The sequence below is a fragment of the Peromyscus maniculatus genome, chromosome 17, assembly GCF_049852395.1.
Source record: "Peromyscus maniculatus bairdii isolate BWxNUB_F1_BW_parent chromosome 17, HU_Pman_BW_mat_3.1, whole genome shotgun sequence".
NCBI classification, from domain to species: Eukaryota; Metazoa; Chordata; class Mammalia; order Rodentia; family Cricetidae; genus Peromyscus; species Peromyscus maniculatus.
In genome coordinates, this window is record NC_134868.1 from 59,150,462 (window position 1) to 59,285,707 (window position 135,246).

Genomic DNA, 135,246 nt, shown 5'->3' on the forward strand with positions numbered 1-135,246 from the left:
ACAATTAGATTACCACCACACCACTCCCTATACCGTCCTTATTACGACGACCTCGTCTCTGCTGCGGCCGCTCTGCCCACCTCTGCCGCCGCTCTGCCCTCCCTGTATGGAGCTTTGTGTTTTCTTCCTCCCATGCTCCAAGTGGGCTCAGACACAAGGGCCAAGACGGAACTGCCCCATGACCAAACCGTTTGCCACGGTTGCCAACGTGACCAGCTCTAGCTGGAGTCACTTAGGAGGCAAATCTCTGGACTTGTCTATGACAGTTTCCAGATTGGGTGGATGTGGGAAGACCCACCCCTAAATGTGGATGGTACCACACCATTGGTTTGAGCAGCCTTGGTTGACTCAAACCCAGAAAATGGGCTGAGCACCCCCATTCTTTGCTCTCTGCTTCCTGATTTGGATACAATGTAACTAGCGGCCATGAAGGACTAGATCCTGGGGAGCTGAGAGGCAGAATAAAGCATCCCTTCCCGAAACTGATTCTTCAAAGGATTTTGCCACAGTGACAAGGAACACAACACACTGTTCCTGGTGTCACCAGGCTTCGGTAAGTCAGCCTTCTCCAACGGTGGCTTGGCGGCATCTTCACCCTCCATGTCTTCTTTGGCCCGTAAGCTTTTGGGAGCAGAGGCATGGGGGTCCTGCCTTTGCCTCTGAGACACGCCTTGGGGAAAACTGAAGCATGTGTGCAGGAAGGAAGAGAAGCCGAGGAAAACTCTGCTCTCCCTCTTCCCTCAAGGCACAGCTCTTTGGAGAGACCTTCTTTTTGTTTGTTTGGTTGGTTGGTTGGTTTTGGTTTTTCGAGACAGGGTTTCTCTGTGTAGCTTTGGTGCCTGTCCTGGATCTCACTCTGTAGATCACAGAGATCCACCCGACTCTGTCTCCTGAGTGCTGGGATTAAAGGTGTGCGCCACCACCACCCGGCTGGAGAGACCTTCTTTAGAACAGGACAGAGGGCAGCCTGGCCTTTGGCCTCTATGCAGCCAATGAGAGACCTCATTCCAGGGCAGCGCCTAATGCCCCGAAGTGTTGAGATTTCTCAAAGCGGGAAGGAGCCCAGAGGGAGAAAGCCAGACATTTCTAAAAGTGAGAGCCGTCCCCGCCTCGGGGCCACAGTTCCCTTAACAGTAGTTTTAGAAATGGGGATGCTAGGCTGGGGGTGATAGGGAACTGAGTTTACACAGGGCTCCCCCAGTTCTAATGTCCGTTGATATGGAAATCCTCTTTCTCACTAACAGTTACCTCCCTCCAAACACCAGTTTTCTCAGGTGGGTGAATTTCCTATCCCTGCGACTGGGGGGTGTAGGATGCAAGGTCGGCCAGCAGAGGGTGCCCGCGGCACAGCGGCCGTCTCCGTCTCCTGGTCTGTCCTCCCATGGGTTCCTCTGAGACAGCAGGTGTCCTGATGAAAAGCACCCCAGCCCACCCTCTCTGTCCACCTCTGGACATTCCCGCCTCCAAGAGTCCCTGTATCCTCTCCACACCCCAGCAGCCACACAGGCACACACGAGGCACACGCGTGCACATAGCACGTAATTCTGTCCTTCTGCCTCCATCCTGGGGTGTGTGGAGCAGGGCAGCCCAGCTTCTCTCCAGCAGGCGGTCTGTCCCTTCTGCCTCGATCTCTGCATCCTGATGCCGCGAGGAGGAGCCGGGGCCCCTGGCTGCAGCCTCGGCAGAGCAGACGCTGCTGTGTTGGCAGTAAGGCGGCTGCAGGAGAGCCCGACTAGGTTTGCGTCCACGCGTCCTGCAGAGTTCAAGCCGCCAGGGGAATCAGGGCTGTGGCTGCTGACAGCCCTGCCGGCTCAGGCTCCTGTGTGGTTCCGGCCCCAACTCACGGCCATCTTCTGCCCACACTGTGACAGACTCAAAGGCCTCTCAGCACAACGGACGCCATGTCAGAGGCATCTGACCTCATAAACCCCGCGGACTCTCCACCCCTGCTAAAACAGCAACAAAGACCTAATCCATCAAAGACCTGGTCCATAGTTCCAGGAAAGGCCCAAATAGAGGAACCTTGCTTTATGGCTTCGTGTAGTTCTGTTTTCGTACTAACGGAAGTGTGGCAACAAGGACGTGACTTTTGTGCATAAAAGACAAAGGGATATACATACAGCTCAAGGCTGCATCGTCTGGGCAAGCCCCCCATGCAGTCACCAGCCGGCATTTAAGAGTGTTCGTGTGGTGGTCCCTTGTGGACATACCTCACGACAGCATGCCCAGAATCCAGATGTTCCTGCTTGAACCCTTGTACCCTGAAAGGCCTGGCAGGTTTCTCAGAGTTACACAAACATCTGTGCTGTGGGCACAGCAGGGACCCTGGCCAGATCCCTCCCCCACCGCACTTGTTCCCAGACTTCTACCTTAACCGGAAGTCAGCCTTCCACCCTGGGGGGAGCTGGTTCTGCTGGGCTGGAATCAAGTTACAGGTATAGAAGAAAGTCAAGCCTTTGGTGGGCTCTGAAGGGAACTCCGGCACTCCCTGGAAGGTAGTGGCCTCAAGGAAGGTCAGGCTGTGTCGGTGGGCAAAGGCAGCTGGGCGGGATCTCCAGTTCCACATTCACAGTGCCGCCGTCAAGATCTGGATCCTGCTTTCTCTCGTTTCCAGGATTCCCTCCGTGGATTGCTTTGGTGCAGTGTGGAAGGGGCCACCGCCATCCCTGGAGCAACCGTAACTTCCCTGCTCAGTTCTTGCTGTGGATAAAGGGCTGCTAAGAGATGGCCTCAAGGATGTGGGAAATTTGCTGGGGACAGGAGCAGAGGCAGTGTGTGTGTGTGTGTGTGTGTGTGTGTGTGTGTGTGTGTGTGTGTATGTGTGTGTCTATTTGTGCTTATGGGTGTGGTGTATGTACATGTGTGGTGCATGTATATGGATGTGAATGTCTGAAGGTGTTTGTGTGGCAGTATATGCACATGTGGAATGTATAAACGCGTGTATATGCATGTACATGCTTATGTACTGGGACAAACACGTGTAGTCTAAATTCTGAGGCAGGAAACCATAAGCAGCAGCCTTGGCTCACTACTGAGCACACTGTGAGCTGCTGCACCCATGTGACACGTGCCTATCACTCACAGAACTCTGAGGCATTATTACTGCGTGGTTATTGTCACTGTATTCGTTAGACAGATGAGAAAAGAGAGACAGGAGAGAGGTCACCTGCCTGTCCCTTCCAGCTCTGCTCAAGTGCTTCCACAGCAGGAGTGTCACAAGACACGCTGGACCAGGAGGAGACACCACGTCACTGGCCCTGAGGGACTATGCTGGACCCAGACCTCGTGCTGAGATGGTCCCAGATAGAAGCTTCCAGCCAGGGCTGAGAGCCAGCGTGGAGAAGAGGCCTTGCCTGCTGGGAAAGCCCGTGCTTCGGGGACTCGGGAGCCAGCTAAAGGAGAGGGAGATGGATGAGTCCTCTTCGTGGCTCAGTGGTTTAGCAAATGATTGACACAACCACCATCACAGAGAGCGGGAGTGGGTACGGAAGATTTAACTCGTCTGGTTGGATTTAGTGTCTGTTCCCAGCCACCGAGGTTATTTTTCACTTCGTTAATGATGCTAATGAGAAGCAGCACATCCACTTCTATTCACTTTATTCATGTTTGTGAGCACATACATGTGCATGAATACCTATGTATACATATATACGTATTTATGGGGGTGAGTCTTGTTGACATGTCACTCACGCCCCTGAGCCTACGGTCAGTGCACAATCGAGCTCCGTGGGCGTGCACAGCCAGCTAACCTCAGCTGTGACCACTCACAGATTTACACTACCCTGTGTCCTTGGACGCCCATTCATTCATCCCAGCTTTTCTGCTAGAAGCTCTGGAACGCAGACATAACCGGACTGTTTTCCGGAGGTGTTGCTGGGTCGCACCACTCAGCCATCTTTTGCACGGGCATTCACAGGTTCTCTTCTCACGGAAGCGGCTCTCAGTCGGGACAGAGGGATCACTGATGGGGTACCCCATCCACAGGGGCCAAGATGTGACCGTGCGGAAGAGGAGCTAGCACACCCCGCTTTAATGTCGGTGGGTAGGCAGGTGAGGTTAGATGCGATGGAGTGTGCACCTGACAGATCACACTCAAAGATGAGACAGAAAACAGCCTAGCTCACTCTCTGAGCCGAGCTCACTCACCTGTGGCTTTGGCTGAAACCAAGCACAGCGCAGTGGGAAGAAGGGGAATCGACAGGAAGTGAAGCCCAGTTCCTGTTCTTGAACTCTTTATGAGGAAAAGAGTGAAATAAGAATTCTATGCTCCAAAATGATACTGACCTTTACTCTCAAGCCACAGTGTGGAGAACCCAAGGGAGGGGGCTGTGGGTCTGCGCTCCATGCCTGCTCTCCTCTGAGATATCTGCTCTGGGCTCTTTCAACCCAGCTCTGTGTCTGGGCACTGAGTTGACCTGATACTGAAGAAAAAGGTTTGTTTCATTTTGTTTTCCTCTTACTTTGTCTGTCTTTAGAAGCAAGCTACAAAAAAATCCTGACTGAGAAGAATTTTTAAAAATATTTTAGTTGGGCTGTGGTGGCGCATGTCTTTAATCCCAGCACTCGGGAGGCAGAGGCAGGCGATCTCTGTGAGTTCAAGGACAGCCTGGGCTACAGAGCGAGTTCCAGGATAGCCAGAGATACATAGTGAGACCCTATTTCAAACATGCATACAACACACACGCTTTCCGAAGACACCCAGGAGCCTCTTTCTCCTCTGGAGGAATGGAGGCAGGGAGCGCAGCTGTCCGCTCCCATTGGTCCCATTGCCGCCCACCCCCCACCCCCCCCCCACCCCCGCCATGAGATGGAACCGGCCAACATCTCTGTGTTTCACTCCCACGCACTGCCTCTGGTGTCCACCGGGTCCTGAGTTGTTGTCTTACATTCTAGACCTGTTCCTGACACCGCACTGTCCCAGTACTAACCGGCTCTGGTGTCCTCCCTCAGACACCTGCTGCGGCCAGAGCGCTTGCCCTTCACTGTGGCCAGCATCTCACTTCTTCCTGGGTCTGGGAAGGGGTTGGGATGGGACAGGCACTAGAGAAGCTTCCAGAAAGTAAGTTGTTCCAAGTCTTTCTCTTTTCTTTTCCTCTCTGGTGTCCCTCATGTGTCAGAGCTGGAGTCTTATGTTAGAAGAAAGATAGACTCACCCCAGGGGTGCATTCACAGACTTTCAAACACTCTGAAGTCAACCACAACTTTAACATTTTGGCTTCAACAATTGTGATTGCAGTTCCGTGACTTACTTCATGAGGGACAGACTATTTGAAGCCCTTCAGAGAATGGTGAGGACCCCTGCCTGACGTGTGGAGGGGTCAGCATGTGGGCAGCCCCAGCTCTCAGCCCATCTCTGTGCCCTCCCTCAAGCCCATGCACCAGGCCTGTAGGTGCCCCTCATTGGAATTCCTAGGGAAGCCTGAGCACAGTCACAACCCCAAGGGGCTTTGGAGAGGTGCAAAGTCTGCACCAGACCTGTGGGAGCCCGTTTTCAGGTTCCTCGTGGTTTTACCCAGCAGGTCCGAATAGAGAATGATCAGGACCACGGGCCTGAGCGCAGGTGTCTGAGATGGTCTGCACTTGGCTGTGCTGGGGGAGGAGGTCTTTTGCTCCACCCCTTGGCATCTCTTTAAAAACCCTGGGACAGAGACAGTCCGTTGGAAAAGGTTCCAGCCACTCTTGAGGCTGTCCTTTATGTTCTATCTCCGCAATATAAATCTTTCTGTCTAATAATTCCTGCTGCTCACACTCAAGAAAACTCTGGGGAGCTGGGGGGTTGGTGGGTAAACGCCCCACACAGACCCAACCTCCCACAGATGTTATGTGCCGTGCGAGCGTTGGTGCGTGCGTGGGTGGGTGGGTGGGTGCGTGTGCGTGTGTGTGTGTGTGTGTGTGTGTGTGTGTTTGAACATGAGCTATGGCAGTTCAGTCAGACAAACAAGGCCAGGTCTTTAACAGGGGGAGCAACTCCAACTAAAACTAACTTCCTCCCTCCCTCTTCTTGCTATCTTTCACACACACTAAGGATGGAACTCAGAGCAAGCACTCTAGTGACTTGTGTTTGTTTTGAGACAAGGTCTCATTATGTAGCTGTGGCTTGTATGGGACAGATGGTGGCTGCTTGCTTGTGCAAACCAGGTACAGAGTCATGCCTCAGCATTTGCGCTCCAAGTGGAACAAACTACCACTTTATAAAGTGGAGTCCCGGAGCTGGAGAGACGGCTCAACGGTTAAGCACTGGCTGTTCTTCCAGGGGTCCCGAGTTCAATTCCCAGCAACCACATGGTGGCTCACAACCATCTGTAATAAGATCTGGTGCCCTCTTCTGGCCTGCAGGCATACATGCAGACAGAACACTGTACACATAATAAATAAAATAAATTCAAAAATAAATCTTTAAAAAAAAAAGAAATAAAGAAAAATGTTTAAAAAATAAAATAAAGTGGAGTCCCAGCCTGGGAGCCACTGTCCTATGCACAGTGTGGCACAGGCTGGAGCAGGTCCCAGCCTGAGCTCAGCAACCACCTCTCCCTCCAGGACTGTTTTCCCATGACTGGGGGTTTGCATGGGGGGGGGGGGCTGGAGGACTCAGGTTGAACGTGTTATAAATGAATCGGATTTTCATAGGTGCCTTGAGCCTTAGGTCCAGGTACAGAGGGACAAAGGACACCAGACTCGGCAAATGCCTGCTGGTCTGGCTATCCCTCTCTCCCCTGCAACCAAGATCTGCTTAGCCACCCACCCCCCAAATGGAAATTTACAGAAATTTATAGAAAGCTGCTCATAGCTAAGCTTGCCTGCAAGGCCCGGCACCTGATAAGCCCTGAATAAACGGGACGTTGCAGAGGCCCAAATTACTCAAGGTTGGAGAATATGAGCTTGCTTTACCCAGCAGCGTTGCATAAGGGGCTGATTTGACCATGGGCGTGGTTACCAGGTGTTTAAGAGTCTACACTGGGCTGTATCTAGCAAGGGGGAGGTCTTTTGCCTTGCCCCTTGACATTGTTATAAAAAGCCCTTTTGAATAAAGTCCTGGGCTGTTGGATATTGACCCAGGCCCTCCCGAAGTTATCCTGTGTTTCTGTCTTTCCTCTCATCAACTAGGTCTCTCTTTCTACCTGATATTTTCTTATCCCTCTCTCCTCAAGAGTGCCCAGGGTAAAGTGGGGGAGGCCCCCCACAGGATGTAAAGTGTAGGGATGAACCCACACATCCCTGTGTGGGAAGTAAGACTGGATGGCAAGGAATGTTGTTCCCTCCAGACACCTCAGGAGAAGGAGGCAGAGCCATGTTAGGGTCATAAACCGTTCTCTGCTTAGTCAGCACACCAGCCAGGCTAGGCAGAGAGAGGCCCGGCCTACAAAGTGCTCTCATGAAGTGGGAATTGTTTCTCACAAGTTCTGTTCTCCAGCTGGGCTCACTAGGGACGATTCCTCCCTACATTTATCAGACTCCTGGAAGGAGGCAGTGGAGACGCCCAGGAACCCCCAATACCCGTTCGTTACCTAGGTCGTGGGATGGACTAATGAATAGGATATGAGGTAAGCCGGCAAGGGGAAGCTGGCAAAGGTCCCCAGCCCAAGACGACAGGGTCTGGGCTACTCCCAACACCCACTCTGAGGGAAGGCCTAGGGATCCGATGGGGGTCAAAGCCAGGGCTGCAGAGCAGGGGTGTGTGTGTCTGTGGGCGAGGGGAAGGAAGGGTGTGCACTGGGAGATGACGGACCCTCAGACATCACTAGAAGGGAAGCAGAGAGAGACCAACCCAGAGACCCCAGTGCTTCCCTGGCTCTGCCTGGACTGTTCTCCATCTCAGCAAAGCAGGCCACAGATGAAGTGGGGTAGCTGGGAAGAATTTGGGGTGCCCCTGATTCTCTGCAGCACCAATGTCTAGGAGTTGCCCCAGCCTCAGTGAGGCCTGTAAGGCCTGGGGTCATTGGTTTACCCAAGGGGAAGAGCTGCCGTGAGGGAGGGGAAATAAGAACAGGGCTGCATATATGGAAATGTCATAGACAGTGGAGCCCAGTGCCATGTAGCTTAAAAATAACATTTAAAAAATGCAAGACAGCCGGGCAGTGGTAGTGTACGCCTTTATCCCAGCACTCAGGAGGCAGAGCCAGGCGGATCTCTGTGAGTTCGAAGCCAGCCTGGACTACCAAGTGAGTTCCAGGAAAGGCGCAAAGCTACACAGAGAAACCCTGTCTCGAAAAACAAACAAACAACCCCCACCAAAAATGCAAGAAAACAAACGGGCCAGGCCTCTGGGCAGCCCAGTGTTCTCCGACCGATTGCAGTGCCGGGCACTGTCTCATCTCCGGGCACAGCCAGAGCTTTAAAGTGAAACAACAGGTGTCAGGATGTCTCCGCGGGTTCAGATCAGGACTGGGGACAGCTGGGCCCTCTGCCTGCCAGAGGACCTGCGTTCACATCCGAGAGTCAGATCAGGGGGTGTCTGCCAGTCTCCTGTGGGCAGGTGTCTCCGTCACCATAGTCCCTACGGAAAGGCCAGAACGGGGGCTGCACATGGAAGTGCCACCGGTGATCCCAAGATTTGGGAAGGAGAAGCAGAAGAATTGGAAATTCAAAACCAGCCTTGGCTATATAGCAAGTTTGGGACCAGTCTGGGTTACATGAGTCCCTGACTTTAGAAAAACAACAGAAAAAAAAGAAAGGGAGGGAGGGAGGGAAGGAATGTCAGAACTAGACACGGCCTGGGGCAGAGGAGAGCTTCGTCACCCTATCACGAGGCCAGCCAAGGCTTCGCTCTGCACAAAGCTACATGGATGCAGGGTTAGTCATTCAGCGAGGCGACACTCGGATGGGACAGCTGCAGGTGTGGTACAGAGAGTCTGAGTGAGTAGGACTGAGTCAGAGATGACAAATCCAACTGGAGCAATAGGAGATCTCTCTGTTAACAGAGCCCGAGTCTGAAATATTCGTTCAGCCTCGCCTAGAGAGGCCTGAGGCTTGCTCACGGCATAGCCTTCTGAGAGAGAGCTGAGGCTTGCTCATCACGGCATAGCCTTCTGAGAGGCATGCTAGGTGGAGACTAAAAGGGAAAAATCAGTAGCCATCTTGAAAGACACTTCCCCCTCCCCTCCTCCAAAGGTATTTGCTGACCAGCAGTTTTAGAAGTGACCAAAAGTTGAACGTATTAGGCTAGGACAACAAATCTATGCATCTGGGACTTGGCAAAACAAGATATGAGGAGTGATGGACTCAACTGACCGAAGTTGACCTCAGAGGAGAGTAGGACTAGAAGAATAAATCTAAATGTGTCAACAAAAGCAGGGCATAGGGAACAAGAATTTATGTCTCTGTAGAAACCCTGAGTCCTGTTAGCCATCAGTGACCTCTTGCTTATAGTCCAGCCAGTAACTTCAAAGAACTGCCTCACCCCAGCCCCCTCGTCCAATCCCAAGCTGCATGTAAACCTTTCCTATATAAACCTCCACCCGCTGTGTCAGATGTTGGACGTGGACCAAGCTTGCTTGTTTTGTTATTAAAAACCTCCATGTGCTTGCATGGGACATTGGCTCTGTGGTGGTCTTGCTTGGGGGTCTTGCGACCTGAGCACAACAGAGACAATGGACACACTTAGCTCTCAGCAACAGTGTCTAGGAGTCTGCTGACTTCCATGTGTGCAGATTGAAGGGTTCACAACACGCCCCCCCCACGGTCGCATTTACCAGGCGGACACTTCCGCCTAGCCAATTCCGGTCAGGCCGGACACCTCCGCCTAGCAAGTTCCGGCCAAGGCATCTCGCGTGACCAGAATCCGTGATGTTACATGGCTACGTAAGCGTGCAACGTGACCATGTGATCTACGCACACGTGTGGAGTAGTGACGTGACCTGGCCACGCCCCCAGCTGGTGTTTAAAGCGGAGCGCCATATTCCCAGTTCTCTCTCCTCTCCCTCTTCTCCACGCACGTGTCTCTCCCACAGGCCTGCACTCTCTGTCCCTTTATCTCTAATAAACTCTATAAGCGGATTCTGTCATGTTTCGTGACACTTCCTTGCAGGGTAAGAACACAACGCAGCTAAATAACTAACACAGATATTTTCACAGTAGGCCACAAACGAAGGTTTACCTGCACCATCAAAGCTTGCGTTGGCCATGTCTGGGGGACTCCAGGAGCAGTGTGTGTTCATCATCTGATTAAAAATTTCATACACAGAACTAAAATTTGAATAGTCAAGAAGCTAGTTGAGATAAACTTCTTAAAAGTCAATTTTCCATCTGGGCTGGAGAGATGGCTCAGCAGTCAAGAACACTGGCTGCTCTTCCTGAGGACTGGGTTGGATTCCCCGCACCCACACTGTGGCTCACAACCATCTGTCCCTCCAGTCCCAGAGGATCCAATGCCCTCTTCTGGCCTCCAAGGTCACTGCACGCACGCACGCATGTGCGCGGTGCACTGGTACACGTGCAGACAAAACACCCGTAGACACAAAGGGGGCAGTGTGTGTGTGTGTGTGTGTGTGTGTGTGTGTGTAAGATGATCGATTTAAACTCCCTTGTGTAGGGATAGCTGTTCTATGACTTTAAAGCACTGCCCCTAGAGACGTAGCAGGTAACTGTCCTACCTACCTATGACCTTGAGATACCTGCCCCTGGGGTGTGGCTCCAGGCTACCCTTAAGACCTGAGCGCACTACGCCTCTCCCTTCTCTCCCTCGGGGGCTTGGATGCTGAGACGGACCTGGCGGAAGAACAGCGTGAGACTGCTCTTCCAGGACCCTATGCTAAATCTCCCATGCTGTAGTGACTTTTCTCCCTAATAAATTCCTTTACCCTTTAAGCAGACTCTGTGGATTTCTTGTAATACACTTGGTTTAGTTAATGATTTGTTCTAGAGCCTCTGTCATCAGTACCTCTCAGATGTCAGAATCAATTATTTTACTCAGGGGAGCTGTGCTTCCTAGTGAAGCCGGAGAGGTCAAGTGTAGATGTAACCAACCGTCTTATTAAATAAGAAACACAGAACCAATGCAAAGAAGAAAACCAAGAGATCAGAGCTAAGAGCCTTACCGCCTGCTGCAGCTAGCCTCTTCAGCCAAGAGACCTCTCCGAAAAAGACCTACTTCCTGTGTGTTTGTCTTTATATAGTCTTTCTGTTCTGCCTTCTCATTGGTTGTAAACCCAAATACATGACTGCCTCGTCACTGCCTGTTTGTACAGTCCTCCAGGTCTTCTATGGTATTGAGATTAAAGGCGTGTGTCTCCATGCTGCCTGTATCCTTGAACACACAGAGATCTACCTAGCTCTTCTACCAAGTGCTGGGATTAAAGGCGTGCACCACCACCGCCCAGCTTCTGCGATGGCTTGCTATTAGCTCTGACCCCCAAGCAACTTTATTTATTAACATACAAATAAAATCACATTTCAGTGCAAATAAAATCATGTGTGTACATGGGGAGAAAGCGGGGAGCAGGACTCTATGGCAAGGAGCAAAACCTACCCAACATCTGCAGAAGCCAGGTCAAGGATGCTTTAGAACTCTTCAGAGGCTGGGGTTAAGATCTAATGAGTCCAATCGGGGAGTGAATCGGCTCGCTTTTCCTGTGGCAAAGACGAAGGAGAAGTGGTTAAAACCTCTTTGATAACTATCCAGAAACATCTATCCCAACACCCCAGGCTCAGCTGAGGACCCCACCAAACACTGTCAGCACAAGACTGTCTCTCAGCAACGAGAGGTGGAAACGGGGGCTTTTCAGTGCAGGCAGGTGAGGTCTAGAGCCCAGGCTCAGACGACAAGGACATGATTCAGGAGGAGTGTGAAGGAGAAGACCTAGGAGCCCAGGGGACTGCTCATAGGCTTTCCTACACAGAAGTATTTTCAAGGTTTATTTATTTAATTTTTTTAAAAAAATTTTGTGTGTATGTGTGCGCACATGCATGAACCAGGACAGGGCGTCAGATCCCCTGGAGCTGGAGTTACAGGTCTAGAGCTAGGTGTCAAGGAAAATTACCATGTCTTAGCCACAGAAGTTTTCAAAGAACAGTTTATGAGGAGAATGCCTTTAATCCCAGCTTTAGGGAGGCAGAGGCAGGCAGGTATCTGTGGATTCAAGGCCAGCCTGGTCTACAGAGTGAGTTCTAGAACAGCCAGGGCGGTTGCACAGAGAAACTCTGTCTGGGGGGGTCGAGGAGTGATGAGAAAAAAATGCCTTCCCAATTCTGTGACTGTGAATATAAAAATGGACAGTGAGCAACGAGTTCCCGGAGTGCTAATCCTGGCCAGCCTTCCCTCCCCCACCTGCTCAGGGCCACCAGTCGGGTGGGGACAGCAGCACTGTGCGGCCAGCCCCGCCTCCCACCTTCCGGGCAGCTGCCTGAGGGGAAATCTCTAAATGGGGACAGCTGCTGCTTTCTCAAGGCCATTTCTGGGCATGTCTGCTTAGTTCAGGTAAAACACTGTGAAATATCAAACAGCTTAGCCACATGGACGTGAGCCTAAAATCACGTGGAGAAACCACATACAGGCAACGATGGCCAGACCGTACATTCAAACGAACTTTTACATAAATCTGTGGCCATGTGTGTAGACGACCAGTGTCCTGGCCACAGCGACCCACCCGGAAGCCATGCTCTCAAGAACAACTTCTACAACAATGCACCCGGAGCTGCCCGGACGTCACAGCCCACAGCTTCCACCCCCAGGCCAGCCAGGGCCAATGGGCTCCCTGCCAACTGCATGAGAGCCGCGTTGGCACTGACCCACCCCCAACACCCCTCGCCAACAGCTCTACCCCTGGTTCCTCTCCCTACCCCGACTTCCCCCACCCCTCTGCCTGCCTTGAATCTCTGCCAGTCTCAAGCCATGATATCCGACAGTACAGTCATGGCAAGCTCTAAAGAAACCTCTTGTTTTCATTTGGAGGGACATCTTCACTTCTGCAATACTGCTAGCAGATCCTCACACAACCCTGGGTCAAGGCAGGAAGCCATCTACGTTCCCAAAGGCCCAGACCTCCAACAGCTTGCCTGAGGCTGCTGTTGGGACAGTAAGTTGTTCAGGGATTCTAGTTCAATATGGTGAGCCAGGGAGGGGACTTTCAACCCAGGTCACCACCATCACAGGGTCCTCAGGAGAGAGAAACTGAACTCAACTGTGAACACAGATGGGCAAGCGAGCATTCCGAACCTAAAAGAAGGTGGGGTTCAGAGGACAGGAAGAGGAGGCCTCCGGGGGAAAGAGGACTGCAGTAAAATGAAGGAGGCCGAGATCTTGCCGAAGGCAGGGCGGAGCAGACACCACCCGGGAGAGGAAGCTAGGACTGAGGTAAGATCGTAAAGCTCAGCAAGGTTCTTGAGGGATGAACACAGGGCCGACAAGCACTGAAATCCAACCTTGTGTCTTCTCTGAACTACTATTAAGTCTAGGTGTCCAATAATCTAGAGATTATTTTTGGGTTTAGGGATTTAGCTCAGTGGTAGAGTGCCTGCCTAACAAGCGCAAGGCCCTGGGTTCGGTCTTCGGCTGGGCGGGGGGGGGGGGGGGGGGGGGGGGGGGGGGGGGGGGGGGGAGAAAAAGAGATTATTTTTGTGACATTGTGATCTACAGACTTCACGTTTGAGAACACTGAAGTTACAGAAATAGTCATAAAGGAACTTCCTAATGCTTTAAGCACATACGTGCCTTTGCGATGGACTGTATTCAGACCTGTCCTGGCCCCACCGGACTCGAAGGCTGGGACTGGACCCTCTGGGTTCCATCCTGGGTTATAGATTCCTGTGCTCTTGACCCTGGAGTGACTGTGAAAACTAAGATCCTAAACACAATGGTGGTGAAACAATTCACGGAGGAGACAGCACTTCAAAGTGTGTAGAGAGCCAAGCCGAGATCCTCACACAGTTCCCAGCACACCCCATGATTCAGATACTATAAAACCAGGCAAGTAAGGGTCACTCTACAGAATTGGTCCTTCATCGTCCTTAATACTCCAGCCTCAGAAGATCATGAGGTCAAAATGAATTTCACAATAACCCAAGGTCTGCTAATGGGCAATGCTTGTCATTGCTATCTTCCATGAAATAAAGGTCCATTCTCAAGATGTTTCAATTTCAGTCTCAATATAAAAAACATGAATATTTATAATCCAAAGTTTATGCATTTAACAAAGGTTTAAATTTTAACAAAGTAGTAAGAATTGTGGGTTTTAGCCAGGCACATCTTTAATCCCAGCACTTGGGAGGCAGAGGCAGGCAGATCTCTGTGAGTTCAAGGCCAGCCTGGTCTACAGAGTGAGTTTCAGGACAGCCAGGACTACACAGAAAAACCTGTCTCAAAAAAAACAAAACAACAACAACAAAAAACCCAGGGCCTACCACTGAGCTAAATCCCCAACCCTTTTTTTTTTTTTTTTTTTTTTTTGTTTTTAAAGACAGGGTTTCTCTGTGGTGTTTTGGTGCCTGTCCTTGAACGCTCTCTGTAGACCAGGCTGGCCTTGAACTCACAGAGATCGGCCTGCCTCTGCTTCCTGGTGAAAATAATCTTATGGTTGGGGGGTCATAACAACACGAGGAACTATATTCAAGGGTCACAGCATTGGGAAGGTTGAGAACCAGCTCTTAAGAGTCTAAAACTCCAATGCTGTGGATTAGGGCCCCCTCAGCCTTAACTGCCTCCTGAAAGTCCTACTTCCCAAGAACTGCTGCCTGGGAGTGTTTGGGGGATGAGGACACAACGCACGAGTCTGATGACTGGACACACATTCGACCCACAGAAGCAGGAATGCCCACCATTTTACAGGCAGGAACCTGAAGGCTGGTCACACAGCTGAGCTACAGGTCTCAGAGAAGAGCCACATCCAGCTGGCTAAGCTGTGAAGCTGCCTCCCCTCTCCAGCCCTGACCACCTTTCTCGTGTTGGCCTCTGAATCCCTGCTGGGTCCCACTCCGGAAAGGACAAACACGTCAGGAGCAGGACCCGGTGACGCACAAACAGTACACCGGACAGCAGCTCCTCTGTGAACTCAGCATCCGTCTCAGTTAGGGTTACCATTGCTATGACCAAAGCAAAAGAGTTCATTTCAGCTTATACTTCCAGGTAACAGTTCATCACTGAGGGAAGTCAGGGCGGGATCCTGGAGGCAGGAGCTGAGGCAGGAATGCTGCTTACTGGCTTGCTCCTCATAAGGCTTGTTCAGTCTGCTTTCTTATGGAACCCAGGACCACCAGCCCAGGGATGGCTCCACCCACCATGGGCTGGGCCCTCCCCCATCAGTCACTAATTAAGAAAATGCCTTACAGCTGGATCTTATGGAGGCGTTTTCTCAGCTGAGGTTCCTTATGCTCAGATGACTCCAGCGTATGTCAGGTGGACATAAAACTAGACAGAACGACTAGACCCTTGTCAGCTCGACACACAAGCACTGTGAAGCCTCAATCTTCCCCTTGTCCCTTTCTCGTTCATCCCCAAGATGAGCCGCTAACATCAACATCCCAACATAAAACATTTTTACAAACTTAAAAAAAATCACAGTCTTTACAAATTGAAACATGTTAAAAAATTCAGTCATTTTTAAAATCCATCACCTCTTTTAAAAGCTAAAAAAATCTCTTTAAAAATTCAGCCTCCCAATTGTGGGCTCCTGTAAAATAAAAAATAAATTACGTTCTCGTTTCAAGAAGGAAGAACCAGGGCACAGTCACAATCTTATCAAAGAAAAACCCAACTCCAAAAGCGTAAAAAACTCAATGTTCAATGTCAGGGATTCATTCAAGATCTTCTGGGCTCCTCCAAAGGGCTTGGGTCACTTCTCCAGCTCCGCCCTCTGCAGCACACACAGATTGTCTCAAAGGCTCCAGCTGACTCCACCAATGCTGTTCTCGGTGGTCACCCCATGGTCATGGCATCTCCAAAATGCTGGTGTCCTCTGCTGCAACTGGGCTGTACTTTGACCAATAGCCTCTCCTCAGTTCTCTTCAGGGACACCAACCCTGCCACACAGTGCCAAGCCTCAGCTGCTCTCCATGACCCTTCACACCTTCAAAACCAGGACCACCTGGGTGACTCTTACACTACCAAGTTCAGCTGCAGCGCAAGGTACAACCTTGGCCAACACAGTTAAGCTATAGATCTCAGAGAAGAGCCACATCCAGCTGGCTAAGCTGTAGAGAACGCAGCTTCTGTGTGTGGACTCTCAGGAAATATTCCAGAAGATTTCACCTGAGTGATGCTGGCCTCTTCTTAGTCACTGCTGATTCTTCAGCCCCAGCTGACCAAACACTATAGATTATTCACACAAATGGTCTGGTAGTCTTTGCTTCCCTCTGAAACTTCACGAGCCAGGTCTCCATAGTCTGCACCGCTCTCAACCTTCTTCTTATTTTTCCAAGCTCCTACAAATCAGCCCATTGAACTCTCAACAGTCAATGCCTTTCTTGCCCCAAGTCCTTCCACAGTCCTCCCCAAGACAACTGGTCATGTCTGTCACAGCAACACCCCAGTGGCCTGGTACAAACCTGTCATAGCTAGGGCTCCCTCTTTGCCAATGACTCCAGCTTGTGTCAAGTGGACATAAGACCAGCCAGGACCAAGGAGGGTCAAGATCATGATGGGGAAATCTACAGAGACAACTGAACCAAGCTCATAGGAACTCACGAACTTTAGACCGACAGCTGTGGAACCTGCATGGGACCACACTAGGCCCTCTGCATGTGGGAGACAGTTGTGTGGCTGGGTCTGTTTGAGGGGCCCCAGGCAGTGGGATCAGGATCTATCCCTGGTGCATGAGCTGACTTTTTGGAACCCATTACCTATGGTGGGACACCTTGCTCACCCTTGATGCAAGGGGGAGGGGCTTGGACCTGCCTCAACTAAATGTACCAGGCTTTGCTGACTCCCCATGGGAAGAGGGGATAGGGGGTGAGTGGAGGGGGGGGGGAATGGGAGGAACGAGGAGAGGAATGAGAGAGGGATCTGTGGTTGGTATGTAAAATGAATAAAAAAATTTCTTAAGAAAAAAAGACAGGCAGGACAGCACCCACGGTTGAGAGGGCAGAGGGCAGCAGAAGCAGACATGTGGAACGGAAGTTCTCAGGGGCTGAGACACTTGCTGACTAGTTACTGACAACGTCACCAGAGCATTCCCTTCCCTAGGGTTTGAAGTCAGGTGGAGGGCAGACAGTTCATGAGCAAACAGATTTCGTTGTTGACTGACGCCAGAGCAGCAACGTCTTGTGGAAAACCAAGTGGAACCAGGTGGAACTGAAGCCTGACGGGGGGGGAGTACCCAGCAATAAAATCCAAACAGCGGAGCAGGACTACAGTCACTTCAGTAGTTCATCATCCTCAGTGGACTGTGTGGGTACTCTGACCTGAGTGGCAAGACGAGAAACCGAGGAACACACACACACACACACACACACACACACACACACACACACACACTTGAATGGATGATTTCAAAACAGAAAAGAAAAACGTTTTTTTATTAAATCTTACTGAATTTCTTCTTTAACAACAAATTAAAAACCAGAACCTGCAGCCAGGTGGTGGTGGCCCACACCTTTAGTCCCAGCACTTGGGAGGTAGAGGCAGGCAGATCTCTGTGAGTTTAAGGCCAGCCTGGTCTACAGAACTAGAAAAACAAAAACAAACAAACAACCCCCCCCAAAAAAAAAAAAAACCCCGAAGGTGGCAAAGTCAAACTGAGTTCCTAAAACACCAGCACATTTTGTTCGGGGTAAGCCTGCGCTGTCCTAAGGAGTTGCAGCTCATAGTCAAGTTCCTAACTGAGCCGGCACACTTACTAGCTGTTAAAGGGAGATGTCGGTGCCTTGGACTTCATTACGTGGACATTTACAGCCAACAGGGAGCTCCGAGCCTCTCAGGAAACTCCATCTAAAGGAAACAAAGACCCATGAATGAGCGCACGTCCGCATGCAGAAAGGTGTCGGGGGTGTCCTCCCACAGCAGACAGACCTTTGGCTGTCCCTTCCCCTGAAACGTGAGCATCGTTGATATTCCTGCCGCCAACCCTTGGCCCCTCCCACTGGCTCAAACATCCCATTTTTCCTTTGCAGGCTTTCTGAGCGCCAAGGTCTGTCCTCGGGATTGAGAGGTCTAGGAAGTGTGAGCCCGCTGTGGCTCCCCCTGTTCTACTTTCTTTCTCAATTCCATCTTCTTACAGGAAAAGATGGGGGTTCCACAAGCTAGTCTTTGGGTATTGCTCCAAACTGCACGGGACATGGAGAGGAATCAGGTAAAATTTAAAGGACACCAGAGGTGCACTGTGTGGTCGCTTATGCTCTGGGAAGTCTCCCAAAGAGCGAAGGAGATGGGACGGAACACGTCGCAGAAACATCCTGACATGGTGTGCTGGTTGGCTTGACTTGTTTCGGTGAGGAGCTGTCTGCACTGGGTTGGCCTGTGGACATGCCTGCGCAGTTGTCTAAAGTTAACTGATGTGGGAAGACTCTGCCCACTGTGGGCAGCACCGTCCCCTAGGCTATATCAGAGTGGGGAACCTGAGCAGCACAAAGCAGACAGACGTACGCATTCATTTCTCTCTGCTCCAGACCGTGTATGTCTGTTTTTAGGTCCTGCTGCCTTGACTTCCCCACATGAGAACCTGGAAATATGAGCCAAAGTTAACCCCTTCCTCCCCCATGTAGCTTTTGGCATGGTATTTTGCTGTGGGATGGTCTGTATGTCAAATTGCTCTGATTGGTCAATAAATAAAACACTGATTGGCCAGTGACCAAGCAGGAAGTAGGTAGGACAAGGAGAGAGGAGAATTTTGGGAAGTAGAAGGCAGAGGGAGACACTGCCAGCCGCCGCCAGGACAAGCAGCATGTGAAGACGCCGGTAAGCCACCAGCCATGTGGCAAGGTATAGATTTATGGAAATGGATTAATTTAAGCTATAAGAACAGTTAGCAAGAAGCCTGCCATGGCCGTACAGTTTGTAAGCAATATAAGTCTCTGTGTTTACTTGGTTCGGTCTGAGCGGCTGTGGGACTGGTGGGTGACAAAGATTTGTCCTGACTGTGGGCAAGGCAGGAAAACTCTAGCTACAATATTTTACCACATCAACAGAAATCAAACTAGGAAACATGATGACAGAGAAAAAGAATATTAGGAAAAGGCAAATGCCAGGCAAAGAAAAAAGAATGCCAGACAACCTACATGGAGTTCATAGGCCAGTCAGGGCCACCTAGGGTAAACCCTGTGTCCATACATGCATGCATGCATACATACATACATACATACATACATACATACATACATACAGTATAGAACTGTACACAGGGTAACTGCTAGTGGCTGTGCTTGAAGCTGGTTTGCATGATGGTGTGCTGATACACTGGGAAACCTTCAGAGGAGGGGCCTGGGGGTACCCCTTGGATCATGGGGCAGGTGTTTCCTGGGAAACTCTGGCTAGCCATCCTCTGAGGATGGTTAGAAAAACCTGTGCCACCTTTACTTCCTGTTCTGAGATATGGCCTTGCACTCCTGCATCTGCCATGGGTCCCCCACCAAAGCCTGCACATTGCTTATTGGGCTTACAGCTTCTAAAACTCTTTGTAAAGGTGTCCTGCCTCAAGTATTTCATTACAGTAACGAAAAGTGGACTAATACAATGATTAAGACAAAACAAGGGCCTTATGATATTACAAAGCGAGAGAAAACAATAGACACACTAGCTGTTCCTGGAAACTGAGTGGCTTTGCCGCAATGATTATTCATCAGAGAAAGGTTGGTAAACAATGAAGACCAAGACCCTCCAGCCCAAGGAGCACTGGTGTCCCTGGGTCAAGAACCAAGCAGACACCACTGACAGTCCCTACGAGGACACGGGTAAGAAAAGCTTCTGGAGCTACAGTGTGCTCTGACTTCTTGGGTCATACACATGTCATCCATAGGAAAACTTATGAGGAAAAATGCCAAGTTAAAACCCAATGAAACCACTGAACTTCAAAATAAAGAACACTTCAGGTGGAGAGCAATCCCACCACATGGCATCAACCTTCTTCAGCAACATTCCAGTTTTCCTAAAGATCATGAAGAGGTAACAGAAGCTGCCAATTTAAGTAACCTAAAGCTCCTCTACAAACAAAACATTTTTAATCTAAAGGAAAGCCTGGTCCAAGGGTATCATTTCCAAACAACTGTCTGTTAGATTATGGAGCAACCAACCTACACACTCACATGTGAAGAATTCCTGGATGACAACGTCCATGAGGCCAAACTACAGCAAACTGACACCGAATTAAAAGACATTTGGGAGAGGAAGAATATTAAAACAGGCAAGTGCTCTCCGGACCCCATATAAGCAATAAAGAGCAAAGTGCCCAAGAACCTTGGGGGCACACCACAATGGGTCCTCTGGGTCACGGAGGTATGGTTGGCCCTGCATCCAGGATTACTTCACGTCTCACTAGGTCTGAAGCTATCATTAAGGTCCATCAACTGATGCCGGGGACCTGATGCATTCTGTATGCCCTTGCCGGGTGCTGGATTTGTCCAGGGAAAGAATGGAGCACAGACGAGCCAAACAGAAGGACCACTTGGGGATTTTGCACAGTCCTGATGGACAAGAGGAAGAACTTGGGGAAGATGACAGAGAATGTGGCCAGACGCTCTGTCTTGTGACGACCTTTCAGGGAGTGAGACAGGAGCCAAAGCAAAGAAATACTAGAGGGGGGAGGGGCCCGAGCTCCTGGAACCTTTAGTCCCTGAGCTCCAAGCTTCAGGACCCGGGAACTGCAGAGCCATAGGCCATGCTCTTCAAGGACCATCTGGATCTGCTTGTCCTGGCATACACCCTGTAATTCACCCAGTCCTCCAGCATCCTTCCAGCCCATCCGTTCATGGAAGAAGATATGCTGGGATTTGAGTCTTGATGGATGCCTTGCCTCTCTGGTCCTCGAAGATCTTGGGACTGAGGTAGACACAATACAGGCAGTGGAAAGGAGAGAAGCTCAGTTGCTTGCAGTTGACTCCCATCATCCTCTTCTCCTGAAGAGCAGCCAACAAGCACACAATCCTACTCACGAGGAAAAGGAACCCAGATACTTCCGGGTGGTGATGTCACAGGTCCCGGACATTCCAGGTATCCAGGAGACCAAGGCTGGGGAAGCTGAAGACCTTCCAGGGACGGGCCTCCTCCTTCTGCTGGAGGGACCATGGCAACGAACGGAGGAGCGGGGACCTTCTTATCTGTCTTCCTGCTGTGCTGCTGGCCAGATGTGCAGCCCTGGCCGATTAGAGAGTTTTCAGGTAGAGTCCCCAGGAGACTGGCAGATAGAAAACCATAGGCATGAACCAGGCAGGTAATGTGTGTTTCTCTGCTATTGTTTGATGGGGTCCCCTTCTAAATTCCAGGTGTTGAAATGATGACAGTAGGTGCTAGCTGGGATCTTCATGGTAACTGGGCCATGAGGGCCCTCCCTAGGGACCTGATTAAGGCCTCTGTCAAAAAGGTCTTTGTAGCACTTTACTGGTTTGCCTGGCCACTTCCTGCCAGGATCATGCAGCAGTGAGCATTGTTCTGGAGCCAGGAGCAACCCTCCATAGACATCACACCTGCCTGAGTGTGGGGAATACATTTATGTTCTTTGTAACGACAGGGCCTCAGGTCTTTTGTTATACCAGCAGGAATGGACTAAGGTATTCTCCTTCCTGCCTATGCAAATTTACCATTGAACCAATTCCAGTTTCTGTCTTGAAGTCCTTTGGAATCCTGCAAGTCTATGGAAGAGTTGTTCTATCCCATGTTTTAATTTTAATTAACCTGCAGAAATATTCTAACTTACCTAAAAGGAAAGGGAGGATGACAGGAACCTCAGGATGGGTTGATGTTCTTGAATTTAAATGACTGTGAACATTTGGCTAGTTTATTCTAGCTTGTTCTTTGATACTTTAAAAAAAAATGGCACCCACATCCATGCATCCATGTGTGCATACATGTGCACAAGAGACTAGAGGGTGACACTGAGTGTCTTCTATTGATCTCCACTATATTTTCAAGACAGGGTGTCTCACTGAACTCAGAGCTCAGTGATTGGTTAAACTATCTGGGCAGCTACCTCTGGGCATCCACCTGTCGCTGTCTTCCCCGGCCATCCCCGGTTAGCTCTGTGTGCCTCCTACTTGAGTGTAAGGATATTTACTCTCAGTTACTACTCCAGCGCCATGACTGCTGCTGTGCCCCCAACATAATGATCACGGACTCTTAACCATTTGGAACTGTGAGCCCCAAATTAAACGCTTCCTTTTATAAGTTGCCTTGGTCATGGTGTTTTGTCACGGCTTTAGAAAGGTAACTAAGACAGCAGGGTAGAAAGACATGGGAAGGGACGTGCTTGTCACATAGTACATACTTCTATGAAAATGTGGATACATGGCCTGGGCTTTTTAAACCACAGAGCCCACCCCCAGTGACACACCTCCAACAAGGCCACACCTCCCAATCCTTCCCAAACAGTTCCACCCACTGGGGACCAAGTGTTCAAACACATGAGCCTGTGGGGCCATTCTTGTTCAAACCACACCTGCCTTCCTTTCAGCCCCCTTCATTCCTCCAGAGAGTTTTGCCTTACCTTCATATTATATACACATACAGGACATTCACCTATCAGAAGCTGGATTAATTTCCTTAACGTGGCCATCTCCACTTGCATCTCTCTCCTGCAAATGGCATAACTTCGCTGTTCACTGTGGCTGAAGAAGATTCAATCACGTTCAGACAGCACATTTTTATTATCCATCCCTCTGTTGTTAGGAGCCTGACTTGGTTCCATAACTTGGCTACCGTAAACTGGGTTGCAATAAACGTCAGTGTTGAAACAGCTCCATGATGTGTTGAAGTCCTCCGCATAAACATCCAGGAGCTGGCTCATGGTGCCACTTCCTTTAGTTTTTCTGAGGAACCTCCATACTGGATTCCATAGTAGGTAGACTAGTTTCCACTCCCCCCAGCAGTGAGCACGTCCCCTGCTGTCCCACTAGACTTCCTGTTTTCTTAACGGATGCCATTGACTGGAGTCTCAGTGCAGTTTTAATTTGCATCAGTCTCTGTAGTAGAATATTATTTTATTTGCTTATGTTGCATTTGTTTAACTCTGTGAAGCTGGGTTACTGTGCCTGTGTAAAACACCCAATGGTCTAATCAAGATCTGGATGGCCAATAGCAAGGCAAGAGAAAGGATAGGCAGGGCCAGCAGGCAGAGAGAATAAATAGAAGGGGAAACTTGAGAGGAGAGATCCAGGAGCCAGAGAAGGAGGAGGACATCAGGGGCCAGCCACCCAGCTACACAGCCAGCCATGGAGTAAGAGTAAGAGAACGGGAAAAGCCCAGAGGCAAAAGATAGATGGGGTAATGTAAGTTAAGAAAAGCTGGCTAGGCGGTGGTGGCGCATGCCTTTAATCCCAGCACTCGGGAGGCAGAGCCAGGTGGATCTTTGTGAGTTCAAAGCCAGCCTGGGCTACAGAGTGAGATCCAGGACAGGCTCCAAAGCTACAGAGAGAAACCCTGTCTCAGGGGGAAAAAAAAAAAAAGAAAGAAAGAAAGAAAGAAAGAAAGAAAGAAAGAAAGAAAGAAAGAAAGAAAGAAAGAAAGAAAGAAAGAAAGAAAGAAAGAAAGAAAAAGAAAGAAAGAAAGAAAAGAAAAGAAAAAAAGAACCTTTCCTCAGCTGCCACCAAGGTGCTCGGTTCTTCTGAGGAAGCTAAGGTGGTGTTGGGGTGAGGCCCTCACTTTATCCGGCGACTAGCACCGTGCCGGCAGTCCGCAGCAACATGGCCTCCGTGTCCAAGCTCGCCTGCATCTACTCCACCCTCATCCTGCACGACGACGAGGTGACGGTCACGGAGGACAAGATCAATGCCCTCACTAAAGCTGCTGGTGTCAATGTTGAACCTTCCTGGCCTGGCCTGTTTGCAAAGGCCCTGGCCAATGTCAACATTGGGAGCCTCATCTGCAATGTAGGGGCTGGTGGGCCTGCTCCAGCAGCTGGAGCCACGCCAGCGGGCGGTCCTGCCCCCTCGACTGCCGCTGCCCCAGCTGAGAAGAAAGTGGAAGCAAAGAAGGAAGAATCTGAAGAGTCTGATGACAACATGGGCTTTGGTCTTTTTGACTAAAACTCTTTTGTTAACATACCCAATAAAAGGATGAACCCGTAAAAAAGAAAAAAAGAATCAGAGCTTCTTTTTAACACCCACTTCGGTCACAATTTTGAGCTTGCTACACTCCTTTTCTTGCCAAATTCCACCGTTTTTTATCTTTTAAAAGACTGGTGTTTTGCCTGCATGTATGTCTGTGAAAGTGTTGGATCCCCTAGAACAGGAGTCACAGACAGTTGTGAGCTGCCATGTGGGTGCTGGGAACAGAACCTGGGTCCTCTGGAAGAACAGTCAGTGCTCTTAACTGCTGAGCCATCTCTCCCCCCCCCCTTTTTTTTTAATCTTTCTGCTCAGCTTTTTGAATACTTTCACAGGACAAACATACATACATACACACCTATAAATATATGTGTGTGTATGTATGCATACTCTATATATCTATATCTATATGTAGATATAGATACACACACACACACTAAATAAATACATTTAAGGTTTGGTAGAATTCAGCAGCAAATCAACCCTGGCTGGGGGTTTTCCTAATTGGGAATTTTTACTGTTATTATCACTTCTTTGATCTCATTGCTTTTTTCCACTCTTTCTCTGACTTTCTGAATTTCATTGTTATCTGTTACAATGCCTGCTTTTTAATCCCTACTTTTATGTACTTTAGTAAATTTGGCTAAGAGTTTACTAATCTTACTTTTCAAAGAGCTAACTCTTTGGTTTATATTATTTCTTCATTTCTATTTCTTTAATTTCTTCTACTTTGATCTTGATTTTTTTTTTTTTTTTTTTTTTTTTTTTTTTTTGCCTGCTGATTTTGGATCTGGCTTGTTCCTGTTTTTCCAATGCCTGCAGCTCATCACTGAATTATTTATTTGAGCTCTAATTTTTTTAACGTAGGCAACTACATAAAGTCCCTTCTTTTTAAAATAAAATAACATGCGTTATTATTAGTGTGTATGTGCATGCACATGCCACAGTTTGTGTACAGAGGTTAGAGGATAGCTTGCCAGGATCCAGTTCTCTCCTCTCATCCTATGAATCCCAGGGGTCGAACTCAGGTCATCAGGTTTAGCAGCAAGTGTCTTTACCTACACAGCCATCTAACTGGCCGCAATGTTTCCTCTTGGAACTGCTTCTGTTATAGCCCACAGGTTCTGTAGATTCTTACTCACACTTGACTCTAGGGTTTATTATCCCTTCTGGATTTTGATGATCCAGTCATCATCCAGTCGGGTGCTGCTCACTCTTTAAGGATGTATACATGACCTGTAATTTCTCTTACTGTTGTTGGTTTCTAGATTTATTTCATTGTCAGAGAGAATACAACAAATATGACTTCCTTTGTAGTCTATTGTATGATCTATTTTAGAGAAAGATCCATGAGCTGCTGAGAAGTACGTGTACTCTGCTGTGTTTGGGTGGAATGTTCTGAAGAGATCAGCTGAATCCATTCGATCTGTTTACTTCAGCTACCTATTTTTTATTACCAAATGACCTAAGTAGCATCCAGTGAAAGCAGGGTACTGATGTCACTCACCCATGAATGACATCACTGTATTGTGCTGGGGTTAATCTGTGTGTGTCTTTACATCTACCAGCACTGTTCTATGAAACTGGATGGCCCTGTGGTCAGTGTTCATGTGTTTAAATTGTAATGTTCTCTTGATACACTGATTCCTTTATCAGCATGAGGTAACTGATGGCTCTTCTAATATTGAACTCTTCTAATATTTTTGTCAGATATTAGATTCTAATGTTAATAATTAGATCTTCTAATAATTGTATCTTCTAATAATTAAATATTCTAATAATTAGGAGGCACAAACCTGCTTGTTTCCTAGCTCCAGTTGCTTGGAATACCTTTTTTTATCCTTTCATATTAAGGTTGTTTCTGTCTTTGATAGACGTGCTTCTTGGAGGCAATACCTAAGATGAATCCTGCTTTTAATCCAAACTGCTAATCTGTGTCTTTCAATTGGAGAATGGAGACCATTCCTATCCAGTCATTACTGGAGGTGTTGTGATGGTTACTACCATTGATGGTCAAACTGATAGGCTCTGGAGTCACCTAGGAGACAAGGGCCTGGGCTGTTACTGAGAGCACAGCGCTGATTTCTGAGACTCTGTCTTACACCGTGGCTCAGGTCACTTGCACTGGGAAGGGAGAGATCCCAGAGTTCATCAGTCCCTCCGGCCAACAAACTTTGCTCCCTATATTATTTTCTTTGCTCTTTACTTATGGCAGTCTACCTGTGATGGGGGGTAGACAGTTCTATTTTGATCAAATTATTTAGGGTTCTAAATGCCTGGATGTCCATATTTTCCCCAGGACTTTGTGTGGAGGGGAGAGTATCTGTTATGTTATTACTGAATAAGTTTTCAGTCAGTCACTTTGTACCTCTTTCTGCCATCATTTCATTTTTTAATAGTTGATTTTGCTTTGGGGTTTGTTTTTTGTTTTTGTGGTTTGAATAAGAACGGCCCCTATAGGCTCATATATTTGAATGCTTAGTCATCAGGGAGTGGCACTGCTTGAGAAGGATGACTGTGGCCCTGGAGTAGGTGTGGCCTTGTTAGAGGAAGTGTGTCACAAGGAGTGGTGTTTGAGGTTTCGAAAGCCCAAGCCAGGCCCAGTGCTGTCCTTTCTCTCTGCCTGCAGACCAGGATGTAGCTCTCAACTCCTTCTCCGGCACCCTGCCTGCCTGCAATGCCTCCGTGTTCCCTGCCATGACGATAATGGACTAAGCCTCTGGAGCTGGAAACAAGCACCCAATTCAACGTTCTCTTTTGTAAGGGTCATCTTAGTCATGGGGTCTCTTCACGGCAACACAACAGTGACTAAGACATTTTTGTTTGTTTGTTTTGTTGAGTGAGACAAGGTCTTACCATGTAGCCCTGGCTGGCCTGAAGCTTGTTATGTAAACCAGGCAGGCCACTAACATACAGATATCAGCCTACCTGTGCCTCCCAAATGCTGGGAAGAATGGCAAATGCCACTGTACCTGGCTTAATTGTTGATTTTGTATGTTGTTTATTCTGCCTTCTTTCTGTTACTACTTTCCGAGCGTGGTTACACACCAGCCTTGGCTTCCAGCCCTGACAGCCTCTCTTCCACTTGACCTGGTGAGGTTTTCTACCGTGTTCTTGAGTGATTTACTGGGCATCCAGGTGTGTTTTTCAGAATCTCCATCTCCTTACTGAAAATTCTTTTTTTTTTTTAGATTTATTTATTTATTATGTATACAGCATATATGACTGCAGGCCAGAAGAGGGCATGAGATCTCATTACAGATGGTTGTGAGCCACCATGTGGTTGTTGGGAATTGAACTCAGGACCTCTGGAAGAGCAGTCAGTGCTCTTAACCTCTGAGCCATCTCTCCAGCCCCTGAAAATTCTTTTATGTCCAATGTTAACTTCTGTAATTTGTTCAGCCATTTATTTTGGCCTCTTTGGATTTACAGATAACTTGAGAAATCCCTCCTTGTCATTTCATCACTTAGATGTCTTTAGAGTTGGTCACTGGAGACTCACAGACTTTGGAAGAGTCACGTTATCCTGTGTTCTCGAGTAACTGCTTCTGTGTTGACATTTGTATAGCTGTTGGCATGGATATTTGTTCCACTGTTACGCACGGGCCTGCTTAGTGAGCAGCCTGGTTTGTTTGTTTGTTTGTTTGTTTGTTTAAATCTTTGGAAGTTCCATACGTACTTTCCGGTGTAAACTGACCATATACACCGACCACTGCTTCCTTCCAGAGCCTCCATGCAGAGCCCCAAGTCCAGCTGCTGCTGCTTACACACACGTGATGTGTCCTTGTCCACTAGCCTGAGTAACCTACTCATGGCCACATCCTCAGGAGTGGCTCTCCCTCCTCAGCAGCCCGCTCCTCTGGGACTCAGGACTCCTATCCGCGCTGGAATTTTGACTAGCTTACTCTTGTGCAGGTCACCACGGTGAGCCTGCTTGATGTATGTGGAATCTTGGTTTGTTGTGTGCCTTTCACTTGAACCCCGAATGAACTTCCCGGTCTCGTTTCCACGTGGCTGGTCTGGCTACGCTGAGTGGGTTCTGACACAGTGCGTCCTTCCCTCTTGGTTAGTCTCACAGGAGCACTGTCCCTGGAGTAGTTCAGGAAGGTGCAATGCCAGCCGCTGGGAATATGGTATGGACCGCCTGTGGTGGTTACTCCTCTGGACTTGCCTACAGTATATGAGCTAACAGGATCTGAGATCTAGTTACAGTGAGTTCTTTCAGAGGTTCAGGTTCAAAGTCTTTGTGCTGTTAATCCCTGCTACTGCTATGATGTGAGTGTACGGGAGTGGACTTTCAACCCTCCTATAGTTACACACATGGGTTATGTTTAGTGGGGATTTTATCTCCCCTATTCTTTTTTAAATAATAATTTATTTTTATTTCATGTACATTGGTGTTTTGCCTACATGTCTGTATGAGGGTGTCAGGTCCCCTGGAACTGGAATTACAGACAGTTGTGAGCTGTCATGTAGGTGCTCGGGAATCGAACCCAGGTCCCCTGGAAAAGCAATCAGTGCTCTTAACTGCTGAGCCATCTCTCCAGCCCCTTATCTCCCCTATTCTTTAAGTTAAAGAATCCACCAATGTATTAGTATGGCTGGCCTCCCTTTTTCTTAAAGAAACATAGTCTGGGTCATTTACAAAGCAAATTGTATATGGCAGTGGGTGTCGGGAGGATCCAGAATAGGTACAGGGTGCTGGTCCTCACGAGTCTCTGCCGGCCTCACTTGTCTACTGCCCTGCACGACCCTTGCCTGTGCATGAGAATTCCTCAACTGGTGTTTGTTAAGGGATTTGATCTCAACGCTATCCAGTCATTTCCTCCTAAATCTGGTCCAAACTGGGATAGCATTCACGGTCTTCACCAGCTTGAAACTTCACTAAACTCCTGGGTGACCCTCACGATCTCCATCAGTTTCAGAATGGTAGAATGGTTACCACAAGGTCGAGGCTGGGCATGGTGACACACACCTTTAATTCCAACACTCCAGAGACCAAGGCAGGCAGAGCTCTGAATTTAAGACCAACCTGGTCTACAAAGCAAGTTTCAGGGCAGCCAGAGTTTTGTAGAGAGACCCTGTATAAAAAGGAATAAACAAACAAACAAACAACTAAATAAATAAACAAATGAAAAACAAACCTCATAAAAGATCTAGCCATAACCATGTATCACCCCCAAGGACTCCCTAGCCTGAGACCTGGACATAGTTCTATGTGATCCCCAAGGTCTTTCTTGGCTTGAGATCTGACCATAGCCCTGTGTGAGACACACACACACACACACACACACACACACACACACACACACACACACACACACACACACACTGGGTCTTCCTCAGCTTGAGGGGCCAGTGAAAGGAAAATTTCTCCAATGACCTGAGGGTAACACAAGTATCCTCACCCCATCCTGGGGTGCTCCCACTGCTTGCCAGGAGACGAGTTGTGACTGCAAGTGTGTGTGGTATCCTCACGGGAAGGTGCTATCCACTTAGAAGAAGGAGAGCAGTGAGTGTGAGCCTTATGATGCAGAAGGGCTCGGACTTGCGTTCACTAAACTAACTGGAGTGAACTCAGAACTCAACAGTGAACTTCATGAAGCCAGAATGTGCTGACGTGGGCAGTGAGAAGACATCAGTGTCCTGACCTTGTGGGTGTGTGCTGTCTGGAAGCTGTGACTCTCTGGAGGAGGGGACAACAGGAAAACCACGGCAGAGCAGCTACATTTGACAATGCACGCTAACAGGCACGGACACCAGGAGCACACACACCACGCATGTGCACACGGCTGACTTGCACAATGCTTCCATTGTGATTACGGGACAGACACGAGATGAAAAGAATATTTTTAACAAAGTGCTGGCGCTGCGCAGCTGTACCCATTCGTAACGACCCATTAATGTCTCCTGCAAAGAGATCTGTACTGTTTGTTTGGTTTACCGAGGTCAGCACACTGGGAAGCAATTGTCATCACCGTCACAGACCTCCTTCCATACTTCCCTTTGTTCCGAGCCGTGCAGATGAGCACATTGGGATGCAGATTGCCCATCATTAAAGCCTTGGAGAACAGCTTTGTCATTGGTTTAGCGGCAACTTTACTTCTCCCAGACAGAGCTCTGTGTCTCAGAAAGCGAAGACAAGGTGGCCCTGCTTGCCATCTTCGGGGGTCCCAGGACCCGAGAGTTGGAGGAAGAGGCCAACCCTGAGCTCAAGCTAAGGGGTGCACCAGATCAAGAGACACCACAGCCCCGAGATAAACAAAGGTCATGTCAGAAGGAGGACGTGTGTGCTGGATGCTGCAGAGGAGAAACTGGTCCTCAGAACTGCCGTAGTGTCTAGAGACAGCTAGACCCCATCTGCCCAGCACCGCTCCTCCTGTCCACCAGGAAGCAGACATCACAGATGAGACAGCCCTGGACTCTGGGGACAACTGCCATCCAGAACTCCACAGCTCACTAACCAGAGACTCCCCTTCTCAACGGCAGACAGACCACCCTGGGGGGCTCTGCTCACGTGGGAAGAATGAGGTGACCAGCCTCTGGCCTCGCCGTCCCCCTAAGAACCTCAGATGGTATAAGTGAGTGTGCAGGGTCACCCGGGGCTCAGAGAAGCACACTTAGGAGGTGTTTCTCATCACAGGACAAAGTGAGTATTTGGCCGGCGACATGGAAAGCCTCAGTCAGAGGCTGGGCAAATGCTTCTTCCCTGTGTGCCAAGTTGGGCTCTGGGCTGCTCAGATGGGATCCCAGGCTGGAGTTTCCCAGTCTGGTGGCCACCCAGATGGCGTCACCAACCATGCAGGAGGCAAAGCGCGGCTTCCTACAAAACAGCACATGTGACCCTCCTCCTTCTTTGCCCCTGGGATAGAGCAGAGTTGTCCCTGAGTGTGGACGCTGTCTTACCATCCACGCAGGTGACTCCAGTGACCAGGAGGGCAGGCTCTACTCAGGGCACCTGGGGAGATCATGGGTTCTACCCACACAGCCGTCCGATGGGCCAATGTCTTTCCCATCTTCCATATGAGAAACTCAAGTCCAGAGGGCTTCCCTCAGACCCATGGGAAAGAGCAGCACTCTACACAGAATCCTTCCTCTAGACCAGGCTGGGGCCATGCCTCACAACTATCTGTTCACAGAGAGTTGCATGAAAAAAATCAATAAATGCTGTAAAACTACTGTGTTGGGGGATGTTATTTTTAAGTGTATTACTTTTGTTTAACTCTGTGTGTTACTGTGCCTGTCTAAAACACTTAATGGTCTAATAAAGAACTGAACGGCCAATAGCAAGGCAGGAGAAAGGATAGGCGGGGCTGGCAGGCAGAGAGAAGATATAGAAAGAGAAATCTGGAAGAAGGAAGAAGTAGCCTGAAGGAGGAGGACTTCAGAGGCCAGCTACCCAGGTACACAGCAAGCCACAGAGTAAGAGTAAAATACGGATGTAAGAAAAGAAAAGGCCCAGAGGCAAAAGGTAGACGGGTTAAGTTAAGGAAAGCTGGCAAGAAACAAGCCAAGCTAAGGCCAGGTATTGATAATTAAGAGTAAGCCTCTGTGTGTGATTTATTTGGGAGCTGGGTGGAGGGTCCCCAAAAGAGCCAAACAACAACAACAACATTTTAGTGTCCAATGTGGGGCGTCTGTGCCACGAGCGCCGCCACTTAACCAACAGCATTGAAATGTTTTTTCACTCTTTTATATCTTCTCTCTGCCTGCCAGCCCCACCTACCATTTTTCCTACCTTGCTATTGGCCATTCAGCTCTTCAATAGACTATCAGGTGTTTTAGACGGGCAGAGTAACACAGCTTCACAGAGTTCAACAAATGCAACATAAACAATAGTAACACACCTTAAAATAATAGTCTACAACTACTACAGGGTTGTTTTTGTTGTTGTTGTTGTTTTGAATTTCCCTATCAGGTTCACGTTCTAAACAACTGCCAAGATTTAACACTCTGGATGAAGACATAGCCACAGTGTTTGGTAAGGACTCCCCGGGTGGGACGCCTGGTCCATGGTGAGGGAGGGGGTGGCACTCAGCAAGGCCTTTCCCAGACAACCTGGTGTCAGTCCCAGGCACTGTGGGAACTGATCTGGTTTGAGGTCAGAAGCACATTCTTCTGGCCCAGAGCGCTAGTGACTAAATTACTGAAGTCAGGACTGCCTGTCAGAACAAAAACCCGTGTGGAGCTGTCCAGAGAGCAGTAGTCTGTCACCGCGGACTTTTCCAACACCCTGCACCACACCCTACTCAAACCTTCCGCATAAGAATCCATATTTAGCTGGACACACTGATGCAATGTGCGTGCAACTGTTGAGATCTGAGGCCAAGGAACAGCCCCTCGGCCTCCTCCATCCAGAGCAGGCAGGGCAGTCCCCAGGGAGATAGTGAGGACCTGCCCTCTACCCAGGGTTTTACCCTCGGTGGCTTTGACTTAACATGGTACCTCAGGGTTTCCTATAACTCTCCAGTAAGGGTTCAGAGCACAGCAGGGTGAGGACCATTGGTCCGACCCACACTGTCCCTCAGAGGCAGAGTACAAACTGCAGGTGTGGCATGATCCATCTGGTGTAGCCCGTCAGCATGCAAACAACGCCAAGTGACTGATGTGGTAGTCAGTCTTCAGTACTGTCTACAAAGTCCAGCATGTACGTCACACCCAGAGGCCGATTCTGTCTGGACCGGCTACATTCCCTTCTGTGCCCACAGGCCCGGGTCTATCCTGTGCTCATCACCCAGTACCACCTCTCTCATTTTACACTTGGTAAAGTGAGGAGGCCTGGAGAAGCCATCTGAGCGGACTTGTGACTTGCAGCTTAACACCCTGGGGCGCTGTGGGAAAGGGGTCACCTCCTGGGCATCTGTCTGCCCATGGTCACCTGTCAGATGGGGTCAGGAGTAGACCACAGGAGCACAGGATGTGGCTATGAAGCTGTTCTCAGCTGAGCCGCATCAGGAAGGTTCAGATGTAGATGCCACCAGGTGATAGGGGCCCTTCCCAGGAGGGACCTCTTTCAGGAAGGTCGGCTCTGAGTCTGGGCTGGGGAACCATCGTGGACTCCCCGACTCATGGATTTGATCATATGAACGACTGGATGCATGTTCACAGCTCACTCATGCTACCCTGTCTACCCTCCTAAGCTACCCCTAGGTCACAAACAGGAGACCTTGTTCCCACCCAGCAGGAGGCCTCATCTTCTGACTCCAAGGTCAGGAGACAGAGGCAGGCAGATCTCTGAGATCAAGGCCAGACTGGTGTACAGAGTGAGCTCCAGGTCATCCAGAGTTACACACACACAAAATGGCTGGACATGTGCAGAAACACAGCTGTTCCCCCGTCAGCACTTGAGAGCAGAGTTAGGACAAAATGATCACGGGACAGAAAGTAAGCCATGAGCAGGGCCAGGCTGGGTTTTGTGTCTTTGAAGAATGTATTAGATTTCTCTCACTATGACAAAATGTCAGGAAAAAAAAAAAACACTTATAAATATAAAATATTTATTTGGAGTCAGTTTGGAGTTTCTAGTCCTTGTTTGGTTGGCTCTGTTGCTTTGAGCAACCGGTCACACATCATGGTACAAGTGAGTGGTGATAAAAACATTTACTTCATGGCCAAGGAGCAAAAGAGAGAAAGGGGACCAGGGCCCCCCCACCTCCCCTGTAGATACCCCCAGTGACCTAAAGACCTCCCTCTAGGCTCCACCTTTACAGAGATTCCATCACTCCCAGTAGTGCCTCTGAGGAATCAAGTCTTTGAAACCACGGGCATTGAGAAACCTTCAACATCTGGATTATAGGGGTGCTCAGGAGATACTTGGAGAATCTAGATCTTTCTGAATTTAGGGAGGTGGCTGTATGGATAGCCTCCCTAGATGAATTCTGCAGAGTAAAGGCCACTGTCCAAAAGTTCCTTGGGTTTTCTATTCACAGTGTTGACAGGCTGCCTGGAGTTCAATTCTTCACAGAATCACTGCCTCTATAACACATTCTTGTGTGCTTTTCCCAAGATGAAATTCTAGTCCGGGAGATTTTGGAGCCAAAGAAACTATCGTATTTGGAAAATCCAAGCCCATCAACAATCTCACGATCAAAAACAACGAAGGATAAAAGCAAGTATATCCTTTCTACCCCACAACTGCAAGTATTTTTAGATATGCGGTGTTGAACATAGGACCCTATTTCATGAACACCCTATAGATTCAGCCACATCTGGGCAAGAGCAAGTGGACAAGTGAAAGAAGCCCTGGTCCAAGGTCACTGTTAAGGTGCTTGTGAGATGGAGGGAGTCACCACCAAGGCAGAGGCAGCTTGCTTCACTCTGGGGTGATCTCTGGGTCACATTCACGCATGTTCTAAGATCCTGGATGTGAATAGGGTTCAGACACTGCAGGAACACAGGCTTACAGATGAGCCAGATCAGTAGTTTAACACACACTGTCTCCTTGTGTTCACCTATGGCTTCTAAGGGAAGCCCTTCTGTTACACCATATGACCAAAGTAAAACCAAGGTCCAGCAGGTGACAAGCCCAAGGCCACTGTGAGACTGAGAGCCGATGGGGCATTCCAGGGCACGAAGGAAGAAGCGACCAGGCAGTGGCAAGGACAGGCTTTGGGGAAACGCACTCAGAGGCGGGAGCACTCAACACTTCCTGGGAGGTTTTAGTTCAGAGTTAACTAGATTCTAAGGGTTTGTTCACCCTAGTCCCAAACCACCAGGCTCGAGGTGGTTGGATGACTCCTGACTATTTGAAGATTAACTTTCCAACACACAATTTAACTAGAACTTGGACCCTGTGCCGTCCTTCGGCTCAGTGTTGTAGAATAGGGCTCTGGCCGAAAATGTTCACAAGCATGTAACAGAAAAACACTTCCTGTTTGTTTTTTTCCTATGTTCTTCATCAAAGTCCACAAGAAAGAATCCAGCACTCCTAAGAAACATCAAGAGAAGCAATTATCTTCTGGGATCATAGATACCCTTTCCTTTGATGGTAAATATAAACCCACAACCCTTTACTGGGCTCGGAACCTAACTGGGGAGCCCCAGCCAGGTACAGATGGATGCTTCTGCTTGGGTGAGAGCAGAGAGTCTTCTGTTGGGGTTGGTGGTTGCCGAACCTGGTTAGGTGGGATTCCAACTGTGTCCCAAGCCTTAGGATGCCCCAGGTGTCTAGTCCTGCACTGGGACTCAGGATCTCACAACTCCCTAGCCCTGCCCTAGGCTTGCCCGTCCAGAACCCAGACCAGGCTAGCCCAGAGGAAACATCTTCTTGTGAGTGGGCAGTTACCAGGAAGGAACACAAGCTGAGTCCTCTCGCAGGCTTCCAACTTAAGTCACTTCTCCCTGAATAGAAAGGATAGAAAAGCAGAGAGAGTGCCCCCATGCCAGGGCAGGAATTGTGGGTGGGGAGGGAGCCTCCCTCTCTCCATCAGATGAGTCTGCCACCGCTGACACCCACAGGAGACACAGCTCTTTGATGTAAAGAATAGACACAATGAAGGATATGTGTAGCATGGGATGTACATGTACATTGCTTGCAGAGTAACCCTATGTGGTTTCAGGTATAGAAGAGGGAACATACTAATACATTAATAATGGTGATGCAATATGGGTATGGGAACCTGCATTTCAATCCTTGTCCAGCAGCTGAAGCTTGGGGTGTATCAGAACGATGTCTCCATGGCATTAGGAAGAACACAGATCTATTTAAAGGGATGATTCTAGTACCCTTGAGTTTGTCCCACTCATGAGTCTGGTGACATTAGCTGATGGTTCTAGATCAATAGGTAAGGATTCTTCTGGTAGCTGCCTACAGTCAGAGAGGGTACAGGTGAATCCATAGGACACAGGACTGCCCTATGCATAGTGGCAGGCAAAAGTAGACTGAGAGACAGAGAACAGCCTCGGAGGTAAGGAGATCTGAGGCTCTAACAAAGGAGGGAGAGGGGACCCTGAGGTATGGCCAGGGCCCTGGAGCTGGCCACACCCTTGGGAACAGTGCGCTTGCTCACTGGAGGTCAGCAAACATCCTGAACCAGTCCAGTCCGAAGTTTGCACTGATGACTCGGCCTGAGGACTGGCCTATGGCCGCCATATGGAGTCCCTCCCTCCCCACGTAGTCCCTGAGCTGCTGGGTCCTGCAGGAGAATCATTCTGGACCCTGGGCACACATCAGCCATTAGTACAAATGAATCCCTCACTGCAATGGTTTGATTCCCAGCAACCAAGCCAAGCCAAGCCTCTTCGGGGACTGAGTGAAAATGCACATGAGTTATGCCTTCATGATGGAGAGGGTGAGGACGGGGTTGGAGGGGACTGAGAGATCCCCAGAGGCTGGTGTGAGACCCGGGGAATATGAACAGCATCCAGAAAGAGAAGGTGGCAAGTGTAGGAAGGAGGGCCCTTGGGCTGCCTGGGATTCCGCATGCAGAACTGAGCTAACTAGCCAGCATTCAAGAAGGAAGTCCTGGGTCTCAGCAGCAGCACCGTGGACAGAGCCCTCAGTTCCCTGGACACCCCTGCCAGACTCCCTGCCAGGTATCTGTTGCCGAATGATGCTGCCAGTGAAGAAGGTTAGGCAGATCTCGGAGTCAGAAAGAAGGCAGAGATACCCAGCCATTGTTTCCACGTTCTTGTCTCAGACAGAGGAAGAATTCAAAGAGACAAAACATGAACTGGAAGGAGATTTTATTAGCAAACATATCACCCATGGGGCTGGAGAAATGGCTCAGCCATTGAGGTATTTGCTGCTCTTGCAGAGACCCCAAGTTCGGTTCCCAATGCCCATGTCAAGCGACTCACAACTGGAGATCTAATGACTTCTCTAGGACTTCACAGACACCTGTATGATTCATATATTCATACATACATTCACACACAAACATGTAATTTTTTTTTAAAGATTTATTTATTATGTGTACAGTATTCTGCCTGCATGTGTCCCTGCAGGCCAGAAGAGGGCACCAGATCTCATTACAGATGGTTGTGAGCCACCATGTGGCTGCTGGGAATTGAACTCAGGACCTGGGGAAGAGCAGTCAGTGCTCTTAACCTCTGAGGCATCTCTCCAGGCTTCCCACACATAAATAATTTTTAAACAGATCTTCAAAACAAAAGCACACATTCAGGAGTGATGGCTGGCTTCATAAGAGTTGTACTTCCCAGGCTTTGTAGTAAATCTGGGGCATGAGACACAGGGTGGCACAGATCGTTCTGACTGGAGATTGACAAGAACTGCTTTGGGGCTGTATCTTGTCAGGGTGCAGGTCTTTCAGCACAAGGCTCATTCTGACAGTTAGGAATCCCACATCCTGATTTTTGCTCCTCTTCCTGCTCTCTGGTCACTCACTACTTCAGGTCTCTAGGGCACAGAGGGATGGGCTGTAGCCAGGCAACTTCCTTCCATGGTCACATCATGGACTGCCCACCAAGCCCAAGTCTAGGCCCCAGTGAACAGGAGCAGAAGTGGGAGTCAGTGTGCCAAGGCAAAGTGTAGCGGGCCATCTTCATCCTCGGCACACAGGTCCTCTGCTGGAGCCCCTCCTGGGGAAAGGAGAGTTCCAGGAAAAGACATTCGACCAGGTGAGAGAGCAAGGCTGTGAGCACTGCTGGACCTGGAGGCTGCCCTGAGCTCTCAGTCTCTGGAACAGACAGTAAGTCAGGCCCACCTGCCGTCTGGGTACCTTTGCTTGGATGGAGAGCTCATGGCCTCTTTATGTCTGGGAGATACCAAAGCTGCAGCCCCTGCCCAGAGCTGCCTTGGGCACAGCAGGTGTGCAGTGCTGAGTGAAAGCCTCCACCCCCTTTCCGCATACGGTCACGCGGGTCAGAAAACGGCTGTACTTGTAGGTCTCTGGCACACGGCAGAGCGCCCCTCCTCCAGGGTGTCCTCATCTTTGCAGTGATGCCAAAGTTGAGGACATGGAGAACAGAGGACAGGAGGTGAGATGCAGGCCCGGGGACCCTGATGCCAAACTGAGCTCTAGCATACCCTTCTGTGCCACCTTCACATTCACATGGACCTTTCTGCGCGTGCATCATCCGCCAAGGGCATTGGGTGGCCACAACACCGGTGCTGAGTGTGTGCCAGCCCGCTAGAGAATGCATGTTTCCCAGCCCGACTCCAGCACTGTCCAGTGGAAATGCTGACTGCAGCGTGCAGCTGCATGCTTGGGGCTCCGGGGAGAGCAGGCAGCGGGAGGTGGGGAACCAGCCCCGGGTCTGGCTGCTGCAGGGGGACATGGGTGGCAGAGGGCGAGAGAGGAAGCACATCTGGAGCATTTCAACTTTGTAACCGAGGGCCCAAGGGAAAAGTGGAGGCGTGTGGCCTGTGGGCTAACCTGCCCCTCAGTGTCTCCCAGGTTCAGGACAAGGTGTTGTGCCTCTGTCCAGGAAGGGGCTAAGAAGCTCCTGGAGCTCTTAGAGCTGAGGCCTTACAGCTGTGGAGACGGCAGGAAGGAAGCTGGAGAAAGCACACTGTGGCCTCCACTACAAACTAGCGTGGTCAATGTAAACAAAGATGCTTGTTTGCCAAGTGCTGTGGAGGGAGACTAGAGTCTGCGTCTGCCTGACTGCAAGCAGAAATGGGCTACTGTATGGTCATGTGCAAGCGGGTGTCGCCTAGGGAACAAGGATCAGGAAAATACCCAGGACAGGTTAAAAAAGGAGAGCAAGGAACTTAAAATAGCCTCCATTGTGACAGTATTTTAAGCTTACAAAAAAAAAAAAAAACCTTCAGAAGTGTCACAAAGAGCGTGTAAACTCATTTCCCGGCACTTCAAGGTCGATGGCTGGTAATCAGGGTGGGGACACTCACCCCTGCAAACTCTTAAATAACCCACCAACACCAGCTACAACAGGAACAAGGGAACAGTGACAAACTCCCAGGTCTCGCTCACTTCACAGGGCATAGGAGAGTTTATTCTGGAACCAAATATGAGTGACCGCAGCCCAGGAACACAGATCCCGTGTTCAGACAAGGTCACAGTTTCACTAAGTTTCCATAGTAATAGAACAAAGGAAGTTATACATCAAGACACTGTTAAAATACATCAATGGAAACCAGGTAGGCAGTTACAGACAAGCAAGAAGTCTCTGTTACAGGCCTCGACACTATCTGAGGACAGTCTTAGCTTTGGGATCGGTGGAAGCTAAGGGTCTGTTTGTACACTCCAGAAGGTTTTCCCTAATAGTCTCAGAGATGTTAGTCAGACACAGTGGTGGGCAAGAAATGGCTAGTAAGGGGCAAAAGACGTTCCATATAGACTATAATCACAGACTTGCAACATTCCAACCTCTCCACACTCACTGTAGTTCTTCTATCAGTCTACAACCTTGCAGAGGGTTCACACAAGGCACAGCTTCTTCCTGGGAACATGCACACAGCATATGCAAACATCAGCACCCCTCTACTGTGTTTCTGGGTCCAGAGCCTGTAAAGATGCCACCTGTCCACTGTCTCAGTGTCCCCAACACAGCTGCTTCCTCTTCCACTGTGTCTTTGATGACCTCGAAGAACACAGGCCACTCCCTCTGTGGAATGGCTTTCAGTTTGGGTTTCTGAGAATTTTCCTGCCTCCAGGAATTTAAAACATTTCATCTGGCCTCCAGCTTCATTTGTTTTATGGCGCATGACTATGACTATTTGAAGTTTTTTGTTTCTTCATGAATTTGGACTGAATAGGCTCTCCTGGTGGCCACAGGGCAGCAGGCTACAAATATGTACACAAGGCATAGCTCACTCTGTATTTTGAGACCCCAGTGGCCTGGTTTCAAAAAGTTTGTGGTTAAACAATAATTGTGGAGTCTAGTCATTGTCCTTACCTGTTCCCACAGATGGAGAGAAAGAAACACTTTTTCAGATGAAAAGCCTTGAAGCTCTGGAGAATATCATTGACACTATTCGAAGAGCTATTGGTAAGCAAAAGCTATGGCGTCATCTTATGGGCGGGGCCTGGACTAGGCAAGGAGGAGAGGCCAATGGACTGCTCAGCAGGTCTCTGAGTGCTGCTGCCCGGCCTGCAGCCTGACTTCCATCCCTGGGACCCACATGCTGAAAGGGAATAACTGATGCTCAAGTTGTATACCCTCTCCTTCTCTCTCAAGCGTGCGCGCGCACACGCGCGCTCCCCCCCCCCCCACTTTTTTAAAAAGGAGAAAGTGGACTGAATACCAGCATGCATGTCTCTCTGCTTCCCAGCTGTGAATGCAGTCTGACCAATGCCCCATGCTCCTGCTGCCATGATTTCCAGCCATGACTGTCCACATGTTTGTACCTGAAGGGCACCTGATGTCACAGATGCCTCCTGAATGCCATCCAGGAAAGAGAGGAGTCAGTGCCACTGACATGAGAGACTACAAGGGTCTGACACAGGTTTGGTGACAATCAGCGGGACAGTCATAATTACTCAAGAAAATCTCTTCCCTAACAGGAACTCATCTCAAGAATAACCGGAAGTTTCGGAAAAGCAGGAGAACCAGACAACTCCTGGGGAAACTAATCTAGCCCTAAGTACCAAGACTGGCAGAGGGGCAAGCCGCTGACCGACCCGGGGACAGAACAGAGTGGGGGCAGCCACCACCCCGTGTGAAGAACTGCACCCAAGGAGCACCAAATGAAACTCGCATATTTAAATATTAAGATATCAGAAGTGGCTTTTTAATTTTTTATTGTATTTTTTAATTATTCAAAAACGGAAGAGATGACAGAAGTCGGAGGGCGTGGAGTGGGGGTGGAAACCTAGTGTGGTGGACACTGTGACCCTGTCTGAACACAGGATTTGGGGTGACCGGGATCTATGTTCCTGGGCTGCGGTCACTCATATTTGGTTCCAGAATAAACTCTCCTATGCCCTCTGAAGTGAGCGAGACCTGGGAGTTTGTCACTGTTCCCTTGTTTCTGTTGTAGCTGGTGTTGGTGGGTTATTTAAGAGTTTGCAGGGCTGAGTGCCCCACCCTGATTACCAGCCATCCACCTTCAAGTGCTGGGAAATGAGTTTACAAGCTCTTTGTGATACTTCTGAAGGTTTTTGTGTAAGTCCCTGGAATCTGTAAGGGTGACCCTGGTGAGGAGTCCTAGTCATGGAGGATATGGAGCCGGAACTGTCCATCTTCTGTGACCAGCTGTGCTGGTTAGTCTTATGTCAATTTGACACACAAACGAGTGTTATCTGAAGGAGGGAACCTCAACTGAGAAAATGCCTCCATGAGGTCCAGCTGTAGGGCCTTTTCTTTATTAATGACGATGAGGAGGGCCCAGTTCACTGTGGGTGGGGCCACCTCTGGGCCGGTGGTCCTGGTTTCTCTAAGAAAGCAGACTGTTCTTTTCTGAATGGAAATGGAAGAGCAGTGGATGGGGGGGGGTGGAGGGAGAGGAGGCTGCAGTTAGGATGTATTGTATGAGAGAAGAATAAAAAGAAAGGGGGGGAGGGAGGGAGGGAGGGAGGGAGGGAGGGAGGGAGGGAGGGAGGGAGGGAGGGAGGGAGGGAGGCTGAGCAAGCATCAGTGCCTGTCTCCAGGATCCCGCCCTATTTGAGTTCCTGTCCTGACTTCCTTCCATGATGAACAGTGATATCAAAGTGTGAGCTGAATAAACCCTTTCCTTCCCAACTTGCTTTTTAGTCATAGGGGTTTCATCCCAGCAATAGAGACCCCAACTAAACACCAGGCGAGGTTTTTAGTGGAGGGACTAGGACCCCAAGCCAGCCTCAAAACCTTTGACCTACAATCTGTCCTGCCTGCAAGACACGCTGGGGCAACGGTGGCACAGAACTGTGGGAGCGGATAATCAGTGGGTGGTCTGATTTTAGGCCCATACCACAGAGAGGGACCCCATGACCCACACTGCCTGGATGACCAGGAACAAGAGGCTGCATAGCCCAGAGACCTAGGGTAGAACCAAACAAGAGTGGCCAAAACAAAAGGAAGCACCAATGAAGTGATTCCTAATGATGTTCTGCTACACTCACGGATCCCTGCCTAGTCCAGTCATTATCAGAGGGGTTGCATCTGGCAGCTGATGGGAGCAGATGCAGACCCACAGCCAAACATCAGCTGGAGGGAGGGCCCAGGTTGGGGGTCTCCAGTGGCTCCCTCTCCTCAGGGCTCAGAGGGAAGAGGAATTGTGGGAGCCAGAGGAGTTGAGGACACTGGGTGAGCACAGTGTGGAATCAACTCAACAGGGCTCAGAGGGGCTCACAGAGACTGAAGCGGCAATCATGGAGCCCGGGCTGGTCTACGCTAGGTCCTCTGCATATGTTATATTGTTGGCTTGTTGTTTTGGGGGGACCCCTGACACTGGGAGTATCTCTGACTCTTTTGCCTGCTCTTAGGGACCCTTTTCCTCCTACTGGGTTGCCTCACCCAACCTTGATATGAGGCTTTGCCCCTGATCGTATTGTATCTTGTTGTGCAGTGTTCGGTAGATGTCTCTGGGAGGCCTGTTCTTTTCTTGGGGAGATGGGGGGAGGGGAGGTATTGGGGGAGGGGAGGGAAGCTGGGAGGAGTGGAGGGAAGGGAAGCGTCAGTCTGAAGAATAAATCTAAATATAATGGCTAGGCAATAGTGGCCCACGCCTTTAATCCCAGCACTTGGGAGGCAGAAGCAGGCAGATCTCTTGAGTTTAAGGCCAGCCTGGTCTACAGAGCGAGATCCAGAACAGCCAGGGCTGTTACACAAAGAAACCCTGTTTCAAAAAAACAAAAAAAAAGGGGGGGGGCTGGAGAGATGGCTCAGCGGTTAAAAGCACTGGCTGTTCTTCCAAAGGTCCTGAGTTCAATTCCCAGCAACCACATGGAGGTTCACAACCATCCGTAATAAGATCTGGTGCCCTCTTCTGGCCTGCAAGCATGCATGTAGGCAGAACATTATATACCTAATAAATAAATAAATCTTTAAAAAAATAAATAAAAAATAAAACCAAAAACAAACAAACAAATATATTTTGGTCATATTTTCCCTACCACCTCATCCTTCCATATTCTCCACCCTTCCCCTCAACTTTAAGTTCTCAAAAAAAAAAAAAAAAAAAGAAAAGAAAAGAAAAAAAAAAGCTCCAGAAACCAAATACAACAAAACCTGGAAAACAAAATACAACACCCAAAAATGTCTGCCCGTGGGTCTCCTTATTTGTTCCCATCTGCTGCAGGAGGAGGCTTCTCTGATGAGGGCTGCATAAGGCACAGATCTTCGAGTGTAGCAGAATGTCATTAGGAGTCATTTATCACTACATTTTTTCCTCTTTTTTCTTTCAGGCCGGTATTATTTGGTTTGTCTTGGAACACTGGGTAATCTAGTCTCAGGTTCTTGGACACCCAAGCAGTGTTGGGCATGGATTCCGTCTCACGGAGTGGGCCCCGAGTCGGGTCAGGTATTGGTTAGTTACTCCCACAGGCTTTGTGCCATATCTACCCTAACATATCTTGCAGGTAGTAGACCACTGTAGACAGTGTTTGTGGCCGGCTTGGTGTTTACACTTCCTTTTTGATAGTGTGCAGAGTATCTTCCTGTAGCAAAGATGTTGGGATGTTGGGGTGAAGACTCTATGTGGGCAGCAGCATCTGGACTTCTCCATCTTCAATGAGTTGTGTGTGTTGTCTTCAGCAATGGGGCTTTGCCGTCAGACCTTGGAGAGCAACCTATTGTTTTGCCAACAGCCTGGGTTGTGTGGGCATGATTGACAACTCAATTAGATGTAACCCAATACAGTACTGAAAGCTTCATTTGGTGATGAGAGACGACCAATCAGGACTCTGTCTCCCCCACTGTTTAGAGATCTCATTTAGATCACCTTCATATATGTATGTATTTTTAGAGGTTTCTAAGTGTTAGCTACCCATACTACCCCACAAACACCCCTTAATTTTAGCTCTATTTCCCTTTATTCTCTCCCACTACCCCTCTCCCCTCCCCACTTGACCCTCCCATGCCACAACCCCCTAATTCATATACATATATATGTATGCATATGAATTACATGATATGGATTTTAGCCTGGTTATCAATGACTTAGCAGCTAATATCTATGTATAAGCAAATACATATCATACTTGCCTTTCAGGGTCTAGGATACCTCACTCAGGGTGCTATTTCCTAGTTCCACAAATTTGTCTGCAATTTTATGGTGTCATTTTTTTTTAACAGCTAATACTCCATTGTGTGAATGTTCAACATTTTCTTTATCCATTCTTCTGTTGAAGAACATCTAGGTTGTTTCCAGTTTCTGGCTATTACGAATACAGTAGAAATGAACATGGTTGAGCAAGTGGGTTTGTGGTATGATGAAGTGTCCTTTGAATGTATGCCCAAGAGTGGTATAGCTGGCTGGACATTGAGATAGGTAATTCCCACCTTCCTGAGGAACCACCACACTGATTTCCATAGTGGCTGTACAAGTTTTAATTCCCATCAGCAATGTATGAGTGTTCTCCTTACTCCACATCTTCTCCAGTATGAGCTGTCACTTGGACATTTTGACAGGTATAAGATGAAATCTCAAAGTAGTTTTGTGGATTTTTGTGGTGGATGAGGATGTTGAACATTTTCAAGTGTTTCTTAGCAATTTGGATTTCCTCTTGAGAATTCTGTTTAGCTCTGTACCCCATTTTTTCAATGGGGTTATTGGTTTCTTGATATCAAATTTTCAGTTCTTTATATATTTTGGATATTATCCCTCTATCAGATGTGTAGTTGGTAAAAATCTTTTCCCATTCTGTGCACTGTCAATTTGCCTGAATGATGGCATCCTTTGCTGTGCAGAAGATTTTCGGTTTCATGAGGTCCCATTTATTAATTGTTTATCTTAGTGCCTGTGCTAACAGTGTTCTGTTCAGAAAGTCTCTTCCCATGCCAATGAGTCCAAGGCTATGCTCCACTTTCTCATCTATCAGAATCAGTGTATCTGGATTTATGTTGAGGTCTTCGATCCATTTGCAGTTGAGTTTTGTGTAGGGTAATAAGTACAGATCTATTTGGACTCTTCATGCAGACATCAAGTTGTCCAGCACCATTTGTTGAGATACTGGGCTTTTTTCCAGTATGAATTTCTGGCCTCTTTATCAAAACACAGGTATCCATAGGTATGTGGATTTCAATCTGGGTCTTCAACTCAATTCCATGGATGAACACGTCTGGTTTTGTGCCTATACCATGCTGTTTTTGCTGAAAGTCTGGTAGAATTCTGCACTAAACCATCTGGCCCTCGGCTTGCTTTGGTTGAGAATCTTTTAATGACTGCTTCTATTTCACTAGCAGCTACAGGTCTATTTAAATTGCTTGTCTGACCTTGGTTTAACTTTAGTAAGTGGTATGTATCAAGGAAATTATCCATTGCTTTTAGATTTTCCATTTTGGTGGAGTACAGGTTTTAAAGTTTGTCCTTATGATTCTCTGGATTTCCTCTGGTATCTGTTCTTATGTTCCCCCTTTCCTTTCTAATTTTGTTAATTTGGATAGTCTCTATCTGTCTTTTAGGGTTTGTCAATCGTATTAATTTTAAAAAAGAATATACTTTTGTTTCACTGATTCTTTTATTGTTTTGTTGTTGTTGTTTCTATTTTGATTTCAGCCTGAGTTGGATTATTTCTTGTTGTCTACTCCTTTTGGTTGTTATTTATTCATTTTGTTGTAGATAATTCAGGTATGCTGATAAATTGCTAGTATAAGATCTCTCCATTTTTTTTTATATAGGCACTTAATACTATGAGTTTGCCTCTTAGACTCGCCTTCATTGTGTCCCATAAGTTTGAGTATGCTGTGTATTCATTTTCACTCAATTTTAGAAAGTCTGATTTCTTTCTTAATTTCTGTCGGCCTATTTTTCATTAAGTAGAGAGTTGCTCAGTTTCCACAAGTTTTACACTTTCTATTGTTTCTTTTGTTGTTGATATGAAGCTTTAATCCATAGTGGTCAGATAGGATGTTATTTCAGTTTTCTTGTATCCATTGAGACTTGCTTGTGTATAAGTATATGATCAATTTTGGAGAAAATTTCATGAGGAGCTGAGAAGGTATATTCTTCTATGTTTGGCTGAAATGTTCTGTAGATATCTGTTGGGTGCATTTGGTTTACAACTTCAGTTAGTTCCCACATTTCTGTTTCATTGTTGCCAGGATGACCTATCAATTGGCAGGAGTGAGGTAGTGAAGACTCCCACTATCAGTGAATGAGGGTCAATATGTGATTTAAGCTGTAGTGGTGTTTCCTAGGTTTGGGGCATAGATGTTAAGAATTAAAACAGAGTCTTGGTGGATTTTTTCTTTGAGTATGTGGTGTCCTTCCCTATCTCTTCTGATGAGTTTTGTTTTGAAGTCTATTTTGTCAGGTATTAAAATGGCAACATCAGCTTGTTTCTTAGGTCCATTTGCTTGGAGCATCTTTTTCCACCCTTTACTTTGAGGTGATGCCTATCCTTGATGTTAAGGTGATTCTTAGATTTAGCAGAAGGATGGATGTTATTTTTGCCTCCATTTTGTTAGTCTTCTGTCTTTATTGGAGAAATGAGACCACTGATGTTGAGAGGTATCAGTGACTAACGATTTGATTCCTGTTATTATGTGGTTGCTATCGGAGGTGGTGGTTTGAATACGAATGGCCCCATAGACTCATGGGTTTGCGTGCTTGGCCCATCGGGAGTGGCACAATCAGGAGTGTGGCCTTGTTGGAGTGGGAGTGGGTGTCGGAGGAAGTGTGTCACTGTGGGGGTGGGCTTCGAGGTCTCACATGCTAAAGCCAGGCCTAGTGTGTCACAGCTTCTCCTTCTGCTGCCGGTGGTTCAAGATGTAGAACTCTCAGCTTCTTCTCCAGCACTATATCTGCCTGCATGTCACCATGCTTCTTTCCATGACGATAATGGACTAAACCTTTGAAACTGTAAGCCAGCCCCAATTATATGTTTTCCTTTACAGGCGTTGCAGTGGTTATGGCAATAGAAATCCTAAGACGTGGTGGTGGTGGTGGTGGTGGTGGTGGTGGTGGTGGTGGTGGTGGTGGTGGTGGTGGTGGTGATGGTAGTGGTGGTGGTATCTTTCCCTTTTGGTTTTGCTCATCTGGTATGATTTGTTCCCTGTGTTCTCTAGGATGTAGTTAACCTCTTTAGGTTGGAGTTCACCTTCTAGCACCTTCAGTAGAGCCAGAGTAGTAGATAGATATTCTTAAATTTAGTTTTATTGTGGAATGTCTTATTTTTCCCATGTATGGTGATTGAAAGTTTTGCTGGGTATAGTAGTCTCAGCTGGCATCTCTGGTCTATTAGTAGTCTGCAGACATCTGGTCCAGGCCCTTCTGGCTTTTAGGCTCTCTTTCAAGAAGTCAGGTGTAATTTTAACAGGCTGGCCTTTATATATTACTTGTCCCCCATCCCAACCCCTGCAGCTTTTAATATTCTTTAATCCTCCTTCTTTAGGTTATAAGGACATTTTCTTCTATGATTTTGTTGACTATATTTTCTGTGCCTTTGAGCTGGTATTCTCCTTCTTCTATTTCTATTATTCTTAGATGTGCTCTTTTCATGCTGTCTCAGATTTCCTGGATAGTTTGTGCCACAAGCTTTTGAGATTTAACATTTTCTTTGACCTAGGTATCCATTTCTTCTATCATGTTTTCACTGTCTGAGATGCTTTCTTCCATCCCTTGTATTCTGTTGGTGAAGCTTGCCTCTGTGGTACCTGTTTGAGTTCCTAAATTTTTCATTTCCAGATTTCCCTCAGTTTGAATTTCTTTATTGATTCTACTTCCACTTTCAGGTCTTAAATGATGTTATTCATTTCTTTCCACCATTCACTTGTGTTTTCAGACTTCTTATGAAACAAGAATTTCTATCATATTCTTCCTATCATATCCTATCATATCTATCATGTCTATCACGTTCATAAAGACTGTCTTAAAGTCTTTTACTTGAGCTTCAGCTATGCTGCAGTGCTTAGGGCCTGCTGTGGTAGGGTTGCTGGGTTCTGGTGCAGACACACTGGTTAGTTGGGGTTTTTACACAGGCATCTAGGCATGTGGAATTGGGAAAATTGTAATTCTAGGTGCTGATGTATGGTCTTATCTTTGCTGGGTGACTGTTCTATGGTTCGGTTCCTCTCTGGTTCTTAGGACAGTGTGGGGGCTGTATGTTGCCTGTAGGGAAATCTTCTGGAGTCCTGACAGGTGTGGGCACTGGGGATTCCAGGTAAAATGTTTTTCTGGGCTTTGGGATCTGAGACTTATGAATAGAGATGAACTGGAGGGGGCGGTGGTGGGGAGTGGGGAAGCTTGCCAAAGGGAGGAAATCTGAGTGTTCCACCAGGATCTGCTTAGTTAGTCTCCTGGGAATGAGGCCAGCAAGCGAGGAAAGGCCACAGCAGAGGTCTGCTACAAAACTGGGGATGACACTGGGGGGGGGGGCTAGACTTGGAGCAATGGAGAGATAGGAAATGATCTGCAGTTAGCCTACCTGCTTCCATGGCAGGAGCAGTCTGTGGGTTCCTAGGGAGCGTCTGCTGGAGTTGAGTGCTGGCATAAACTAACACATGGGGGAGTTAGGAAGGGAAGATCTGTGGGATCCACTGGTCAGGGGGTGGAGGGAAGGGAGGCGGCAGCAGATGTTCTGTTGCAGAGCTTGGGAGGAGACTGAGGGACTGGGCTTGGAAGAATGGGTCGAGAGGTGAAGATCTGCAGTCATCATCACACTTGCTTCCCTGGCAGGAGGGGCCTGTGCGTTCCCAGGGAGTGCCTGCTGCAGATGGGGGAGGGAGGTTTCAGGAGTACTGTGGGATCCAGTGACAGGGGGGGGGAGGAGATGGGGGGGACACACTGCAGCAAGCGTTCTGTTGCAGAGCTGGGGAGGAGACTGGGGCACTGGACTTGGGAGAATGGAGGGAGAGGTGAAGATCTGCAGTTAGCCTACCTGCTTCCCGGGCTGGAGATGCCTGTGTGTCTGCAGGAAGTGCTGCAGTTAGTCTACCTGCTTCCCAGGCTGCAGATGCCTGTGTGTCTGCAGGAAGTGCTGCAGTTAGTCTACCTGCTTCCCAGGCTGCAGATGCCTGTGTGTCTGCAGGAAGTGCTGCAGTTAGTCTACCTGCTTCCCAGGCTGCAGATGCCTGTGTGTCTGCAGGAAGTGCTGCAGTTAGTCTACCTGCTTCCCAGGCTGCAGATGCCTGTGTGTCTGCAGGAAGTGCTGCAGTTAGTCTACCTGCTTCCCAGGCTGCAGATGCCTGTGTGTCTGCAGGAAGGGCCTGCTGGAGTTGGGGGTGGTAATGATAGGATGATCTTTCTTTTTCTTTTTTAAAATGATTTTGTTTGTGGCTCCAGCTAAGCAATCTTTGATGGTCTAATGCCAAGAGGATGTTCTCATGTTTTCTGTTTTGTTTGTTTGTGGTTCTTGTTGCTGCTACAAACACTGCTCTTGTCTTCAATTTCTTTCTTTCTTTCTCTTTTTCTCTTTTCTTTCATTCTTTCTTCTTCTTCTTCTTCTTCTTCTTCTTCTTCTTCTTCTTCTTCTCTCTCTCTCTCTCATATATATATATATATATATATATATATATATATATATATATATATATATATATATATATATAGTCTTGCTTTGTAGCCCAGACTGCCCTCAACTTTACAATCTGAGCTCAGGCTCTAGAGAGCTGGTTTTTGAGGCATATGCCATCAGGCCTGGGCTGCTGTTTTCTTCTCAATCTTTCTCAAAGTCACTTTACATAGTTGTAAGCAAGTGTTGAGATCAGGTCTCCTCTAAGTTACTCCACGGTATAAACACAGTGTTGGGTTTTTTGTTTTTGTTTTTGTTTTTTCAGGCAATAACTTACCCCGAGACTCTATTTTATAAGTATCTTTTGCCTCCATTATGAGGATAGAGGACGACTATGAACCTGGATGGACACAAACATCACCTTCTGTCCAGCACCATCCATACAGTGCATATTGACAAATGACTTATTCCTAAACCTGGCCTATAGTGGTGCAGACCTTTATTCCCAGCACTTGGGAGGCAGAGGAAGGAGGCTCTCTGTGAGTTTAAGGCCAGCTTGGTCTATGTACTGAGTTCCAGGAAGCCAGGGCTACTTAGCAAGACCCTGTCTCAAACATAATAATAAATGACTTATTCCTTAGAGTAGAAAGTGTCCTGAAAGTCATAATGCACATTGATAATTTATAGGTACATGGGTATGTTAAAATCATAACAGGGAAAACCAGGCCAAAGAATGTACTGGACATACCAGACCAGGTCAAGGAAAGGGCATAACTCCCTTACATGTTCTCTATAAAGAGGGAGGCACCCACCACTGGTTGGGTGGCACAGTACGATCCCTTACCCATCATCTGATACGTGTGTGTGTGTGTGTGTGTGTGTGTGTGTGTGTGTGTGTGTGTGTGTGTAAACAGGCAAAGAACCCACAACTGTCCCTGGGGCTTAACTCAGATCAATCCTTGCTGTCGATGTGACCCAGTGACTTGCCTTCTGCTGTCCTGTGGTTTGGCCATCCGGACCTAGTCCTCCCTGTTCACCTCTGTAGCCAGACCCAACGCCACAGCTCAGCTCTCAAGCTTGTGACCCACAGCAGCAGCTTCTCCCCTAAAGCTGTCAGAATTTACTGAATGTCAAGATCCCCAAGCTACAAAGATCACATTGATCGTGTGTGCACAGGCTTGAGCAGCCTCCTTCCACCACGTGGGTCCTCGGGCGCCGTGACGTGGGCCTTTGCCTGCTGAGCTGTCTTGCAGACTTCTGCACCCCAATCCTAACCAGCGGTGTCGGTAACCTTCAAACTATTATCAGTGCAACACAGTTGCATTTATGAGTGGAGAAGGCTGAAATGAGGAAACAGACAATGCATCATGTCACTGCTGCTGGCTGGGTATCAGTGTAACAAGCCAATTACAGAGATGTCTGGATGGCTGCCAAGTAGCAGCACAGGGGATTTTAACCGAGCTGCACCCAGGATCAATGAGGAGTTTGTTTCCTGGTGATCTCCTGGGCAGAGACTGTGACAAGTCCCCCAGAGTAGACTCTGAAAAAGTAACACCTGAGCATGCTGTGTGTCTCTTTATATTTGTCTGTGTCTCTATATGTGTCTGTGTGTCTCTCTTTATATGTGTCTATCTTTATATGTGTCTGTGTATCCCTCTTAATATGTGTCTGTGTGTCTCTCTTTATATGTGTCTATCTTTATATGTGTCTGTGTATCTCTCTTAATATGTGTCTGTGTGTATCTCTATGTGACTGTGTGTCTCTCTATGTGTCTGTGTGTCTCTGGTCTGGTCTCACAGGCCCAACATGTTCAGTGTGTTGTCAATATAGAAACAGAGTTCTGACCTCAAAGGGCATAAGAGATCATTTATTCCAGAGTCAGTTATGAGTAACCATGGTCCGGGAACTCAGATTCACGGTACACTAAACACTATGTTTCAATGTGGTAGAAGTGTCATTAAGTTTTATAGTAACACAACAATGTGATAGCCAATTTTCCAATATACTGGAGGAAAACATCAGGTAGAAAGGCAAATCGGTCCAATCTCTGCTACAGGCCTCAAGCACTATCCAATGACATTCTCATCCTGTAGGTTGGGGAAGCTGGAGATCTATTGGCATAGTTAAAAAAGAATTTTAGCTGATTGTTGTCACAAGGGTGTTAAGCCAGTGCTCGCAGAGGTGGGTCTTACTCCGTGACATTCCAGCTTTCCACGGCCACTGAAGTCCTAATCAGTCAACCAGCCCATAAGGTAGCCCAATGGTAGCCCAAGTGCTGAAAACCTCAGTTCACAAGGTCCCACGTCCAGTGTGACTTCAACCATGTCCTGCTCAGCTCACCAGTCCAGTGTGTTGTCACTCCCAGCAATGGATGGTGGCTCACCCACACAAGCAACGTGCCGACCCACTCCCCTGACACCGGTCCCTTCAAATGGTGACCAGGTGCTGCTCCATTCACACAATTCATTCACGACACATTTAGCAGACACTTGAGCGGGGTATGCAGTGGAGCCACATTTAGCAGACACTTGAGCGGGGTATACAGTGGGGCCACATTTAGCAGACACTTGAGGAGGGTATGCAGTGGAGCCACATTTAGCAGACACTTGAGCGGGGTATGCAGTGGAGCCACATTTAGCAGACACTTGAGCAGAGTATGCAGTGGAGCCACATTTAGTAGACACTTGAGCAGGGTATGCAGTGGAACCCTCCTTTTGCCTGCGTTCCCTCTCACTGCCCCAGGGATGATGCTGGGAGAAAAGTTGGAGGAGTGAAGGGGTGGCCAACCAAAAGACACCAGCAACAGTCTGGGGTGTCTGGGTCAACATCCCGTTTCTCGTTATTCTAGTTTCTGTAGAGTCGCACGCCCTGGCTAGTAAACTCAAACCCTGTCTGTGTAAGGCACTGAGCAAGGTTGTAGACTGCTCTCTGCCGCATGAAACAAACCAAGAAGAAAGGGCTTGTCTTAGAGCCTGTTGCTGTGGTGGAACACCACGACCAAAAGCAACTTGGGGAGGGGAGGGTTTATTTCAGCTTACAACTCTGAGGTCACACTCGATCACTGAGGGAAGTCAGGGTAGGAACTCAACGCAGAAGCATGGAGGCAGGAAATAAAGCAGAGGCCATGGCTGCTTACTGGCTTGCTCCCCATGACTTGCTTAGCCTGTTTTCTTATAAAACTCAGAACCACCTGCTCAGGGGTGGCACTGTCCCCTGGAGGCTAGACCCACCCGGATTAATCATTAGTCAAGAAAATGAATGCCCCACAGACTTGTGTACAGACAATTTCTTGGAGGCATTTTCTCAAGTGAGGTTCCTCTTCCTTATTAACTCTAGGTTGTGTCCAGTAGACAAAACCAACAACAAAAACCACGCAGGACAGGGCTGTCTTACATCTTGGATGAAGGGCCAGAGGAGCAAGATCCCCAGCAGAGGTGACATCCCAGAGACATCCACAGCTATGGAGATGTTCAGCAGAGGTGATCTCCCAGGGCCACCAGGCCAAGGAACAGAGAAGAGGTACCGAGAGGTGCTAGGGACATACTCAGGAGCAGACTGAAAACAGAAAGCCCCAGAGACCTCTACTTTTATACTGAGCCTTCAAGGAAAGGAAGAAATAACAACCAAGAGGAAGAGGCAGCATCAGAAACACCCGTGACTGAGATGTCTATGAACTGCAGCCAACCCTCACTCAGCAAGAGCACTATATACAAACCCTTCTCAGAACCAGTCTCGTTTGACCTTGACAATGACCCTGGTCCCTGGACAGAGTAGCTATTGTCTTCAATGAGTAAGGAAACTAAACTAGAGACGCTGAGGAACTTTCTCCAGCAAAGCAGACTTCACCACACTCTTTACCTCCCAACAGAGAGGGAACGGCTGACAACAGAGACATTAGCCGCCCCGGTGGAAAGCCCCTGGGCACCTGCCCCTGGAGCTGTTGTTTTCTTCTGCCTCTGTTCCATTTCGGGTGCCTCCCTAGATGCCCTATGATTGCTTAAAGAGATTGCTTTCAAGTTTAAAATAACCAGGAAGAGTAGTGCAAGGTTCTATGTTGTCTTCACTCTAGAGACCATATTGTGATACAAGCATTCACTGGCTTGGTGTCTACACTCTGTGCAGGTTAAGAGTCATTGACTCAGTTCTTGTCAAGGCAGCTAAGACGGTCTTCTCTGTAATCAAGAGTCCTAGCAAATCAAATGTTGTTTGTGCATCTTTTTTCTTTTAAATACAGGGTCTCATGTAGCCCAGGAAGGCCTTGAAGTCCTGTCCCAAGTACTGAAATTACACCGGCTTCCCTTGGGTGTTCTTTTGGAGTAAATATGATAGTTTCAGTTAAGGTGAGAAAGTGACAAATCACTTCAGTGGCATCAGGAACAAGGGCCTGTCAGCTGGTGGCTATGCAATAGCCTCTGCCTGGGCTGACATGCCCTGGGTAGGAAAGAGACTTCGTAGCCTGCCCTTCAGAAGGCAGGGAAAGCCAGCACCCTCCACAGGCACTGAAGCACCTTTCAATAACAGCACTAATTGCCTTGGGACTTTCTCTATGGTGACATAAGTAAATCAGTTGAAAACATTTTAAGTGACTATGTGGCTGGGAAACTGAAATCTACCTGAGTATCATCTTACCCCAGGAGCTGTTTCCCAGGATGAGGACTCTTTTCCTAGGTAACAGTACCTGCTGTGCCTATAGCTCTCTCGGAAGCTTGCCTCCACCCAGTGATGGTATGGTTTGAAGTGCCTCTGAGTTCAAGGATAGATCCCCAAAGTGGAACTGCTACAGGGGTAGGAGGACCTAGTAGAAAGGACCCCAGGTAACAGGGTGGAAGAGATTTTTCAAAGGAAACTGTGATGTGAGACCTTCCTCTCAATTTCTGCCTCACAGAATGGCATGTTCTACCACACAAGGCTGTCATGAATTGCTGCCTGGCAATTGACAAAATTGACTTCACATGGTTGTTGCTGGATCCTAACAGCTCTCTCTGGGAAGGGGGTGAGAAGGCACGGAGTCAACGGCACAGACACCAAAAGTCAGGCAAAAGGAAACAACAGGCTCGTTTATTCAGCAATGGGGAGAGCCTTATATACCCCTCCTCCCAACACCCAGGATGCGTCCTGATCCAGTGACTTTTCCAGGGACATTGCATGGCCGCCCGTCATTGACTAGGTACTACCAGAACCTCTGACAGCACCTGTTGCTAGGCCCTCAGGCAGCCTCCAGGTTGGCTCATCTCTTGGCCTATGTATCTTCCTATATATCCACCTTTTTTTATTCATTACTTGGGCACTCAGAGGGAGAAAGATTTCTTTGCTCAGGCCTTGTTGACCCCACCTCAGGAGGGCTCAGCAACTAGACTGTGCCTGCCTGTTTTAGGTTGGCCTGCCAAACACGCTTTTACCTGTCACTGACTATCAGCCCTCAAAAAGCATCCATTCCTGGAGATTTACCAGGGTGGGAGGACTAGGCGGTAGCCTTTTGAATTTCAGACAACCAGGCATGCATAACCTCCTGCGGATGACTGCCAGAAGGATGCCTACAAGCCATTAACACCTGAAGAGTCAGTTGCCTTAGTTGCTGCTGTAGAATACGCTGAAGGAGACATTTAAAGAGAATAAGGATTAACAATACCACCCCACCAATTAAGGCATATGTGAACATCCAGGAAGGATCAAATAGCCTTTTTATATTATGCCAAACCTTTTAAAAAATGAAGAGTCAAGGGCCATAATCTCTTCCCTTGTCTGATTTAATTGGAAAAGTTTGTGTTTTAACTGTAATGAATAATATAGAACCTTAGTTGACCATGGGCCCTTAATATATTTAGCCAGCGCCTGGTATGCTAAACTAACGTTCTTCACCTCAAAAAGCATCATACAAAATGAGGAAAAGTGAGGGTCGCAATTGAGTCTCATCAAGGTATTTAAAGTGCCCATTTCTTCCTCTAGTAAATCAATTTGTCTAGAGGGGCAATAAAAGCAAGAAAGGGAAGTACATACACTACCCATCCTGGGTTTTTCCCTCCTTGGTAGAAGCAGGCTGATCCATGGCTGGGCACACATCTCTTATTGGGACCCATATTGGCATGATGGCAGTCTGAGGAAAATACGAGCATATCCTCACCCACGGGTCAGCAGGGGAGCTGGCAGCTGCCATTAGAGGGAGATAGGATCTCTCCATCTCACTAGGGGCAGGGACTTGTTCCTTGGCAGAGACACCCAGTGCTTGTAGGCTGGGCTGAGCCCCTTGTCATTAAAACAGAAAGTTCACATGAAAAAGGACCTCTGTTAAGGTCAGACGAGGATCTCTCCTAGCCTCTGGCAAGATAGTCCTGACCAACAGCTTCTTAAGAGCTCTGTTGGGCTAGGCAGTGGTGGCACACACCTTTAATCTCAGCACTCGGGAGGCAAAAACAGGCGGATTTCTGTAAGTTTGAGGCCAGCCTGGTCTACAGAATGACATCCAGGACAGGCACTAAAACTACACAGAGAAACCCTGTCTCGAAAAAACTAGAGAGAGAGAGAGAGAGAGAGAGAGAGAGAGAGAGAGAGAGAGAGAGAGAGAGACAGAGAGAGAGAGAGACAGAGAGAGAGAGAGAGAGAGAGAGAGAGAGAGAGAGAGAGAGAGAGCACACTCTGTTGGTCTTCACCACAATGGCTTGTCCCTGTGGATTGTAGAGGATGTCAGTGGTATGGGAAATCTTCCAGGACCCCAGAAAGTCACTGAATTGTTGAGAGGAATAGGCAGGGCCATTGTCAGTCTTAAGTGCCCAAGGTACCCCCATAACTACCATGGCCAACTTAAGGGCCTTGATAGCATTGATGGACTTCTCTTCAGAAACGGCAAGGGCATAAACAAAGGAGGAACAGGTATCTATTATCACATGGACATATTTAAGATTGCTAAAGGGGACATGATGTGTGACATCCATCTGCCAGATGGCGTTAGGCAACAAGCCCTGGGGAATAACCACTGCACACTGAAGTGGTCCTAAGGGGCAAGAGGGGTGCAAGTGGCATGTGCCCAGGACAAACGTTTACACAGGGAAACGGCAATTCTGGAAGAAGTCTACGCAAATTCTGTGGAGACAGATGGAACTGCTGGTGAGGAGCCCCGGCTTGCTCTAGGAGATCCATACTGGCTGTTAATATGATGGTGTCTGTGACCTCATTTCCTCGAGCCAATATTCTGGGTAATTTGGAGTGAGATCTAATTATGTGACAGGTACCAGGGCTCAGTCCTCTGATTTATGACATCTTGTATGAGCAGCATAGTGCTGGCAATGGGAGTCAGTGAGTCTTTGACTCGAGAAAAGGCCATCACATGAACTGCCTGTACAGCATACTGGCTGTCAGAAAAAAATATTAATGGGCTTGGTCTGGTGCTCCACCAGAACCTTGAGGAGGGCCAATGGCTCACCTAGTTGAACAGAACCAGGGTTAGGGATAACATGTGTAACATCTTTGGAGCCAGGACGCTGGACAAGAACACCATATCTGTTTTTATTGGAATCTAAAAAGGCCAGGGTGACGTGAGGGTTGGGAGTGGAATAGGGGACTGCATGGGGCTGATCTTTATTGGAAGTGGGGGAGAGCTCTGCTAAGATCTTGCTTTTTAGCAAACAATTGTCAATAGTTCCTGTGAATCCTGAATCCATTTCCTGAAATGAGATAGAATCCTCCTAGAGGGACTGGGTATTCTTTAAAGAAAAGGGGAAGACAAGCTTGTCTGGCTCTTGTCCATATGTTCTCCTTCCCAGCCTTTGTGCCTTAAGGCCAAGTTGGAAGGATTAATCAAACTCAGAGGTGATTTTGAGCAGATCAGAATGTGCCTGATGTATCCTTGCCATACACTCCCCAAACCCCCTGGGTGTCCAGAGGGTCATTGCCAACAAGGGCTTTTGAGGGTTGTGGCGTTGCAGGCTAGAGGAAGCTAGACTGGCCAAAACCTTTTGTAGTAGATCTCTATCCTCATGAGCAAGCCTAGCTTTGATGGACAGGCAGGTGGGGCCCTCCAACAATGAAAAGAGGTATCTTATCTCTTGATCAGGGATGGGCAGAAAGGGTTTAAGCCAATTAACCATGCCACATAATTGCTGTAATTTTGAGAGTGAGTACAAGTCCTTCACTTCCAATTTAAAGGAAAGAGGGCAGGCCTGCTTAGCAATGGAAAAGCCTAAAAAGGCAAACGGGGTACGGTTTGAACCTCACCTGGTGCCACCATCAGATGTAATGACGAGAGATCTTTTAACTCTCTTCCAGCAGTCCTTTGCAGACAGACTGCATCCAGACGTGCCAGGAGGAGATCATCCATGTGATGGATTAAGAGGACATCCTTGGAAATATTTACCAAGGCCTGAGAAACATATAAGTGGCAGATCGTGGGGCTATTCTTCATTCCTTGGGGTACAATAGTCCACTGATATCTCTTGGCTGGTTTATGAATATTAGGTTCCCATACTGTAAAGGCAAAGTAGTCCTGATCCTGTGGCACCTGGGGAATTTGGAAGAAAAAAAAAAAAGCAATCCTTAATATCTAAAATTAATATATAAGATAGGAGGAATAGAGCTAGGGTAGGGAGGCCTAGCTGTGTAGGCCCCATTTTTTTCAATTTGATCATTAACTGCACTAAGTTCCTGCAAGAGGCAGTAGTGTCCTGAACTCTTGGGAATAACAAATATGGGGGGATTATATTTACTTGTAGTTGGTTCTATGTGCCCCATCTTTAGTTGTTCTGCAACTAATTCCTTTAGGATTGACAGCTTGGGTTCAATCATAGGCCACTGTTCCACCCACACATCCTGATCTGAGAGCCATGTCAATGGGTTAGGGATAGGAGGCTCAATTGTGGTAGATTTCTGAGGGACGGTGGCCCTTAGAATTGAGGGTACAATTCATGTATAGGATTGCGATTTGTCAGACCTGTCTTTTCATGGGCCTGAAGGTCATCAAAGAAAGCTCTATCGTCAGTAGTTAGGACAGCACCCATATCCTCCAGGATATGGCTCCGGGGTGAATGGCTCCCTTGTTGCCATTAAGGTCTTTCCAATGTACCAGATGGGTGGTAATTTTTGAATCTTGTTGGCCTCCTACTCCACTGATGGGAGGGCCAGGTCTAAATTTCCAATGGGGGAAGTGGAGCACCTCTATTTCTGTTAATATGGTGACGTCTACACCCATGTCCACCAAGCCTTTAACAGCTTGTCCATCAAAATAGACAGTCAGCATTGGGGAGTGTGGAAAAATGGGCAGTGTCCAATAGATTTTTTTCTTTATTACCAGAGCCTCCTCTTATTGGCAGGGCTGAGGAGTACCCCAACTAGTTTAAAGGAGCTGCTGCTTTGGCAGGTTGTGATCTTCAATCCTTTGCCCAGTGAAATCCCTTATTGCATCTGGGGCATTGGGTCCGAGGTTTTGCCCAGGAGCAGTCATCCTGCAGGTCTGTTGCATCCCCAGCAAGATCTGTCTACTTGTGGGCCCTTGGGTGTGTTGTTGGCAGGCTGCCTGTCCGAAGGGAGGGCATCCAGGGAACAGTGAGTGACTGGAGTCAAGATCTCTTGTAGCCAGTACCCACTTGTGACTGTCCTCACTGCAGACTGCTGCAACCACAGTGTGAGTGGGGGCATTAAGCTGTTCCCAAACCAAGTGTTTGATTAACATTTCCCTAGTGGGGCCTGGGTCTATTCTCCACTCCACTGCCTCATTGACAGCTGCGAGAAAATCAGTAGAAGGTTCCCCTGGCTGTTGAGTAAGATTGTGGAAGTAAGCTGAAGGGTCCCTCGGGGTGCATGCCTTAAGAGCCTTGGAGGTCAGGTCAGAAAGCTTTTGGTAGTAGGCTTGATGGCCAATCGATGCCTGATGGATGGGATGGACAAAGTTACGTCGTCCAGTGAGCATGTCAGGGGTCACTGGAATGTTAATTAAGAGGTTCGTTCATGCTTGAGCTTCTGCTTGATCACTGTAAGCCAATTCCCAGCTAAGAAAGGCAGCCAGCTCCAACACAGCTTTGAGCAGACTATACCAATCAAAGTACGTCTGTACGTACTTTGCCCATTGAGTGAGGACCTGTTCAAAGGTGAAACCAGGCCTGACTCATTAGTCGCCTTTTGGATAAGGGAGAGTTCAGCTATGGGGATGGGAATCCAAAGCTGGCTAGCAGCATTTTTGGAAAGGCCTCTGCCAGCCTTTGAGACCTGGGGGGTGGGTGGTTCTGTGGTGGCTGGTGGACACACCTCAGCAGGAGAGAATTTCCACCTTCAGGGGCAGGTGGACATGGAGGCACTTCACTCCTGGGGTACCGAGGAGGAGGTGTAGCCTCCCACGGCAGGAGTGGGGCTGACGGGAAAGCAGCACATGTGGTTTTAAGTGTGGCCGTTCTCTCCTCAGCAGGTTTCAAGGGGCCTGAACTGTCCGTCTCCTCATCATGAGATGCCATAGAGAGATCAGACATGCAAGGGGCTGAGGTGATGGAGAGGTCACCCATTTGTAGAGGAAGACAGCAGGCGAGCGACAGTCAGAGAGGATGGCAGTCAACAGGGGTGGAGAATCGTGTCAGACCTTTATACTTTATGCTTAACGGGGGTCTCCCATGGTTTTTTAGGCCACGGCCATAGGCCCACACAGTGTCTCCAGACGAGGTACAGCGTTCGGGAGCTGAGCCTTGGTTCTGCCTCCTGAGGGGGGCCAGCCCTTATGTGGAGGAAAAAATGTGCCTTCCTAACTGGACTGGCAGACAAACCTGACCAACAACACAAAAGAAGGAAAGAAAGGGGGGGGGTCCCAAGGCTTACCTGCTGAAGGGACCAAAAACACACAACACTGAGGGGTCTTCTCACCAAAACACACCATCTTGGGGGCGCTGTCCAGCACCGCGTGAAGGGAAGGAGATGACTAGAACCAGCACCAGGAAAGTGAAAGTAACTACTCACGCCATAAACAGTGACGGCAAAAACAGACAAAAATCAAAACCCAAAATTACAGCTCCCAGGGGAGCTCAAAACCCATGCCACAAGAAGTCCTGTTCAGGTGCCAGATGTTGCTGGGTCCTAAAGGCTCCCTTGGGGGAAGGGGTGAGAAGGTGTGAAGTCAACAGCACAGACACCAGGAGTCAGGTAAAAGGCAAACAACAGACTCGTTTATTCAGCAATGGGGAGAGCCTTATCTATCCTTCTCCCAGCACGCAGGCTGGGTCCCCATCCAATACATAGCATGGTCACCCCTCATTGGTGATGCTGCTAGGCCCTCAGACAGACTCTCAGCCTCCCAGACCTTATTTTCCTATATGTGGTACCCTTCGCCTTCTGTCCCCAACAATTCTGTTCCTATCAGTTTGATAACAAATAGAGTTATGATTTTGCAGCTAAGTAGAACACCTCCCCCTGTTAAGAGTTGTGCTCAGCACCTTTTTAAACAACATACAGGCAAGACACTGGTAAATTCTAGGGGTGTGTGTGTGTATTGGTTTTGGTGTGTTTTATTCGTTTGTTTGTTTGAGACAGGGTCTCTCCATTTATTTCTGTAACTAGCTATATAGACCAGGCTGGCCTCAAACTCACAGAAATCCTTCTGCCTCTGCCTTCCAAGTGATTAAAGGCATGACTCACTATGTCCTATAAGTTCTTGAATCTTGATGTTCTCTTTAATCAGGATGTCTGGCCACCCTCTTTCTGAAAATAAGCTATCAACTAATTGAATCTCAGTCTTCAATTCTGTGCCACTCGGCAAATGCTGAGTAGGAATTAAGCATGGGCTGGGGTCTGTCCTGGGATGTGGGGACAGAGTAATGAGGTGGGGGGTTACCACAGAGTTCCTGCTCCAAAACAGAGAAGGGCAGCTGGGAAGACCAAAGTCCACCTCCACTTTGACGCACAGGGTGGCATCTAGCAGTTTCCTAATCAGCAAGACTGTGAAGATGGGGCTGGGAATAAGGCTCAGCTGGTAGAACATCTGCCTAGCATACACACACTCTTAAAGAGTTCCAGCCACAGCACCACATAGAACCATCATCCCAGGATTTGGGAGGTCGAATGAGGGTCAAGAGTTCAAGGCCATCCTCAGCAGCATAGCAAATCCCAAGTCAGCTTTAGTCATATGAAACTGTCTTACAAAAAGAAAAAGTAATGAAAGCCTGTAAAGGCAGAGGTGCAATCTCAAGCACACTTGTGAGGTAAAATCTGAAAGGTATTTTGGTACTTCTGGGTCTCAAACCCATAGCCTCAAGCCAGCTAAGCGAACACTCTATTTCTGAGCTAGACAGCCAATGTGAAACAGAAACAGATTTCTTTGATGGTTTAAAATGAGTAATATTAGGGGCTTGAGAATGGCTCAGTGGTTAAAATCACATATTGCTCTTAAAATAAACCTGGGTTTGGTTCATAGCATCCACACTTCCAGGTTTACAACCACCTTAGTTTCAGTTCCAGGGGATCTGACATCTTCTGTTCTCCATGGGCACCTGCACTCACATGACATTAACATTCACACACACATACAATAAATCTTTTAAAAATGAATAACATTAACTTATCTAGTTTTCATATTTATTTCATTTGAGAGTGTCAGAAAACAAAACTGATAAATATATGCCTGCCTGGAGCAAAGGAAGCCCACTGTGACAAAGGACAACCTCCAGGGACAGGAGACAGCCTGAGTGCGATGGGTGGGACATCTGGGACATTGAGTTCCACCCTGCAGCTCTGGAGGCTGAGACAAAGGAAGTGACAGACAGGTTACTGCTGAGGTAGCAAGGACGATTCCACAGCCTTCCTTGTTGTCTGTGGTTGGGCTACCATCTTTCATGTTTAATGATAGTTTCCTGCCCTCAGAGCCACGCCCCAGGCCTCATGGGGTGCCTCCCCCTCCCATTGTATCCTCTTTTATCACTCTTAAGCAGCACAATAAAACCTCTTACAAGTTCCACCTAGGTCCACTTAGTTTGGAATATAAGCTGGCTTCTGCCTATCCTCTCTATCCCTTCCTCCCTCGAGACAGGTTCTGATGGATAGCAGCCACTCAAAGACGGCTCAACAGCACCTGCCGCCTGGCCCTCCACATTGACTGAGCCTCAGCCCGCTAAGTGACTCCTTCATGATACCATCTTTGGTTGGAAAAACACAGTTCCAATTTTAAAAGCAGGGTGTTTTTGTTTGTATTTCCTTTTATAATAACTGGACAAAAGTGGGCATGGTACATACCTACAATCCCAGCAGTCTGGAAGCTTAGGTAGGAGGATGGTGAGTTCCAGGCCAGCATGGACTACACAGACTAACGTAAACCAAACAAACAAACAACAATGGAGCAAAATGTGTGTTACCAACCAATTGGAATACAGACACTTGATATACCCAATCCACAAATCCCATGAGCAGACACTGGGGACCCATCCATTTGTGAGCACATCAGTCTATTTATGGACAGCTACAGAAATATGCATTATAAGGGGCTGGAGAGATGGTTCAGCAGATAAGAGCACTGGCTGCTCCTCCAGAGGACCCAGGTTCAATTCCCAGTGCCCACATGGTGGATCACAACTGTAACTCCAGGATCCAACACCCTCATACACACATACATGCAGGCAAAACACCAATGCACATAAAAGAAAAATAGATAAGTCATTAGAAATATGCATTATTGTGTAAGTAATTGTCAAAGCTAGAAAGCGATCTTGAGGAAAGATGTACTCTAAGAATCCTAAGATTATGTTTTATTTTACTAGACCTTGATACTGTATGCAAAACAAAATCCCAGGTAAATAAGGCAAAACTCAGGCCAGTAGGATGCTCAGCAGGTAAAGGACCTCGCTGCCAAGGCTGACGACCTGAGTTCAACCCCACAAACACAAGTGGCAGAAGGAGAAAGACTCCCAGAAGCTGTCCTCTGATTTCCACATGGGCCATGCTGCACACACACACCAAATAACTAACATGGGTTTGACATATGGTCCAGATCTGATTCTACACCCAAAGGAGTTCCTTTAAGAATCTGCGTCAGGAGGTTGGAGAGATGGCTCAGCAGTAAAGAGTGCTGACTGCTTTTCCAGAGGACCCTGGTTCAATTCCCAGCACCCACATGGCAGCTCACAGTTGTCTATAACTCCAAGATCTGACACCCTCACCACAGACATACACACAGGTAGAATACCAATGCACAGGCTCACAACTCCCAGAAGACAGGGGAAAGTGCAACACCTCCTTTTTTTTTTTTTTTTTTTTTTTTTTGGCAAAAGCTGACAAAGTACACTTGTCATTTTGCAAAATGAGACTCTCTTTCCCAAGCTAGATCTTAAAAGGATGCACTCAGATTAAGATGGATGGGATGCAAAACAAAATCCACTTCTCAGTGAACAAAGCTTGAAACAGAACAGGCTACCATTTTGCCTAAGCAACTAAGTAATAACATAACTATTAAAATATATTCTTGCCTCATCGATTATGAACTTGAGACAGATTCCGTCTCATATTTCCCATTCATTAGTCACTGCTCAGTGAATCGAAACATCGCAGTTTTCTATCTAGATTGGAACATTTCCCAACATCCTTCATCATGTTCACAAGGAGTGTTTGTTGTCTGAAGAGATGGCTATGTGGTGTGTTAACACAGGTTAACAATTTCCCTTTGTCAATTGTCTGTTTTCTAATTACTTGCTTTTTACTACTAAACGTTGCAACATTAGGCATGTGGCCTGATGGCGTGTTTATAATCCCAGCAGCTGGGAGGCTGATGCAGGAGGATGGTGCCTTCTAGGCCAGTCTCCACTACACAGTAATTTAAATCTCTACTATGTAGCCTCCTTAAGGAAAAACATACATATGGAACAAATATATATGGGCTGGAAAATACTTCAGTAAGTATCCGTGAACACTGTCCATTCGTTAATGTCTCAGTGTAATAAAAAAAAGAAAACCTATATTTAACCACAGCATTGTACCATTTGAAAGAGACTTCCGTAGTGTATTTTTTTTCCGATAAATAAAATTTCTTTCACCGTGTCCCCAGCCTGCTAACTCATGTTTAATAGTTACAGACGCCAGGGCCCCTCGATCCTCCCCTGCTCGGTCTCCGGGCAGCCATCCCTATTAAAGGATAGCGGTGTATGTAACTAGCTGCACCCTTGTTTTCGGGTTTTTAATGAGGAGCTGAGCTCCGCAGGCACCCAATAAACACTAATTGGAGGAACTCAGGCAACCGCGGAAGCAGCCCCAGGGCAGACTGCCAGCCAACACTCGCGCCCAGGGTACTTGGTCCCCACTCGCGAGCGTGTCAGACGAAGCAACAGCTTTGGTAGCCGCGTCTCCAGCATCCGCTCAGCCAGAACCTGCGCAGCTGCATTTGCTCCAGGCCACACCCACCCGCGCGAAGCCACGCCCAGCGGGCCCAGGCGTGGACCACCACCAGGCCGGGCTCTAACCCCAGACCCCACCCCTGAGCTCCAGGCGTGGCTTTCAGGTGCCAATCACAGAGAGGCGGGATCTTGGCCCTCCCAGGCAAGGTTTTCGTTCGGGGTTGGCCTCCGGTGTCCGTGTCAGCCAGGCTTCAGGGGAGCGGGGTGTCAGGCGCGGCCGCCTGGGGGTGTCAATCACAGCCGAGCCTCGCTGAGGTGTAGCCCCTTCCTCACCTACACCCCCGGCGCCCGCATCAGCCGCGGCCTCCCTAAGCCTCGATCACCTCCCGGCCCCGCCCAACCCCTGGCCGGCTCGGGTACCACCAACCTCAGCACCAGCAGCAGCCTAAGGCGGCGTTCCCGGCCGGCCAGGCCCCGCCCCGGAGCGCAGGCTCCGCCCACTCCCGGCGGGCTCCAGAGGCAGTGGGTCTGTCCAGGCGCAGGCCCCGCCCCGGAGCGCAGGCTCCGCCCACTCCCGGCGGGCTCCAGAGGCAGCGGGCCTGTCCAGGCGCAGGCCCCGCCCCGGAGCGCAGGCTCCGCCCACTCCCGGCGGGCTCCAGAGGCAGCGGGCCTGTCCAGGCGCAGGCCCCGCCCCGGAGCGCAGGCTCCGCCCACTCCCGGCGGGCTCCAGAGGCAGCGGGCTCCTCCAGGCGCAGGCCCCGCCCCGGAGCCCAGGCCCCGCCCCCCGCGGGCGCCAGCCTCAGCACCAGGCGCCAGAGGCAACGGTCTCCGGCCGGCCCCGCCGCGTCCAGGCGCAGGCCCCGCCCCCGCCGCCCGGGCCCCGCCCTCAGTGCTCGCCGCGCTCGGCAGCGGGTGGGAGAGCGGCCGCGGCTCGCCGGTCCTTTGTGCTCGGAGCGGCGGCGGGCTCGAGCAGGCGGCCTTCGCCGGCGACGTCCCTCGCGCCGGCCCGGGTCGCGCGCCTCCCCGCGGACCCCCCATCATGTCGGCGGGAGCGGGCGCGGGCGCGGGCGTGGAGGCAGGCTTCTCCAGCGAGGAGCTGCTGTCGCTCCGCTTCCCGCTGCACCGCGCCTGCCGCGACGGGGACCTGGTCGCGCTCTGCTCGCTGCTGCCGCACACGCCGCGCGCTCACCTGGCCGCCGAGGACTCCTTCTACGGCTGGACGCCCGTGCACTGGGCCGCGCACTTCGGAAAGGTGGGCGCGGGCACTTTAAGGCGCCATTTTCCGCGTGGTTCCTCCCCGGGGGTCAGAGTGCACCCCACCCCGCCGTCCCCGGAGCGCGCGGCGAAAGCTCGGTCGGCCGCGCCAGCGCCCCCCCCCCCACTTTCCCCCGGGCCCTCCCCCAGGGTCCCAGGGCGCATGTGCGGTCTGAGGCCTAAGGGGTGGGGGCGCGGGCCCGACCGGAGCCCCCGAGGGGTCCACGGCGCATGTGCGGCGCCGCGCGCGCGCGCCCTCCCCAGGACCTGGGGGGGGGCGCGGGGATTGCTGGGAGGAAGTGGGGTCGGCCTGGCCGGCGCCCCGAGGGGCCCAAGGCGCATGTGCAGCACTTCTGTCTGCGGGGAGAGGGAGAGGGGCGGCGGGGGGCGGGGATGTAGGCCGCGGTTGGGGCGATTTGCGCCGAGTCCGCCCCCTCTCCCGGGAATGGTGTAGAAGGTCCCTGCTCCCGGGGAGGGGAACGGGGAGCCGCGCGGTCCGGTGCAATGGAAACCCGGCGGAGACGGGGAGGGAGGGACGGGCGCTGCACCTGATGTGGCCGCAGGCGGGGTCGCGCGCCCCGGCCCACCGGGGCCCCCTCCTCCCCCGACTGGGGCCGCCCCGTGTTGAGCCTGGCTGTTGGTTCCGTCCTCCCCGGGCGTGGACGGATGGCGGACAGTGGTGAGCGGGCCTCCGTGCAGGGAGGGGGTCGCCGGGAAGCCACCGTCTCTCGGCGCCTCCCCAGTTCCCCGCGGACAGACTTCGCCTCGTACTGTTTTGCCCCAATGTGAGATAAAGCTGAAAGAGCCTTTTTTCGCTTCTTCGGAGGCCGAGTTGTAGACTTGGCTTTGGACCAAAGACCGGTGATGTAGCTGAGGCGAGGACTCTGTTTTTGAGCTGTCTTATGAACCTGGGTAGTCTTAAGATGGGGAACCATCTTGGAAACCCGTTCTGACTGGTAGGGAAAGCTCTTAGATGGCAAAGGCAGCGCCTCTTTCCCCCAGCCTGGCCATCTGTTGTTGCTCCCCCCTTTCTGTAGGGTTCCAGCGTGTTTTCCTCAAGATGTACCAGTGATGCTGAAGTTACCCAGTCGTGTATGAGGGTTATTTATTCCCGGGAGATTGGTCATTATTAAGGCTAATTATACCTTGCTTTTACAAAATGCCCCCACTTAAAAGTACTCTGCATAAGTCCAAACCCAGTTTCCTGGGTTGAACATGGCCTAGCTAACAGGTTCATGTCCTGGGGACTCTCCATGGTAAAGGTTAATTAAAAGCTTTCCATCTGACACCTATTCATCTCACCACTGGTTTGTACTTTTATTTTCCCCTTGGGAAATTAAAGGAACTCTTCACCAGCCATTGCTTTCGACCTCTAACACTGTTTTGTTTAAATCTGTTCACTGCCTGCTGTGCAAGTTTTGTAGCCTGCCAGTCAGTAAAAACTCAGTTTATATTGAGGTGATCTTTATGAGGACAAGCTTAAACTGCTCAGAGAGACAGATAAGGAGACTCGGCGGCTGTTTGTTCTTGGAATTGCTTGCAACCGGGCACAGTTTCTTCACTGCCTTGTAGTCAGTTGAGGAGAAACGGGCAGTTCAAAATTGGAGAACAAGTAAAGTAAGTTCCAGAAATTTTCTGGCCACATAGTAGGCACTTGGTGCACATGTTGACCTGTGATGGACTCGTAACCAGCAGCCAGCACAGCAGGACCTGGCTATATCTTGTCTCTGCTTGCCAGTCTTTCAGTCAGTCACCTGCTGGGTGAGCTCAGCTGTGCTGTGACCTTTTTTTCCCCCATAGTTTTCTTTCTGTTCAGTTTTTAAAGACTGAGCGAGTGGAGAGGAATGAGCTTTGAGGACGTTCAGTGTAGACAGGTTGGTGCACACTATGAAAGAGTCTTTGACTAGGAAGAGTTCACAGTACTTAGACATTTTTTGTAGCCTGCCAATCATTAACAATTTTATCATGTGTGTGAAAGTCTTGATTAGAAGTTTTAGAATAATGCACTCTTGGTGTAAATGTTTTGAAATCTTTTCATAGCGTTGGGAAGAGATTAAATTATTGTTAGAAGAAGAAAAAATGGTAACAGAAATGCCACTGGTGACCACTGTGGACTTGAGATTGTGTTGGTGTACTGACATGACCTGTTTTTGTCTTTCTGCCTGTTTGAAGCTGGAGTGCTTAATCCAGTTGGTAAGAGCAGGCGCCTCCCTGAATGTCTCCACCACCCGCTATGCCCAGACCCCAGCCCACATTGCTGCTTTTGGAGGACATCCTCAGTGTCTGGTCTGGCTGATTCAAGCTGGGGCCAACATTAACAAACCGGTAAGAAGGCCTGATTGATGCTGCCTTTGTTTGTGTTTCCAGTTACAGTTATTCACATGATACTGTTTTAAACTGAGTCCTTAATTAGAGTTTGATGTCTTTACCTGAGGCCAACTGGAATCTGTTCCTTCAGTTACTTGTGGATAATAAGCCCTTTCCTCCTGAGGCATGCGTTCGGTTTGTAGAGTGCTTTTACCTATGTGACTCACCCAGATCTGATTCAGTGATTTGCCCAAGGTCACAGCTGATAATTGAAGGCTGTTGGCCCACAGCCCAGATTTCCTGGCTCCTGCTCCCTGCTGCCTTAACCTCATAGATACTGTAGAAACACATCCAGACCAGCAGAAGGATGGCTTTTATTGGCCTCGGAGTGGGTTTGCCCTTCAGACACCGGTTGAGGGTGGTGACTGGGTGTAGGACCGTCACTCTGTCATTTACTTAGTGGGAAGAAGTTTGTGTTGAAGTGTACAGACTAGAGGATAGATGAGCCAGATTTTTTTATGGTGGATTTTTTATGGATGTTTATATTATTAGCCTATAGTAGAGAAGCATACAGTAGATGGTTTGAAATGGAGCAGACAGAACTTACTGCCCAGCTCAGAGGGTGGATTACATGCTGGCAGCTCTGGTAGCTATGATGTCTGCCTTTTCCCCCATTTCATTTTCTTTTCTTTTTTTTTTCTTTTTTCTTTTTTTCTGTATTTTCCAGACAAGGTTTCTATGTGTCGCTTTGCACCTTTCCTGGAACTCACACTGTAGCCCAGGCTGGCCTTGAACTCACAGAGATCCGCCTGCCTCTGCCTCCCGAGTGCTGGGATTAAAGGCGTGCGCCACCACCGCCGCCCGCCCCCCTTTCATTTTCTATATACTTTTCTTTTTTAAAAAAAATTATATGTGGGTATGTGCACCTGTTTGCTGAGACCAGTGTTGGATCCTCTTAGAGCTAGAGTTAGAGGTGGTTGTAAGCCACCTGATAAGGGTGCTGGGAATGGGCCTTGGGTCCTCTGGGTGAGCAGTACATGCTCTTAACTGACAAGTCATCTTTCCAGTCCCTTACATATTGCCTTGCTCTCATCAGCATCCTGAGCTGCTCCTTCCTGCTTCTTTCTCTCCTAAGGTTTGTTCCTCGGTTATGACAGTTGTAAAACAGTTGTGGGTCCTTCCTGAGGATAGGTTAGCTACCCACGGAAAATGGCAAGGGTTTTTGGCCATGGGTGGGAACGAGGACTGTAGGAAAGGGGTACAAGTGGATCGTGCAGGTTTTTTCTCCTTGAGACTTAGAGTAAAAAGGCAGTGTAAGGAGAGGCCCCTTTTTGTCGCTGAGACTTGACTAGAGACAGCTTTAGATCCTTACATATTTCCTTTTCTTCTTTCACATGGATTTTTTCTTTTGCACCCTCACCTTGCAGGGCAGAGACATGTCTGTCCATCTGCCTGACACCCATACTGTTGCCTCCTGGTCTCAATCCTGCCTGTGGATTTGAGTCTGGGTTCTGCTGTTTTTCAGTCTGGCTTTGGACAAGTCACTTACTTATTAGACTGTGGTTCCAGTACCACCGATAAAATATGAGTAATAAGTTTGTGAATAGAAATAGTTCATATTTGCTGTTAATATGGACTTTAAGTGTAGAATTTTCTATATGTTTACCTTAAGTAGTTAACAAAGTGTGTAACTTAGAGAGGTATAAAGAAATTGGTACCTTTGGGGGAGGGCTTTTTAAAAGCTAGATGCTCCTTTTGACTAGCATTTCATTTTAGATGCTGAGAGTACAGGCTCACAGGTGTGCCTGTGTCCCCACTGTTCTGTGGGGTGCCTCTAGATAGCACCTCACATCCTGGCTTCCCCGCAGGTCTTCCTAGCCTTGCTTGTAGCCTCCCTTGGGCACTTCTGAAATGTAAATAGAGACCGGGGTACCATTGAGAAGTGTGGTTTCTTGTTACAGATTGCTTCAGCATCCACCTCTCCTTTAGAGATGTAGACCACAAAACAAGGGCGAAGTAGTCCTGCCTGTTCTCTGACCTCTGTTAGTATCCCTCCATCTTTTGGGGAAATTTTTTTTCCTGTTCCAAAATTAACTGTATGATTTTTTTTTCTTTTGAACATATTTTGCAAAACCGTTCCTGCAGAGTGTGTCTGTCTGTGTGCGTGATATTTGTATGTGCTCATGTGGGTATGTGCAGGTGGGTGCGTGGATATGCATGTGTATGTGGGGGCTGGAGGTCATGAGTGTTTTCCACAGTTGCTCTCCATCTGTTTAAGATGGTTTCTCACTGAACCTGACGCTCCATCAGTTTGACTAGGTTAGCTGCGGTGAGCTTCAAAGACCTTCTAGTCTGTCTGTGGTTCCGGGGTTGCAGACACACACCACCATGCCTGGCTTTCATAGGGGACTGGGGATCCGAACTCAGGTCCTCTTGCTTGCACGGCAGGTACTTCACAGACAGAACCATCTTCCCAGCCAATTTTTGTGTGGCTTTTGTTTCCTCTGCCCTTATTCTTCTTTAAAAAGGTCGTCTGGTGGACATGGTGGCACACACCTTTAACCCTAGTGTTGGGGAGGCAGAGAGAGGTGGATCTGTGAGTTCAAGGCCCTCCAGTCTATGTAGCAGGTTCCAGTGCAGCCAGAGTTGCACAGTCGAGAGACCCTGTCTCCAGTAAAGGGGGAAAAAAGTAGTCTGCTTTTCTAAACATCTGAGTTCACTGTATAGTTCTTGGATAGTCACATGACTTTCTTCAGAAAACCTAACTTGTTCCGGAAGACCCTTGTGTCACTTGAAGTCCATCTAGAACCTTGTTGAAGTAAGTGCGTGCCCTTCCCTGTCCTGAGCCATCAGTGCTCAGTCTTGAGTGGCTGCTGTGAAACAGTAACAGCACTATTCCCCGTATGGGGCACCTGAAGGAGCTCGGGCGTTTGCTAAATTTATGAATGACCCTTTCCCACACACTATACGATTGCACGCCTGCCTTTTTTCTTTATCCCTTAATTATGTGGTATGCAGGTGCTGCCAACTGCTGCTCCTGGGAACCTTGAAGTGGGATCCATTCAAGTGCTGGCAAAGCTCTGCCTCAGGGTTTCCTAGACAGCACTCAATGCGTGTCTGACAGAAATCCTCCTCTTGCTTTGGTTCTTACAGCCTAGAAACATTGTACTGGAGGCATTTTCCCCTTAAAGCCATATAAGCAAATGAGTCTTCCTTTTTTATGACTATTGCCCTCCGGAGTGGCCTCCCTGAGTGCTCACTCCGTCTGTTGCCCTTTTGTGCTCCAGTGTTTTCACCACACCAAAGGTCTGTTAGCACCGCAAAGCTTCCCGTCTGGCTTAGGTTTTTCTGTGTCTTTACCCCATCCTCCGACTTGACTGGTGTCGGCCTACAGAAGCTGTAGAGGGACATATAGGAGGTTGGACTTTCAGTTGCCTTGTGAGCGTTTCTTGGCCTGGGGAGCTGTTTTAATGTGGATTTGTCTCTATTAGTCATAAGATAATTATTTTAAGTTCCTGTACAACACATTTGTGCCAAGCTCCAAGATAAAATGATTGGTAATTCAGCATTACTGGCCTCACACCATCAGTATGAGCTACCTCCCAGGTCTTCATCAGTCTCCTGTAGCTAAGTGTTGTGGAGAGCATGCCCTGCAGCCTGGCTGTCAGCAGCCTCTCACAGGTACACGGCCTTCTGCCCCACTTCAGATTTTGCTCACATTACTTTATTTCAGAGATAAGGGAGGCTCTGCATTGATTACCTGCTTCTCCTGTGAACAGTGTTGGTAAATCTCAGCGTGTGCATTTTGTGTTTCAGGACTGTGAGGGGGAAACTCCCATTCACAAGGCGGCCCGCTCTGGGAGCCTGGAGTGCATCAGTGCCCTGGTAGGGAACGGGGCTCATACCGAGTAAGTGTCTTCAATTATTCCCCTCACTTAGAGACATGGTCACGGTGTTACATACAGAAGTAGCATTTAGAGCAGCAAAAGCCTTAAACATCTTTGTTTCTAAAGTTAGCAATGCAGCTGTGCCTTTTTGATCTGGTGTTAGTGAGGAAGGTTGGGTTAGGCTGACCACTAGCGGGCGTAGGCTTCATCCCCCAGAATGAGACAGCAGAGTGGAATGAAAAGAACAGCCGGTCCATTAGACATTGGAACGCAGTGGTGCCATTGACTTTGGCACTAAGTAGCCATGTTGCTGTGGCATGTCTTCCTCATACTTGTTTGCAGGCTCTAATTTCAGATGGGGGGCTTGGATTAGAGTCCAATGTTTTTTCAGGTCCCTCTGGCTCACAGTCCTGAAGACTGTTTCTAAGTCTGGATTTCCTTATAGATGTGAGACCCCATTTAAAACCTCCTTAGACCTAATGACTTACAGCTTCATGTAAACTGGAGCTGCATAAGGAGACTTCACTTGCTTGGAGTCTTTGATGCTGAGGGTTAGTTTAGAATGTTCTTAATTTAGTGCCATTTGCATGAGCTGTGGTCTATTACCTGCTAGAACAGTGCTAATGTGTGAGTGTGTTAGTTCAGAAATGTGTCTTGTATGCAAATCCTTAGCTAGCCATAGCATTATACATTATCTAGGTATATTCATTGTTTAACTTTTGTTTTTACATTGTAAAAATTTTCTTCCACAGTTCACAGCATTAACAAATGGATGCGGTTTTTCATCCTTAAAACACTGAGTGTAAGCTGTAGAGAGCAGTAATAACCAAAATAACTGATAATACCAGCTTTTAAAATTTTACTGTAACTTAATGAGTAACTCATTAAAAATTAATTAGAAACCACTTTATTTTAACAGGAAATGTGAAAATTGAGACTTTTGGATGCAGTGAGAGAGACCCACAAAACTTAGTTTAACCCTTTGGTTTCCATTTCATTGTTCTGACTGTATAACAGTAAATTCTGAACATAGGTCCTGAGCAGCAAAACCATGTATGTTAGCTCCTGTAGGCATGTCTGTCTCCAGAGCTCAGCTTAGCTACTGTCCCAGCTTCCGTTTGCTTCTTTATTGGCAAATGTTGCCATTAGTTTGGGCTTGGAGATTTAATGTTATAGCTATGGCCTGTGTGGCCTAAGCATAGCAACACCTGGCCGTAATCCAAGCACCCAGGAGGCTGAGACAGGAGTGGACTTTGAGGCCACCTGAGTTACATTGTGAGACCCTGTCTCAAAACAAAAAAAGACAGGGCATGTATTAACTGCTATGTTTTAAGGACCCTTGTAACTATATTTAGTTGTGATGTGAGGTAACGTAAAAACAGTTTGATAATGTGACTATGTATTATATAATCTTAAAACATTTAAAGTGATTCTCAGTTGCTTTAAAGTTACAGAATCAGTTTTACTCACTGTATTTATATTAAAAACTTAGACCTTTAATACCAAGCTTTGATTATAAATACAGTCATATATAACAATTGATTAAATTACTTAATTATCATTTATGGAAATAATGGGCAATTAAAGTTGGCGTTTTTTTAAATAGCTTATTTTTTTTCTAAATTATACTTTTATTGGTCCTGAACATTTTATTACAAAGATGTTAGTTTTAATTTTAATGAATAACTTAATCCTTTGAGCCAGTAAATATCTGTCAGTGTGTCCTTTTTTTTTTTTTTTTTTTCTTTCTTTCTTTTAAGTAGGTATCTTAAAATACGAGTATCTTTTATTTACAATTCTGTCCTTGGTTACAGGACCCTCAAGTGTCTCTTTTCTACCAGGTGTGGCTGAGCATGGCCTCAAGTGCCAGTCTGTCCCCCATCTCAGTACAGGAGCCACCCCCTCGAGACCCTGCAGTATGGTGACTGCCCTGGAAATGAGCTTTCACATTTTTTTGGAAGGAACATTTAGCTTGACTACCTAGGCAAAAGCAATTTTTAAAATCAGAAGTCTTTGGCCTGGAGTTAAACTACAAGTAGTCATTATTTATTGCTATTGTGTATGTGGTTATTCAGTTTATCATCTAATGAAAATGTCGGTTTTACCAGTAAGCTAAATTGAAAACTGCTTCTTACTGTCTGTTCTGCACATTTTTATAGCTTATCTTGTTAGTCTGTCTACATAAGCAGTTTGACTCCCCCAAATAGCAGTGCCTAGGTCTATGTTCCCCTGTAATGCTACTTACATGGCCAGATGTCATCCCAGCACATAAGTCTTCCCCTAAGACCAAAGGTTTAGCAGTAGTTTCCTTATATTAAAATTACTTAATGTTTCATTTCATAATGAGCCAGATTGCTAATTCATTTTATAATCTATAATACTTAGGAGATTAAAAACTTTCCTTCTCCTGTGACTAGGTTAAAAGCTGCCTCATACTGCTATTTTTAAATTAATGATTTTGCTCTTAATTCCTACTCTGCCTTTTATATGTCTGCTACCTTAAAGTGGCCAAAGACTAAAGTTGTGCTTTTTTTGATCATCAGGTAGATGGTGAGGGTAACTGCTAAGTGTCTGTGGCTAGAGTGGTTTGTTATATGACTGACTTGTTAATGTAGGTTGCAACTGTAAGATAACACATTTCAGCAGCTGTGCATCGTATTAAATTTTCTAGCACCACACGTGAGTATGTTGATGGACTTTTGTTTTCTTCTCTTAATGTGAAGCTTGAGTTTTGGTGCCAAGTTATCTTTTCCACATGAGCTTCTGCTTCTGGCTTATGTGGTAGTCCTGGGTAGTTGCCATTTTCACACCTCAGAGTCAAATACACAGGCTCAAATCCCAGTTCTGTGAGCACACTAAATGTTTGTGTACCTTAAAGGACCTCAAGCTGTGTCTAAGCATGTTGGACTCTGTTGAACTTGTGACTCAGCCTCACATGATGTGGGAGGCAAGGCAGATGCCAGTCCCCTATAGAACATGGCTTCATTAGAAGGTGTGTATTTTATGGCAACCAGATCTAGTGGGGGCCTTTGAAATCGTTTCTGTGTTCACCCCAGAGCAGCCTCCCTGCCCAGGAGACGGCTGAAGAAGCAGCAGTGGGCTGAGATAAGAGCCTCTTCCCCATGTGTAGAGACGGCTCAGTTGGCTGAGACGGGAGGCCAGCCACGGTTGCGGCTATGCCCTGTGGATCTGCTAGGCTTTCGTGGTCACTGAAGCGAGTGCATGTGCCTCACCTGGAGCCTGCCTACAGGCAGGGTTATCACCAGGCCAAACACATGGACATACTTAGGTGTGTGAGTTCTCTTGTAACTTTTTATGGGCAAAGTGTCACCAAGTGTTAGCCATTCCCTTCTGAAGTGGATGGTTAATTCACCTCCACACATCTGTCCTTGAACATCAGTCCTGCTGGGAGATGTCTCAGACTCACTGGGGCAGTCGGTCTGATGCCTTAGTGCTTGGAGTCCTTCCCGTCCTCACAGGCTTGCCACTTGCCTGACTGAAGGGTCTCTGGTCTTGCTGCTGCTTTTTCCTCCACTAGGACGGCAGGATGGAGGCGGCTGTGCGGGTCTGCCCACAGGCAGGAGCAGTCAGTGATGACAGGCTCAGAATTATTTTATTAATATCTTAAATGACATAGATTTCCCTGTTTCTTTAACTGTTGCTTTTATATTAAATTGGTGTTTTAAAAACAAACCAACAATTTATAAATACTCATTTTTCTTTCTGCTAAATCATAGTGGAACATGCTAAGTATTTTAACGTATGCAAACAATAATTGTGGTTCACTTGCAATGCTAATCATCCTCAGTAATGTTGAACTTGAAATGAAAACTTGGCACCAAACTTATTCAGGTAGAAACTTTTTAAAAAATCGTTTCTTCCTATTGTTAAGTGAAGAGTGCATTTATGAAAGTCTTCATGATTATGTGTTTGAATACCAAAGGGTTAAAAATACACCTGTATTTCTTTGACTGCAATAACAGATGTTTGCTAATGTTTTGACTGTATAAATAGACATTTAGTAAATGTTTTTATTTTTTTATCTTTTTTTAATGATTCCATTTATTTGCTTATTTCCATCTAGGAATAGTTACTAATGTATTTGCGATACAGCATACCAAATTTTAAAGTAACCAGAATCGTGAGTTGATGGTTTTTAGTCCATACTATTAAACTTTTGTTGAAATATTGACATAAATTGGCTTCATGCTGAAGTCACTAGAGGTACCTCCTAAAGACAGCACTAAAGAAGGCAGTGGAGACACTCGGTCACACACCAGTGGCCTGGCTCTGACTGCCCTGCACCTCATGTGTGTATGTATTTTAATCCAGTGTTGCCTGCAAATGTGATCCCTTATGATTGACGTGTCCTGTGTATGAACCATGCCCGTTTTAAGTCACGCAGAAGATTCTGAATCTGTAAACACTACACATGTCAATGTCTTACAGCTACGTAATTCGAATTGACTTGGTTTTTTCAAGTCACCCTAGAGAGGGGAGCATTCACATAGAACTGCTGAAACTGCCACAGGTGCTCCTCCGAACCTTACGGTTGTGGCATTGAATGTTCAGCATGGCTTCCCTTCTGCACACAAGCAGACTGTTGAGGTATTTGTTGCGGTGATTGGTTTTAATGCTAATCTAGGAATTCAGATATAGATTCTTTAGATTTGCATGCTTTGCTTACCCTAATTTATGATATCTACCTTTTTATTTGTAAACTAACAATAGCTAAATTCAGATCAGAATTTTAACAGAAATATTATTTACATTAAAAATTGTGGGTTTTTTTATTGTCACATGGCATTAACATAAAGAAAGTATCACAAAGGTGACATGACACCTTGAGTTGTGAAAACGACGTCAGGTGTTTCCTGACCTGTCGTTATTACGTTGGTTAAAGGAAAACCACTCATTGGAACGGCTTCTCTACTCTGGTATTGTGACACTAAGTGGAAAATCAGAGGGTGGCGGCCTCTGTGACAGTCGGTCCTGAAGCTCCCTGGGAGGAAATCTTGAGCAAATTAAATTGAATGCTCCGTTCAAAACATTCTCACAGGAAATGGTGTTGGGTGACCGTTTGATTCATTCTTGACACTTTGGCAAACTGTTTGAATTTGTGGGTGAGATTACTTTCTTGTCATGTGCTAGTTTTCTGATTCTGAAAGATTAGCAAGAGGGCTGGGTGTGGCTCTGTGGTTGAGAGCTTGTCTGGCTGTGTAAGGCCTAGGTTTGATCCTCAGCACTGCTGAGAGTCACCTGCCTGGGGTGGAACCGTTTGCCTCCCTCTTGGAGGCGATTACAGAGCTGGGATTGACAGGCAGGAGCAGCATATGGAGCTCAGCCCCATGAAAGTCTGCTCCCACCAGCCTCCTTCTCAACTCCATGTCAGCCTCAGCAAGACTAGGCTTCTTAATAGACTCCCCATTTTAGTATTTTGTGTGTGGATGTTAGCATCAGAGAGAGTGGGTAAGGGCTGAGGCTCACTCTTACACAGTTGTGCCGTTTCTCCCGGGTGATTGATCTTCATTGGCACTTCATTAGCGTCTGTCTGCAGGACCCAGTTAGTTCTGTGTGGTGAATGTTGGTGAATCACAGGCTGAAAGGGTGGACTGTTAACAAGCACTTGACCCAAAGTAAAGTGGACATAGAAGTCGTGAATGAGTTGTGTCCTTAATTCATGTGCCCACCTCCTTTAGAAGACAAGGGCAGGGGAAGCTGAGGTGCCTCCTTAAACTGGGAGCACTGCATAGAGGTCAGAGGTGCAGTGAACCTGTAGAGTCTAACCAAGACCGCTGTGCAAGCCTCGAATGAATGAAAATTAGGAAAGGGAGTTGGAAGCCCTCGCAAGCAGTTCTCATTCTTCATGCTCCCGCCTACGGATCCCACTGGGAGGCTCTCCGATGGAGGCGCAGCAGGTGGTGAGATGGGAATGCTTGGTCTGATGGTTTCCTTGGTATCTAATACTTTGTGATAGAAAGTTATCTTTTTTGTTAGACTCTATCATGAATCCAGTAGTGATAAGACAGCAAGGAGGACCTTGAGGGCGCTGGTTGATGGGAGGTGAGCAGTCTCGTGTTTGTCAGCAGCTCTGACTCTGGCCTGCGGATGGAGGGCCCCTGAGCAAAGGATGGCCTTTCATGTCTAGATGCCAGTTTAACCGGAACCAAAATGAGAAATAATGGACATTGTATGTAAAGGTCCATGTGACTCAAATTTCACTGTCCATAAGGGATGATAGGACATGACACACTGACTGTGTGGAGCTGCTTTCAGGCTGCAGGAGCTGAGTGTTTGTGCGAGAGAGTGTGTTCTGTTCAAAGGGAAAGAGCACTGTATCCTGAGCTAGACGGTCCCTGCCAGTCAGTTCAGGCCAGCTGCCCTGTGGAGGTCTTTGATTTGATTGGACAAGACTGAGGGTCTGTCACTCAGGAGTAGAGACTACAAGTGGTGAGTGGAGGTGAGCAAGAGAGGAAGTGGTGGACACTGAAATAGACGGCAAATGGAGGGTGGTGGCTGGTGCTTGATGTACCAGCATCACCGAACAGATCTTCAGCTTGTGAAGGCAAATGTTCAACTACTGTGTGATCAGTCCTGAGCAACACAGGACACCATATTAGAGTCAGAAGGGTGCTTTATATTCTATTTTCTGATATGTAAAGATATACAATGCTACACAGTAGTGCCACTTAAAATGGAACAAAATTATTGTCTCTGCAAGCATTGTGTAGTACAGATTCTGATGTGTCCAGTTCGCCTTCTGGAATTTGTTGTTTCTGTTTGTGTTTACTTCTGGTCCTTCAGAATTACATGAGCTCAGCTTGACCTTTGGCTCCACCTGCTGCTGCACCGGTGGATGGGCTCTCATCTTTTTGAGCTTTTCTCTTAAGTTGGAAAGTTGGACCCTGTAAACATCTAGAAGTTGGTTGTCTCTGGTGTAAGCAGAGGAAAGTACCAGCGATGACGGCTCCCTGGGCGATCAGGGGGTCAGCTGTTAGCCAGCCCACTGCGGTTTATGTTGCAGATTTCCTAGTGCATTACTTACCCTACTGTTGAATGTTGGCTTCTCGTGTCTGTGTTCTTTCAGTTTGGTGAACAAGACCATACGTACCCATAGATAGAAATGATCATTTGGGGGCTAGTGAGACAGTGAGTTCAGTCCCCAGAACCCATATGGTAGAAGAAGACGGTCTAACAAGTTGTCTTCTGACCTCCACACATGGGCCATAGTACACGTGTGTACACACACACACACGCACACACACACACACGCACACACACACGTAACAATAAAGAGATCGTTACAGATTTTGTCTGTAGTGTTGCTTGTCTTCAAATTCTGAAGACATTTAAATTTTTCACATAATTGTTTTTTGACAAGTAGATGTGTCTAGACCATCTTCACTCTGCTGTCTGATAAGCTCCACACTTTTATAAGAATCGTAAGCCTTGTGGCTGTGTGGGGCAATTAAAATCTGTGTCGTGTTGTGATGACAGGTGGGCTTTGTTTAGGCCATGTATTAAATCATGTTTTCTTTTTATTTACGTGTCAGTAAAGATGCTGGAATGAATGTACATCACAGTTACTGTGCTGAAGTCTTAACCACGTCAACTTTAGTTTTTACTAGTCCTGTGAATAATTGCATTTTATTTTTAAGGAAGTGCTACTGATTTCTGGGATTCTCAAGTCTTGCCTCTTTGTATTTCATTAAACTGGACTTGAGGCCTGGTAAGATCACTCAGTAAAGTGTTTGTTATGCAGGCATCAGGACCTCTGGAGACAGGTAGCTCCCTTGAGCTCCTGGCCAGCCAGTCTAGCCACATCAGTCAACTCCTGGTTCTCCAAACACAAGATGGAGAATGGTTGAAAAAGTCAGTCAGCCTCTGCTCTCCACACACACACCAACACTACACCCATGTGCACCACACCTACCACAAACTGAGCTTGAGTCTGCCTTCCAGATAGGTATTACAATTAATGAGTGTCCAAAACACATTCTGCAGCTGGAGCCTTGTGCATGTGACCACTGGAAATAGAGTATAAGGCTGTGATTATCCTTGTAAACTAAGAACTGTTATTTGTCCCTGAGCCTTTAGATTTTGTGCTCCAATTTTAAGTTTGTTTGTTTGTTTGTTTGTTGCCTTAACAGTAACCCTAACAAGCACAAGCGTCAGGGTTTGGATTGGTCATCTCTGATACAAAGCGAGGCCTTCATTTCATCACGTCTTGGTTGGGCGTGAAGAATAGCTGACTGAATAGGTATGGAAGCTCTCCTCACCGTTGTTGTACCCGGTTGGCCGGTCGGTACCAGTTGAAGAGCCTGAGGGAAGGACCGCTGCCTCCCTGAGTTCTCTAGCGCAGCGCACACTCCTGCCTTCGGAGGGAGCTTGAACAGCATAGCTTTTGTTCCCTCGGCTCTCGCTGGTTTTTCACCTTGACAAATAAATGAAGCTGTTCCTTTCCTGTTCAGCTCTTGGACTTACATTCTGCCAGTGTTTCTTCCTCGGTCTGTGACATGTTTAGTGTTATCACCAGGTGACACAGTAGTTCCTTTGGAGAGTAGGACTGAGCCTGCGGCAGTACTGCAGGGTACTGGACATTTGCAACACGATTTGTTTCTGCAAATTTTCCTACGGAGGGCAAATCGGTCAAAACGTACTTCGCCTTGTCTCAGTGTAGGGGCCAATGGCAGGCTACTTTGTCAGGATACCTTCTGAACTTCCACTTCGAGTGTCACATATCAGCCAAAATCTGGCTTATTTCTGCACTGTGACTTTGCAGTCAGGGAGCCACTTGGTATGAATGCCATGGACAATGTCGTCAGTACATGCTTGTTATAATTGTACTCAAGCTAAAGGATGGGCTCATTTTAAAATGAGGTACAGCTAATACAGTCTGTTTCAGGTGAGGTCTGAAGTAGAGTAAGTTCAGATTCTTCAGACTAACAAAACACAGCTTTGAGAAGTCAAGTAGGAAGATACCTTTTAATTTAGTATATTGATTTTTGTTTTTGTTTTTACTGTCTCCCAAATCAAATATGTGTAGGAAAAGTTAGTTACAGACCAGGCTGATTAACTGCTCCCTTAATGAAGATTTGCTGTAGATCTGTTGTCAGCTTCAGATAGTTTAGTCAGTGTGGCAGGAGCAGACACCAGGGGCGATTCTGTGGGGTGTAATTCATTGTTTTTGTGTTGTGCAGCCTGAGAAATGCCAGTGGCCTGACTGCAGCAGACATTGCACAAACCCAGGGCTTCCAAGAGTGCACCCAGTTTCTCTTGAGCCTCCAGAGCCAACAGATGAGCCGTTTCTGTCAGAATGGCGCCTTGAGTGGAGGTCATGAGAACATGCTTCCCAATCACATTAGCCTGGGAACAAATCGAAAGAGATGCTTGGAAGACTCAGAATCTTTGGGAGTAAAGAAAGCTAGAACCGGAGGTGAGACCCTGTGGGCGTGGTTTACTTGTACAATGTTCCAGTTTACTTGTTAATGTATTTTTAAGACCTTTGCTTATTTCACATAGTGCCTGGTTGGTGTACTGAAATTGTAGTGTTCATCTGAAATAAATTGTACGTGTCTGTTACAATTGATAGGTCCAGTTGATACTCTAAAGACAGGTCCTTTGCTTTTCCTTGTTGCTATTAAATTTTAAATTCTGCTTCATTTTAAACAATTAGATTTAGCTGGAGAGGCTCAGAGGTTACGAGCACTGACTACTCTTCCAGTGGACTCAGATTCAGTTCCCAGCACCCACATGGCAGCTCATAGCTGTCTGTAACTCCAGTTCCAAGGGACGCAACACCCATGGCAAAGCACCAATGTACATAAAATTTGTTTTTAAAAATTAAATTAAAAAAAAAAAGGCTAGGTGGTGGTGGCATATGACTTTAATCTCAGCACTGAGAAAACAGAGGCAGGCAGATAGATCTCTGAGTTCCAGAACAGCCTGGACTACACAGTAAAACCCTGTCTTGAAAAACCAAAAAAAAAAAAAAAAAAAAAAAAAAAATGATTTATTTTACACAGGAATGTTTTGCCTGCATGTATGTCTGTGTACCATATGCTTGCCTAGTGTCTGCAGATGTAAGAAGGCAGGCATTGGATCCCCTGGAACTGGGGTTAAAAACAGTTGTGAGCCGCAATATGGGTGTTGGAATCAAGCCCTGGCCTTCTGCAAGAAGTGTTCTTAACCAATGAGCCATCTTTAGCCCTGGTCTGCTTCCTGTTTTAGATGATCATTAATATTCTGAGCACATTTTGAAATGCCAGACCTAGAAGGTTTTAAAAACTAGTTTCAGTGTTGACTTTTGAGATAGGGTCAGGTTACATGGGCCAGATTGGCCCTCCACTTACAGTGACCCTCCTGCTTCAGGCTCCAGAGGGCTGGAATTATAGATCTGCACTGCCAACACCAGCTCACAAAGTTGTTTTGTAAACTTGGCCAGTGTCTCTTTCTTGAGCATTCTGGTCCTTTTGAAGGATTCCTTAGTTTCCCTTAAACCTTGTTCTGCAGACTCACCTAGTTATGCTGGTTTTCCTCTTGGTTGGCTGGTGACTAGAGGTTTAGTTTGTGCATTAGAACCTCTGTGTATCCTTCCCGGGCAGCTGCACATTCCTCACCCGCATCCTGCAACTGCTAATGCAGAGTAAAGGGAGGCAGGAACCTAGCGTGACCATCTGGGCTTTTGTGGGTGATGGTTCATTGTGGGAGGCCTGCTCCCACTTTTTTCCCAGGGTATTCTTGAAGAGAGAGGAGTGAGAAATATTTAGATAGAAAAATAGAAAGGAGTGAAACAAACACTGGATAGCCATAGGAGAGCCTGGATCAATACCCGTCGTCCCCTTCTGTCTCTTCTAAAGGGCTGTTTATAGGAATGCCAAGGGGTGGAACAAATGACCTCCCCCTAGCTCAGCCAAGTACAGCCCCTTCCAATCACCTGGTAACCGCACACGTGGTCCAGGCATCCCCTTATGCAGCCCTGCTGGGTAAAGCAAGCCCAGATCTCACTAGGGAACCTCTGGGCCTCCATGGTGCATGAAAGCCGAAGCCCTCTTCCAGACACTCAGAGTAGCGAGCCCTCCTATGGACGCCGTAGTTGGCTCTGGTAGGGCCGTGGTGCGTGTGGCCCAGAGCTGCTCTTTATTTGTGTGATCTCCATGACTTGAGCAACCCACAGTCTCTTCCGGGTTTAGATTATGTAGCTGGAAGCCTGGCGAGTCTGTGTGTGGACAGTTGGGCGCAGAGACGTGTTGCTTCCCTTCCCGGCCCTGCTGCTCAGCTGCTTCTCCTTCCGCTGTCGGGTCCTGGGAAACAGCATGGGCCACGGTGACGGCTTTCCCCCAGTCCAATACTGTCGGGTCCTGTGAAACAACATGGGCCACGGTGACGGCTTCCCCAGTCCGAGTGTGCTGAGTGTCCTAGGGAGCCCTTCCTCAGTCTCTGTGCCATGACCTGCATTCTTGCAGGCTTTGTTTCAGCTGGCAGTCCAGAATATTTTCACTGTCATTTCTGGCATGTTTTGATGGCTGTTTAAATATGTAGAAATTTGCTCAGTCTGAATTTCTTACTTTGTTAGAAGAAATAGAAGTCTTTCTAATGTAACACAGGCATGAGATTTTTCAACAGTAATTCTCCACTCTTAAGAGTGCATGCTGATTTTGCTGAGGAACTGAGTTTGATTGCCAACAGCATCCACTCTAGGGGAATCTGACACCTTCCGTGGCCTCTTGGAGTACATGTACATACTCACACAGAGACACAAACGCGCACAAAAACAGTGAAGTCCTTTAAAAACTTAGCTACAAAGGTAATTACTAAAGTTGAAGCCGCTGCCGCTCTTCCACTTGTGTGAAACTGTACACACGTAGGACATTTGGGTGTGTATAAATAAACAGACCACCCCCTGATGTGACACCTTTCCGCTCTGTCCTGGCATTCCAGAATTATATATCAGGACCTCACTGTGGAATTCTATCCGGAAACCAAAGCTCCAGCAGATTTTCTAAGCTCACTCCTCAAGAGTTTCTTATCATCTGGAACAGTGGTGAAAGTCACTGATTCCCAGGAAGTGTGGTCGGCTTCAGTGTCCCACTTTGAACAGTTGGTGGTGGGCACCGTGGTGATGAAAATGCCCAGATGTACACACTTGAAAGGATGTCTGTCTCAGCAGTGTTCTAGTCGGTCAGTCAGTCAGACAGAATATAGACGTGTGAGCTGGGGGCGGGACGTGAGAGCTGAAGTTCCTTGAGCAGTTGGTGTTGATGAAACATATGGGGGTGAAATTTCCTCCGGTGCCTGGTTTCCAGAAAGAATTGCTGTGTCTGTTTTCCATTAACCAGCCATTTGCTCAAGGCAGGATGATGACCAGTGAAGCTGGGGTGGCCCTGCACCGCCTGTGTCGTACGTAAGCCAGCTGAGGTTTGTTAGTGTTCTCAGTTCACCTGCAGAAGAACTCAGTGCTCTGTCTGTGGAAGTCCACACTGACTGGACAAGGATTGGGAAAGCAGCTGCCCCGAGAAACAGTCTGGTGTGACTCGGATGTTGCAGCCCTGAAACACTGCAGGCTTCCCTGACCGTAGTTGGCACTGAGGTTTCTGGGCACACCTGTGTCCTGGAGTGAATTTGGCATAGAGTTTCTTTTTCTTTTCTTTTTCTTTTTTCTTTTAATTTTTCTAGACAGGGTTTCTCTGTGTAGTTTTGGTGTCTGTCCTGGATCTCACTCTGTAGCCCAGGCTGGCCTGGAACTCACAGAGATCCACCTGGCTCTGCCTCCCCAGTGCTGGGATTAAAGGTGTGTGCCATTGCCACCCAGCTTAGGGTTTTATCTTTGTGTCAGTCATCCTTGACAGGGATCCTGAGGAAAACAACATGCCTAATAAGGTTGGGAAATAATAGATAATTTGCTAATAGCCTTAAATATGAAATTCACAAGAACGCCTCCCAAAAGTAAAATTTCCACTTAGTTCCTTTAATTTGTAATGTCCTCAGTATCCTCAGATGTGCAGCAGTTGTCTGTTTATATTTGTTTTTAAGTTTCTAGCGGGGGCAAAACTTCTCTCAACTTTTCCACACAGATGGTCGTCCTGATCCCTGGAGGCATCATTTCTGTGTGTGCACTTAGTGTTGTTCCAGGGGACCATGGTGCCCGTGGCTTTCCTGTCACTACCATGGTCCAATTTTTTCCACAGTTGTGAGCAGCCTGGTTCACACGCAGTCCTTTGCACTCTTGAAATCAGCCTCAGTCTTCCTGGGTCTCTGCAGGGCTCTGCCGAAGTCTGTGCCTTGCCACCTCTCTGTCTTGTGTCGTCCCCCAGGCAGGCTGCCTTAGAGAAGAGCCTTGGTGTAGACCTTGAACTGTGTTGCAAGAGATAGTTGACGGACAGATGAGGTAGGTAGGTGACAAAGATACTTGAACAAATAACTCTTGTACATCACAGTTGGCTGCTAGAAGCCAAGATGCAAGTATTTCTGCACCTGCTCCTTTTGTTGGAGTTGAGGCCTTTCTTCCTCTAGCTTAGCATTCCCTGATAATGGGTGTACTTGAAACTAGAAGTGCTGCAGGGCATGAAGGGGTGGGCAGCACAGCCTTGTGCCCACCTCTCAGGGTGAGTGGGCCCTTTTCTAGTGTGCTGGAAGTGTTCTGAACCTTGTGGGTTCATAGTCTGAGTCCTTGGCAGTTTAGGCCTGTGTGCTTAGCATCTGCTGCTTTGGTCATATGTAACTTAGCAGGGTGAGTCTTGGAAGCATTTCTCTTGGGTGACTAGAGCACAGGAAGCTTGGCTGTGTGGCTTTAAAAGTGGTTTGTTACTGGGTGGTGGTGCTGCACACTTTTAATCCCAGCACTCAGGAGGCAGAGGCAGCTGGATCTCTGAGTTGAGGCCAGCCTGGTCTACAGAGCTAGTTCCAGGGCTACACAGAAATCCTGTCTCAAAAAAAAGAGGACGTGCTTTCTGCTTCCTTTCCAAGCCCAAGCAGAATACTCATGGGTCACTCTGAGACATCCACACAAGCTGCCTTCTCAGATGTAGCTTCAATGGCTTCTTTAGTAGTAACTAATAGATTGGGGCTAGAAATGCCACCAGCATCAAGGTATGATAGGGAGCATATGGAATCCAAACAGTACTCTTAGGAATACTGTGGTATTTAATTCAACGGTTGGTGACATACATTTTAAAAAGTAGATAATGCTAGTTATGGTGCCTGCTTGCAGCCTGCTCTGCTTCTGTCACACGTCAACCATGATTCTGGGGCAGAGTATTGAGTGTCTTCCCAGAAACTCAAAATGAGATGCTAGGCTGTAGAAGAAAGAATGTCCCTTCCTCCTTACCCTGCTGGATCAGTGACAGACAAAGCCCTGTGTGAAAATCCACCTCATTGGGCTTCCCTGGGGCACCACACCTTCCTGTGGTGCTGGGCTCCTCTGCCCCTGCTGGTGTAACTGCAGCCAGGCCTGACTGAGGGCAACGTCTTGGATGGCTCTGCTACTTGGAAGGGAGTTATTTTCCTGTGGTTTTGTTTTTCCTTGCTGGTTTGTGGGTTTCATTCCCTGATAAGGGAAATGCCCTAGGGGTTGGGCATCAAAAGAAAAAGATCATCCTGACTGACTAGTGGTAGCACACACCCTTAATCCCAGCACTCAGGAGGCAGAGGCAGGTGGATCTCTGTGAGTTCCAGACTAGCCTGCCCTACAGAGTGAGTTGCAGGACAGTCAGAGCTACATAATGAGATGCTGTGTTGAAGAAACACACACACACACACACACACACACACACACACACACACACACACACACACACACAGAGCTACATAATGAGATGCTGTGTTGAAGAAACACACACACACACACACACACACACACACACACACACACACACACACACACACACACACCCCTCTGTTTTCCTGAGGCTTTGTGGAGGAGGACAGAATGGCCTTCACATTTGTTGCATGTTCTTATTTTGGGGACAGTTTCACTGTGTGGTCTAGCTGGGCTCAAACTCATGATCCTCCTGTCTCAGTCTTCCAAATGCTGAGAGTATATAGGGCACCCCACATCTATGCTTCAGGCCATGGCTATGAAGGCGGTTAGTCCACTTTTCAGAGATACAGACTTGCACAAAAGCAAGCGCCGGTAGTTGACACTTTATATGAGGCCTGTCGAGACACTGAGCTTCTGGCACGGCTGCCTAAAGAGTGCTTGGGTTTGGTTGAGCAGACTCAGCAGAATGGGGACCAACACTGATGCCTGGCCTCGCTGTCCTCAGGGTCCCAGTGGAACGAAGCATTGTTACCTACTCAGCTGGATAATTGACCCCTCCAGATCCCAACTTCTGTGGTTGCTGCTGCTGGCACACTGACCTTGTAGAGTAGAGCCAGTTTGGTACTGAACTAACTTGAGACTTTAGGATTTTAAAAGAGCTTTGTGTGAGGACAGCTTAATGGCTTGTAGTTCCAGAAGTCCTGTTTAAGATGCTTTTGGTCTCTCCCGGGTGCAGACTTGCCTTCCCCCGACCATGCAGATCGCTGTTCAGGTCCATCCTGCACTGCTCATTCACTTGGGTTCTCAGTGTCCCTTAGCATTTAGCACATTAGCATCTTTAGGGAGGAATGGATGTTGGTACAAATAATTGAAGACCCTCATGCCTCTAAAATGAGGACTAGTTAAAGCTATAAAGTTCATATCTTCTATTTTGAAAACTACTTCGTACCCTGAGTTGTTTATTTGTATCCTTTGACCCAGAGATAATTGTAGGTATTTGCTGAAGAAATGTCAATGAAGGTGAGCTTATGAGGGTTAAGGGTGCAGTTTGGGCGAGCACAGAAGGGGAGCAGCCCAGGTGCTGTCTAAGGCCGGATAGTGAACAAAAGATTCCCCTGGAGTAGTGAGCATGCAAGATAATAACCACACTATGATATTCTCATACCTGTGTTGTCCTTGCTTGTGTTTGACACCCTACTCTTTCTTTTTCCCCTTCCTACTAGTCTCCTCCTCCCCCAAATAGTCCTTTCTCTGTGTGTGTGTGTGTGTGTGTGTGTGTGTGTGTGTGTGTGTGTGTGTGTAAATCTAGATTTTACATGTGAGAGAAAACAGTGTTTTTTGTATCTAGCTTGTTTTGTTTAGTATGATGTCCGGTTCACAAAATTCCCTGCAGATGACATTTGTGCCCCTGCCCCCACCCCTCACCGCCCACCCCAGGCTACTCTTTAGCTCGGGCTAGCCTGGAACTTGCTGTGGCTTACCTCAAACTCACAGAGATCCACTTGCTTCTGTTTCTCAAGTGCTCAGACCACACCTGGACTGTGATTTCACTCTTCATGCTTGAGTGACTGATGTATGTGTCAGTGAAGCAACATGTGTAGCTACTCTTGGCATTATTTTAAAAGAAAAAAGCAGCCCCTTCTTACTAAAATTAGAAGCCATTTTTCAAAGAGAGGAGAGGTTTGGGACACAGGTAGACACTCTGTAGACACCTGGAAGGCAGTGATGGCGTCTGCACTTCCACCCTCAGACACAGTGGCAGTTCACACTTGTAGTGTGCGCCTTTGGTGTGCTGTGTTGGGGACTCAGCGGACATGGCTGCAGTGGGTCCCTGTGGAAAGACTGAGCCTGAGTGTCGCCCTCTCCGTAACGTTTGCATAACATCAAGATTGTTTTGAACGCTTCATATTGAGAATTGTCTCCACTATTCAATAAACTCACTGGTGGTGGGGGCAGGGTAGGATGAAGCTTAGTATTATCTCAGGTTATACAACTCTATTACCAAGGAACAGCTTGGGAATTATAGCTTTTGCCATCAAGAAGATGAGCGAAAATCTGAAATTGACTTTGAGCTGAAATTGCATAAAGACTTTGTTATTGTAAAAAGTACTTTCACAATAGTATAAAAGTTCAATAGTGATCTTTGCTTCTTTAAATTGTTTGATAGTTGTTAAGCTTTTAGGGTAGATAAAGGGGTGGAAAGCATGGCTTGGATTTCTTTTTGGACACAGAAATCTAAAATCGCCTGTTTCCTGTGTAGTTCCCAGCCTGGATCACACCGTGCCTCTAGCAAATGGCGAGGCTGAAGAGGACGCCGACAGAATGCACGTTGACAGAGAGTTTGCTGCCGTATCAGGTGGGAGTGGACAGTTTCCTGTTAGCTGCAACAACACCCCAGTGCTCGAAGACACCAAACAGCAGGAGAGTGGTTCTGTTGGACCCAGAGAAATAGAAATATATACTGTTTCAGCAATGCAGACCCCTTGTCGTTGCAAGAATCAGTATGCTTACTATTTCTAAGTTCTCAGACTTCACACTTGCTTGTCCAGTGTCTTTAAAGATGTTCTATTATAATTTACATTTTTGGCACTTGTATGGATGCAAGAATTAAGCATTGCGTTGAATTCTCTTGCTGTGAGAACTAGTGCAATCTCCCAGTTTTGATTTGAAGCTTTTCCGTGATGTGCCTTGCTTCTTTCTCATGAGGTCTGCAGTTGGTTTCCTGACGTGGCCTTTGGGTGACTCTGCACATGCTGTTGCTTAGGCTTCGATGGCTGTGCAGCATGCGGACAGCTCACGGGGAACACTGGGAACGTGGAGGGTGGCGGCGGTGGCTGTGACCCACTGGTGACAAGTTTGGGATGTCTGCCCCGTGCCCGTGGTTGCGTTGGTGTCTAGCAATCCCTTGAAGATTGTTAAGATGCTGACTATTTTAAACAGTGCTTTACATGTTAAAATGTTCAGCATATGACAATAACTAGCTCTTATTTTACAGTTTTCAAGTCAAAGAAGCTCAGTGTGTCCAGAATTTAGGATCTCTGAAATGATGTATTTATTTGGCATGTGCCTTTTCTCCTGTTCTTTAGGGGATGACAGAAGGTCACAGCTGTTCTCCATGTGTCTGTCTATTTAGAAATACTGATTTTATATATATAGAGAGAGGGGATGAAAGGTCAGCTGTGTGTTTCCAAAGCCACAGGGAATGTTTCTGTGCCCATAACACAGTCCTGCACAGTCATGGGTGGTGTTACCTTCAACCAAATAATTAGAGAAAGTGGGTGCTCGCCTCTGTCCAGTTAGCTCAGAGAGTACGTTGAAATCAAGTTTTCTCTCAGCAGATGCTCTTTCCTAACAGAGAAGTGACAGGCGCCAGAGCCTGTCCTTTATGAGGACGACAGAGCTCTCTCCCTGGTCAGCAGCAGGAGGAACTCTTTGTGTTAACAGCCAGCCCCATGCTAAGCTTGTGGGCGGGCTTTTCCTTCAAGCCAGTTTGTCCTGGGGTCAGAAGGCCGTGTGGGCCTTCTGGTGCTTTCCAGTACTGTCTGGCTGAAGAAATGCGTTAGGAATCCCTGACATCCTTGCCAATTCCTTGTGTGAAGTAGCACCCGTCCGTGTGCACAGAAAGCCTGTGGAGACAGCTGCCACTGCCCTGGGATCTTAGAGAAGTAAGGCATTCCCCTTAAATGCATCTCCACTTTTTGAAAAGCTGTTTTAATGATCTCTTCACATTTTTAATGCCCCTCATTTGAGACTCGAGGGGCAGGGGGCTCTGCAGTGACTTCTTTGCCGGCTCAGTCTAGCTACCTGTACCCAGTGCTTTGGATTGAGTGGCTTCGTCCACAGCTGAGCAAGTAGGTGAGAAGGGGGTGGGACAGGCCGTGTCTGTCATAGTCTCAGGCTTCTGCCCTCCGGTTGTTGGTACACTGCCCCAGTGAGCTGGGCTGCCAGCTTCCTTTGATTTTGAGATGAAATAGTGAAACTGATCTACTTCAGCTGGGTACTAAAGGAGGAAAAATGCTGTCTATAGCACATTAATAACTTTGAAATTCACCATCCTATTCATGAGTTAACAAGAAAGGTGACTTTATTTAAAAAAAAAAAATACAATTTTCCCCTTGAGAAAAACTTGCTTCATTTTTTAAAAAGTTTTGTTCCTAGTATTTGAAATATTAGTTCTCAAATATTGAGTTGTTCACAGAGAAAAGCTATAATTTTAGGGGGAAAATTTATCCTCTGAATGTGTTCCAGTTACTAAGTTAGGATTACTACTAATCTGAAAAAAAAAATGTTGATGAGGGATCTTGATGATTTGTTTACTTAATAACCACAATCCTTGAGAGGACACATGCAAACTGTAGGGTACAGGGAAAAACCACTGTGTTCATCCACCAGCCACTAGACCTGAGCTTGTGTAGACTTAGTGTCTGTCTGTCATTACAGTCCAGAGCACTGAGATAAAATTCACTATTACCAAGCAAGAGCTCCTTCTTTTACTGTGTGAATTCCTGTGAACATCAATGTAATTCTCTGTACTCTAGCTCTGTGTGCCCACATGTCTTCTGTACAGCAGCAGCTTGTCTGTGGACTGAACTGTCCACACTTTCTCATCATAGATGGTTTCTCATCATAGATGGCTTCGGGCAGTAACCAGATCTGAGGCCTTGGCTCTCATGGTCGTCTTTGTTGCTGGACGCAGTAGAAACCCTCAGAACTGCCCTTGACCCAGGACTGCGAGCCACTGGTGTCCCAGCCTTTGCTCAGCTACCGGCCTGTGCTGCACCAGTGCTGCCTGAGCAGCAGCGGGGGTGGGGTTGGGTGTCGATGGCCCTGTCGCCGACACAAGCGCAGTTCCTGCTGGTGACCGAGTCCCTGTGGTGACCGCTTCAAGTTTCCTCAGCGCAGCCACGCGTTTGCCTCCCTGACTAGAAGAGTTCCCTGTCCCCAGTAGAGTGTTCTGCCGGGTTCTGATGACCCTGCGGGTGATTTACACTGGGCTTCGGGGGTTGCTGTAGTAGATCAGTATCTACTGTTCTGTGTTCACTTTTGGTGACAGCTTGCATTTCAGATCTCTCTCCAAGGCTACTGAAATATAAACACTTTTCCTGTCCTTACTAGACAAAATACTACAGTTGTGTTTTACCTCTAAATCTGTCTGTATAACCTTGAGAAGGGAACTGGTTTGTTTAGAAGAAAAAAAAAATAGCAACAGAACACAAACCAAAGTCTTTTTTAATTGTGGCAAGAGTTGAACATATGCTAGTTTCTCCTTCCCCATTGGTCTGCGTTTTGGTGACAGGTATATTTCTTAATGCAGATGTGAAAAACAGTAGCTCCGTGTTGAATACATTGACAAATGGAAGTGTCATCAATGGACATTTGGACTTCCCCTGCGTGACACAGCTCAATGGGATGGAGAGCAGGAGTAACCCGTGCTTAACAGGATCTAATGGAATTAGCAATGGACAGCCATTTCCCAGTGGCCAGGGTTCGGTCTGTGCTAATGGGACTGAAGAGCCAGAAAAGACCATGGGCATTAACCCTGAGATGTGTGGGTCTCTGCATCTGAACGGGAGCCCGAGTAGCTGTGTGGCCAGCAGGCCGTCCTGGGTTGGGGACGTGGGAGAGAACTTGCACTATGGACACTACCATGGGTTTGGGGACACTGCAGAGAGCATCCCTGAGCTGAGCAGCGTGCTCGAGCACTCGAGCTGCGTGCGGGTGGAGCAGCGTTACGACAGCGCCGTCCTGGGCACCATGCAGCTGCACCACGGCTCCTGAGCCCGGCCGGCGGCGGCCTGCCTCAGCTCCACCGCAGTTCCCGTGAGTGCTGCTGCAGCAGACGGCTTCCAGTGCAGGCGCTTCACACGGGCGGTGTGCTCCTGCAAGAGCACTGGGGGGCTCGCCTTTTTTTGACACCAGCCTCTTGTTTCTTTGTGAATTCTAGTGGATCAGGATGACTTGGGTTAGTAAATGAGGTGCCTGGTGACACAGCACCATATCCAGTCATTTACCAGACAACACAGCTCTTCTGTGCAGGCTGCAACCGTACAGTGGTGTGTGCAGCGACCCAGGAGGAGCAGCGTCAGTGGCCAGGGCCCAGTAGTCTCCCTGTTTCCTGTGTAGACCGACCACTGCCTGTGTTTCCTTAGGACAGGCTCTGCCTGGGGTGGATTAGGGTGGTTGTGTTTTTACTCCACATTTCTACTTGGTCTCTGGACTTTTTACCACAGATAATGGTTTCCTTTATATTTAGTGGAAGTCGCTGTTTGTAGGAACTGTCAGGTCAGATATTTTACTATGGTGACCTATTTTTTTGTTACTGTTTTTTGAGGTTTTCTGCTTAAATATATATATACTACTATATATCCAGTTAACTGAGAGAATTTTGGATTTCTCTTATTAAAACTGCATTAAATTTATGGTTTTATAGAAATTAGCTTTTGTTTAGGCACCTAGTGGTTACACTGCAAATACCGCAATGACTTCTGATTTTTGTAATAACAATTGGTGCAGATAAACTGTGAGATGAAGAAACCAATGCTTTAAGAATGTACTAGCATTTTGTTTTTAAACTGTTCTTTACAAATTGAATAAAAAAAAAACCACTGCTGATCTGTTTCTGAATGTACTTTGTAGGTGGGGTTGGGGTTGGGTCGGGAGGTGTGGGTGGGGAGGGGGTTTGGGGTTGGGTCGGGAGGTGTGGGGTGGGTGGGGGTTTGGGGTTGGGTCGGGTCTCCATGCCCCGTCTGTTGGGTTTGCCAACACTCGACTTGACAGCCGCTTCACTGCGCCTCGGGGACGGTCGGCAGCATGGTCGCCTCGGACACTTATAGGTTAGAGTGACCAGTGTTCTCAACCTTAGTCTCAGCAGCTGCTAAAGTCAACCTCGGCCTTTTAAGGGTGTAAATTATAGTTAGAAGATTACAGTAAAATAGCCACCCGGCATGCCTGCAGCAGTCTACTTCAAACAGCTGTGTGTATGTATTCCTGTACAGCTTAGACTCATGGGAAGAACACTAAGTTTTGAAATGTCCCTCATAGCGATCAAGGTCAGAACCCTTGACTGAGCCTCAAAAACCACTCCCAGGCTCTGAGAAGCTGCCTCCAACTTCCCGAGGAGGCTTGATACCAGCCCTGTGAGCTGAACCCTGAGGTGTCAGAGGCTTGAGACAGAAGCAGTTGATCAACACGTTCATGAGCAACTCTCAAAATAGTCTATAAAGGGGGCTGGAGAGAGAGCCCAGAGGTCCTGAGTTCAATTCCCAGCACCCACATGGTGGCTCACAACCATCTAAAATAGGATCTGATGCCCTCTTCTGGCCTGCATGCATACATGTGGACAGGGTACTCATATTAAAAAAAAATATTTTTTTATGAAGATAGAAATGTTTGACGCATCTTGAAAATTATTTGGCAGAATATGACTGTTAGGCTGGAAATGCTTTCTAGAATCTGCAGTGGGCAACATGGATGCTTCCCACAGTTGTCGGTGGCAGCCGCTGTGGTCTCAGCACAGGTGGTCAGTGGCAGCCGTGTGGTCGCCAGTGTGCCGGGGAGGAGTGAGGTCCCGGCACAAGTGGATGAGTGCACACTGCCACTGAGCGGGCACATGTGGGCTCGGCTGTGTTGGCTTGCCTGGTCGGGCCAGGGCTCGGAGGGAAAGAGTGCCTTCGGAGATTGTCCTTTCACCACTCTCCAAGAATGAGCCGAGGGGGCTGGGGAGATGGTTCAGTGGTTAAGAGCACCGGCTGTTCTTCCAGAGGACGCGGGTTCAGTTCCCAGCACCCACATGCTAGCTCACAACTGTCTGTAACTCCTGTTCCAGGGGGTCTGACATCCTCACACAGGCAAAACACCAATGCACATTAAAAAAAAAATTATAAAGAAAATAAAAGGCAACGTTTAAAAAAAAAAAATGAGGGGGCTGGAGAGATGGCTCAGAGGTTAAGAGCACTGACTGCTCTTCCAGAGGTCCTGAGTTCAATTCCCAGCAACCACATGGTGGCTCACAACCATCTGTAATGAGATCTGGTGCCCTCTTCTGGCCTGCAGTCATACATGCTGTATACATAATAATAAATTTAAAAGAATGAGCCTAGATGAAACCCACACCATGCCAAGGAGTGCCAGAGAACAAGGCAGGAAGAGTTACCAAGGTTTTCATTTTATTCAAAAGGAAAGGTCTGAAGCCATGTACAATTAACATTCTAAAAGTAGAAAAAGGCCACATCAGAACAGCCCTGCTGGGTTTCCCAGCTTCCTCCTACCACCGCCCTGTCCTCAGAGGACCCCTGTGGTCCAGAACCCCCTCCAAGGGTCCCTAGTTAATGTAGTTACCATGTTCTGGAAGCATTACAGAAATTATAGCTGGGGTGCACCTGTCCTGTTTCCATCAAAGATGTCTTCAGGACCGTCATGGGCTGGTGTGGTCTTCTGACAGTTCTAGGTAACTGAAAGCCAATTTTGCAAGCATGGTTCATGAATCATGGCGTCAGATAGCACGTCGCCAGCACATGGCAGCACATGATACCAACTCCTTATTCTAGGGTTTTGAGTTTGTCTCCAGAAGAGGAATGTGAAAGGCACCCTGAAGACTGTGCCAGCAAATCAAGCCCTCAGTCCCCCTGGGGATGGACTATGGAGACATTTTACACAAACCAGCTTAAACAGAATTCAGGAGCCTGCGGCAGTTGAGTTACTGCAAGTTCAAAGCCAGCCTGGGCTACGAAGCCATGACAGGTTAGTTGAAACCGTCTGTATTAGCAGCCAGCCCGACAGCCAAGGCTGTCATTTCGGCAGATGTTTAGCCCATCTGCCAGCAGCTGGCTGCAAACACAAGCCACCTTGACTGCTTCTGGCAGAGTAACTGGAAGTAGCTGCAAGTGGGGGGTGGCGGTGGGGAAGCCATTTAGGAAAGCAATGCCTGGAGTCAGAACGCCAGCTCTCCATCAGAGTGCGTAACAGGAGCTGGTCCACCAGATGAGGACGAGCTGGCAGGAACGGACCGAGGCAGGGGAACCTCTGGGTGGACAGACAGGCCTGCAGTCAGGTGCCATCCCTCTCTGCGGGGCCTTTGGGCTCTGCATCATGAGGACGTCTGCCAGGATTGACAGGAAACGGTGCCCCCGTGCCAAGACAGCTGAGCCTTCAACCGCGAACCAGACACAGCCTGCCGGAGCTGCTAATCCATAGAGACCCCCCTCCCCTTAAATGAATTAGTCAGATTCACTATCAGCAAACAGAAGACTGGAATGGAACATCCAAAACCAGGCTGAGGGTTGTACTGTGACTAATACAAAGCTGGCTTAGTATTCCTGAGACTGAGTTCTAGCCCTGCACCCTCCCACGGTCACCAAAACCAAGGTTGACACCGTCTGAGACGAAGGGTCATGGGAAGAGTGCCTTACTCCCAGGCCCGTGACCCCTCGGAGATGACCCTCATTCTCGTGAAGAATGACTTGGCACAGACCCAGTTCCCCAGCATCTCCTGTGAGGGAGAGATGGGCTTCCATGTGAGGAGAGCAGGCACACGGCCCGGAGTAAAGACCATGGGCCTGCCTGGCACATTCTACCCCATGCTCCAACTAGGCCATTGGATATCCGGTTGTACTGAACGACAGCTGAGGTCAGGATGTAGCCTCCTGTAGACCCAGGAGATCTGAAGGAAGAAGCCTGGCCTCTGCTCAGGACACGCGGACTGTACCCACCAGAGGGTAGCTTGGGCCCCTCTCCCAGGTACGTGAGGGGCTGATTCATACTGAGGAAGTGTCACGGCTGTGGGTTGGGAGCCTGTGAACATGGGAAGCAAGTCCACGTGTGTGGGAAAACAATATGGTGTCACTCTGCGCTACTAGGAAGCATGCTCTCGTGGGACTTGGTTGTACAGCTCGCTGTGACCATATGGGTCACAAAAAACCCTGAGGAGAAAGTACTTGAACTACTCAAGTTCCTAGTTTCTGGTACAAGGCATGTTTCTCTTCCTCCTCCCTCTCCCCACCTCTCCCCACCCCTCTCCCCATCCTCCCCTTCCTCCTCCTCCTCTTCTTCCTGCTCTACATTTATTTATGTGTGTGCACATGCACACACACACACGCCACAGCACATGTGTGGAGATCAGAGGACAATTTAAGGAATTGGTTCTCCTGCCTTCTTGGGGATGGAACCTGGGTGTTCAGGCACGGTGGCAGGTTCCTTCCTTCACCTACTGAGCCACGGTGTGACCATTTACCATGACAACGGTGGAGGCAGCCATGGACTGCCCAGACACCCACCAATATCTCCAGTACCCAGAGGGAGGCACGCGGGACTGCAGCCGCCTCCTGTCCTGACTTGAGCAGCCTGTGAAACATGGATGGCCCGAAGGCAGTTCCCAGGTGCTGTCACAGTAGGAGGCCTGATGTTCATGCCGTATATGGGATGGTTGAGGCAATTTTTAGATGTGTGGTAATAGTCTACACTAAAAAGCTAAACAGAAATATGCTACACTTATAAGCGCTACTGGCTGAGACATAAACGGCACTGATTCCTGAATGCCTCGCTCTGAATGGAAACAGTGCACCAAGATCTTGGAGAGAGCCGGGCTTGAAGGGGTTAATGTGGGACACTTTCTCTGAAGTGAAGGGACAGCATGGGTAATCGGAAAATAAAATCCGAGCTGTCTCCACAAGTATAAAAATGTCACCCAAAATCCATGGCATGGGCAATTAATAAGAGCTGATAATAAAAGGCTAATATGGGAAATACAGAGGCTGTCAAAAGTAAACCATAATATAAAACAAGTCAGAAATAAGCGTAATTCAAATTGGCACAGCAAATGTATCCCTAGAAGCGTTACAGTATATGAAGCAAAATAAAATGGAGTGGATTTTTACAAAAGTGTCCGTAATACACAGAAATACAAACAGTCCAATAAGGATGAACACACAATAGAGCAAATTAATACATCTCAGATCGTTATAATCCCACGTATCCAGCCAAGTATTTCAGTAGATTTAAAATGTGGGCCAGCAAAATGGCTCGTAAGGTAAAGGCGCTTGCTGACGACCTGAGCTTTTTCACCCAGGACCCATGTGGTAGACAGAACTAACTCCCACAAGTTGTCCTCCAAATTACACACGCACTGTGGTGTGTGCATGTTCACATATACAAAATAGATGTAAAGAAAAAGGATTTAAAATGGTGAGGGAAAGGGAAAAGCAAATCCTGCCTAGAGCTAGCTTGAAGCATTAACAACACTGTCACTTTAGAGTTACCAGGCTGGGCAGTCTTCTCAGGGCCCAGATGTTAGCAGACAGCCTGCTGTGGGTCCACTGGAAGCTGGTCCTACCCTGGTGAAGCTGGCTGGCATCTTGGCTCCGGGGTCTGACTATGTCTTCCTCTACCAGTAGAGGGCAGCAGCACCATCCTGGCAGTACAAAGCCAGCTAGTCAGAGCAATCCTAGGATGTATTTTCAGCAGAATACACATGGCACTTAAGCCTCTATACTGAACCGGGGATGGTAGTTAGGGGCAGCCAGTGACCGCTCTGTGCCAAACTCTAACACCATCACAGCCAGTCCCCAGTTGCTGGGGATGTGAGGGGTTGTGAGGTCCTCCACTTGTTCTCTGGAGCAGGTGACTCGATGACCACTTCCTCTGCAGCTGGCCTCTGTACAAACCGGGTTGCATTGGACCGACAGGCCGAACCATCGGCAGACAATCCACGTGGACTCTGGTGTCGGAGACTCCCTTTGCTTCACATTCAGCTGGGAGAGCCAAGGATGGTTCCCAATTAAACAAGAACACACTGTGTTCCCAACACCTAGCGTGCTCAGTTTACACTTGTCAGAAGAGCTATTTTCAACTTATTTAGACACAGCCTTTTATCAGAATTCCTCCTTCGCACACTTAACTAGGCAAACAAGACAGAAACAATTAGTTCTGGCTTCCTTGTTTCCTTTGGAGCACAGCCTGTCACCCGGTTCTCCACTGTGAGCAGGCAGACCACAGTCAAGCTCATGTGGCTTCGAGACGGGGAGTGGGTCCCATGACTGTCCTGCAATGGCATTCACCTTGCAGCTTTCAATGCAGCAAGGCTGGACTTAGCCTGCCAGAGGCACAGCTGAACACCCTAACTCCAGAGGGTACGCCACAATGTGAAGACTGCCTCCACCCCACCCACTGGCTCTGCAGCCTAGTGAAGGGGTGAGTGAGTGTGTGTGTGTGTGTGTGTGTGTGTGTGTGTGTGTGTGTGTGTGTGTATGTGTGTGTGTGGCTGGATGCACACAGGTGCACAGCACTGGGTCTGTAGCCCAGTGAAGGGGTGTGTGTGTGTATGTGTGTGTGTGTGTGTGTGTGTGTGTGTGTGTGTGTGTGTGTGACTGGATGCACACAGGTGCACAGCACTGGGTCTATAGCCCAGTGAAGGGGGGGAAGCTGTAGACACACGTGGGTGCCCGGTCCGTTCTCTGAATCGTGAGGTAGGAAAGTGAACAGGAAGACATTCACTCTTGACAGCACTCCATCTGCAGGTGGCCCATGTTCCCAGCTTCCTGTGTTTCCTCCTTTTCCATTTGGAATAAGAAAAGGTCAATAAAGACCATCATGGGTGGCTAGAGAGATGGCTCAGCAATTCTGTTCCCAGCGCCCCCATGGTAACTCATGAACACCTATGACTCCATCCCAGGGGATCTGATGCCCTCTTATGGTATCCATGGGCTCCTGCATGCACATGGTGCACAAAACATATCCAGGCAAATACACATACATGCAAATAAGCCTTTTAAAAAAATAAAACAATAACAACACAAAACCACCTGTAGACTCAGTTCCATCTCACCCTAGTCACAATGGGATTTTATTTTATCTTTTTATGAAAACGAAAGCCTGATCCTCATACTCACATGGGGAAGATGAAGATCTTCTGAAGGAAGATCAAGGGTGGGGAAAGTGTCCCCCGAAGGCTAAAGTGAGAGCAGGGTGTCTGGGTTTATGGATGGAGCTCTTAGTCAGCATGGGAGAAACCAGAGCCCAGAGCCGCCCGGCTTTGTGCCGGGTCAGATGTGTTCTGTTTAATAAACCACGTAGGTGTGCATGTAAGGAAATGATGTGCGGGTCCGGGGGCAGTAACTGGAGAAAATAACCTTAGATCTTGTTGTGGTTTGAGTCTGGAACATCATCCAGTTGATGTGTTCGAATACCCTGGTTCCCATCTAGGGGTGCTGGTTTAGTGAGGCCTGGCTGGTGAAGACCTGGCCTTTGAGGTTCTAGCCTGGCTCTGCTCCTGGTTCGTCCTCTCAGCATCTGCTCCACCCATGTGAATAGTCTCACCAGATACTCCAGTTGCCATGAGTGCCGCCATGTCTTCCCCACCACGGCTGGTTGGGTAGGTCTGAAGACGAGGCACACATCATGGGAGAATTGCTATACTTCAGTTACGCGAGAACTAAGAGCGTGATCAAGAGACTGACAGACAGGCCAGGAAGTAGAGAGAGGTGCTGGCTGACACTAGCCTAGAAAAGATTGTTGCGACCATGGGGAGAAGTCGTGAAAACCAACGAGAGAAGCTAAAAGTGCCCAACAATCCCTGAAAGGCAGTTGACGGAAGAGGCGGTGAAATGGCCCGTAAGACATGAGGGTCTCAGCTGGGTTAATAGTCCAGAACACCGAGGTCCAGAGAGCCACCGTTTCATACCTGAAAGCCAAATGGAGTCCAAACACTGCTGGAATGTAACACAGAAATAAAAAGGCCATTTTTCTCTCCTTCCACTCCAGGGAAGAGGGAGCTGTCATAGCCACCGTGGACACACAAGATTCCATCTGGCAGACACAGGCTCCTCCTCCTCCAGCCCAGAATTTGTACACACCTGGGAAATCCTGGCCTTCAGGAGCAGGACTGCTAATAAGAATGTCCACGGCAGAGGACGATTCCTGGGAAGAGCTGCAGGCTATCCAGGCTCCTGTCCGTAGGCAGCCACATCAGCCGCCATGCCGTTCTCTGCCCCAGTCTCCAGTCTGCAGCAGTAAAGAATGGAATGAGCCTCGGTCCGTTGACAGGAAGTATGATGAGCAAAAGGACGCGTTGTAAAAGATCACGAGATGCTGTTTGTCCAAGCATTCAGGACACCAACACCTTAACAAGAAATGTGTACACTGACACATGGGAACCAAAACTCCCGGGGAAGCAGAGGACTGGCTCACTAGCAAGGGGCAACAACTTCTCCTGCGGGGTCGCTGTGGGGATGGCCATGGAGCCACGGGGTGGGCGTGCTGCAAATGGAGGTGTTGATCAGTCCTTCCCTTCAGACTGTGTATGGATTCCGAACAGTCTTTCATATGCACAACCTCATTTCACAGCCTAAGAAGACAACGAGAAATATGTTTTGTCCTTGCCTACTGAGCATGGGGACCCTTCACAAACCCTTGATTCACAGAAGTAGGGAAGGCTGCTGCAGGCATGTTTGGAGCTTTGGTTCTGGCGCTGCTGGAGTGTGTGTGTGTGTGTGTGTGTGTGTGTGTGTGTGTGTGTGTGTGTGTGTGTGTGTGTGTGTCTTCCACAACCCTATGGTCTCCACTTGTCGGGATGGACCTTAGCACTGACTCTGGTCTCCTGGGTGTTATACCAATGTGTAGAAGCCAGCAGGGTCAACTAGGGGCATTTAGAGGCAGCTTCAGGCCCCCGGCAGGGACTCTTGTGAATCCCTGAAGTGTCAGGTGCCTCTTCCCATAGCAACGGGGATGTCCAGTTGTCATCTCGACTGTACGACAGAAATCCCCCCTGGCCTTCACCTCGCACCGCATCTAGAACCCCCAGCCATTCCTGGTTGAAAGAGAGGTCCACGTGCAAACTGGCCTGGAGAGAGTGGAACCCTGGCCTACGCAAAGTCCCTGGCATATAGTAACGTGTTCCTCTCTGAGTCCTTTATGTTCATTTAATGTCTGCACACAGGTGCTGGGTCGGTCAGCTGACCTGTGCTGATGCTGAATTCCTGAGCCTGCAGGGATGAGGCCCACCTCTGAGTGTGATGCTGACTGCCTTCACATGGATGTCACATGAGGGAACTGTGTGATCTCACACAGGTCTACCAGGGAACACCTACCTGAATCCATTCCATGGGGGGCAGAGACCACGATATAAAGATCTGTGTATGAGCCGGGCGTTGGTGGCACACGCCTTTAATCCCAGCACTCGGGAGGCAGAGCCAGGCGGATCTCTGTGAGTTCGAGGCCAGCCTGGGCTACCAAGTGAGCTCCAGGAAAGGCGCAAAGCTACACAGAGAAACCCTGTCTCGAAAAACCAAAAAAAAAAAAAAAAAAAAAAAAAAAAAAAGATCTGTGTATGAAAATGCCATGATGACGACCATTCCTTTGAATGTTAGCTTAAAAGGTAATAATACAAGGAACAACAACCGCCCCCCCTCCCCCGGAACAAAAACATACTTCTATGAGTAGAAAATACAAAAGAATATATTCATATATTCAAACTGTGAGAATATGCATGAAGGAACCCCTGAACTGTTTCACGGTCCACATATCCCGACCTTGGCCCCCGAGTCTCTGGTTTCCTGCCCTGGATCAGGGGAAGCCGAAGGTGCCCGGGTACCCCACAGCCCCTCACTAAGTCTTGTCAGTGACCACAGAGCTGAGAATATGGGTGGAGCTGGACGAGGAGAGGGACAAGAAAGTTGGCCACTGAGTGAGCAGTGGGGACACTCCACCACCCCAAGTGTTCCTTGGATACATGAAGCGGTACCTGAGGGTCTCCGTCAACCTACTCTCCGCAGTTAGAACACAGCGGGGAAGCTGTGTGGGTGTTGAGCAGAGACACAAGATGACTGGGAGAAGAACCAGCAACAGATGCCTCCCGCTGTGGCATCAGCTGCCACGGACCCGAGGCGCGGACACCACTGCCCAGCAGGCTGCAGGAAGAAATATCTGGACCAGGACTGATAGGCCATGGGGTGGGGGAGCAGGCTAGAGACCCACGAAGACCAGATGCCGCAGTCCACGCCACCTGCTACAAAACCCTCTTGCACAAGAGGGAGGTGATCCTTCGATCTATGCAGACCTGGCACCGGCTGGACAACCACTTACGCTGCTGTGGCTTGAATGAGACGTCTTCCATAAGTCGTGGGCATTTGAACATCTGGTCCCAGTGGTACTTTAGAGAATGGCTCCCATAGCTGATGGAACCGTTTGGGAAGAATTTGGAAGTGTGGCCTTGTTGGACCAGATACGTCACTGAGGGTGGACTTCAGGGTTTCAAAAGCCCACACCATTCCCAGTTAGTTCTCTGTCTCTGTCTCTCTGTCTCTCTCTGTGTCTTTCTCTCTCTCTCTCTCTGCCGCCTGCTTGTTGCTCAGAAATAAGCTCTCAGCTATTGCTCCAGGACCATGCCTGCCTGTCTGCTGCAATTAAATGCTTTCTTTTATAAGGTGCCCTAGTCAGGGTGCCTCTTCCCAGCAACAGAAAGGTAAATAAAACAGTCCCCAGTGTGGCTGTTGGAGAAGATTAGGAAGTGTGGGCTTGCCAGGTGTGGTGGTGGTGGTGGTGGTGGTGGCGGCGGCGGCGGCGGTGGCGGCGGCGGCGGCGGCGGCGGCGGCGGCGGCGGCGGCGGCGGCACACGCCTTTAATCCCAGCACTTGGGAGGCAGAGGCAGGCGGATCTCTGTGAGTTCGAGGCCAAACTGGTCTACAGAGTGAGTTCCAGGATAGCCAAGCCTACACAGAGAAACCCTGTCTCAGAGAAAGAGAGAGAGAGTAGTGTGGCCTTGCTGGAAGAAGTCATGTCACTAGGGGGTGGGCGTTTAGGTTTCCAACTGTTTCGAGTTATTTCGCTTTGATTTCCTGAGCTCTCAGCCGCTGCTCCAGCGGCCTGGTGCCTGCTGTCGCCACTCTGCCATCATGGACTCTCACCCTCTGGAACGGTGAGTCCAAAATAAACTCTCCCTTCTATAAGTCGCCCTGGTCATGGCGTTTTATCACAACAATAGGAAAGTAACGAAGACACATGGTATGGAGGAAGTCTACCTTACTGTCTGTGGACTACGTGTGTGTGACGTGGGTAGGTGTGTGTACTCGTGTTCCCGTGTGGGAGGCCAGAGGTTGACACCGGGCACCTTCCTTTATCACTCTTCACCTTTTCTCAAGGCTGGGTTTTTCACTTGAACCCAGAGAATGACAGTCTGGCTAGTCTGTGTGTTTGGGGGATCCTGTCTGCACCTCCCGAGCACTGGGTTACGGGAGAGCCGCCATGCTGCCTGGCGTATATATGGGTGCTGGGGGGAGGGGTCTGAATTCATGCTACAGTGGAGTTTCTGGGCAAACCAGGAATGGTGACCCCAGTAAGCCCGCTAGCTCCACATCCTCGGAACTGTGCTCCTGTGAAGGGCACTAGCCACAAGCAGGCGGCTGCTGGGCTGTCTAGGGGTAGGCTATGAGTCACCTCAAGGCTGAGGCCCAGGTGACTGCAGTTCTGTGGGAGGTTTGTGCCAACAGCATAAGCTAGAACTAGAGAGTCTGGATGGTGATGGCCCTCACCTGGGAAGACAGGGCAGGTTCAAGGTACCCGAGTCTGGATGGTGATGAGTCTCAGCTGCGAAGAGAGGGCAGGTTCAGGGTACCCGAGTCTGGATGGTGATGGCCCTCACCTGGGAAGACAGGGCAGGTTCAGGGTACCCGAGTCTGGATGGTGATGGCCCTCACCTGGGAAGACAGGGCAGGTTCAGGGTACCCGAGTCTGGATGGTGATGGCCCTCACCTGGGAAGACAGGGCAGGTTCAGGGTACCCGAGTCTGGATGATGATGGCTCTCACCTGGGAAGAGAGGGCAGGTTCAGGGTACCCGAGTCTGGATGGTGATGGCCCTCACCTGGGAAGACAGGGCAGGTTCAGGGTACCCGAGTCTGGATGGTGATGGCCCTCACCTGGAAAGAGAGGGCAGGTTCAGGGTACCCACATGCAGACACCCATATGTCTGACAGTTCTTCAGCTGTACATGGAACAGGCCTCAGTCTCAAAACTCAGTGGAGTCAGAGTTCTGAGCTCCAAGGATACAAAGATACAACTATCCTGGCATGTCAGGCTACCCTAGTCTTCCTGACGAAGCAGCAGCAGGTATGACCTGTTGGAGCAACTGAGTCAAGGCAGGCAGGGGGCCTCTTTCTTTTGGTCAGGAGTAGAGTTCGAAGTCACAGCCACCCACCTGGGCCCATCTGTGGGGCAGCGTCTAACCCTGGCGATGAGGATGTCTGCCCTGACATCACTGTGAAGGAGGTCCCAGCAGAAGGCCCTCCCTGGGGTGCCCGTGGGAGCCGTCAGACGGGTGGCCCCACTCCCCAGCGTGTGTCTTGTTCCTCAGTCTTTGGTCATCTGGCTGCAGCAGGTCCACACTCAGGGACGGTTTCCAGGGCTGACCCCAGGTGCGTCGTGGGGCCCCCCGGAGCTAGAGAAAGCACGTATACTCACCTGCTGTGGGTCTATTCTGAACGCACTGGCAGTCAGTGCCAACAGTGAGACCCTTGCTCCCCAGCAGAATGTCGGAGGCATGTGTGTAGAAATCAGATGATAAGATTTAGGGGTCAGTTTCTCTCCTTGCGTCTCGTTGGACACAGGTCTGATGTTTCTACTGCACCGCGCACTCCAGCAGCTTCTGTCCATTCTCCTTTCCCAGTCCCGTCTCTGCGGGAGTGCTGGGGTTACAGATGTGCGGCATGGCACCTGACTTCTTATGTGGGTTCGGAGGACTCAGGTTGTCAACCTTATGACACGAGGGCCTTGACTTACTGAGGCATCATCTCGCCAGTTCTAGATGAAATAATTCTCGTGGCGGTGCTGTCCTTTCTTTACTGTAGGCTTCCATACGTGTACCTGGCCTGTCCGTGTCCTATGACACAACATGTCATAGCTCTGACGATCAAGATGCTCTTCCAGAGGACCCAAGGTCAGTTTCCAGTGCCATGGGAGTCCCCAAGTCTGTCCCTCCAGTTCAGGGGATTCAATGTCTTCTGGCCTCTTTGGGCTCCTGCACACATGTGGGCCCCATAAACTCAGACAAGCACACACACATATACATAATAATAATTAACTTAAAAACTGTTGCCAGAAACTGCCAGACACCCTCCTGGGTAGCAAGTTGCCCACCCATGAAAGTCACGGACGTTGTTCTTCATGCTGTGAGTGTTTGGTTGTGAAAAGCAGGGATTCTGTTATATTCTCCTGGAGAGTGCTGGGTTTTTCCAACTTACATTTTAACCTTGTTGAAATCAAACTGCAGACTCAGTTTCCGGCATATCTATTTAGTCTCCACTCACCACTTCCGTTCTTGTCTTATTTTTGTTTTGTTGTTATTGTTGTTGTTTGAGACAAGGTGTCCCTGTGTAGCCCTGGCTGTCCTGGAACTCACTCTGTAGACCAGGCTGGCCTCAAACTCAGAGATCTACCTGCCTCTGCCTCCAGAGTGATGGGATTAAAGGTGTGTTCCACCACCACCTGGCTCCTGTTCCTTTCTTTTATTATTCTTATTTCCCATGTTTTGGCTCCACATCGGTCTGTGTACCTTGTGCATGCCTGGTTCCTTCGGAGGCCAGGAGAGAGCATTGGATCTGCTGGAACTGGAATTCCAGACAGTCGTGAGCCAGCTGAGAACTAAAGCCGGGTCCTCTGTGCTGTGGGATGTTCTGTATGTCCTGTGGGAGCCCTTCTTGGGTTCTTTGTGGCGTTTACCCAGCAGGTCCGCATAGAGGATGATTAGGACCACGGGCCTGAGTGCAGGTGTCTGAGATGGTCTGCACTTGGCTGTGCTGGGGGATGGTCTGTATGTCAAGTTGTTCTGATTGATCAATAAATAAAACCTGATCGGCTGTGGCTAGGCAGGAAGGATAGGCGGGACTAACAGAGAGGAGAAATAAAAGGACAGGAAGGCAGAAGGACTGACTGCAGCCGCCGCCATGACCAGCAGCATGTGAAGATGCCGGTGGGCAAGGTATAGATTTATGGAAATGGACTAATTTAAGCTATAAGCACAGTTAGCAAGAAGCCTGCCACAGCCATACAGTTTGTAAGCAATATAAGTCTCTGTGTTTACTTGGTTGGGTCTGAGCGGCTGTGGGACTGGCGGGTGACAAAGATTTGTCCTGACTGTGAGCAAGGCGGAAAACTCTAGCAACACCTCTGGAAGAGCAGCCAGTGCTCTTAGCCACCGGGCCATCTCTCCAGCCCCCAGCACCTCTGTTCCGAGCTCTGTTGTTTGCCACCATCCCTAAGAAGGCTCATTTCAAAGATCAGCTGGATTTGGGTTGTTTATGCACAGAGCCTGGGACTTCCCCAGTACGTACGCTGTCTTCCCTTTTTCCATATTTTCCCCGCCGTGTCCTGAGGCAGGTCAGACCCCAGGTCCTCATGCTAAAGAAGCTTCCACTTCCTACATTTCTCCATCCCTCTGCTGCTGCCGCCGCCACCGCCGCCGCCGCCGCCGCCGCGACGCTAGCCAGGGGCTCCCGCCAGCCTTGCAGGCCGATCCGTGCCATCCCAGCCCCTTCCCGCCTCTCTAGAGCTCTCTTGATCGGAGCCACAGCATGGGTTACTTCTCCTCGTTACCGAGATCAAATCCCGGACAGAGAGCGACTTAAAGAAGGAAGGTGTGTTTCAGCTTGTTTCAGGGACACGGGGGTCCATCCTGGTGGGGGAGGCGTGGTGGTGCGAGTGAGGCAGGGCAGTGTCTGCGATCAGCAGAGAGAGAGATGAACGCTGGAGTTTCACTCGCTTCCCCTCCCCTTCTCATTCAGTCTGGGACCCCAGCCCATGGGATGTTGCTGCCCATATTCGGGGTGAAACATCTTTGGAAACCCCCTCACACCGACCGGCTCAGAAGCTCGTCTTAGTCTATGTAACTCTGAAGCCCCTCGGGCTGCAACGGGGATTAACCAAAGCAAGTCGTCGTCGTCGACTTGATCTATGATTACATTACTTCAAACAGGCGGCCTGATGCGCCTGGCTACGGCACAGCTCTCCCCGACGTCCCCTCTGCCCTGATGTTTCTTGTTTGTACAACTCCGCGTGCCCTGGAGTGAGTTTAAGGATCAAGAACTCCAGCCCAGGGGTGTGCTCCTACCCTCAACCCTCAGCGCCTCCACGAAGCCATCTGGCAAACCCTCAGCCGCTGGAGCAAGTTCATTCCCTGGAAAGGTCTTAAACAGACCTCGAGGTGTGCTTTTGGGTGACTTCCAACAGGAGAGCCCAGGTGCTTTCCTGGACAGCACCGACGGGTACGTAACTTATGTACAGCACGCCGTCTCGTTTCCCTCAGATCCTGTCCCAGTTCACCAGGCGCCACCACTGTCCTGGTCTCCAACAAAGACCTCTCGGTTTGGACAGCACCACACAGTTATGTCTTGGAAAGAACGGCATGACTTTTGCCTGAAAATCATTTTTTTATGTGGTGAAACTGAAGCATGTGGCTTGTCCTTGGCACAGCTTCCCTTGGTCATGGTTTAACACAGAACAGGCTGGAAGTCCCCCAAAGTGAGCGACTGGTTCTACTTGCTTTTCTAATTCTTGTGTGAGTGTGGAGTGTGTGTGCGTGGTGTGTGAGTGGAGGGTGCACGTGTGGAGGTCAGGAGAGGGGGCACCCTCTTCCCTCATAGTCCACTGAGGCAAGGCCTCTCCCTAAACCCGGAGCTTGCATTAATTTTGCTGAACTGGCAGCTGGTCATCCATCCTCCTGACTCTGTCCCCCACGGCACTGGATTTACAGGCGTGCATGAAACCACACCCAGCTTACTCGGATACTGGGACCCGAACTCAGGTCCTCACGACTGCACAACAATCGCACTTAACCACTGAGCCACCTCTCTGGGCTCAGACGAGCACCTCTATTTGAGCTTTAAATGCTTGCATGAAGGTTTCTTAGTAACAAACGGTCAAAAGAGGTGCAAGCTGCTCACACATCCCGACCCAAACAAGCCTTCTCCCCCAGCCCCACTGTCCTCTCTCTTCCAGGCCTCCTGCTTCTTCAGGGAGGTCCTAACAGCATGAGAGGAAGATGGAGACCGCGGGTCATCGGAGCAGTTCAGAGGTTTGTGGATGGAGCCATAAAAGCTCTTGGCTGCGTAAGGCTTGAGGGATCACGGCCTGCCCCACTCACCCACTTGTACGGAGCCAGTCTGTCCACCCTCGTCTGGGGTTCCTCCAGATGCTGCAGCAAGTCCAGTCTGAATGTGCCACATGCCATAAAATTCTTTTGGGGGTATGGGATAGATCTCATGTCACTCAGGCTGGCCTCAAACTTAATATGTAGTTGAGGGTGACCTTTAACTTTTGATCCTCCTCCATGCTGGGGTCACCGGTGTGCCCCGCTATACCTGATTCATATGGTACTGGGGATGGAATTGAAGGCATGTTACCACTGAGTTCCCCGGTCCATGTCCCCAAGATTGATGGTGTGCCCGTCATGAGGAGAGAGCCAATGCGCAGCAGGTAGGAATGGTTCCCCTCTCTCGGGCTACCCTGACAGGGCGGCATGTTCACTGCTCACGTGAGGGGCTTCTCACCAGTGCTGATATAAAAATCCCTTCCCTCTGTATCCGGTGGGCATGGAGCACGTGATGCCATTAGCAAACGTTCCTGGGAGGATTCTGAGGGCTTTACCGTGCCAGCTCCAGATGGGGGACAGTCCGCTTTAGTACAGCCTGTGAAACCCCGAGTCCCGGCGATAGGAGAAACAGACAGGATCTGATTTGCAGCCTGGCAAATCCTTTGTTTTCAAACCAACACTCGATTTCGTAACTTTTCACATTCTCAGGTTTCCTGAACTAAATGCTAGACCTAACTATTGCTGTACAGATGTGACCTGCCACCCATCGTTGGGAGACAACAGAATCCACCCTGCTCCCTTAGCGGACAGCATTTGGCTCTTCCCTTCGGCCCAGGTCTAAACAGCTCTGATCGCCCAGACCCAGAAAGTGCAGTCGTTGACCCTCAAGTTACCTGGGCAGTTGGGGGTGTGCCTCTGTTGGTACAGGCTTGCCTACCAGCCTGGTATTCATGAGGTAGGGACAGGAGGGACAGAGGCTCAAGGTCATCCTCAGTTGCATTGTGAGTTCAAGGCCAGCTTGAACTACTTGACATCCTATCTCAAAAACCAAGCAAAGCGCCGGGCGATGGTGGCGCACGCCTTTAATCCCAGCACTCGGGAGGCAGAGGCAGGCAGATCTCTGTGAGTTGGAGGCCAGCCTGGGCTACCAAGTGAGTTCCAGGAAAGGCGCAAAGCTACACAAAGAAACCCTGTCTCGAAAAAACCAAGAAAAAAAAAAAAAAAAAAACAAGCAAAGCAATCCAGGAGCCCGAGTCCAGATGAAAGCGAACACAGGGCCAGTCTGTTTTCTCTGTCTACATCTGTCCAGGCTTGGTAGAGGCCCGGTCAGCCCCACTCTCCTCTTGCCCTATACTGCCTCCCCTTTCTTCTTCCTTAAGAACACGATCTGGCCAGGTGCTGGGTCTCTGTACTTCAGACTTGGCAATAACCCCATTTCCGCTGAGCCATCTCTCCAGCCCTCCGTGCCCATTTAAAAAACAAAGAAAACATGCAGCCAAGAGCGTTTTGATAATAACGTACGCTATTCTGGGCCACAATCAAATTTTAGCCCATCTGTCTCTAGAAGGTTCCCTCAAATGTCTTTCCAAAAGATGCTGATTTTCCTTGTTACTTTAAAAAACAACAAATCACCTTTCTCTTGAAAGTACAAATCACCAGTGTTTTGTTATTTTCCACTTTCTGCCAAGAAACGTGCATCTGACGGCCATTTGTCTTCCAAATGGTTAAGTGACAAATCTTGAACAAGTATACGTTCTTCTTTTAAAAAAAGGAAAACTCTTTAATTCACCTTGGGGCACAGGCTCTTTAAACCACCTTGCTGTAAGTTAACCAGGATAACTTTATGGGTTAAACAGGGTTTGATCTCCTGCCCATTCCGAAGGTTATAATAATAGCCTTCTCTCCATGAAGATCTGTTTTTCCGTCTTCAGGTCAACAGAGCCACCCTGGAAGGCTCTGGCTACAGCTTCACTGTCTCATTCGATGAGGGAATCTGTGTGGCCTTGAGCTGCATCACTGTGACCTGCTCTAAACGCTTTCCTTCAGTCTGTGGGGTGCTCGCAGGTTTCCCATCAGATATAGTCCCATTTTAAGAAATAAGCCACTTACTGTTAAGCAAATATGCTTTATGGTACAGCTTTCCTCAGATATATAGAGCTTTTTTTTAAGTTTTAGTTTTGATCTGAGCACTTCAGTCCATGCCCGCAATCAGCACTTGGAAGACACAGGCAGGAGAATCTGGAACAGGCCAGCCTGGGTTACATATGGAGAACTTGTTTTAACCATCATCATCATCATACATAATAAATATAAGGCATGTAGTAAATTTAATTAGCCACGACACATTAAACATATTATGTATACCTTGATTAGAAATGACCTATTTATAGGCTCACTGTCTACCCATGAGATAATCAGAGCTACAGCAGGAAGCAGAGTCATTTTGTAGGAGAAAGTCCCTTACGGGGTAGATCAAAGTTGCCATCAGATCCAAGATGCACTGACTTCACTGGCCCTGGTGTGAGGACCTGGGACGGACACACATCCTCCATGGGGTTCCTGCCAGAGCTGCAGAGCCTCAGTCCATTTCTGCAAAATAAAGTCCCCAAGTGAGAGGCACCCTAAAAACCATGGCTCGGAACTCTTCCCAAGTATCAGGTAGTGATGGACAAGACGCCGGAGGGCGCTGTTCCCAGTGGGAGAGGCCTAAGGAGATGCCACAGTAAAGGTAGGTCACATGCGGTCCTGAAAGAGAAAGCAAACTTAAAGCTTAAAAGTGAGACTGTGGGGGCCAGTGAGATGGCTGGGTGAGTCAAGGTGCCTCCGGTCAAGCCTGACAACCTGAGTTCAATCCCCAGGACCCACATGGGGGCAGGAGAGAGCTGACTCTGGGTAGTTATCCTCTGACCTCCATACATACTCTATACCCCAACAATAAATAAGCAAATACATAAATAAATGTGATTTTAAAAAAAACAAAGCAATAAATAAATTTCAGTTTTACTCAATTATTGAAAAAAAAATTGCCAAGCGAATGGAAACACATGATCTATGAACCAAAGGCTGAGGGGCCCCCAACTGGATCAGGCCCTCTGAATAGGTAAGACAGTTGATTGGCTTGATCTGTTTGGGAGGCAACTAGGCAGTGGGACCAAGTCCTGTGCTCATTGCATGAGCTGGCTGTTTGAAACCTGGAGCTTATGCAGGGACACTTGGCTCAGTCTTGGAGGAAGGGACTGGACCTGCCTGGACTGAGTCTACCAGGTTGATCGCAGTCCTCAGGGGAGGATTTGCCCTGGAGGAGGTGGGAATAGGAGGTGGGCTGGGGGTAAGGGGAGGGGGTGGGAGGGGAGAGAATAGGGGAACCCATGGCTGATATGTAGAACTGAATGGTATTGTAAAATAAAATATATATTTAAAAAAAAAAAAAAGCAAAATTGTCACACTTAAAAGTACTTCGCAAAGAAGCAAGGTCCAGGTAGAAACTGATCACTGGGAAGTCCTTTCTGCGCTGGCTGATTCTTATGTCAACTTGACATGGGCTAGAGTCATTTGGGAAGAGGGAAACTCGTTTGAGAAAACTCCTCCATGAGACTGAATTCTAGGTGATTCTGTGGGTAGTGTTTTAATTAGTAATTGATGTAGCAGGGCCAGCCCATTGTGGGTGGTGCCACCCCTGGGCAGGCGGTCCTGGATGCTATAAGAAAGCAGAGTGAGCAAGCCATGGGGCACAAGCCAGTGGGCACTGTTCCTCCATGGTCTCTGCATCAGCTCTGCCTTGAGTGCCTGCCCTGACTTCCCTGGGCGGTGGACTACACTGTAAGATGAAGTAAATCTTTTCCTCCCCACGTTGCGGTTGGTCATGGTGTTTACCACAGCAACAGACTACTAAGACATGTAAAAACCAGCCGAGAGGGCTGTGGCTCAGGAGGCCCCTGGCTCCAAGGTTTGTGCTGTGACTGCAGGGACAGGGTGAGGATGTGTAGAGCTCTCTTGTTTTTCAAATGTCAAGAAGGTGTTTAAAAAGGAGCCTCCGTCCTGCATGCTCCTACACTGAGCCTGGAGCTCAGTCCCTCCGTCCAAAGTTTCCCACATGCGCTGTGGCTCTTTTGCCTGAGGAGTGAATTTTCTCTTTTCACCCATTTTCTGTCTTTATCCCGGCTGCTTACGACACGCCTGGATAGGTCTTCTCAACGGCATTGGACTAAAGCTGCTACTGAGTCAGAACACTAAACGTATCACATATTAAGTAGGTTTTCATGCTGTACTGCGGCTTAGGGTCCTAAACAGTAAAAGTGTGGTTTCGTTTTCCAGTGTCTAGCTGGATCTGCATCATCAGCTGACATTTCCAGGTTTGGCTATGCCTCAGGCTGTGGGTGACAGTGTCTGTCAGACCAACCCACCACTTGGTACTCTGCAGGTTTCCTGTCAGCCTTGAGTAGCCACTTGGGGTTTTAACCTGAACTGTGGCCATAGGGACACAGAAACCCTGCCTTGCCATCCTCTGGTTTCACTCTGACATTTGAGGCAGGATTCTCTTTTCTTTTGTCTGCCTTTCTTCCTTTCCTTTAAAAAAAAAAATGACTTTGGCATCTGGGCGCGGTGGTGGCGCGCGCCTTTAATCCCAGCACTTGGTAGGCAGAGGCAGGCGGATCTCTGTGAGTTCGAGGCCAGCTTCCAGGATAGCCAGAGTTACACAGTGAAACGCTGTCTAAAAAAGAAAAAAAAAAAAAAAAAGCAAAACTGGACTTGGCAGGCAAGATTAACTTTGGCTTATGGTTTTAGAGTCTCCATCCATCACGGTGGGCTCTGGCTCTGCTGTTCCTGTGCTTGGGGTGAGGCAATGTGTCTCAGCAGCAGGGGTACGTGACAGACAGAGGTTGCTTACCTCAGACAGGAGGGGAGAGAGGATAGGGACAGAGGTAAGATATCACTAAGGAGGCAGGTGTGACGGGGCCTCCTTCAGTCTCCGGAGTCAGAGGCAGGCACATTCCTGGAGGTTTGAGGCCAGCCTGGTCTACATGGCAAGTTCCAAGCAAGCCAGGGCTAGTGAGACCTTCTTTCAAACAAACCACCCTAAGGAACCACCCTCATTTCCTCCACCTCCATCAATGGTCACCTCCTAGAGTTTCTAGAACCTTCCAAAATCTTTTGCACTATGCAAAAAAAAAATTTTTTTTTTAATGCTGACACTCTATTTTTCAAGGATTAGTTTTCCTTAAAACGGATAAATCCGAAGTCCAGTAACCAGACACAGGTGGGAAGCTGGGTATTACTTTCAACTCTCCCATTTACACACCCAGGTGCCAATGACCATCTGAGACTCAGAGTCCACAAGGGCCCCGCTCTCACCCTGGATGGTCTACATCAGCAGAGCTGAGGTGAGCATATTCACAGAAGTCCACAATCCCGCCTCCTTCTCTGAAGCTGCTCTGTCCACGAACCATGACTTAACCGTATAGCCGCGTAAATACAAGTTAATGGAAAATAAGTGAAACCACTGAACTGGACCGCTCTACGGAAGAGTCAAGGCTATCTCTTGGGGGGCAGGTAAGGGGGGGAAAAAGAGAAGCAGAATGTTGGGAAAGCAAGCAGGTTTTACCATGCTTGACAGAGTGGAGTCTCTGAGCTGCCACGTGAAGTTCAGAGTAACTAGACACCCTTGCCTTGGGTAGTTGACATTTGGAGGCTGATTAAAGAGAGGTTCCCGGTAAACAAAAACCCACCACTAGGCCTCTGCTTACCCAGCCAAAGTCCTTGTGTTTAGGACCTTGTCACCAGAATTACTATTTTGGGGGAGCAGTTTGGATCTAGCGAACTTCGAGTGTGTTTGCCCCGGCACGTGACGCTTTTCTTCGAGCTCACACTGGCTCAGCCCCAGATAGCACAGAGCAGGCACTGACGGCCCTACCACAGCCCTGTGGGAAGGTGACGCTCCGCCAGGTAACCACCACAGCGGCCTCGCCTCAAATACCGCGCTCCCAGGCACAGAGAAGGGAAGTGCAAGGTTTTCGCCTCCATTGTTCGGAAGGTTTTCTTCTTGACCCGGCCTTTCGCAGATGCTGAAGGCCTTCAGCATGGGGGTGACCCAGGAAGCCCTTGTCAGCTCTGCTGAGGTATGGGGCTGACAGAAGGCAGGCGAGCTTTGGAGCCAGCTTGGAACAACTTCTGCTTCACACATGTGGGGGAAAAAAAAAAACCCACATCACCTTGGGTCTAAAGTCCTCGAAATCAGCCCCGGCCTCTAAGGAAGGGCTGGCATGGGTCCTGTGTTTTATCGTGGAGTGGCTTATTAAGATGTCAAGGAAATACAGCCCTCCATGGAAACCACTCGGGAAGGATGGGAGGAAGAGGAGGTGGGAGGGAGGAAGGGTGCCAGGCTGCTGCTCCAGAGGAACCGGGGGGTGATGGGCCAGAGGAGCCCATGGTCAGACTCCTGGGTGGCTGAGGGTACTGGGCTGGGCGTGGGCTCGTCTGTGTTACTGGCAATGGCCATGGTTTCTGATGGAGAAGCAAATGTCACCTTCCAAAGCTGGGAAAATGGTACCAGTCAACCCATGAGCTGGCTGCCCGAGCCCTGGTTGGCAGGTACCCTGGGAGAGTCTCTGGTTGCCCTGCAGTGTTGGAAGGCCTGGCCCTGAAATGCCAACTCCAGTGGCAAGAGAGACAATCCTAAATCACTGTAACACAGGGAGTAGAACCATCCTGCCAATCCCTCCAGGCACAGAGCAGGGCATGACCAAGGCTTGCCAACTGACCCTGGAGAAGGAGGCACCTGAGTTGCCGGGGCCTGTCGGGAGAGCCAAAGCTCACTGCAGCCACAGGATGTGACATCTGTTTTTACTCCGAAGCAGAGTCATCTTTTTTCCAAGTCTGTCCCAATGCTGGGTTTTCCTTTCCTGGCAGACCAGAATGGCGCCTTGTAAATCTGAAGGCAACACTTTTTCGTAACTTATTCCTTCTGAGGACACAGTGGAAGATGGAGAAGCCTGTATCTCTGCCTCCATGCATGGTATTCTAGTTCCCTGAGGCCTGGACACAGTCCCCATGCTCCAGGAATAGGACTCTAAGATCCGGCAGTTCCTTTCCTTGGATAAAGTCAAGATGCCCAAGTTGGGGAAGAGTCCTGGTCACCTCACAGGGACAAAAGGGGAACCGAGTCCTGCTCCACACGATGCTCCTCCCCCTAAGTCGCCTCCCCACTGCTGTGATACAGCACCAGGACCACTGCAACTTATGGAAGAACGCTGAATTTGGGCTTAAGGGTTCAGGGGAGAGAGTCCATGGCAGCCCGGGAGAAAGGCTGAGGGAGGAGACGGCAGCCAGCTGCTGGCAGAGGAAGAGCTGAGAGCTCACACCTTGATCTGCAAGTGGGGGGCAGAGAGAGCAGAATGGCAAGTCTTTTGGAACCTGAAGCCCATCCCCAGTGACACACTTCCTCCAATGAGGCCACACCTCCTAATCCTTCCCAAACAGTTCCACCAACGAGGGACCAAATATTCAAACATATGAACCTATAGGGGAGGCAGCATTCCTCATTCAAACCACAGCACCCTGCTCCCCTCCTTCCCTCCCTCCCTCCGTTTCTGTGACAAGGTTTTGATACATACCCCAGGCTGGCCTCACACTCCCATCAATCATGCTTTGCCTCCTGAGAGCCGGAATTTACAGGTGCACCACCACAACCAAAGGAGAGGGCTGGGAGCTGAACCCGGGTCCTCTGGACGAGCAGCAGGTGCTCTTAACCACTGAGCCACCTCACAGCCTGAGCCTCCTCAGCAAGACCCAGCGAGCTTTCTCTGTCCTTGGACAAAAGCAAACAGATGCTTACCTAGGGTCCAAGAGACGTGGCGGATTCGTGGTGACAGCGGTGACATTTGTCTTCTTCCTCAAGGACCACTCTCTTCTTCTAAAGATGCTTGGATGACAAAGGGGTAAGATGTCCTTCCAGCTTACCAGCATCCTGGCAGCAGGCTGTGACAGACATGTTAGGCTTCACGCACACTCAGTTACAAACACTGCTTTCTACTGCTCCCGCCTTCTAGGCAAAGTCTTCCGCGGTGGTGGACTTGGTTGTTATTATTATTATTATTATTATTATTATTATTATTATTTATTATTATATTTTACCAATAGTTAGTGGTATTTACCACGGGGAGGTCTCTGAGTTTTTATTTAGCCAACTTCATCATTGTCTCACTGGCTTCAGCTGTCAATTCTTGAAAGGCCCAGCTTGCTTTCTTCTCTCAATAATTCACCGTTTACACTGCTCACACACACTCATAACAAACCGGGGATGTGCATTACCTGGTGAACTGCCATGTGCTGTTGGAGCTCACTGGGAAGCTGGCCCTGGAAGCAGGGTTGGTCGACACAGTTCCAACCCAAACGTCTTTATGTCAGGTGTCCTCCAAGGCCACAGGTCTGAGGATGGTTCCCCCCACCCCACAACTGTGAGTGGAGAGAATAGCAAAACAGCCCAGAAGTGAAGCAAATGCCGTCGAGAACAGCTGGAAGGTGGTACTTTCCCAATAGAGGGAGAATACAGGTGTTCATCCCGTGACAGAAACCCCATGGCCACTATGGAAATCAGTGTGGCAGTTCTGCAGGAAGCTGAGAGTAGATCTACTTCATGTCACACAATTGGGCATATTCCCATAGGACTCTGCATTCTACTACAGAGATATTTGCTCATCCATGTTCATCGCCGCTCTCTCCATAATAGCTAGAAATTGGAAACAGCCTAGATGTCCATCAACTGATGGACGGGTAAAGAAAGTGCGGGACATTTACACAACAGAATATTATTTAGCGGCTAAGAAAAATGAATTATTAATTTTCAGGTCAATGTAAGAAACTACAATCATCCAGACCCAGAAAGATAAATAGTGCATGTTTTCTCTTATATGTGGATGTTAGCTTTTAATCTTTAGATATGTGTGTTTCAGCTGGAATAACCACCGGGGTCAGGGACCAGGGGAGAGGGGGGAAATCTTCCAAGGAATTAGAATATGTTATAAAGGAATAAAGGGGAACTAGAATAGGATTGAGTGGGAAGGGGGTGGGAGAGAGGGCAGGGTGAGGAGGGATTATGGGGAGAGACAACTAATACTGAAGGGCTTTTGAAGTCATGTAGAAACTTAATACTGTAGAGGCTTCCTAAAGTATGTAAAAAGGAATTTAAATGTAGTTACTATATAATGAGCGAGACGATGCCCCAACTAGACATCAATCCTATGCTACCAACTAAAACACCCAGTACCAGGAATGGGTTACATCTGTTGTGTCATTGGGTAAAGGGATCTCATAGGCCCTCCCCCCAAATTCTTGCCAAGGCTATTGGCTGCTCTCCACAGCATGGCAGTAAGGCCGAGCCGCTGAAGATATGCCATCAAACAGGGAGAACTTGAACTGGTCTCCTGCTAGAAGCTTTGCCCCTACTGACTGGCCTTCATAGACACCATCAGAGAAAAGAAACCATCAATTTCACCTAGCTGTGAACCCTGCAGTCTACCAGTGACCTGCCTGCAAGATCTACTGCTACAATAATGGTACAGATGTTAGGGGAGTCACCAACCACTCTCTGCTTGGATTTAAGTTTAAGGCCCGCTCCAGGAGACTGAACCCATACCTGACACTGTTAAAGTGGCCAAGAACCTGAGAATAGACAGGCCATGGGCCTGGGGGTGGGGTGGGGAGAGGGGGATGACCTACTGCTATTATTCTGTTAAGGGAACATAGCAATACATGACTATGAATAACATATCTCTACACCCATGGATGATTCCAAGGAAACGGCATCTTCCGGACACAACAGGACTGATGCACATACGAACTCAGAGTCTTGTGACAGCGTGCCCAGGACCTGCACAGGTTCAAACCAGGCAAAATCCCAGCTCTGAGAAGGGGAAGCAGACACCAAGTCCCACCCCTCCCGGGACGCTGTTTGCAATTGGTACCCGCTGGGAAAGGGAAATCAGTTTTCTTCCATGGAGAGTCACTGGGTACATGAACCACACTCCAGAGCAGGCCCCACACTCGGGAGTAGTCGATGCAAAACGGACTCAGTGTTTTTGTGTGAGCTTTGCTGTCGTTGTTATAGTTTGGCGTTTCCATCTTTTTGCTTTTTGCTTTGTTTTCTTGTGTTTTTTTTTTTTTTTTTTTTTTTGTTTTTTTGAGGGAGGAAGAAACAACATGATTTAGGTGGGAAGGATCTGGGAGGAACTGGGGAGGGGTATGATCAAAATGTATGAAAAAATTTTAAAATATAATAAAAAAACAACACGAAGTCAGATGTTCAGCCATGGGAAGTTCACCCAGAGAGAGCTCAGTTGAGAACTCCGGCGTCTGTCCTCTGTTTCTGCCCTGTGTGAGCCTCGACTTGATGATGTCACCTCTGCCTCTCACTGCTGCTTGCTCTGCCCTGTGTGAGCCTCCACTTGATGATGTCACCTCTGCCTCTCACTGCTGCTTGCTCTTTCACTCGGAAGCCTTCCTGAGGGGCCACTGCTCACCCTGCACTCTCCTGGTCAGGAACCCCGGCTGCCCGCCTCAGCATGCTCCCCCAGTCCACTCTGTAAGCCCTGTGAGGACCTTTTGTTTGTTCTCAACGGCTAGATGCCGCGAGGGCCAGATCTGATGTGCCGCTGTCTACCTGTTGCCCCCCCCCCCAGCTGCTACTCGCTATTTATTCTTTTACCTTTAGCTTGTTCCATACCTAACAAACTCATTCAGATCCCCCAGTACTTCTGTTGTAGGTCATTCTCCGGAATGTGCACAATGGAGTCCACACAATACACGACGCAAGGAGCCGGAGAAGGGTGGGACGTCTCTGGAAGTGAAGAGTCCCCAAGTCCTCGTAAGAACCCCAGAGAGCATCGTGGAAGAGCTCTCCCACCCCAGAAGCCTCTCCTCTCAAGCCCTCCAGTGTCCTGCACGGCCTAATGAGTGGTGGTGGCCTCTCCTCTGCCCACCTGAACCTCAAGACCTCCTCAGCCAGAGGTGGCTCTTAGCCCTGGGCACCGCCCCTGGGTCTCCACCGTCTTCCAGAGCCCAATGATAAGGGGTTCGGAACAGTCCCGGGCTGAGGAACAGAGTAACAGCCAAGCAGGATGACCAAGCAGGATGACGCCCACACCCTCCGGCCTCGGGGCTGCCCTTTCAGTTACAGGCTCCCGTCCTGAACTCCACACAGCCTTCTCTGTCCCCCACTCACCTGTTTTACGTCACACGTCACACGGAAAGTTAACGATCCCTTGGGGCTGTCATGGCTTGGGTTTGCTGAGCTGCTTCCCATCTCTCAGTGCAGAACTCAGGGACTTAAGCTGACAGCCCATATATATACACTGCTCTCCCGATGTGTTTTTTTTTTTTTTCTGCTGCCAGGGAAGGAACCCAAGGCCCTGTACACACTCAAGTGTTCGCCACTGAGTTACTGTCAATATACTCCAGACTTGGGTCTCCAGATGTTAACAGCTTGCAGCTGACGCTTAGTATTTACTACAAGTTCTCATAAAGAACAAGAAACACACGGTCTCTAAAAACGAAATGCAACTATGCAACCTGGATGTGTGTTACCTAGAACGCGACCTCCCCCAGAGGGAAAGTTCCTCACTAAATGAATTAATATCATCACTTGGAGGCCAAGAGATGATGCAGAGGGGATGTAAGATCCACTCCTGCCAGAACACGACCCCCCAGTTCTTTACTGGGCACCCTGGGAACGGTCACTGAATTCCTCCATTACGGATCTCCTTCCCTGTGTTTTGAACCTTCAATGTCTCTTCCTCACTCATGCTGACAACACACACAAGCTGCTCACTCTTCCTCTTCTCAGCAGAAGTAAGACATGCTTCAGCCCTGCTCTGCTAGGGGCCCCCTGGGCGCTCCAGCGTGGCCAGGCCCAATCCTGTGTCCGAGTCCTGAGCTCAGGCCTTGTCCCACTCCTCACAGATCAGACTGGGAAGGCTTTGGAAAAGCCGTCACCTTCTCTCAGACTGGCTTCCTGGCCCTACTCCGAACCTTCCAGCTTCTTCCTTCTGAGCGTGACCTCCCTTCAGCCCCTGCCTAGCCTGCAGCAGAGAGTTTGGCTCAGGCTCCATGCTGGCTTGTGGCATTTTGAACAGGAAACGCTTAACAGACGCTCCACAGCCTGGGGTCTGACTCTTGAGCAGCATTACTCAGGATGGCCCAAAGGTAGATGCAACCTGGAGTACATCACCAGACTGCAAACACACCCATGATGGCGTCTCAAAGAGGAAGACGGTTCTGATCCATACTACAGCTAAAGGTCACTAAATCCCTCCATTAGGGATCTAATGGAGCCTGAAGGGGAAGTGGCTGCAGTCATGTGAAGTCCCAGCGAAGTCACTTTCACAGATGGTGGGAAGAGGCAGGGGATGGAGGCGGAGCCTCAGACTGGAGGAGGATGCCAGGCAGGCACAGTGTTAGGTAACAATACAACTCCATCTGTATGCGGTCAGAACCCCCCTGCGGTCATGCCTCATGCGGTGGTTAGGGTGAGCAAGTGTGGAGCGATCAGGTTTGACATTCAGCTCAAAGACTAAGGGAAGAATAACCTGCTTTCTCCCACCAGTCTGCTTCCCTGTGCTGACAGCCTCGGCTGGCATCACGGACCAAGAGGAAGCAAGACAAACACACACAGGGGAAAAATCCTGAGATCCCTTTTGTACACACGTAAAGCCTGCACTTAAATAAAAGGCCTTGTTGGGGAGAATGGCGGCAAAAACAGCTTTTTTTTTTTTTTTTTTTTAAGACACTGTTTCTCTGTGTAGCTCTGGCTGAACTGGAGTCAATCTGTACACCAAGCTGGTCTTGAACTCAGAGATCTGCCTGCCTCTGCCTCCTGAGTGCTGGGACTAAAGGCGTGGGCCACCACCGTCTGGCAAGAAAACAAAACAAAAAAACAGCTTCTATGTTAAATATATTTCTCCACATTAAAAATAATTTATAAAATGGAAGATATGTTGTTAACTTATGTCTTCCCACTCTTCAAGTGGTGGCTGCCCTCAGCTCAAGCACCCACGGGCACCATGGGTTTGAAGAAAACCGTCTGACAAGTAAATCCAGATGAAGGACAGACAGACCCATGTGGCGCCACCCTGCGGCCACACCACTCTATTCACACTTATTAGGCAGGTTCTTCCAGAATCAGAGCTGCTGAGGGGCTTCAGGGGAACCGAGATCAGTCCGCAGGCCTGATATTTAACCCCTAGATGACTGGGCCTCTCAGAGGTCAGTCGCTTGAATTGCCCTTGGCTTCTGAGAGATAGCGTGATGAATCAAAAGCCTTCTAGATCTCCTCATAGACACTGGTGGGCCAGACAACGTCACCAGGCCCCCTCCACTAAAATGACCCGGTCAAAGGTCAAAGGTGCAGGGACTTCAGCCCGATCCTCCCTTATCTTTATACATGGATTCTGCCAGAAACACTAGTGCAGTCCAGTGTAGGGAGGATCAGCGACTCCGGCAGGGACGCCACCCGCGACAGCCACCTTGTCCTGAAGGCAGCTCTGCTCTTTAGTCCTGAAGAAACAGACCCATGCGCCAAGCACTTCCCCTTACAAGGACATTGCCGCTGTCACCTGTGTCCCCTATAGGGACAGGATAAGCCCGCAGAGCTGGAACAACTGCAGCCAGCTGGGCTCAGGAGCTTAGCATGCTTCTAGGCCCAGCGGTTCTCAGGCTGTGCCTGGAGCTCCATCAGTGTCTCCCCCACCCCCGCCCCACATCTGAGTCAGTCTCCTCAAGTCCTTCGCATCCTACAGCGCATGCTCGCATCCTACAGCGCATGCTTACACTTGTCCCCCAACAGGCTGGATCTGCTCTGCTGGACATCCCACAGAAGCCCCGAGGCTAGCCTTGAGCCAGAGACCTCAACTTCTGGAAACCAACACTAATGTGGAGCCAGTTGGCAGGGGCAGATAGATGCCCCACACCACGGCTCGGCAGTGCCCAAGTCTCGGGGTGTCTCCCTCACCTCTTCCTGCACTTCTGTCTCTGGCGGTCGAAAATAAAGTCTGCCGTCCTTCACTTCAGGAGGCAGGCATCCGAGCGCTTGACTGGGTGAAGGTCCAGATGTCAGGAGTCAATGCCCGAGAACGCTGGGGAAGTCCCCTTTCCACCCCCAGCCCCTCCTGGCTTCTGTCTTTCTTCGGTTTGGAGTATCTTCCCTGAGTCTCTCTAGCTCCAATCTCCACTCTCACACCTGCCACCTGGAAGTTCCTCTCCTTGGACATTCTTGTGTCCCTCCCAGAAGGACCCCAGTGACATCAGGAGGATCTCCCTGCCTTTGTCACACCAGCAAGACTCCCCTGACATAGAAGGCCTTCAGGTGAAGAGCTCCGAATTGGGAATTCTGGGGGTGGCACTGTTTTGCGTATCATCTCCAATCACTAATCCACTGCACAACTCCGGAAAGTATGTAGACCCTGGGGCTGTCTCCAACCCAAAGGGACAGAAAGAAGGCTTACTCCCAACAGAAACCCAGGGCAGCAGGGGGCCCCCAACAGCAGGTGACAGTTAGCTGCGGCCAAGGGACACCAGATGGTGCTGTGTCAGCCGCCACCACAGATACCGAGACAGGGTCTCCGACTGCTGTCTGCCCTCGCCAGGCCACTTGGCTTGTTTCTTTACCATCAATCAGCTTCTGACCTGGCCTCCCTTGAGGTCCCAGCACTCTCTACGTGGCTTGCCCTCGTGGCTCGCGCTCACCATTCTCTACGTGGCTCGCCCTCGTGGCTCGCCCTCACCATTCTCTACGTGGCTCGCCCTCGTGGCTCGCCCTCACCATTCTCTATGTGGCTCGCCCTCACCATTCTCTATGTGGCTCGCCTTCGTGGCTTGCCCTCACCATTCTCTATGTGGCTTGCCCTTGTGGCTCGCCCTCACCATTCTCTATGTGGCTCGCCCTCGTGGCTCGCCCTCACCATTCTCTATGTGGCTTGCCCTCACCATCCTCTCCTTTGCAGCCCACCGCATGAATGAGATCAAAACTCGTGGTCCATGTTCTCCTGGGGAACCACCAGACCAGCATCCGTCATCATTTGTGCCGGGAACCCAGAGAGGCCTTTTCCCGTATTTTGTTTCCCTTGGGTGGTCTATCAGTACGCAGTCTAGACTGGCCTTGAGTTAGTTCATGTCTCTTTCCTCAGCATCTCCAATGCTGGGATTATGGCCCCCATGTCTCCTTAAAGATGACTCTGTTACCATCAGCCCTCGCCTGCTGGCTTGTACTAAGGAACCTCAGGGTTGTGTCTCTTGAACCATCTCTCTCTCTCTCTCTCTCTCTCTCTCTCTCTCTCTCTCTCTCTCTCTCTCTCTCTCTCTCTCTCTCTCTCCAAGACAGAGTTTCTCTGTGTAGCCCTGGAACTCCCTCTGTAGACCAGGTTGGCCTTGAACTCATAGAAATCCGCCTGCCTCTGCTGAGGTGCTGGGATTAAAGGTGTGCACCACCGCCGCCGGCTTCTACTGGTATCTCTTGAAAGCACGCGCTCCACACCCCCAGTCCTGAGTCAGGGGTGGGGCCCTGGTGACCCTCTTTCCTCTGTGGCTGCTCAGCCAGCCCACAGACTGTGTGCTACAAGCCTTGCTCCGGGCTTCCTTTTCAGGCTTTAGGCTGGTCTGAGAAAAGGGTCAGGCTCACCTCTGTGGCTCTGCAGTGGCAGCAGGGACATGTGGAGTGACCACGGTCTGTGCACGCCAGGCAGGTTCACTTTCCTGCCATCCTACCCACCACCGTGCTGACATCCAGGGACCTGGAAGGCCTCTAGGCTCCTTTTCCATCTCAGAGTCTAGGGCTGCTAACTGAGGACTCCATAGCCTTATGGAAATTAGGCTTCAAAATTCAAGCCATTGAGCTCTAATTCCATCAAAGTCAAATTTTCATTAAAATTTCTGTTAGCTCTTTCCTGTACAAGTACTCTGAATGGATTCTTAACCCATTTTGGAAAATTGGGGAAAGTAATAGCTTACTCCAAGGTGCTTCATGTTTGTGAGGCCTTCTGGTATGCTCTTGGCTCCATCCTGGAGACTGTCATTCCCAGACGGGCGAGTGCCACATAAGGCCCAGAAGGAGCCCCAAAACGAGTGAGGCCTGGGACAGGCAGGACCTCTGTCTGCCGCTGGAAGGCTTCTTGGGCTCTGCCTCTCAACTTTTCTCAAGGTTATCTTCAAAACTGGTAGACTGCCAGGCGGTAGTGGCACACACCTTTAATCCCAGCACTCGGGAGACAGAGGCAGGCGGATCTCTGTGAGTTCGAGGCCAGCCTGGTCTACAGATCGAATTCCAAGACAGCCAGGGCTGTTATACAGAGAAACCTTGTCTCGAAAAACAAACACACACACACCTGACCCTCTGGCAGAGAGGGGGAAAGGTGTGTTTTGCTTGTGGCTATGGTGTGTGCAATGTCACTCTCTTAATCTCACTGGTGGGGACACCTTCCTGTCTTTTCTGTAAGTTCTCACATATGGCGATATGGACTTAAGGTTCCTATTACAGCCAAATTTGGTGGCTCATGACTAGATCCCCAGCACCCAGAAGGCCTACACAACTTTTAGGCCAGCCTGGGCTACATAGTAAATTCCAGGCTAGCCTGAGATACAATGTAAGACACCCTGTCTCCAGAAAACAAAATAAAACCAACAAAAAAAGAGATGCTTCGTGTATGTGTGCCCCCTTGTATCTTTTAGATTCCACATTATAATCCTGACATTTGAAGAGAAACTCTGCCAGGTGGGGCGGCTGCACATCTGTAATCCCAGCATTTGGAGGTGGAGGCAGAAGATCCAGAGTTCAAGGTCATCCTGGGCTAGCACGGGCTATTTGAAACTCTACCTCAAAAACAAAACCCAACCAGAAAAAAAAAAATGTTGGTTTTTTTTTTTTTAGATGATTTCAAACTAACAGGAAGGCAAGCAATAACCAACCAGACATCTTTTCCTGGTCCCCAGCTTCTGGGGTCTGACCACGGCTGCAAGCATTCCCTTCGTTTTTACCTAGCTGCACTTCCTGAGTCACTGGAGAGTAAGTCTGAGACTTGAAGTCACTTTCCCAGTGCCTGTGGCACAGCCGGCAACACGTGGACGCGACCACCCCGGCTGCTGAGCGGCCCTCAGACCCAGCCTCTGTCCAGCAGCACGGGCTGCCCCCGTCGGGCTGTCCCCGTCCAAGAGCCCGGGCTGTCCCTGTCGGGCTGCCCCTGTCCCTGTCCCCGTCCCCGTCCAGCAGCACGGGCCGTCCCCGTCCCCGTCCAAGAGCCTGGGCTGTCCCCGTCAGGCTGTCCCCGTCCCCGTCCAGCAGCACGGGCCGCCCCCGTCCCCGTCCCCGTCCAGCAGCATGGGCCGTCCCCGTCCCCGTCCCCGTCCAGCAGCACGGGCCGTCCCCGTCCCCGTCCAGCAGCACGGGCCGTCCCCGTCCCCGTCCAGCAGCACGGGCCGTCCCCGTCCCCGTCCAGCAGCACGGGCCGTCCCCGTCCCCGTCCAAGAGCCTGGGCTGTCCCCGTCAGGCTGTCCCCGTCCCCGTCCAGCAGCAGGGCTGTCCCCGTCCCCGTCCCCGTCCAGCAGCACGGGCCGTCCCCGTCCCCGTCCCCGTCCAGCAGCACGGGCCGTCCCCGTCCCCGCCCCCGTCCAGCAGCACGGGCCGTCCCCGTCCCCGTCCAGCAGCACGGGCCGTCCCCGTCCCCGTCCAGCAGCACGGGCCGTCCCCGTCCCCGTCCAGCAGCACGGGCCGCCCCCGTCCCCGTCCAGCAGCACGGGCCGCCCCCGTCCCCGTCCAGCAGCACGGGCCGCCCCCGTCCCCGTCCAGCAGCACACGGGCCGCCCCCGTCCCCGTCCCCGTCCAGCAGCACGGGCCGCCCCCGTCCCCGTCCAGCAGCACGGGCTGTCCCCGTCCCCATCCAGCAGCACGGGCTGTCCCTGTCCCCGTCCAGCAGCACAGGCCGTCCCCGTCCCCGTCCAGCAGCACGGGCCGCCCCCGTCCAGCAGCACGGGCTGTCCCCGTCCCCATCCAGCAGCACGGGCTGTCCCTGTCCCCGTCCAGCAGCACGGGCCGTCCCCGTCCCCGTCCAGCAGCATGGGCTGCCCCCGTCCCCGTCCAGCAGCACGGGCCGCCCCCGTCCCCGTCCCCGTCCAGCAGCATGGGCTGCCCCCGTCCCCGTCCAGCAGCACGGGCCGTCCCCGTCCCCGTCCAGCAGCACGGGCCGTCCCACTAGCACCCCGCGCAGGGCCAGGATCTAAGCCAGGCACACCGTGCATTTAACTGCCCTGTCCCTCCCGCCTCCTGCAGCGCTGGGAAATGGTTAAAGGAATTGTTGAGGCGTGAGAACAGTGAGCGGCCCGGGCTAGGCAGGCTGGTGTTCCCAGTGCACCTCCCCTGGCCTCTGCAGCTGCTTGGTTTTTGCTGAGTTTTAGGACGTGGCGTCTGAGTCCAGGAGAGCTTGCGGGCGGTGTCTGAGCTGTGCCCGCCATTATGCTGGCTATAAAGAAGTTAGCAGAACTGTGAGGGGTCCATGAGCCAATCTGAGGTCATGGGCAATGTCAGCAGAGGGCAGTGTGGGGGCGTCTCTGACGACGGAAGATGAAAACCTCACGCTGCCATCATTTTTCTAAAACTCTGCAATCTGATTCGTATAATCGGGCAATTTACCCATGCTGGACATGTCTCTGCTCCCCCGTGGAGTGGCCGCATGTGGTTTAAATTAAGGTCCAACCGGGCCACTTCCCAGTTAATCCCATTAACACAGATAGCTCATGTGAATAACCAACTTCCCGAGAGTCCCACAAGCCACAGGGAGGTGTTGAGTTACAGAATCAGAGAGTCTGAAAAAGGAAATTGCTTTGATGGTTTTCAGAATTTCAAAATAATTACTTGAACTTGGAATAACTGTATTTGGCATTCATTCAAATTGTATTTCCTGTACACACAGGTCCTAGGAAATAAATGAGTCAACAGTGGTCCTTGGAATCAGGGTCTAACATGTGGTACTCTGTTCCCAGCAGTACAGCAGGCTGGACGTCCCTCAGATCTAAGTGGATATATGAAAATGTCTGCTTTTCAGACACCGCCTCATGCTGTAGTCTAGGCTGACCATCAGGGTTTGAATGAGAATGGATTCCATTGGCTCTTTATCTTTTTTAAAAACTATTTGGCCTAATGGCTCAGGCTTCTTGCTGGCTGTTCTTCTCTCTTAAATTAACCCATTTCTATTAGTCTATAAATTGCCACGTGGCTCGTGGATTACCAGTACCTTACATCTTGCTTGTCATGGCAGCGTCTGGCAGCGTCTCTCTGCCTCAGCCTTCCACCTCCCAGAATTCTTCTCCTCCTTGTCCCGCCTACCCTATTCTTCCTGCCTGGCTACTGGCCAATCAGAGTTTTATTTATTTACAACATACAGAACATCCCACAGCTCTTCCCCTTTTCTGTTTTTTTTTAAAGGAAGATTTTAACTTTAACATAGTAAAATTACATATAACAAAACAGTTATCTAGTAAGAATTACAGTTACAATATCTAGTCTATTTGTATTTGGCAAAATTAAAGAAGATATCCTATCTATCTTATATTTGTGAGTCTAAGGTTTCATATCTAACTTATCTCTTATCATAACTAAGGAAATTATAACTATCTAGTCTTCAACTACATCAAAGACCTCAGAAGGATATAATATTACCTGAGAAATGGGAGGACACAAGCAACTTTCGGGAGTCTTTCAAGAGTAGACAGAGACAGCTGGCAGCCTGGACAGTCACCTAATGTTCCTTTGTAAAGTTGGGGCATCTGTCTTCAGCCCACAGGCCTAGAGTCTCTCAGTCACTTCTCTCTGTGTCCTGTAGAATGTCTGGTCTGCTCCTGGCAGCACTGATTTACTTCAGCGAGGAGGATGGGCATCAAAGACATTCCACATGGAGTTCATCTTCTTGGCAAAAATAGCCATTTGGGCAAGAAACTGTTCTTGCCTGGACTGCTTAAAGAAATGTATCGACTGGACATACAGCACCCATAGGAAGGTGACCACTGAACTTTGCTTGGCAAAATGGTCCTTCAGGTTCCTGCTTTGCAGAGGCTCATTTGTCTTAATGCTTGGTTCCCAGTCAGTGGAACTATTTTTGAAGGATGAGGTGTGGCCTTATTGGAGGAGGAATGTCACTGGGGGTGGGCTTTAAGGTTTCAAAAAAACTGGCCCCCAGTCTGGTCTATAGAGCCAGGGCAGTTACACAGAGAAACTGTGCCTCAAAAAACAAAACAAACAAAACAGAAAACTGACCCCAATCCCAGTGTCTTTCTTTCTGCCTGGTCTCTGGGGATCAAATGTGAGCCCTCAGCTACGCTCCAATGCCATGCCATCTGCTTGTCTGTTGCTACACTCCCCACCATGATGGCCAGGGACTCACCCTATGGACTGTAAGCCCCAACAAACTCTTCTTCAGTTGCTTTGGTCATGGGGTCTTAGCACAGCAATAGAAAAGTAACTAAGACATCAGCCTTGAACTAATCCTCCTGCCTCAGCCTTCTGAGTGCTGGGACTGCAGGTGCAAACTACCATGTGTGCCTTGAAAATAGGCTATTTATTTATTTATTTATTTATTTATTTATTTATTTATTTATTTATATTTTTTGGGAGCTGAGAACCAAACTCAGGGCCTTGTGCTTGCTAGGCAAGTGCTCTACCACTGAGCTAAATCCCCAACCCCAATAGGCTTTTTAAATCTGGTTAAAATGGCTTGAGGGTAAGAGAAAGCTACAGAGGCTGAGACCTGGGTGAGCACCAAAGTCCTTAATGCCAACAGCCTCTCACCAAAAACTACAGAGGCCCCCCAGATGAATTCAAAGTCGGGGGTGGTTTTAAAAGGTGCCAGTAAACAAACAAAGCAAGCTCACATTGAAAGGCAATCTGATGAACCACTGACTTCCGCAGAGTAAGAGCAGAAGCTGAAATCAGTCAGTGGAAGGTTCACAGCATGCAGAAGCGTTGTCTGCCATCTGCAGGTCTTCGTCCTGAGCCACTGCCTCATAAGCGTGAGATACACACTTGGTACTTTCCACAGAAGCTGAAAGAGTGAACTTGGCTTCATCAAACAGAACTTACACCAGTGCTTCAGGCAGGAAAACAAATCCCGATAGAACTTCTAAGGTGCGATAAGCAGGAAAAACAGACACCGAGTGTGAGCATAAATCCAGACACATACAGGCACTGCAAATCAATGCTACTGTCTATTTTGAGAGGAAATTTAACAGCCAAATGCATATAGACTGGTTTTTATATTATTGGGAAGGTAGGGGTATGTGTGTGTGTGTGTGCGCATGTGCAGTGTCTTAGTTACTATTCTATTGCTGTGAGGAGACACCATGACCAAGGCAACATAATAAAAGGAAGCATTTAATTGGGACTTGCTTACAGTTTCAGAGGGTGGGTCCCTGACCATCATGGTAGGGGGTGTGGTAGCAGGCAGGTATGGCACTGAGAGCTTACATTTGACCCACAAGTTGCAGGCAGAGAGAGAGAGACTGGGCCCGGGGTAGTGACACATCTCCTTCAACAAGGCCACACCTCCTAATCCTTCCTAACCAGTCCACCAACTGGAACCAGACATTCAAATATACCAGCTTCTGGGGGCCATTCTCATTCAAACCACTGCACAAGTAAAGTGACAATCGTCACCAGTGAAAGCCGGGTGCACAGTCAGTCCAAGCAAGAAACCTTACAGGAAGAAGTTTTCCAGATTCTGAAAGAAAGAGCGGTGTTAAGGAGCACTGACTGGGTCGGCGGCTCCCGACCGGCTCGGCTGCTCTAGACTGGGTCGGCGGCCCCCGACCGGCTCGGCTGCTCTAGACTGGGTCGGCGGCCCCCGACCGGCTCGGCTGCTCTAGACTGGGTCGGCGGCTCCCGACCGGCTCGGCTGCTCTAGACTGGGTCGGCGGCTCCCGACCGGCTCGGCTGCTCTAGACTGGGTCGGCGGCTCCCGACCGGCTCGGCTGCTCTAGACTGGGTCGGCGGCTCCCGACTGGTTCAGCTGCTCTAGACTGGGTCGGCGGCTCCCGACTGGCTCAGCTGCTCTAGACTGGGTCGGCGGCTCCCTTCTATACTCCTCCTTCTGCCCAGGTAGGAAGCAAAGCTTCTTGCTACAGGCTGCTCTGTTAGCTTGGGCCACTGGCAGGCACTGGTGACGATGAGGTAGAAGGGGAGAACTCCCCTCCAGCTTGTAGGGGCAGCACTAACTGTCACATGACAGGCTGCTTGCTTTCAACCCTATTTTCTCCCGAGTGGAGAGATGGTTCAACAGTTAAGAGCACTGGCTGTTCTTGCAGAGGACCCAGGTTCTGTTCTCAGCACCCACATCGGGTGGCTCACGATGACCTCTAACACACACACATACAACTGAACAAATAAACAAATAAATAAAATTCCAAGGCTGAAAGTTAAATAACATTTTAAGAAAAGTGTTTTCTTTCCACGTATGCAAGTGCACTCAGGCCCTGGAAGTGGAGTTGTGTAAAGATGGCTGTATGCTGACCCACAGTCGTGGTAACTCTACTTGTGGGGAATTCAACGCCCTCTTCAGGCCTCCGTGGGAGCCAGGCACACACACATGCGGTGACACACATCTATTCATGCAGGAAAAACACTCACATGTTTACAACAAAAATAAAGAAAGCTTTTTGTTTTTTCAAGACAAGATTTTTCTGTGTAGCTCTGGCTGTCCTGGAACAGCCAAGACCAGGCTGGCCTTGAACTCAGAGATCCGCCTGCCTCTCCCTTCTGAGTGTTAGGGTTATGGGATTAAAGGCATGCACCACCACCTAAAGTAAATAAATCTTTAACAAATAAAATGAAATCAAATCTTCTATATAGCACAGAAAATAAGAGTGAAGAGACAGGCTTAAGAATGGGAGAAAAAAAATCAAAAGATATTGTTTGAATAAAAATGGCCCTAATAGGCCCTTAGTGAGTGGCACTATTAGGAGGTATGGCCTTGTTGGATGAGGTGTGGCTTTGTTGGAAGACTTGTGTCACTGGGGGAGCGTTTTGAGGTCTCAGATGCCAAACCAGGCCAGTGGCAGTTTCTTCCTGCTGCCTGCAGATCCAAATGTAGAACTCTTAGCTACTTCTCCAGGACCATGTCTGCCTGCATGCCATCATGCTTCCTGCCCTGACAATAATGGACTGAACCTCTGAAACTGTAAGCCTGCTACAATGACATGTTTTCCTTTTATAAGAGTTGCCGTGGTCATGGTGTCTCTTCACAGCAACAGAAACCCTAAGACAGATATTCATTTGTCAGAGGATTAATATCCAGAATATATATAAAGAATTTAATAAATTAAACACAAATGAAACCCATAAATGGATAAGGGAGTTGATAAGGGAATAAATGGATAAGGGAGTTGATAAGGGAATAAATGGGTAAGGGAGTTGCTCTAAGGAGCAAGCAGTGTCAATGACTATATATTCCATCTCACCCCAGCCATATCAGCTATCAAGAAATAAGCCCCGCAGATGCTGGTGAGGAAGGGCCGGGTAAAGAAGCCTTACACTCTGTCAGTGGGAGTATATATCAGCCACGATCAAAGTCTGTATGTCAGTTTCTCAACAGGAACAGAACCATTTTCCAACCCAGCTAGACCACTCCAGGTATCTGCCCAAAGGAATCTAAGCCAACACGCATCAGAGGTACCAGCATGTCCAGATTACGGAATCGGCCTGTGTTGTGGAATGGTCTATGTCAAATGTGTTGCTCTGATTGGTCAATAAATAAAACACTGAGCGGCCAGTAGCCAGGCAGGAAGTATAGGCGGGACTAACAGAGAGGAGAATTGAGAGAACGGGAAGGCAGAGGGAGACACTGCCAGCCGCCGCCATGACAAGCAGCATGTGAAGATGCCGGTAAGCCACGAGCCACATGGCAAGGTATAGATTTATAGAAATGGGTTAATTTAAGATGTAAGAACTAGACAGCTAGCAGCCTGAGCCATTAGGCCAAACAGTTTAAAAAATATAAGCATCTCTGTGTTTATTTTATAAGTGGGCTGTTGGACTGCTGGGGCTTGGCAGAACCTGGAGAGAAAACTCTCCAGCTACAGGCCTGGGTTCTGGTCAGCGGAAGGGATTGTTCATTCTCCTCTGGCTTGCCCTCCCTCTGCCAGCACGTTCATTCCTTCACTGGCACTGGAGCCTACTTCTTCAGGACTCTAGCATGTACAGAAGACCAGATGAGACACCCAACCTTGTGGACTGAGCAACTACTGGATTCTTGGACTTTCCATTTGCAGCTAGCCACTGTTGGACTGCACCAAGGCTGGGCACCAGGCGACCATGAAAAAGGCAGTAGATGGTACAGGAGAGAGACAGGTCCTGAACCACAGTCAGGTGTGGCCTTGTGAGATCAGTCTCTCACCTGAGACTGAAACCCTCATGAGAAGTTGGGTGTGATGGCACACCCTGTAATCCCAGCACTAGGGCAGTGTAGGCAAGATGAACAGGTGTTAGAGGCCAGCCCCAGCCACATAGCGAGTTTCAGGCCCATCTCAAAAATAAGCAAAACAGAAGTCCCTAACCGGAAACTGGGTCTTCTTGGCCACAGGGATGTAAGGAAGATCTAACATAGAAAACAAAACCCACACAATCTTAGCTCATAAAACTAAAATACTTTCATCACCTGTTCAAGGCAATGTGAGCAACCTAAGATTTAACAGAGTCCAAGAGTTGGAGGAAGTTTGGGGGCAGAGCACTTGTCCCGGAGCAGGGCCGCATGGGCGGCATCCCTAACCTTCAGAGTGAGTGTGCCTGCTAGCAGTGCTCAATGCTCTGACCTCAACTTGGCTTGCTTAGCAACCCTCAAAAAATGTATTGTGTGTGTGTGCAAGCAGGCGTGCACTCCATGTGCATATGTGCCAAGCACAAGTGTGAAGGTCAAGTGTGAGGAGGACAACTTTTAACAGTCCAATCTCAGGGGCTAGAGGGATGGCTCCCAGGTTAAGAGCACTGGCTGCTCTTCCAGAGGTCCGGAGTTCAAATCCCAGCAACCACATGGTGGCTCACAACCAAGGGATGCAATGCCATCTTTTGGCCTCTGTGAGCACCAGACACAAAGTGGTGCAGACATCCAGGCAGGCAAAACACCTGCACATGGGAAAACAAAAACAACCACAGCACCGACAAAGGAGATTATCTCGGACCTACCCGAACTGTGTCCACAAGAGAGCTGCTGTCCTAAGAGCCATGTGCTGCTCCAGTGTCCGTCCGCCTGGGTGGCAGAGCTCTCCTGCATTGTATGACTGCAGCCCTCAATCCTGACACGTCAAGGTGCTCGCCTGTGACTTCCTTACTGCCCACTGGATTCGAGGCAAACAACACAACTTGTCTGAGGTGGTCCCATGGGTCACTAGGAGAAGGCTCTCAGCACGCCTCACTCCGTTAGCCACCATCTTACTGGAGTCATCGCCCCTATTTCTCAAAAGCACGCTAACATGCAGCAGGCGTTGCCCAAGTGAAGAACTTGGCCAGGAGTTAAGCAGTGTCAGGAGCAAACCCCGAAAGGACAGATGAGGGCCACACACCTCGAGGTGCTCCCTCCCTCTCCCCTACCTGATGGAGCTGTCTGCATGAAGACATGTACTCCTATTCCTTTTCTGACTTGTCATTATTGGCTCAATTAGAAAGGAGAAACTCCCAAACAACTGTGAGTTTTTACCTTTTTTCCTGTGAGTCTGGGTCTGTGTAGCGCTGGCTGGACTGGAATTTGTCTTTTAGACCAGGCTGGCCCCAAACTCACAGAGACCTCTGTCTGCTGCTGCACCCAGTGTGTGTGTGTGTGTGTGTGTTTTTAAAATTTAATTGCTTTTGTGTTAGTTTTGGCCTGCATAAATGAAGGCCAACACGTGTATGTGCCTGGTGCTTGTGGAGGTCAGAAGGCGGCATTGGTTCCCGAGTCACATGGGTACTGGGAATCAAAGGTGAGTTTTCTGTAAGAGCAAGTACTCTTAACCACTGAGCCTTCTCTCTGGATCCTTTTATCAAGTATTTTAATTCTCATCATCATTTATTAAACTCTGGCTTAGTTAGTATATTTTTTAGTTGTTGTTTTTTGAGTGAGACAGGGTTTCTCTTTG

The 135,246-nt window shown here is 48.9% G+C and overlaps 2 protein-coding genes, 2 long non-coding RNA genes and 1 pseudogene across 10 annotated transcripts; 3 read left to right on the top strand and 2 right to left on the bottom strand.

Annotated features, from left to right (window-relative positions):
- Positions 1-8,076: 8,076 nt before the first annotated feature.
- Positions 8,077-66,199, bottom strand: LOC107401723 (uncharacterized). The gene is made up of 3 exons (XR_006065098.2): positions 66,036-66,199; positions 17,764-17,854; positions 8,077-11,565 (listed from the first exon to the last, which is right to left on the bottom strand). It is a non-coding gene; the product is annotated as an uncharacterized LOC107401723 (long non-coding RNA).
- Positions 21,061-40,750, top strand: LOC102903314 (sperm acrosome-associated protein 7-like). Of its 3 annotated transcripts, none has more exons than XM_076553745.1 (6): positions 21,061-21,234; positions 32,033-32,095; positions 34,121-34,222; positions 35,018-35,101; positions 39,946-40,026; positions 40,310-40,535. In XM_076553745.1, the coding sequence occupies exons 1-6, from the start codon at positions 21,141-21,143 to the stop codon at positions 40,324-40,326; spliced, it is 441 nt and encodes a 146-aa protein (XP_076409860.1). In that variant the 5' UTR covers positions 21,061-21,140; the 3' UTR covers positions 40,327-40,535. The 3 variants fall into 3 exon arrangements, with proteins under 3 accessions (XP_076409860.1, XP_015855248.1, XP_042119000.1); XM_015999762.3 differs by lacking the exon at positions 40,310-40,535 and adding an exon at positions 40,542-40,750 and having other exon boundaries at positions 21,067-21,234; XM_042263066.2 differs by lacking the exon at positions 40,310-40,535 and adding an exon at positions 40,542-40,750 and having other exon boundaries at positions 21,091-21,287.
- Positions 23,698-24,151, top strand: LOC102922163 (large ribosomal subunit protein P1 pseudogene; annotated as a pseudogene).
- On the top strand, positions 65,750-93,663 carry Ankrd10 (ankyrin repeat domain 10). Of its 5 annotated transcripts, none has more exons than XM_006981323.4 (6): positions 65,750-66,098; positions 68,273-68,425; positions 72,224-72,315; positions 81,495-81,730; positions 89,313-89,408; positions 92,367-93,663. In XM_006981323.4, the coding sequence occupies exons 1-6, from the start codon at positions 65,886-65,888 to the stop codon at positions 92,828-92,830; spliced, it is 1,254 nt and encodes a 417-aa protein (XP_006981385.1). In that variant the 5' UTR covers positions 65,750-65,885; the 3' UTR covers positions 92,831-93,663. The 5 variants fall into 5 exon arrangements, with proteins under 5 accessions (XP_006981385.1, XP_076409858.1, XP_076409859.1 ...); XM_076553743.1 differs by lacking the exon at positions 65,750-66,098 and adding an exon at positions 66,422-66,779; XM_076553744.1 differs by lacking the exon at positions 65,750-66,098 and adding an exon at positions 66,496-67,056.
- Positions 93,664-97,838: 4,175 nt separating this feature from the next.
- On the bottom strand, positions 97,839-100,890 carry LOC143269085 (uncharacterized). Its single transcript, XR_013045426.1, has 2 exons — positions 100,725-100,890; positions 97,839-98,796 (listed from the first exon to the last, which is right to left on the bottom strand). It is a non-coding gene; the product is annotated as an uncharacterized LOC143269085 (long non-coding RNA).
- Positions 100,891-135,246: the final 34,356 nt, after the last annotated feature.

What these genes read in the sequence shown, in the direction of transcription:
- LOC102903314 (XM_015999762.3), top strand. Translation starts at nt 21,141, where the DNA reads ATGGCAACGAACGGAGGAGCGGGGACCTTCTTATCTGTCTTCCTGCTG. An exon ending in AGATACCCTTTCCTTTGATG is followed by an intron (nt 35,102 to 39,945) that starts GTAAATATAAAC and finishes CTGTTCCCACAG; the next exon opens with ATGGAGAGAAAGAAACACTT. An exon ending in CACTATTCGAAGAGCTATTG is followed by an intron (nt 40,027 to 40,541) that starts GTAAGCAAAAGC and finishes CTTCCCTAACAG; the next exon opens with GAACTCATCTCAAGAATAAC.
- Ankrd10 (XM_006981323.4), top strand. Translation starts at nt 65,886, where the DNA reads ATGTCGGCGGGAGCGGGCGCGGGCGCGGGCGTGGAGGCAGGCTTCTCC. An exon ending in GGGCCAACATTAACAAACCG is followed by an intron (nt 68,426 to 72,223) that starts GTAAGAAGGCCT and finishes TTTGTGTTTCAG; the next exon opens with GACTGTGAGGGGGAAACTCC. An exon ending in AGAGTTTGCTGCCGTATCAG is followed by an intron (nt 89,409 to 92,366) that starts GTGGGAGTGGAC and finishes TTCTTAATGCAG; the next exon opens with ATGTGAAAAACAGTAGCTCC.